The 129394-nt window shown below is 35.9% G+C and overlaps 5 protein-coding genes across 10 annotated transcripts in view; 2 read left to right on the forward strand and 3 right to left on the reverse strand.

The window, feature by feature from the left end:
* Positions 1–3368, reverse strand: part of LOC120770223 (nucleoprotein TPR-like) — a 7927-nt gene extending 4559 nt beyond the window's left edge. The window contains exons 1-2 of the mRNA XM_040097503.1: positions 3098–3368; positions 1–2881 (exon numbers count right to left, since the gene is read on the reverse strand). The exon at positions 1–2881 is cut by the window's left edge and continues 3477 nt beyond it. Of these exons, the coding sequence (XP_039953437.1) occupies positions 1–2881; positions 3098–3248 (3032 nt within the window). The 5' untranslated portion in view covers positions 3249–3368. The remainder of the gene's footprint in view (positions 2882–3097) is intronic.
* A 9764-nt stretch (positions 3369–13132) lies between these two features.
* Positions 13133–49224, forward strand: LOC120772515 (putative transcription factor SOX-15). 2 transcript variants are annotated; one of them, XM_040101163.1, is made up of 4 exons: positions 13133–13476; positions 18332–19075; positions 42089–42714; positions 47340–49224. In XM_040101163.1, exons 2-4 carry the CDS (start codon positions 19023–19025, stop codon positions 48977–48979), a joined length of 2319 nt encoding a protein of 772 aa, XP_039957097.1. In that variant the 5' UTR covers positions 13133–13476; positions 18332–19022; the 3' UTR covers positions 48980–49224. The 2 variants fall into 2 exon arrangements, with proteins under 2 accessions (XP_039957097.1, XP_039957098.1); XM_040101164.1 differs by having other exon boundaries at positions 13133–13327; positions 18398–19075.
* A 5093-nt stretch (positions 49225–54317) lies between these two features.
* LOC120772061 (vesicular inhibitory amino acid transporter) lies at positions 54318–64115 on the forward strand. 3 transcript variants are annotated; one of them, XM_040100448.1, is made up of 4 exons: positions 54318–54465; positions 54655–55219; positions 60872–61028; positions 62193–64115. In XM_040100448.1, the coding sequence occupies exons 2-4, from the start codon at positions 55006–55008 to the stop codon at positions 63487–63489; spliced, it is 1668 nt and encodes a 555-aa protein (XP_039956382.1). In that variant the 5' UTR covers positions 54318–54465; positions 54655–55005; the 3' UTR covers positions 63490–64115. The 3 variants fall into 3 exon arrangements, with proteins under 3 accessions (XP_039956382.1, XP_039956381.1, XP_039956383.1); XM_040100447.1 differs by having other exon boundaries at positions 54318–54455; XM_040100449.1 differs by having other exon boundaries at positions 54318–54455; positions 55082–55219.
* Positions 64116–72356: 8241 nt separating this feature from the next.
* LOC120772963 lies at positions 72357–90894 on the reverse strand. Its single transcript, XM_040101867.1, has 5 exons — positions 88666–90894; positions 80114–80380; positions 79980–80053; positions 79822–79877; positions 72357–79752 (listed from the first exon to the last, which is right to left on the reverse strand). The coding sequence occupies exons 1-5, from the start codon at positions 90421–90423 to the stop codon at positions 72530–72532; spliced, it is 9378 nt and encodes a 3125-aa protein (XP_039957801.1). The 5' UTR covers positions 90424–90894; the 3' UTR covers positions 72357–72529.
* A 16521-nt stretch (positions 90895–107415) lies between these two features.
* On the reverse strand, positions 107416–121385 carry LOC120770250 (zinc finger protein 546). 3 transcript variants are annotated; one of them, XM_040097549.1, is made up of 12 exons: positions 120590–121385; positions 116809–116942; positions 116439–116521; positions 116129–116356; positions 114660–114820; positions 114488–114590; positions 114098–114422; positions 113872–114036; positions 113688–113814; positions 109793–109938; positions 108804–109718; positions 107416–108017 (listed from the first exon to the last, which is right to left on the reverse strand). In XM_040097549.1, exons 1-11 carry the CDS (start codon positions 120713–120715, stop codon positions 109049–109051), a joined length of 2268 nt encoding a protein of 755 aa, XP_039953483.1. In that variant the 5' UTR covers positions 120716–121385; the 3' UTR covers positions 107416–108017; positions 108804–109048. The 3 variants fall into 3 exon arrangements, with proteins under 3 accessions (XP_039953483.1, XP_039953485.1, XP_039953484.1); XM_040097551.1 differs by lacking the exon at positions 116129–116356 and having other exon boundaries at positions 116508–116521; positions 120590–121384; XM_040097550.1 differs by lacking the exon at positions 116129–116356 and having other exon boundaries at positions 120590–121384.
* Positions 121386–129394: the final 8009 nt, after the last annotated feature.

Genomic DNA, 129394 nt, shown 5'->3' on the forward strand with positions numbered 1-129394 from the left:
TCGGCTAATTTCAACTCATTCAGTTGAGACTCAGCTTTAGTGGTGTATGCGGTATGCACTTCATGAAGATTTTTAATTTCGGCCTCAGCACTTTGGGACATTTTAAAATATTGATCCCCATGTTCTTTAGCCTTTGCCAATTCATTTTGCAAAGAATTTATTTCAATTTTAGCTTCCTCTAGTTTAACTTCAAATTCGCGAGCTTTTTTGTTCGCCAAGGCAATGGGATTGTCATTTTTGGAGGGAGTTAGGCTTTCCTGTAATTTCTTGCTAAGCTCATCGATTTGATTTGTTTTTGCTCCGAGCTCTTCCCGAACTAAATGTAACTCTTTTCGTAGTTTTTCAGATTGAGATATTTCTTCTTCCATATGCTTCTTTGCCGATTCTGCTTGTCGCTTAAGATCACTTGTGGATTCTCGGAAGCGATCCTCCTCCTCTTGGAATCGACGACGCTGGGCGGACAATTCGCGCACTGTTTCGTCCAACCTTTGTTCCAAACGTGCTCGTCCTTCCATTTCGGAACGTTCTAAATTAGATTTGATCAGCTCCAAGTTGTTCAAAAGTAAATTTTGATTTTGCTGTTCCCGATGATAACCTTCCTTTTCAGCTTGCAGCCGATTTACAGTGTCTTTAAGTATGCGATTTTCACTTCGTAAATGAGATGCTTCGCTCTGAGCAGAGGAGAGTCCATGCTGAGACTTCATGACTTCGTCTTTTAGGAAATGTACAGTTTGCTCATGTTTTATAATGGTATTCTCATAGTTTTTGCTACGATCTTCCAGAGCTGTAATTTGTTGCTTATAGGTAGATATGTTCTTCTGTTGTAGTTTTATTTGCTCTTTGCTATACTCTAGAGAAGACATAAGTTTACAATTTGTTGAAGTTAGTTCCCTAACTTCAGTGCGCATTGAATCAAATTGTTCATTCATAATACGTTCGTTATTTTTTTTCTCCTTTGTATAATATTCATACTGTTCCTTAAGTGTTTTATGCTGTTCCTTAACTTCTTGTAACTGCTGCTCCAAGTCTCTTATGCGACGTTCTGCATTTGAATCTATAGATTTTCTATTCTTACTTTGGATCGAAGTATTAGTTGTATTTTTATTTTCAGTTTCATTTAGGTCGACCATTTCAGCGTCATCAGCAGTACTGAGTTCTAACTGTGAACCGGACTTCTGAACATTTTTTTGAAGATCGAAATACATTTTCTTGTAACGTTCACATTTTGAAACCAATGTTGCAACTGTATTATTTTGTTGATTCAATGTTTCTTGCATTGATTGGAATTTCTTGGCGTAGTTTTCAATTTTCTCTTGATATGCTGCAGCATCCATTTGTTGTTTTAATGTTTCGGCATCCTCCAATTTGGTGCTTAGATCGCGAACCAAAAGCAATAGTTTTTGATTGTTCTCTTGCAATTCGACAATACTATTGAATGTGACCAATTTTTTTGATATAACATCATCGGTGGTTGAAAGATTTCCACTTTGATTGGGGCCGTTGTCTGAAATTAGTCCGATTCGTAGCTGCTCAACTTCCTTAAGTAAATAACACACTTGACGACTAAGATCATTCTGTGAATTTTTTAATTTTTTATTTTCTCTTTCTAAGTGATTGATTTTGGAATGTGCGTTGTCCATAAGATCCTCCATATCTGCTTTCTTACTTAGTAATTCATCACGCTGGTGAGCTAAAATATTATTGGTTTCAATTAATTTTTCGTACTCGAGTTCTTGTTTTTTAATTACAGGAGCATTTTCGCTTAATTCTTGCAAAATTGTTTTTAGTTGAAGGTTTAGTCGGGCATTTTCTCGTTTTTGAAGTTCAAGTTCTTCCGAACTCTTGACATAAAGTGAATATAATTCCGTCAACGACATATCAGTTCTTATTAATTTGCTTGCAATTGCCGCAGATGGAGCAATTTTAGATATAGCACTCTCTGTAGTTTCATTTTGCAGCTCTTTCAACAAATCGTTTGCGTGTTGAAGCTCGGATTTTTGAGACTCAATGATTTTGTCGCGTTCTTCTAATTCTTGATCATGTTGCAGGACAGTAGCTTTGAGTTTTGTCTCAATTTCTCCATATTGTTCACTGGCTTCAGCCAGCATGCGCTTTAGGTCAGTTATGGCCGCACTTAGTTCATTACGCTCAATGTCTGTGTCTTCGCAATTACTTTTGTATAATTCAGCCAATTTCGTTTTTGCCTCAAGCTCTTTTTTATAGAAATCCATCATTTTGTTCGCTTCTTCATTTTGTGTTAGTATTTTAGTTGACAAATCTTGAACATTTTGATTTAGTCTATCATTTGTTTCTTTGTATTGCGCACACTGATTCTGTGCTATTTTCAGTTCCTCAGTTTTGTCAGCAAGCTTGGCCTCAAGATGCATACCCTGCACTGTATTATCTCGTCTAATACTCTGAAGCTCAGATATATTGCGATTCAAATCGTCTGTGAGAGTTCGAATCTGATTATGAAGCATTGCTCGTTCTTGTTCCATTCGTCGTTCTTTAAAATCGAGCGCCACTTTCTGGCTTTCTATTTCGTCTACTCTAGCAATAGCTTCGCATTTTGAAGATATAGCATTTTTAAGTTGTTGTTGATAGGAATGAATTTCTTCCTGTAGCCTATCTAGCTCACTCTTTTGACGCTCAATTAACTTCAACAAAGAATCCCGTTCTTCCGCTACAGAATTTCTTTCAGCACGTAGCGCTGCCAATTCTCTTTCGTGATTACTGCACTTCTCAAGAAGATGAACGCGATCCGCTGAAACACTGTCCAGTTGAGTACGAAGTTCTGCAACATTTTTATCTTGACTCTCTAATTTCACCTCATAATCCTGAATTTGAGCTTGTAACTCCTCAGATTTTTGTTCATAATCATCTAATTTTAAAATGTCAAAAACACCATATTATAATATTATACTTATATATATATACATGTATATACTAATTATGTATGTATATACAGCGTCGAAATAATTGCAATTTGCAAAATGCAAGAGACGCCATTTGTTTGAGGTTAGATTATTTGCTATCTACAGAATTTGATCCAAAACAATATTATTGTTAAATTATACACGAGAACATATTTACTTACGAAGGCGATTTGCCGCTGCTTTATTTTTACAGAATTCATCAACAAATCCGTCTAGCCATGTCTTTAATTTATCTTGCACCACAAGCGGTGTTTTCTCCAGTTCCTCACCAGACAAGATGTTTGATATCAAAAGTGGACCCGACAGATCCATTTTAAATTATTTTAATATTACACACACACAACTGAAACTATTCAATATATTATTATAAAATCCGACAACCTAATTCCTTCAGACGCGAAAAATTTTTCTTATATACAGCGGCAAGCTCTAACCCGGCTGTACGCAAAATATTAACCAGATGCAATTCACAATAGATTAACGAGGTTACCACATGTAATTCTTTTAGGAACAGAACTATTTTGAGGATAGATGATGTACTGTCTAGACGCAGAGCTGATGCCAAATAGTTCACAAACAAACGAACAAATTCTCATCAAAACGAATAAATATCTGCAGAAATGAAAAGGCTTGCTTATTTTTTTTTGGTTTTTGAATATACTCTAAATTAGTTTATAACGAGATGGGTTTCTAAACACATCGCTCTCATTCCATTAAATTATATATTTCATGCAAGACTTTCAAGAATTTTAAGTGTTTTCCTTGACGACGGCATCTTGACTGTATAGGGGGACTCTCTTGCTCTTTCCAGATTGCTCGAGGACACAAAATGCAAAAATCTTATACCGAAAGATGCAATGTCAAGAGAGCACCCATTGAAGAATCTAGTGACATATGAACGGCTAATTCGCTCAATTTATTGAGAATAGCTAATGTGCATAACTGTTATGAATTGCCGCACATTCTGTATTCATGCTTAACAAAAACCTATAACAAAGCTTTATAAAAGGGGTATTCTCTTGCTCTTGTAAAACCCTTGCACGGTGCACGCATTGCAGAATTTTCCACTTGGTGCAAAAAAAAAAATTGTTCGCAATGGCTGTAAAATATGTCAGACCAAAACCCAGGTTTATTTTCGTGCAATGACTCGTAAAAACATAATTGCAACACTGTTTCAGCTGTCATTTTACATAAAGACATATTACGCCGTTAAATTGTTGAGGAAGGTAAGCTTTAAATAGATTTTATAATTTCTACTTAAGTTTTTTGTTAAAGGGTAGGTTCCAGCTCTCAAGAAATGTAAAAACTTCATATAAAAAAACGCATAAGAAATGGTCAAGAAAATTTATTGCGGTAAATTTTCTTGTGCTGGTATGCATTATCTAAAGAAACCTAGTCCTAATTTGGCAATAAAGGTTTTTCTCTAAAATATGAATATGGACAACGCAGGTTCTTCAAAGAAATTCAAAGTAATCGTTGAATTCATCCTAATTAAATTAAAATCATTATTATGAAGTATAGTCCATGTTGAAATGTTGTATAAAACTTACCAATCATCAACAACATTCCTTATTAAATTGCAATGAAAATGTTTATGTTACTACACACATACATACATATTACACACAAAGTTTACTTTGTTTATTCTCTCTTGCTCTTCTTATGTCGATCATTCACAATGCGAAGCCTGCTGTCAAAATTACTTGACTACAGCTCAATTTTTTTTTCTTGAGCATTTACTTGAGAGCTGGAACCTCACCTATAAATCAAAATATCATTGCTCATATCAAATTTATTATTTTAATTGTTAATGTTACGATTATCATAGTCCGAAAATCTAAAATCTTTTTTTACAGATATACATTTGTAGAAAAAGGTATATTTCTCCTCTTTTTATTTTCCATATAAATTTTAAACAGTTCAATAGCTCGAAACATGCGGTACATCAGCTCGAACCTACCTACCCGACGCCTTTTCTCAAATGATTATGTTATGATAACAAATGCCCACATACAGATTTGGCAATGGCAATTGCAATAGATTTGACAGTTAGTATGCCATCAATTTTTGCCTGTCGAGATGTCCCGTAAAAGCAAGTTCTTATCATAATAATTTACTCATATATAAAGTTGCCCAATATTTTACTTGGCTTCGGGTTGAAAATCTTTTAAAATAAAAAATCAGGTCAAACATACGAAAGAAAATTACGTGAAACGTCAATCGTATGTGGTGATTGGCATTATGACATACGATAGGAAACGGATCGTAATGTATTTTCAATTACATATGTACGTATACTTGACGCCATAAGTATACTCTGCTTTATGAAATAAATGTTTAATGCTTTAAATCTTAAGAATCATTGCTTAAATAACAGAAATTGTATAGTCTTGCAAAATGTTGCTACAGAGTATAATAGTTTTGTTCACCTAACGGTTGGGCACAATTCCGATTTCTTTGGCGACGCGATCTGAAGTTACCGTGGGAAAGAGGAAGTCCTCCTAATTAAGAAATACATATAGTATAGTATATATACAGGATTATGTGTATATAAAAATTCCCAAAATTCGAACATTTCAACAAGCGATTTTACTACATTTAACACACTTTATGCACATTTTTCCCTTCAAATTCAATTAATTAAATTGTAAGCATTTTACACTCGTAGTAAAAATCATTTATGTACTAACAATTATGAGGAGCGCAGCCATACATACATATAATAATACAAATATGAGCAATTCGCTGAAATTTCTCTTTTTCGCTATAATTCGTCTTTCTTTATTTAGCAATTAGTTCTAATAAAAACAAGTGTCTATAAATTATATTTCAAATTAAAATGAGTATAACGAATCTTATCTTAAACATGCATATGGATATTTTCTTATTTAAATATAACAAACAACTACATAAGTAGTATTATATAATAATATTACGTAATAAAATACTTAGGGTTTTAAAGGAGTACTACTCGAAAGTACTTCTGTCACCCTGGGCATTGGCTCGAAGAAAGTTATTTTTTTAAAGCGTGGCCGAAGGCCTTCAACGCAGAAAGAAGTACTATGCGAAAGAAGTACTACGCGACCCCGATATGATATAAATTTTATATTATGATACTATTATCATAGAGTTTTACTTATTTGTGTTTATTAAATATAAATCACATATTATACATATACATACATATGTATGTATATGGGAAAAGTGTTCACAACACTTTATTTAAATATACAAAGTGAAAAATGTGAAAAAAATTAGTAAAACATTTTGAAATACTATGTTTTATTAATCGGGAATAAAAATATAAGTGTTAACAACATTATATTTGCATATTCCTCCTCTGGAGAAGCTCCACTATCCGTACATACCCCATTTATACCAAAATTCGTTAGTTTTTTTACCCGACCGCCAAAGTAATCGGAATAATGCCAACGGTTGTATGTAGCACCTAATAATAATTGATAAATGATGAGAGTAATGAGACGAGTTGAAATCCGTGGGACTGTCTGTTCGTCTGTCGGTTTGACCGTCTGTGCAAGCGATAACTTGAGTAAAAACTAAGATATATTGTTACAAGTGTTTTTTGGTAAACAGATTTGGACGAGTTCGTAGATGGGCGTAGTCGGACCACTGCCACGCCCATAAATCGCCATTAAACGAACACCTATAAAGTGCCATAACTTAGCAGTACATTAAGATATAGAACAGTAATTTGACACAGGGGATCACAGTAGCATGGGCCATCTGTTGGCTAAAATTTTTGAAAAAGTTGTGGCCCCGTCCTCTAATAGGTTCAATGTACATATCTCCTAAACCACTAAAGCTATAACAACCAAACTGCGTACAGCATATGTTACAAGAACTTCTATCGACTTGTGCAAATGGATGACCGCTCCCCATATAAGGATACTCTTAAAAACTACTAATAGCACAAATAACAAAAAATGCACCAGAGACATTAAATTTTACCTCCGCGATGGTAGGAGAGGGCTTTAAAGGAGCTGAGGTGAAAATTGGACAATGAGCGTGGCACCACCCTCCTTTATGTGAAATCCCATATCTCGGGATATTCTTCCGACATTCTTTTTAGCTTACTAAGAACAATAGCATACTTGAAGCAGTAAACATTTATTTTGCAAAGGAGCGTAGACATATAGCAGCTACTGTATCTACGACTCGTCTCGATAAAGCTGAATTTTTTTCAAAAATGGTATTGTAAACAGTTCTCTTTGGGCATGCTTGATAGTGAGCATTCCGATCCTACATTCATGGAGAGCATTATAACTGCCGATGAGGCATGGGTTTATGAGTTTGACATGCAAAAGATCGAAGAGATAAAACAAAATTCGCTGAAGTAGCCGACGGTCATCCCACTTGTGCTAATGAAAAGTGTTTCGATGAAAACATTGTTGGCATAAGTGTATTACATTTGAAGGGCATTACTTTGAAGGCGACTTTGAATGGCCTAATTCGGATTCCACTGTAATCTGGACAGGGTTAAAAAACTCAAAATTTCTATTATATCCCTTGTAATCCGGACCGACATTCTCTATCCGTATTCTCTAATCCGGATCACATGTTATTATGCACTACATTCGCTTTTATGCTTTATTGGTTTAAGTTTTTTTTGTTTTTTTGGAACATGTGTATTATTTGTTATAATAAACAAACAGAAATTTATAAATATTTTTTCATAATACATACATAGTTCTGATATGTCTTTGGTAATCCGGATTTCCTTATATTCCGGATAGGGACCGATTTTAATTGATCCGGATTAGCGGGCCTCTACTGTAACTAATAATTTTCGCAAAAGTATCGGTTGTAAACGTACATTTTATGCTCTCAAAATGTTCAAAGATCAAAGCCGGAGGCATAGGGGAATTTCTGGACTGATTGCATTAACGTTTGACATTACTTGTATACACGATTCCAAGCGATTTTGTTAAGAAAATTTACAAACTGGCCACAGAATAGGCGTAACGTCTACTAGAATAACGAACGACTTTTTGCCTATGAAAACATCGACACATTTTCTCAAGCAAACTTCACAAATGGCAGAAAATTAAATGGAACAATATGTTGTCTAGTAGATGTGGAACAAGTATTTTCTTTGCAATGACTATTTTTCTTTGTTTTACATGTTTTACGCACTTTAAACATTACGTTTTTAAGAATTCTGATTTTCACGCTTTTCACTTGTCCTACTACAAATAGTACAGCGTTTGTCCGGAAAGTAATAGGACTGAGTCGATTAAAAAAAATTTATTGTCGTCTCAAAATACTTGCCTTTCACGGGCCTTTCATGCAAGGAAACAAAAAAGTCTGTGGGCCACATCTGGGCTGTAGGGCGGTTGTGGACGCGTTGAGATGTCACATGTTCACATTTTCTTGGCACACTTCCATCCGCCGCAATTTCTGGACGTCAGTGAACTCTTTTGGGACCATATTCGCGCACACCTTGTCACAATGTCATGAACCACAGATTTCCCGGCCCTAGAAAAAGGCCTGTGAAAGCTTGATCATATCAAACGTCTCTTTCGCAGATTTACCGAGTTTCACACAGAATTTAATCGCGGGCGTTTAGTACGCCCGTTATTGAGAGTGCTAATTACTACTTGTTGCTCCTTTTCATCACCCTATGTAAGGGATGTTTCGCCTTCTCACTTTAGCTCGCCTTCGAACGGATGTTCTTAGGCTACCCAGAGGATACTTGGTCAAAGACCGGAAGTTGTGTGCTGCTTGAGCCATGTGTAAAAGAATCGTTTCTGGCCACTCCCAAGTGAATGGCGAATGGGAGAGAACTTTCCTCACTTGCGTGAACTTCTACACATGACTCCATCCTACGACGCAGTACCCGCCGGGAGAAGCAGAGGAAGAGGAAGACCTCCACTCCGTTGGAAGGACCAAGTGGAGAAGGACCTGGCTTCGCTTGGAATATCCAATTGGCGCCACGTAGCAAAAAGAGGAAACGACTGGCGCGCTGTTGTTAACTCGGCTATAATCGCGTAAGCGGTGTCTGCGCCAATTAAGAAGAAGAAGAATTACTAGTAACAGATATACATATTTAATCTGTCATTAAATCACTATTTTTTCCATTAAAATTTTTAATTCAGTTTGGCTACTTTAAGAGCAACCCTAATGTTAGAATATACAAAATAAATATTTACATACAAATGTATTTATGCGCAGCTTCTACAATATGCCCCATCTTTGCAGTAAGTCAATAAAGAAATGCTTAGCATTGTTAGCTGCTTGGCGCACATAACAAATTCTTTCGCCGCTCCCGGTGGGAGTGAACCGTTGCCGACCGTACTAGTAGATTATTGTGCCAAGCTATCTCTTTACTTATATACATACATACATATATGCTCATGTAGATATGTACACATGCATTTACCATAGTCAGCTGAAGACTTGGCAATTGCACCAGCAGCACTGGCGTCAGAGTCATTCCTATCAGCTTTGACTTCATCGTCGGTACCGACAATCAGACCGAAAGGGCACCGAATTGCTCCAAAAAAGTGGGCGTGTGACATTGCGGTTCATATCGCTCATCGATCTTTGCTCAAATACAAATATAAATATATTTTATAAACAAAACAAATACAAAGAATTGATAAGCTCATAATGGCTTTAAAGCTGAAGTTGCCGAAAAGAAGATACAGTGAGAAAAATTATTTTGAATGGTTAATCAAACGTATACATTTGTATAGAAATTTCGCACATTTGATGACGACTTACGAACTAGCAGAGATTTTTCAATACGCTTTTAAAGACTAAAGCCTTGGTTCAGTTAACCAGAACATAACTGACTGATGATTGCTAACTAGAGACATTGAGAAAACGGCAAAAAATGAATATTGTTCTTCTGGAACTGCAATTCTTCTTTCTGGAACAAAGTTGAGTGGTTTGACTCTTGAGCACGTCAGTAAGAAACATGTGTTGATTGCAATAACTCACTTGATTCGGTGCATGTACTCTTCACACTGCACACGGAAATTTAGCAATGATCACAAGTTAAAGTTTGGATTATTTTTCAAGTGTACACATATTCGCCTGAGGTGCAATTTTGTCTTATCAAAGATTGAAACCATACTGCTCCAAGTATAAGGAACGGTTCGTAGGTTATGTAAGCAGAAATTTGATATATGCAATATGGTTTATACTTAAACCCCAATTCAGATGGACATCGCTAAATATTTTTATGTTCTTTCAATGCTGCGGTAGGTACGCACATACATACGTACACACATCCGCATCTATGATTTCTAAACTGTATGTGATGGCTTGAGTTTGGGTACTATTCGTCAAAATGTTAGGTCTAATCTAATTGTATAAATTTATAAATAATATAAACTATTATATGAATGTGCTTATACAAAAATATATTTTAAATACCAACAATTCATTAAAATATCAGGTTCAATTTCGTTTAAAAAAGCCTTTGAAATAAATGTTTTTTAGATAATGTAAATAAGTAAAGAAAATACAGCAAAACTGTCATTATTAATTAGGGTATAGCAGAAGTGTAAATATGGTCTGACGACCATTAAATATTGTGTGTGCTCCCAACGTCAGCTTTGAGAGAAAGAATAAAGAAGAATTGTCAAAGCAGGCTTTCTATTGCCTCCTGGAACATGTACTATAGTTTTGTATAGTATTATTAAAAATGAGTGAACTAAGATATCTCGGTTAAAAATTTCGAAGTTGATACACTGCAGATGTTGGTAGGTACTCCAGATAGCCGCGCCCACAAAATGCCGTAAATCGCAGTAAGAAGTGCGGTTTGATATTTCACATTACTTCTTCTTCATTTGCTTAGACACCGCTTACGCGGTTATTGCCGAGCTAACCACAGCGCCAATCGTCTTTTTCCAGCAATTTGGCGCCAATTCGAAACACCAAGTTCAGCCAGGTCCTCCCCACCTGATCTACCCAACGAAGTGGAGGTCTTCCTCTTCCTCTGCTTCCCCAAGCGGGTACTGCGTCGAATACTTTCAGAGCTGGATTGTTTTCATCCAAACGGATCCACTGTCTTTTAACTCGCTGCACTATGTCAATGTTGTCATATAACTCGTATAACTCATCGTTCCATCGAATGCGATATTCGCCATTGACAATGGGCAAAGAATCATAAATCTTCCGCAGAAATTTTCTCTCGAAAACTCGCAACGTCGACTCATCAGTTGTTGTCAGCGTCCAGGCCTCTGCACCATATAGCTGGTCGGGAATAATGAGTGACTTATAGAGTTTGGTCATTGTTCGTCGTGAAAGGACTTTACTTCACAATTGCTTACTCAGGTTGAAGCACCTGTTGGCAAGAGTTATCCTGCGTTGGATTTCCCGGCTCACATTCTTGGTGATGTTTATACCGGTTCCTATATAGACGAAATTATCTACAACTTCAAAGTTATGACTGTCAACAGTGACGTCAGAGCCAAGTCGCGAGTGCGGCGACCGTTTGTTTGATGACAGGAAATATTTCGTCTTGCCATCGTTCGCTCCCTGACCTATTTGCTTAGCTTCCTTTTCTACCACCAACTACTCACCAATATACGCCAGCAGCTGTACACTCTTATAGAAGATTGTACCAGCTCTATTAACTTCTGTAGCTCGAATCAGCAGGTTGTGGAAGTCGCACAATAGTGAGTCGTCTTGTCTGAAACCTCGTTTGGTATCGAAAGCCTCGGAGAGCTCCTTCCCGAACCTGACGGAGCTTTTGGTATTGCTCAACGTCAGTTTACATATCCGTATCAGTTTTGCGGGTATACCAAATTCAGACATCGCGGCATAAAGGCAGCTCCTTTTCGTGCTGTCGAAAGCAGCTTTGAAATCGACGAAGCGGTGGTGTGTGTCGATTCTCCTTTCACGGGTCTTTTCCAAAATTGGGCGTATGGTAAATATCTGGTCAGTTGTTGATTTGCCAGGCCTAAAGCCACGCTGATAAGGTCCAATCAAATTAAACATCGTCCCTTTGGTTTTGTTTATATCTCAGAATATTTTGGTTGTTATTATATATGTCTATTCTACGTTCCCACAGCATTAATTGAAGAATATAGTGTTAATGATGATATAATTTGCATTAGTTAGATAGATTTTAATATAATTTTCTCGAACATAAAGCAAAATGTAGCAATTAAACTAAGAGTGTATGCGATTTTTATCAAATGTTAATTTGATTGTAGTCCATTTAATAAATTATTAAACAACAAGAGATTGATTTTTGAGTATTCAGTTCGGCGGAGCAAGATTTTAATTATTATATGATATTAATCTCATTATACATACATATGTACATACAAAAGTACTTATATGTAAATGTGCTAATAGCATTTCGGTTTTCACATTACCACCTAGTAAGTGTACAAGTGTGTTTGTACTGCTACAAAGCTGAACGACAATAAGCAAATCAACCAATTGCAATTGACCAATCGCTCGTAACTTTTTTCTCTAATCACTCCCCATGCGCTCCACACCACTCTTCAAAGTGTGACATACTCCGAGATGCAGAATAACTCTCAGCGCTAATTTCTGTATGTATGTATGTATGTATGCGCAATGCCTGAAGAATGAATTGAATGCTCGCAAAAGATTTTACACATGGATAGCGTTTACGAGTACATACGGGTCCCGGTCAACCATATATTTGTATACAATCCTATGAACAAATAATTAAGTTTTTTTAAGTTTGGCATCTGCTGAGCATTCATTAAATTAACATAATGTGGTTACGACTACAAGTAAACTAACTTCGTTCAAAAGTTGTAGAATATACTTTTATGCACGTAAATAACTCATGCAAATACTAGTTTATACATATATACATACATGTGTATGTATATGAATATTTATTCATTTATTTACAATTTCGACTTACACGGCTGATATATGATATTACTTTTGCTCTGAGCCATGCTTCAGAGAGAAACAACTCAATGTGACTCGGTTCATCGCCACTCACCTCAGTTCGCTTCACTTCAGTTAAGCTCTTTTTGGGACCGGTTGCGGACATTTCAACATACTAACGTGTACATATGTAAATACAATGTAGATATTTGAACGTAGAAGCGCAGGTTGAAGTTTAGCCATTGAGTGAATTTCCCATGGCCAACTTGAACTCGGAGATGTGTGGAACTTGCAACCCAATCATGGTACTCTGCTGTTATACACAGTCGGTCGCTTGATTCAGTTTCGAACGGTGCGCGCGCGCAATCACTTATTGGTGCTTTTAACTAAGAGTATATTTGGCCATCGAAACCGACAATTAAGCAAGGCAGAGCTGCACTTGTGACCGCTTCTGTATGTGTACAAGTATATCGGGACTTTTAGTATTAAGCTGTAAAGCATGTACTTATTCGGTCGTAGGTACTAGAAGTGGATAAATAAATGTAAGAGGAGGCCCTGCAGCATTTGATTTTTTATGCGGGCAGAGCAGCAACATTTCGCTAAGTTTAACTATACGCTTCGCAAATATTAACAAAAGTGTGATTCGTCGCTACAGTGAAACGGTGTTCGTTTAAAATATAATGAAATATATGTAAATAAAATTGCTTGATGAAATATTCACATATGTATATAAGTGTGTGTGTTATATACAATATAACAATAAATCTAAGAAAATTTAAAAGAAAGTGATGTCTTATCGCCCTGTGTGTGATCATGGAAACACATACTAGACTCTCTAATGAAGCTTACATACATATCTACATACATATGTACATACATACATATATGTATATGTCTGTTTAATCACAAATAAGTGCTTGTTCTAATATATCGATACATTGAAATACATATTTACATATGTATATATATACACACGTTTCTATAATTTATGCATAATTATGAGATCTGCGGGCTTGAGCCAAGCTTAATTTTTTCGATTGGGAAAAGAAAGTAGTGCAATCGATTGAAGTTGTAGCTAAGTTTTCGAAAACATGAAATCATTATTATAATTATACATATACATACATATGTACTATACATATAAATCCATACATACATAAGTACATATGTATATATTTTTCTTTTCAAATAAAAAATGTTATTTATTGTTCAATTGAGAATGCAATGGATTTATATCACTAAAAAAATTATGGAAAAAGTATAATTAATTTCTGCGTAATTATAAATGTGTTTTTTGTTTTTTTTTGTGTACATACATACATACATACATATATGTATATAATTCTGCTCATAATAATAGTAGTGCGCGTAATGCAGCATATTATTCCGTTATAGACTAATTATATAAAAATTAAAAAATGATATTTTCAGCTTAACATAATAATAGATAACTGTTACTAATTCGGATTTACTTAAAGTAGTCGTAAACGTATTTACGAGCACATTTCACGTGGATCGACCTTTCTTTAACTGTTTGTTGCGTAATAACTCGGAGTTTAGGCTAATATTACGGTTAGGACAGTTTAATTAGAATTGTTTATGACAAAAAATTAAATTAAGTTAATATTGCCGCCTTAAAATTGTGAAGAGAACATGCCAATAACTTATGTAAATATGATTGGTATTCTGCGAAAATGGTTCAAGTTACCTAAGGTTGAGAAATAAAGTGAAACTTACATATAAACAGATCGATAATCATTTGATTCGAATGCACTTTATAATTTAATCCTTAACTAAGCACTAAATTAAGATTTGTCAAAGAGGATCACAGTAGCAAGGGCACCCATGAGTTGAAAAGGGGGCGTGGCCCCGGCTTATAGTAGGTTTAATGTACATACTTTCAAGCCAAAATAACCAAATTAATCAAGATGAATCTTAGAAGAACCCCTATCAACAGTGTGAATGAAATCGGACCACAATCAGGTCTACTCCCCATATAACGATACTGATACGATACTTATAAACTCCAGAGATATTACATTTTACCACCGAGATGGTATTAGACAACTATATTAAAGCCGGTGTCAAAATTGTACAATGGGCGTGACACCGCCCTCTTTTAGGTGAAAGATCGAAAGATTTTAACCAACATTTCCATGTCAGACTATGAAAATAGGCGTAATCGCACTACAATGACGCCTAATTCCAATATAACACGATTTTAAATTCCTTCTGATTCTTTCATACAGTCAAACACCAACTATTGTATCGGATTAAAATTTGCTCGAATAGTGCCTTTCAGGGTTGCCATCTTGTGACCAAAAATTGTCCAAAACCAAAACTATTCAACACCTAAGAACCGAATATGTGTGCCCCAGTATCCATAGTTGAGTTTGGATTGAAAATATCGGTCAGTGTGTGAGATATGTATATAACTAGAATTCAGCGATAATCCTTTCCTGACAATGGTAGTCTGTGCGTCAAAAATATGTGGAATCGGGTCAATACTTCCTTTAGCCCCCATATTCCCAAGGTTCACATATTATAAAGGTTTTAGAACTTCTAAGAGATTTTTGCCGCATATTTCGGTCAATATGTAAGTTATCTCCATGAAAATGAGAAAGCGTATTTTACTCGTAACAGGTACCTTTTGCCTAAGTGGATAAAACTTAACTTAGCCCCCTAGATTTTCGAACATCCGGCTGACTTTACTCCATAGGTGATTGTATGTGTACCGTAATTAAACCCAGTAAACAATTTACTAGTCTATGGCATATTAATTGTACCTCCAATATAAGTCAAGAAAATACCAAATTTGACTGGAATTTATTGACGATTTCATTGAATAATAGATGTTCAAATCTTTCGGAACATTATTTAAGGGGCTATACAAGTATGACGCATGAAAAATTAGGCGATTTTCGTGAATTTTTTTAAAAGAATGTATTCGATTGAATGCTTCGAAGTTCTTTGAACGTAATAAGGTATCTTTTTAGCTATATTTTAAAATTTTTTTTTTTAAGTTCAAAAATAACAGAGTTATATGCTGTCTTCGGAGGTGCCAAAAAAAGCGCCCCAACTGCTGACATGATTCCGGCCGAATGCGTAGCTCAAACAAAAAAAATTTCAAAAAGTATATTAAACTAAAATAATTCCTATACAGTGACCTACGATGTTTGAAAAATATGAAAAAGCAACAAAATGTCGTAGTTTTGAAAAAAATATCGTTTTTTTAGGTAAAAAATGGTCGTTTTTTTAATTCCAATTTGATAATTTCCAACCAATATAGTAAATGCGTTCAACAATATTCAGTTTTTATTTGAAGTCGGTCGGTTAATTTCTCATTGAGTTATGATGTCAGCAATTTGAAAAATGTCGTTTCGAGAAAAACGCGTTTAAACTTTCACTTATGTATATAGGTTTGTACCCCGAGCGGTCGCTTTTTATAACTCTGCCATTCAAAAGCTATACAAGATACGACCTTGCAGATTTCACAGGATATTCTTGAAAACATAGGATATTTTCGAAAAAGCAAAAAAAAAAATTTCAAAGTGTTACCTCTGGTATAGCCCCTTAATAAAAATGGTTTCCAGCACTTGAAAGAATTTCCTGCTTTTTGATCTTTTCAAGTTGCAACAGTATAAAATGTTCGGTTACACCCGAACTTAGCCCTTCCTTACTTCTTGGTTATAAACTTGGAATTAAATAATTTTTTTTCAACCCGGTATTTAGGATTAAACATTAAAATTTGAAACCACTTTTTGTGTTAAAAATTTTTGTTTTATGTTTGAGTCTGGTATTTGGGATTTAAATTTTATTTTAATTTTCTATGCGCTGGTTGTTTTTATATCCCGACGTCGCACAATGTGCCTTTAAACTATTTTTATCGGCTTCTTGATCTGAATTGGCTCAACAAATTTTTATAATTCCTCAATGGCTCAACAATAAGCGGATCTCTCATTTAACCGGAAAAAAGTTCATGATCCGAACACTCTGTGACCGAACGCTGACATTTTTTACACTTTTTTATTTTTGTAACCTTTCGTAACGACGCGAACCTCTCGATATCAGACAATTGAATTATGCGAAATTCTATTTGCGGACAACGCAAATAATTGAAATAAAGGTAGAGTAACTAAGTGTACAGTTGAAATTTATATACGAGTAATATACACATTTTATGTAAAAATGTTAGGAAGGATATGCATACATAATGTAACGGGATCTATATCGTCACCTGAAATGCAGAATAACGTAACAACATTTTCGGAAATTTACAGTGGCATGAATGAAACACGAAATAAAATGGAACATGAGTGAAACAAAATTTTAATATTGGTTAAAACTAGTTTATATTTGATCGGAGAACCAGAAAATGTTGAACATATGTAATATTATGTAAGTAATTTGAAGTAGTGAAGCGTAATCTATAAGACATTCAATTTCGAATTTTTTGATGATACGTTATTTTGCATTTCAGGTGACGATATGTAACAATTTGTAAGATCAAAAATTGTGAATCATTTGGTTATTAAACTTAATAACATCAAGCTGATCTTGTTACCTGGTATTAGAATCAGCCCCGCCATAAGGGCATTATACAGAATTTCACATGTCACAAGGCAAGAATAGAAAGTTTCAAAAACATTAGACATTTTGGAACCTGTTTATTTTATTAAGACTGAATGGACGGTACCTTGGCAATAATTTAAAACAGTTTTCCAAAAGCTGGTTTTCAAAAAAGTGCGAGTGAAATTTTTGTCTTCGATCCAGGGGACAATATTCCCATATCGACGTTATCGGCTTTGATAAAGTTTTTAAATGTAAGTTAGCAAGGTCAGTATCGGACGACTTTTTGTTAATCGGGAAATTTTTAATACAGAAGACAATAATATTGACATTGACATTGTCACAGACATAAATGCTACTGAGGAATTATTATTAAATGAAGTATGTAAACCAAATTACCACGAAACCTTATTTATTTAAGAAGTACATATGTATGTACATATGTATGTGTATATATGTATGTATATTAGTATAATTTTTATTCGTCCAGCGGATAAAAGTTGTTGAACCGTCAGTGTCCGATTGTGAGAGGTTTCACTGTATATTTATCTATGCATATATAAAATTCAAAATTCTTTAATGTGATATTTTTTAATAATTATTAGATAATCTATGTATGCATATTCATATGTAAAAGTATGATAGCAGAAATGATGTACATACATACATAGATATCAGTTAGCACAAGTGAGAGAAAGTATTAAATCAATATATTTAAATATGTGTGTATGTATATGTGTAGTACATATGTACAATGTGTATGAAAAGCCGTCATAAAGCTCCGTTTGTATTTAATCACAACTATGCATTAGCGTACAATTAATAAATTGTTAAACTAAAAGCCTCTTCTTCTTGTGTACATTTTTAAGTGAACGCGGTCCAAATTTAAGCGCGTATGTATGTACATAAGTATAACGAGTGTGTCAACATTTGTACATATGTAGATACGTAAATGCATGAGCGTTCCCGTATTTTAGCCTTTCGGATGTGCCGAGGGTAAAAAATGGAAATTGCAGTCAAACTAGAGCACGTCGCTTCTTTAGGGTACTGCCTTGCAAATAATCTAACTCTAACTGTATGTGTGTATGTGTTTATGTGAGTGTCAAGATATTTATAAACAAGTGTGTGTAGGAGAACCACAACAGCGAACGCCATTAAGACTGCAACATTTAGTACGGGCACCGAAACCACTTGTTGCCGCTGCCAACCAACCAACATACATATGTAGCTAGTAGCAACAACAACAGCAACAACAAAACGTAGCATCAGCAACAGCTCCATCAGCGCAGGCAGAGTCAGATAGACAGTGAATAGTGAGGGAAACCTAACGGAATAATGCAGCATTAAACAAAATGTTTCTGGCCCAATCACTTACAGACAAAGGCAAACAAATACCAACTCAAATACAACAAGTTGCCGTTGTTGCGATTGCCACCTTCACAGGAACGAACACATTTACTAGACCGTCAGCAATAAAAACCCCCGGCGTCGCGTATAAAGCCGTTGCTAAAGTCAAAACTGACGCCAGCACTTACAACAACACGGCCAACAACGTCCGCCCCAGCACCGCCACCGTCGCTCGCATCGTCACCAACAACACAAATACCGCATACGACGCCACCGCAGCTTTTGCCGTCCCTTCAAGAGCGTTCAAGACGTAGTAGTAAAATGGAACCCTCATATGATCACGAACAACCACATCATCTGCTAACAAATTACAAGTAATATTTACATTTTTCCCATGGCATTTTTTTGTTTAATTACACCCAACTGAAAAGTAGTAGTAGATACATATCTTTGAGATAATAGCTATAATGAATGAAAATGTAGTTGTGAAAATCATACACTTGCATGTACATACATACATACATATATATTTGCATATGTATGGCTTGTGTATATGTATATGTTTGTATGAATATATGTAGTAAAAAGTTCACTCGCAAATATATGAATTTGGAAACCTGTGCATACAATCTCAGATTTATGGTATCCATATGTAAGTCAGTATATGTATGTATGTATGTACCATCTTTAATTGGCATTTGCATTAGGAATTTCATATACCTAAATACATGTACATATGTATGTATGCGTAGTTGTGTGGAAATCTTTTATACCATTTGTATGTCTGTTTTTGTGTTTTTTCCTTTGTGTAAGTATATAACACATATCTTTATATAAGTAAACACAAAAAAGTTGCCCACAGTTTTACATTTTTACGCTCCCATTAAGTACGTCTATATGTATGTAGGTATATTTGCATGAAACAGCAAAAGTTCTATACATATGTACGTCTCCATACTAATTTGTTTGTATTTGATTTTCTATTCCGAACGTAAAAACTAATAGATTGGCCAGTAGCTTCTTGAAGAGCAAATCTGAGCGAAATTTTACTGCAGAGTTGCTAAGTTGCTATTTGATCCTATTCAGTTTGGCATAAATTTATGTATAATCATTATTTCACAGTAAGACCTTGAAGAGTTTGAATTACCGTTTGTCAAAGCATTTTATTAACATGAACTGATACTTTTAATTTCATGAGAAATAGTTTTTAGTAACTAAATTAATGCGAATGATAAAAATAGTAGAAAACTATTTTCAAATCAAAATCTGAAATTTTTTATACCGCAGTGACCAAAAAAAAAAGTTTCTCCACAAAAAAATAAAGGCACAAATGTTTCATTATTTTAATAATCGAGAGTACAAAACCAAAACGGAAGAACCCTTTTTATATTTATACTCTCGCAACGTTTGCTACAGAATAGTAGAGTTTTTTCTATTAATCGAAAATTTATTAAGTGCTATAACTAAGGCAGAACTCAAATTGGGCACAATGAATCACTTTAATGGAGGCAGTTGTGATATGAAAATATATGAGAAGTGGCTATGGTCTCGCCCTCTAATAAGTTTAAAATATATATCTTCCGAATCAAAAAAGTTATAACTTCTGAACACGTCTGAGTGAAGAGGTTTTGCAAAAATTTTACATATTTCGGGTTTTATATTGAAAGTTTTATTAGAATATTAATCAGAATTTGAAAACCGAATAGTAAATGATTGGGAAAGTAGTTTTCCTCGACAGCAAGACTACTTTTTGATCAACCAAAACTAAACGATAATAATCGAAATTTAAAAAAAAAAAATTCGAACCAGAAAATTAAAAAAAAATAAAGAATTTATCAATGCTCAAATTACTGGATTGTTTGGAATGCGAAAAATTGTTTAACTTTCTGATAAATTGATGAACAATATAAGAAATTCCATAACACGAGAAAAGTGCGGAATGCCTAAAATCAGTAAGAATAAATAGTATATAAAACATTTTGCAAGAATATATAGTAGAAATTATATTGTCGGGGGAATCGGTAAATGTTGTAAGTTATATTGTATATTCTAAAAGAGCTGTTAAGCGCACAAGTATATTAACGAAACGTATTTGTACGCAGTTTTGACCATAGAATTTTCGATTCTTTGTAATTTTTTAGATGAAAATTTAAAAGTCAGAAGAAAATGAGAATAAACAATTATAATTATAAACAATTAATATAAGTGAAGTATTTGTATCTGATTTCTGTGTTCAATAGGGTGTTGCTTTAGATTTAATCAACAGTAGTCATATAGAGGTACATATAATAAGATACTAAATTATTTGATTTCAAATAATAATTTAACGAAGTATACCATATCTCTCAAAAAAGAAAAGTGGACTTTATTCAAAACCTTTCGAACATAAATTTATTCAATAAATTAATTTTTTGTATTTTGGAACTTCTGACCTTTTGATAAAAGGACGAATCGTAGCAAAAAAGAGGCATAATATACAATATATTGAAAATTACTAAATACTTAATTAACAAGTAAGTAAGGACTACGTTCGGGTGCAACCGAACATTTTATACAAAGCGAGGAAAATACTTTCAGGCGTAAAACCAATTATATAGAATAAGGTCAGCCGGATATTCGAAATCCAGATATTAGTTATATAAGGGCTAGGCCAAGTTTTCGCTCAAATTTATCTATTTTAGTTACAAAGATACACTGTTATGAATAAAACACGCTCTCTAATTTGCATTGGGATAACTCAAATATTGGCCGATATATGCGGTACAAAGTCGCTCCGAAGTTCGAAAATCTTTATAAGTATGCTAAGGAAAGTAATGGTCCAATTCAACCCATTTTTGACATACAGATATACCATTACAAGAGAATTAAGAGATAATATTTTTAGTTTTAACCCTATATCTATCTCTATTAGTGTAAGAATGCTTAGTAGATTAAATGCATATATCTTACAAGCCACTAAAGCTATATCAACCAAATTTGCTAAAAACAAGTGATTTTAGTTCTCTTCTATACAACGTGAAAATGGTACCAGAATAGGACTACAACAACGTCCAATACCAATATATGTACATATATTTATTTTAAATTACTTATACTCATATTTATACATTCATTAATATTCATACTCTAAATAGAGATTTTCGACTCTTCGGATAACTTTGAACCCGATATAGTGTTTCCGATTTTTCATTTGACTTTAAAGCGGTTATGTTAGCAAAATGTGTCATAGGTATTTCAATGTTTTATTAAACATAGGGTGGTCTTGTCAAAAATACTCTTTTAAGTTTTCGTATCGATATACATATCTTAAAATTATATTTTATAATACAAAAGTTCATTATTTTGACATTTGCAAATATAATACATATCTCATCTCATCTTGAAGTACATACTTATGTATACGTTGTGAAATTATGTTGGTAGTCTTCGTTGTGTAATGAGTGTGCACCGGGGTAACAGCATGTGATTCAGACTCAATTTCCGATCAACTTAGGATAAGTTTTCTCTTAAATTAATCGCCATGCGGCATTAAGAAACCAACAAAAGATGAATCCAAAACATTTATGCCGTTACAAAACAAAAACAGAAGGAAAGGCAAAATAAGAGTCAAAGAATATTTAGAATCAATTAAAAAATTTAGTTTTGAATATTTTTTTTTTCAAATGTAATATATTAAATCTTTTTCGAAAATATTTCGCCAAGCTTCGCATTTGACATAAATGTGATAATAATATTTGCCAACTTTCACTTTTCCGAAAGATGGCAATTCTGTTCTCAAACAGCGAAAATTATTGCTTGACACACATTTTAAAATATTATTTATTATATTGACAAGTAATTCGAAAAATTGGGATTCAACTTAATTCATAAATATTTATTATAAATATTTTCATAAAAACTAAAAACCAATTTTATCAAGTTCAAGTTTTCTTTTTTATTTTGAGTTTAATATCCACCACGGAACAGCAAATCGGATTAACATATTCGATATAACTCGCCTTTATACTTTTAAATTGTGGTCTAATTTGTATAGTACATATTTAACTTTATACCCTGAACAGGTTATATTACATAAGTTGCCAAGAAGTTTGTATCACACAGAAAGATAAAGTCTATCAGGTTTTGAGATATTAATTTGAAATTTTGCGAACGAGCTGCTCTTTCGTTGGAATCGCTAATATCGGAGCACTATAACATATGGCGGCCATACAAATTGACTAATGCAACTTAAGTCCTTGTATGGAAAACTTTTTAAATTGACACAGTATCTTCACATTTGGCACAGATACTAATCCAAAGCAGCGCTACATTTTCCAATCAAATTGATTTTCAGTTCGGACCACTGTAGCATATAGCTGAAATAAAAACGGACCGATCAAATGCTATAAATAATGCACATTTGGAGGGTGTTATAGCTTAAATGTAGCTGAATATAAAGTTGTTTTTGCATACAATTTCTTTTTAACATATTTTCAGTTGCTATTTATTAAAATTCGATTCCAAGTCATTCGCTGTAAAAAGAACCACCGTTCTAAATGGTCTGACTGGTTAATAAAGTAGTTTATTAGTTAAATTCGTTCAAAAAAATAAAAATTAGAAAAATTTTAATCCCCAAAAAGCTAAGCTCGAAATAATGCGATACTAAATACCAAAATAAATTACCAGAAAATTTATTTATTTAACTAAATTCTAAAGTAAATGTAGAGGAAGAAAGCATAATGGTATAATTTACATTACTAATTTGAATATAATAATCTACTAGAAAGGTTGGTGTCAGCTGAAAAGTGAAAAGTGACATATGAATCATTTATAATCCACCAGAAGGAAACCATTACATTGCTAATGATTTAGGCGAACATGTGAACCGATTTCTTAAATTTTTGGCATATCAGTACTTATTCTACCGTTATTATACAGTTTTAGCATCCGGCTTCTAAATTTTCAATTTTTGCGCAAATAGTGATTTCAAGATTTGTCATATCTTGGCTAAAAAAAAGGAAATCGGTCTTTAACTATTCAAGCCTCCGTTACCGAATATGTAGAGCCAGTACCAGACCCTGGTATAAAAATTAGATAAATGGAACTTAGATCCATATTTGTTAAATATTAAGGTTCGTCAACCTCTGAGAATATTTCCGGTCTATAATCTCTCAAAATTGTGAGAATATGGAAGTTGCCTAGAGCCGAACTTAGTCGTTTTTCAGTTAGGTTCATTTTACTATGTGTAACAAATTAGGAAAAAAAATTTAGTAAAGAAGCTAAGTGAGACCATCACATACATATGTACATTATTTTTTATAGTAGAAAATTTGGTATCTTTAATCGGCCAAACCCACTTTTGAAAAACTGCGGTTCTTCTCTCTATGGTAATTTGGACAAGTTTAAGTTTTGTAGCATATCAGAGGTAAAGATGAACCTATACCATAGGTGTCTTTACAATGCCAGAGATTGTCAAAATACATACATATGTATATTCTTACATTCTCCGAAATCCTGTACACAATATCCAAAATAATAATTTTCAACCCTGGCATACATATGTAAGTACATATGTTAGAGTGTCTATCCAATAAAAGTCTGGTTGGCTTAATATCCTATATTTATTTAATTTGGTGAAAATATTGTGGAAAATCGGTAGAATCTCTTCCGTAGTAATACTAGATATAATAAATAGTTAGATAGATAGATAGATAATAAATAGATAATAGTAGATACATATGTTATGTTGGCAATTAAACTATATATTTACATTAATAAATGTATGTATCTAAGTAGAAAAGTGCAATAGACAAAAAACGGTTCAACATTTGACGTAATGCGAATATTGTTTCAGCAATAACAATTGCGACTTTGTCAACTAAACTGGTATGCATACATACATATCTAAATGAAGTATATGTACATATATGTAAATATGTATGTAAGTTTCGGATTTAAGCCCGCTCCATTTTCTTCCATTTATTATTTTTTTATACATATACTATGTATGTACATATGTACGTATGTATGTCCATTGGTATCTAATAATAGATAAACGAGTCATATATACATATGTATATATGTACATACTATATACAGAAATTTAAGAACAGATCACATACATATGTACATACATAAGTATACATACATATTTAGTTTAACGTTGTAAATACATACATATATCCATATGAATATACTTATATTTTCAATTGAAGAGACTGCAATTCAGGTTGGTAAGGTAGAGGCATTAGCGTTGGGCCACGCTACCACGCAAGCTGTGAGAATTAGGTCGAAACAGCAAGGCTAACAAATTCCGACAGACAATGAAATAAGAGAGACCAAAATTAGTTAATTATGCTTAAGAAAACACACATACACCCATATAAACTGGATAGAATATATTAATGCACAGCTTATGTACATAAATACTAAGTGTATGCATATACATACATACATATTTTAGATAGTTTTACTCTTATTAAGGCGTCATTGGCATACAAACATATGCACATGTGCACATCCTAAGCTAACAGTCGCTCGTACGAACATCGGCATTGAAAAGTTGTATCACAGCTTTGATTGTTGCTCATCGTTGACCTCAGCTAAAAAAGTGTATCACTCGCTCTCATTATCATGCATATATCTCTATATGCACATCTTTATATATGTACATATACATACATATGTATGTATGTATATTCGAAGTACATACACATTCAAACGCTAAGCGTCAGTAAAAACACAGCAATCCACTCTGAATACAAAAGACGGCTATGCTTATTGGTCATTTGCCGATAAGACGGCGTCAAGTTATTTAAGCATATCACACCTGGTTGCTTGAATACCGAGTGGTTTTGTTGTTCTCTAAGCCGTAAACCGCATGATAAAACAGTAACAACAGCAAGCTATGGCGGCCGCACAGCGCGCACGAGTATATGTGCATATACAGATCTGTATATTAACGCCAGACTGGTTTCTTGTGAAACGGTCATGCGCGCACTTTAGCACACGTCAGCCAACGAACAAATGAGCCAACGAGCGAACGAGCCTCAGCTCCGAGAGCGCACCAATTTACCATTAAGCAGATGCAGCCAATGAACTGCAACTATCGCTGGATGCTGTGCTGAGGCATTGCCTTGCTTATTGTACGCTGGACACACCCACCGCATGTCTGAAAATAGCTCAACTATTTAGTATGTAAATATGGCATTTAAACCATTTATATAGTGTTTATTGATTAACTAAATGGTCACAAACTCTATGGTTATCATTAATATTAATTCAGTGGTACATTCCATCATATATACAAGTGCATATATTCTTCATATGTAAGTACATATAAACGATGGATATTTATTTGTATAATTTGAACACAATATATTATTCAGCCTCTAATTCAAGATACATGGAGTATTGTCCAGCTTCATGAGTGTAATTTTATGAACATTGTTTTACGAAAAATAAAATTATGCGCGCCTGGGAATATTACGAACCCATTTGATCGCAAAAGTAAGGCAAATTCGACCTAAGAATAATTAGGTTCTGGTGTTTTATTACTCCGGAAATCAGAGATAATCATGTTGCCAGTGAACAATTAATGGTTTTATCGACCAAAAATACTGGGTGATCCATTTCGGTGTTCTCTACTTTTTTAAAGAAAAAACACAAAAACTTCAAATTTAATGGGGAATATTTATTATCATTCGAAAGAACATTCTATGGTATTTATTTTTTGGAGATGATCTCTTCCAAATGTTGGCCGCGGCCAAGCGCATATGAGATTCAACCGTTGAGTCCAATTTATCGATGACTCGTTCGAGCATTTCGACTGTTAACTGGTGAATGACACGCGTGATGTTTTGCTCCAAGGCCTGAATCGAAGCAGGATTTCCCGCATGTATTTTCTTTAGACTTTACATATCCCCACAAAAGTCTAACGGTGTGATATCACATGATCTTGGTGGCCAGTCGACGGGCCCAAAACCTGAAATCATTTGCTCACCCAAGTGTTCTCTCAATAAATCCATTAATTGATGCGATGTATGGAAAGTGACGCAGTCTTCTTGAAACCAAATGTCTTGAGTCAGAAATGGGCATCATCGCTGAGCAAAAATTCCGGGGAATGCTGGGACTCAGGATGAGTGATACTGTTGCGAATAGTACGCGCAGTAGACCGATTAGGTTTACCATAATTTGAGCGAAGCACATTATTTACAGATTGGAATTTTCATAATAAAGTTGAACGATTTGTAAACGGTTTTTAGGCGCAAGTCTTTCTATGATCTATCTGTTTACCTATGAATCTACTTGTATGTGCATTTCTAATGAGGTTGCATTTTACTTAATGGAATCGTAATTTATTTAAAAACACATCTGTAGAAACTTCAGAATATGTATGAATTACTATAAGAAAGTTCGGTGTGACCATGCAGTACACAAAGCAACTTATAATTATTTCAAAGCTTCTATATGGTATCTAGGATTTGAGAATACCTCCTAAAGGTGATTAATGAAATATGGTTTTGTATTATTCTTGTAATATACCTTAAAGGAGGCATATTAAGTTTGTCACGAAGTTTGTAACACCCGGAAGGAAACGTTGGAGACCCTATAAAATATATATGTATAAAATATATGTATATGGGATAAGAGTGAGGAGATGGAACTCATACAAAATTTCATAAAATATCTTTTTAAATGAAAAAGTATTCCATACAAGCCCCCGGCTCCGATCGTTCAGTTTGTACAGGAGCTAAATGTTTTAGTGGTCCAATATAGGCCGTTCCGATGGGAGAGAATTTTCAGAGCGAGTTTCTCAAAAAGTGAGGAACAAAAGCGCATATACATATGTACATATATGTATACAGAAATAAATTAACTCAGAGCTGATCATTTATAGAGATACTTTACAGGGTCTCCGACGTTTCCGTTTTGACGTTACAAGCATAACGGCAAATTTAATATACCCCATTTTGGGTATAAAAAACGTTTCATATGCAACATTTTATAATATTCAGTCCAATGAGCAAATGTTTCCCCGGCTTTGACACTTGCAGATAGCGAGAGTATAAAATGTTCGACTGCATTCGAACTTAGCCTGCGGAGAGGATTGTTATATACATATATTTTCAAGTAATTTAATTAATATCATTTGTTTATGGGAAATGTATGGATGTTCACTTAGGATAATGAAAAGATGAAACAAATAGACAGAATGAGAGTGTCGACGATTCATTTTTGTCGTTTGAATAAATTTATACTCTATTTTTAATTTGAATTCAATATTTTAATTATATTATATTTTGTTAAGAAACTGCTTTTTATGACGACCATATTTATATAAATAAATTATATATATAATTATAAATTATAAATTATTAAATAATGCCTTAGAAAACAAAAAATATGAAACAAATGCTCTGAGTAAATTTTATTAAGATTACTTACATAACTCTCAAAATATCTCCTTTAAAAACAAGTGGAGTAGTGTAGTAACTTAGTATTTTAGTCGGAACTAAGGAAGATATTGATCGGTTTCACATAATGTTACTAATATTCCTTGCATACTTAGTATTTAGTGGGTAAAAAACTGTATGATTGTAGATCATGGACTATGGATATGTAGCTGGGCCATAATCAAGACCTTCATTTTCAGCGGTACACCATATTGTGCTCAATATACCTGTACATACTACAAGTATACACATACATATGTATGTATGTACATATGTTCACTATTCATATTTCATTAAAATATTATTGGAAAATCGAAGTTCACTATATTAAGCATATTAGGGCTAGAGGAACGTCTGAATATTGCGTTTTTTTAATAAACTCAAATATGCTTGAGCATAATTCCATGCTTTTTTAATAACTCTTCTTCTTCTTTATTGGTGTAGACACCGTTTACGCGGTTATAGCCCAGTTTACAACAGCGCGCTGGTCGTTCTTCGTTTTCGTTGTTTCGCGTCAATTGGAGACTCCAAGTGTAGCCAAGTTCTTCTTCACCTGGTCTTTCCAACGGAGTGGAGGTTTTCCTCTTCCTCTGCTTTTCCCGACGGGTACTGCGTCAAATACTTTCAGAGCTGGAGCGTTTTCAGCCATTCGGACAACATGACCGAGTCAGCGTAGCCGCTATTGTATAACTCATACAGCTCATCATTCCATCGAATGCGATATTCGCCGTTGCAAAGCGCAAAGAACCATAAATCTACCGCAAAACCTTTCTCTTGAAAACTCATAGCGTCGACTCATCAGATGCTGTCAGCGTCCATGCACCATATAGCAGGACGGGAATAATGAGTGACTTATAGAGTTTGGTCTTTGTTCGTCGAGAGAAAACTTTACTTCTATATTACCTCTTCAGTCCTAAGTAGCATCTGTTGGCAAGAGTTATTCTACGTTGGATTTCAAGGCTGACATTGTTGTTGGTGTACTGGTTCTAAGATAGACGAAATTATCTACGACTTCGAAGGTATGACTGTCAAAAGTGACGTGGGAGCCTAGTCTCGAAAGCCACGACTGTTTGTTTGATGTTTGTTTCTCTTGCCCTCGTTCACTATCATACCCATTTGCTTCACTCCCTCATCCATTCTCGAGAAAGCAGAACTAACTGCGCGGTTGTTAAGGCCAATGGTGTCAATATCATCGGCATACGCCGGCAGGTGTACACTCTTTTAGAATATTGTACCTTCTCGGTTTAGTTCTGCAGCTCGAATTATTTTCTCCAGCAGTAGATTGAAGAAGTCGGACAATGGGGAGTCGCCTAGTCGGAAACCTCGTTTGGTATCGAAAGGCTCGGAGAGCTCCTTCCAAAACCTGGCAGAGCTTTTGGTATTGCTCAACGTCAGTTTACACAGCCGTACTAATTTTGCCGGGTTAATTTTTTATGGGGGGTGTTTTTTACGTGGCGGATCCCCAACCCAGCGGAAATCAGTAGTTAGAGATGGTTCGCCTTCTCACTTTAGCTCGCCTTCAAACGGATGGTCTATGGCTACCCACAGAATACTTTGTCTCAGACCGGAAGTCGTGAGCTGCTTGAGTCATATGTAAAAGAATCGTTTCTGGCCACTCTCAAGTGAATGGCGGTCAGAGAACTTTCCTCACTTGCGTAAACTTTTTCATATGACTCCATCCTCCATAAATAATTCATAGATTGATATACCAGCATAAAGCAGTATATGTACGCTGAGCTAGTTCGTGGGTTCATTCATTTTCGCCACCAAAATATAGTTTGTCCAAGGTTAAATGTTCATTTAATTTGCTAAAATTTGCAAAGTTGTTATCATGAAAAGATGTCAAATAAAACCATTAGCTGAGCAAAGCTATTAAATACTTGTACACTATTTTGCAAGAGTATATTTATTCCAAATTATAAAACATTGCTATATACAGTTTCACTGATAAAAAGTTAGCTAAAGTAACTAGGATTATTATAATCAGTTATTACGAGTATATTAGGTCTAAGGAATGTACAATTTGGGGCCGCATTGTTGTTAGGAAAAATGCTCGAAAATACTGGGTTAACCTTATCGGACCAATTGGGGCACATGCATACGTCCAGACAGAAGTTTCTCCCAATAAATGAAGACTGCGCATTGTATTATTTTAGAAACGTCCAGTCTGGTATGATATAACTCAGACAACGGTTGAAAGCAATGGTTGCGCAGAGAAAGTACACCTAAACAATTCAGTTCTCCTCTGAAAATGACAGTTCCCGTATAGGAGACTAGTTATAGTTCCATAATGGCACCAATGTGTCCTGCTAGGTTTATTTGTAGGTATTAATATGTCCGGCTCCTGGAGGAAGTGGGCATTTAATTTTGTGATTTTTAACACATTTTGGTTAATATATTTTAGGAATGAAACTTGTCAAGTACGAGTACCAAAGGACCTGAATATTTTGTAAAAACAACGTCAAGTAAAAAATCACAAAGAGAACTTGACAACTGACTTCGCAATTCTTGTGCTTATGAAACTGTCCCACAATCTAACGAATGGCGCTCAATGGCCGTCAGTTTCTTTAATTAACGGGATGTGGCTCATCATGATAGTACCCCGCCACATTTTGGCATTATTGTGGCTAACTTTTTGACTTTTTGGGATTTGGGTATCTATGATTTTTTTCTGTTTTCAAACTTGAAAAATTCGCTTAGCCAAACGCGCCATGAGTTCACTGAAGCCATTAAAATCCATTAACCGAAAGCACTGAAGGCATTTCCAACTGAGACTTACAAGTGTATGGAAAATTGGTGGCTGTGTTGGCATGTTTCTTGACTCAAAGGGCCTATTTTAAAGCGCTAATAAAGATTTGTATTAAAATATTTGTTTTTTATTGTCAATTCAGGAAAATTTTATCAGATTGTGGGTGATGAACAACTTTTATTAATCTTCGAATTTACGAATAATCTGCATTTAAAATTTTTTACCGAAAATGTTTAGTAAAATTCGCCTTGGACAAAAATTACAGAAGAAAGTCTCAACTTCTTTTTTTTTTATAATAATAGTAAGAAGTTGACATATAACCATATTGAAATAATGACTTTGTATTTAGAAAACTGATGCTAAAGACCTGGCGAATAAATATACTGTGAATTTACGGCGGTATCACAGAACCTTGCAACCTTGACTAAATTGAAATCTCATGATGATTTGATCTTATCGCGAAAGTTGTTTAGACCTGAGAAACTGCAAATTTCACATTACTTCTTTTTAATTACTTATTATTACTTTTTATCTATGAAACGAATTATTTTTTGAAGTAGTTAGAAGCTAAATTTGAATTTTCTATCTAATAATAAGAAACAACGCTGACTTCGGTTGCTCCGAGGCAGTGGCGTAGCTAGGGGGGGGGACGAAGGGGGCCGTCGCCACGGGCGCAACGTCTTGGGGGCGGCAAAACGATCTTCGCTGTTTTTTATATTCAGAAAAACACTTCAACAAATTTTTTTACAAAATTTATTATAAAAGATAAAGAGTTGTACACTCACAATATATGTATGATGAAAAATATTAATTTTTACTCGAATAATCTTCATGGTTTCTTTAACCGAAAATATTTTGAGAAACCAACGTATATGTCACAGTTGAAGCATAGGGCAAACTGTGAGAGGGACACATTGCGACGTAGGAGTGACAAAAAAAAAACATTATCTTTATTCTTACTCTGTCGCCGCGACGTGTCACTCTCACAGTTACCCTATGCTTTGAATATAACAAATACTTTTATTTCTCCAAAGTTTCAAAAATGGTATTTAAAAACTCCAATTCGGGCAAAAATTCCTGCAAATTGCGTAAAAAGATATAGGGCGAAAATGGGTTTTTTCTATGGCTTTTAAAGAGATGTCTTGTAAATTTACTACCAATTTCCTCAAAAACCGTATTGTGAGAATTTTGGAACTTCAGAATTTGCGTGGCTTCTAGTTCCTAAATTTTATATACTTAATATCGAAGATATTTTGTAAAAATTCACTTTTGTTCGAACCACCTCATGAAACTTGTAGGTAGGTAGATAAAGGGGGGCGGCAGAACATCCTTGGCCCCGGGCGCCCGAAGTTGTAGCTACGCCACTGCTCCGAGGCTATACAGGTAATATCCTTCACATACAAATATAAAAAATTCTTTACAGAAACGTGATTTTGATTATTCAGTTTGTATGGCAGCTATATGCTATAGTTATCGGAACTGAATAATTTTTTCGGAAATTTCATTATTGCTTTAGGCAATACCTCTTGCCAAATTTCATGAAGATAACTCATTAAATGAAAAAGATTTAACCCCGATCTTTTCTGACCAAAACATTTCTACAGAGGTTGTATTATTTCTAAAATGATAAATGAACTCAGCTCTACATGCTGATCATTTAGATTTATATTTTATAAGGTGTGCGACGTTTCTTTTTGGGTGTTACAAATCTCGTGGTAAACTTAATATATTCTTTTCAGGGACGAATGCATAAGATTTGCTCCATTGTTTTCCTGGTGCCTTGCTCTTGACATTCCCTGCAGTCTTCTCCATCTGTCAGCCCAAGTTCACGTGTAAATGATCATTTTATGTGTTGTGTTGGCAATATTGGAAAATATAGCGAAAGAGTTCAACTTCATTCTTCGACGAAATCGAAATCCTCAATCATTTTGATCTTTTTTAGCCAACATACTGTTAAAGTGCCAAAAACCAATTAAATGCTCTCTTGGTTTCCTTAAGGTACCTCACATACCATCACCAATATACACTTGATCTCGGTTTTTTTTACACGGTGTTTTGTACACCTCCTATTTACCTTTATTTTACACGGCTTTACTTTTTTGCACGTGTTTTTCATTTTAATTATGTACTTTTTTTGCAATAAACTCTAGATTCTATATGTAAATACAGGTTAATTTTAGAACACCTTATCGTAGTACGAGATTGAAACTAGCGACGGAACTAGAAGATCATTCCTCAACTTGGATTTAAATTTGAAACTTATTGTTATTTTACCATTCCCAGAATATTTTTTGTTTGTTTTCAACCCATTTTTGACATTCTATCTATGGCATACTATCATCAGGAAAGGCTTTTCTCCGAATTTTATATAGGTATATATGCGATATTATATATCTCACACATTTACCGATATTTTCGGTAAAAGTGAAATATAGACACTGGGGTCCTCTATTCAGGCCATAGGGACTTGAACAGTTTCGACTCCACTTGGCACACTTCAAAGGCATTGTTCATCCAGAGTTTTCTCTCGTTATATTAATTGGATCTTTATCTGTACGTAATTTGGTTTAAATCGGTAGAGTAGGTTCTGACATATGGGTTTTCATCTAAATGTGGATGGTGCCATGCCCATCGTTCAAATTTGGCAGCGACTCCTATAAAGCCTTCTCGCACTACCTCAAATGTAAAATTTTATGCTTTTGACAAATTTAGTTATTGATGTATTGCTCTTTTAATATTTTGAAACCCAACCGTTATATGGGGTGTGGGCGGGTTCATTAGCCGATTTCTCCTACTTTCACACTATCGTAAGAAGAGTTGAGAACATTTCTTCTGAACCAGTTTATTGGTTCTGAAGAAGTGCGCCACGCCAACATTTTGAAGATTTTAGAAACTACAACCGTTATGTGATTTATTGTGCCAAATTTGAAATCTTTATCTTTTTTACGTCTTAGTTATGACACTTTATACGTTTTCGATTAACGGCGTTTTGAGGGCGTGGCAATTGTTTGATTACATCCATCCACAAGTACAATACCAAACTTCAGATCCTGTCCTTTTAGTTTCATTATATAGAGTTTCCACTGTATATACGGTATGCATATGTGTGTACGTGTATAGTATATAATCGTTAATTTTTCCCGATAAAGGATCCTACTGAAACTGGCAGAAGCGGTAGAGATTTCTATGCTGCTTTCACAAAATATAACAGTTGTCTTAGCTAGTCGACCCCATAAATTATCCTGTCTCAATTGTCTCTGGCCGAACGGCGAGTGTTGCGAATAACTCGCATGCCGCGTCTTTGGAGCGCTACACGACAGTTTGCCCATACGAGCACAGAATGGCTAGCCGCTTCGTTTATAACGATTTATTTTAAGTTACTCAACGCAGAAGGCCAAAATGCGGTGCTGCTGTGAAATATTCAATTAGGCTAATTGATGGCTAAGCTTATGTATTTCTTTCGGCCCTGCTATTCTCTTGGCGTACATGTGATATACGAAGGAAAAAACGACACACACACACACACACACGCTCATGCCCATAAGCACACATATTCCACATTTAGGTTGCGCTCATATACATGTCATTGTTTTTGTTGTTGTGTTGTGTACTTATTTTTGCATGAAAAGGGAAAATCAAACAACGATAAATGGAGCACAACATTTTCCCCACTGACATCTGGCTAGCCGCCTCAAAGGGGTAAGGGCGAAGGTGAGTGATATTTAAGGGGAGCTGCATTCTCATTCGCAATTGCAGTTGTCGTTCCACTGTTTCACATTCAACTGGCTACTGCGGGTTGTCGAGCTGCTGCCGAACTGCCAAACTGGAGTGGAATATATTTTATTTGCCAAATTCTCGGAAGGCGAATTACTTCGAAATGTGTCGATGTGTCGCATCTTCTAAAAGACTTCGCTATTCAGCCGCTTATGATATCGTAGCTTACAGTTCGGAGCTTTCAGCTCTACGCTTGTTGCTTCCAACTTTATGTACGTCCGTGCGTCCGTCCGACCGGCGGTCTGTTGGCTGTTGGTCGTCTGGCTGCTGGCTGCTGGCTGTTGGATGTTGGCCTCCTTGTCTGCGCGTCTGACGGCCGTTGGCATGCAGTGGGGCAGCGACGCGGCCTTCTTTGATAATACAATAGCTGCACGCGCCCAATTTACATTTATGTCTACCGAAGAATGAAATTCATGGGGCACATCCACATTCATATCCACACAGCAAATGCCACACTACCGTTGATGCCGCCACCGTTACCGTCCCCACCATCGACACCAAGGCCTCGACCAAGCCGGCATCGTCTCCTCTTATGCATGAAGTTTGTGGGGTAATATTGTCGCAGCAGCGGCAAGCATGACAGAAGGCAAAGCGACAGTGCCGCCATGGTGTGGTAGCAGCTTTGCGAGTGCCGTTGTTGTTTCTTTCTTTTCTACCCTCCTTTGGAAGATTTAAAGGATACTGTCAATATATCTGTTTTGAATATATTTCGCCGACTTATAAATCGATAGTCTTGTTTGCTCAATGCTTTACCGATGCCCACGATTGTTGCTGGGCTACTAGTGTCCATTTTATGGGGACATTTTTGTTCAATGGTGACTGTGCCTTCAAATTCATCCAACCGAACTGGCAACACAGTGGGCCTTCCATGTGTTCGAAACACATTAATGTATGCACTGCCAAAGATTTTGGAAAATCCCCTGTTTTCTGTTTAAATGAATCAACACCAATTACCTATTTGCCATATCTGTTGCTTCCTGCAATGAAACTAAAGTCAATTGTGTATACACTTTCATGATACCTACTAATTAGACAATTATGTGTATAAAATCGTCAACTTTGTAGAGCAGGTCTATTGAAAATCGTTTAAAAACTGCCTTTATAATACATTTTTTAGAACATACATATGTACATACTTGTATATATTTTCTCAAGAAAGAATACAGGAAATTAAAGGTGATAGAGGCACGTAGTATTATTACTATATTTTACTTACAATCATATACATACATACATATGAGTTAATGCGAAAAACGTCAACTAGAAGGACGGAATTCATCATATTATGGAAATTAGACAAAGGTCCATTCATATTCTTCGCCAAATCAGATAATTTTTAATAAAGATTGTCCACTTAAGGGATCAGTAGGGTAATCTGGCCTGTTTTTTTGACACTTTTTTTCATAAAAATTTTTATTCTACAATAGAACTTTTTTCACATATCATGAGGTACATATATCGTGGAGTGTATGTACAAATTTTTTTGAAATTTTTTGAAGACATCTGTCGGAGAAATGGCTGGGTGAATGAAATGTGTTTTTTCACTGGCGAATACGATTTCTCATGCTTTTATCATCTGAAACACAAAAACTCAATTTATTCTTAAAAAGTAAGTGAATGGTTATCGTCCCTACTAGAATCATGAAAAAATGTTGATAAACAAAAACGTAATTAACTTTTTTTTTTTTAATTTTTACCCATGTGTTTTTACATAAATTTTGTCATAACATTGTCAATAAATTATAAAAAATTATGAATCAAGTAGGGACGAAAGCCAGGCGTTTTGTGAACATGTAAAACCTTCCAATGGTAAAGTTAGTTTCTACATTAATTCTAAGGGTATAAGGGAACAGAAAATGCAAAAAAAAAAAAATTTTTTAAAAAATTTACCCTACTGACCCCATAATTTCATTAAAATATCACACATATTCACCGTCATTAACAGTTTAATGTCAGGAGGAGAGTGGGAAACCATTATGTAGGGTATTTTTGGGGCTAGAGGAAGATCTAGACTGATTGCATTGGCTTTTGACGTTACTCAGTTATGCTTGAGAACATGGTTGCTTCGATTTTTTTTTTGAAGGTAAGGCACACACTGATCGACATATTCCGACATATTATACGTTGACTTAATTTTGCTAAGATATCTTACAAACTTTCAATCACTAACAACCGGAAATGTTAGAAAATGCGTATATTATATGTATGTATATAAGGGTGTTATGGGAAGTATGCATCCGATTTGATCACACTGTTATTGGAAAGAGACTCTTTGAGTTTCATAAAGACAACGCACATATTAGGCGATATATATGGAATAAAGTCAACCTAAAGTTCGATAATCTTTATATGACGTATATGCAGGGACGGATTCACAGAGGGGTTTTTATCGGGACGAGTCGTGCAAAAACGTGTTTCATACCCAAAATATCCACCAAAATCATTCGAGCGGACTCGCGAGAGATGCCGAGCTCTCTTGCCATCTCTCTAATACTTGCCTGACTATTTTCAAGCACCATATCCTTCACATTTTTAATATTTTCGTCAGTTGAAGAGGTCGAAAGTCGTCCGGAACGAGGCATGTGTTCAGCGATCTCTCGACCGTCTTTGAAGGCTTTGTACCACATTCGGAACGATTCCGAATTTTGGTTAGAAATAAAAAATTTGAGACAAATTCTTTGCTCGATATTTTTATCCAATGTAAAAATCGAAACGCACTACTGAGGTGTACCGACTTAAGCAGCTACTACTATTATTATTATAAGTAGTATATGGATGATGGGGGTAGTATTGAATCGACTTTATCTACTTACATACATATTTTATAGACAAAAAGATACACTGTAATAAGTAAAACACGCTGTCTCATTTTCATTGAGACAACTCACATATTGGCCGATATGTGCGTATAAATCAGACAGAAGTTCTAAAATCTTGATACATACTAGGTATATGGGGGCTAAGGGAAGTATTTACGCGATTCAACACATTTTTGACACAAAGACATACCGTTGTCAAGAAAGGATTATCGCTAAATTTCTATTATGTGTCTCGCACATTGACCGATATTTGGCGAAAAGAGTCAACTATAGGTACGGGGGTCCATATATTCGGAACCTAGGGTCTTCAACAGTTTTGGTTCGATGTGGACAATTTTTGGTCATAAGGTGGCATACTTTATGTCCCATTTTGAGAATGTTATTTACCAAATTTGGTTGAAATCAGTCGAGCAAGTCCCGAGATATGTGATTTTACTTAAAAGTGTGTGTCCAATTTGTACCTTAAAGTCCCTTTTTACTTTTAGTAGTATTTACAATACCGTTATATTTGGAGTGGGAGAGGTTATCATCATGTCGGTATGTGTGCTTAAGAGATTTGTCCCTAGCGAATTTGTATCTGAAGTGGGATAGCGGGGCCACGCCCGCCCTCGTCTGTACCAAATTACAGTTCTATATCTTAACCTAGTGATTAGTTATATATGTAAATCAGTTTTTAAGTTTTTGTTTAATGGCGATTTGTGGACGTGCCTGTGGTCCGTTGCAAAGGGTATAAAAATGTTATTAATGTGCACACGATTTTCAATACAAACAATTGTAAAATTAAATTTTATAAAATGCAGGCGTTGAAAAATTTTGAAATTATTAGAAAAAATAGAATGAAAGATATTAACAACCGGAAAAAATTATTAATTCGGCCACACTCCAACTATAATTCCCTTCACAGGTGCATTTCGTATAGGATAATAAATACAAGGTCTGTTGCAAAAGAAACAGAACTTTTTAAATATAACTGTTTCTGGTGGCGCCACGTATTTGTGGGTATATGAAATAAAAAGTTTAATCTCTTGTTGACATTTCGTACAAACTTTAAGACAATTGGATAACTACAATCGATGTTATCGATCAAAACGTGGCAGCAGCTTTTGGTCATCGGTCGTAAAATGCAAAGAGCAAATATTAAATTTTGTTTTAAACTTGGGAAAACGTTTACTGAAACATTTCAAATGATGAAAAAAGTTTATGGTGATCAGTGCCAGTGTGGGGATGTTTTTCTTGGTATAGAGTAGGTCCTATATACCGGACAACTAACAAAATGACAGCGTCGGAGTACAAGGAAATACTTGAAAATGTCATGAGACCCTATGCTGATGAAAACTTACCATTACGTTGGGTATATCAGCAAGATAATGACCCCAAACATACCTCCAAACTGGTTAAGAAATATTTTGAGAACAATAATGTTAACGTTTTGAAGTGGCCAAGCCAATCCCCGGATTTAAATCCAATAGAAAACCTATGGGGAAAACTAAAAAAAAATTTGGCGAGTCAATCTTTCTCTAACAAAGACCAGTTATGGGAGTGCATACAAAAAACTTGGTATGAGACCCCTAAAGAAACCTGTCAGGCTTTAATCAGTAGTATACCCAAACGAATAAATAAACTAATCCAGAATAATGGTGGATATACTGGCTATTAACTAAGTAATGTTAAATATACAACAAAACTGTTTTATCATAATTTGTTTTTCCAAAATAATTGTCTTATTAGAAGTGTACCTATTTTTTTGAGCAAGTTTATTTTTAGCTATGAAATGTTTTTGGATCTACGTTTGTTTGTTTTGCTATTTTTTTTTAAAGAAGTTTATTTAATTTAGCTTGTAAATATTTGAAAAATATTAGTACGTTTGCGTTTTTCTTAAAAATTTAAATACAACTTTTTACTGATGAGCTTTACTTGAAAAAGTATTGTGTAACTATTATTTTGAGCAAGTGTGTATATATATATTTATTCATAAAACAAAAAAGAAAAAACTAAAACACGCAGCTAATTTTTTTTAAGAAAAATATCACCACGCGACTGTAAAAGTACGTTATTGGTTTGAAGGCGTTGGCAATAAACCGTTACAAAAATCATTTAGAAATTTTTAAGAGATTGTTGACTGCGTCACTGTTCACTTGCGATTTAGAGTTTAGGAATCAAAAATGGCGGGAATTCTTGTTCATCCGACATTAGATATATAATAATAAGTGATTGGCAAAACGGCTTATCTCAACTTAAAATTAGTGAAAAATATTCTGTGAATATAGAAATCAGTGGTGTCGCGATTAATAAATAAATTTCAACTAACTGGCAGTGTACTTACTCGACACATCTGAGGAAGACAGCGAAAAACAAATTGATCCTACAGTCTCTTTAAATCAAATACAGGAACACTTTTGTTTTCCAGTTAATGCATGAATAATTAGAAGACGAGCTCTGGGGACGGGATGGGCTATCGGCGTCCAGCTAGAAAGCCTTTTATTTCAACAAAAACTAGAAAGGAGAGACTCATATTTCGACGGGAGCATTCTGGAATTCAATTTTATTCTCAGTCGAATCGAAATATAATATTAAAGACTCAGATAGATATGTATAGGCTTATGTACATATATGTATATAAATGATCAGGATAACTAGAAAAGTTGAAATCCGTGTCCGTCCGTGCAAGTTGTAACTTGAGTAAAAATTGAGATATCTTGATGAAATTCGGTAAGCGGATTCCTTAGTACAAAAAGATTACGAGTTCGCAGATGGGCGAACTGCCACGCCCACAAAAGGCAATTAACCGAAAACCTATAAAGTGCCATAACTAAACACTCAATTAAGATATAAAGCTGTAATTTCGCAAAGGGGATCTTAGTAGCAAGAGGCACCTGTGGGCAAAAACTTTTTAAAAAGTGGGCGTAGCCCCGCCCTCTAATAAGTTTAATGTACATGCCTCCTAAACCACTAAAGCTACAAAAACCAAATATGCTGAGCGCTAATATTATAAGAACTTCTACCAACAGTGTGAATAAAGATGAAATCAGAAGATAACGCCACTTACTCCTCATATAACGGTACTGGTAACAACTGCTAAAAGCGCAATAAATCAATAATTAAATACGCCAGAGACATTAAATTTTATCTCCGAGAAGGTGTGAGAGGGCTTTATGGGATTCAATATGAAAATTGGAGGTTGGGCGTGGCAGCGCCCATTTTTTAGGGAAATCCCATATATCGGGACCCGGTCAACCGATTTCGACTAAATTTTGTATGTCGCTTTCTTCTTATATTCTTATGTGACAGTACGAAAATCGACGAAATCGGAAAACAACTACGCCTACTTTCCAAATAGCAAATCCAAACACAAAAAAATTGTTCAAGCCCTAGGTACCAAATATTGACTTTGACTTTTAATTGAAAATATCGGTCAATGTGTGAGTCCTTCTCTGACAATGGTATTGCTGTATGTCAAAAATGGGTTCAATCGGGTCGGCATATATCGGAAAATATGTGAGTTTTCTCAATGGAAATGAGAGAGCGTGTTTTACTCATAACTATGTAAGTATCTTGACGCAGATATATTAATATCAGGATTTTCGAACATCCGACTGACTTTACCCTATATGATTGGCTGTTTAGTATATGCCATGTTAATAGTATATGGATTAGCTAAGTAAATGAGGATTGCACCGCGACCTAGGGTCGTACGATAATTTTCGTTTTTCTAAAAAATCATATGTACTAAATGTATATGCTTGCTTGCATTTCGATCATCTGAGACAGACGTTTATAAGTACCTTAAAGCCTTTCCCTTGTTTTGATCCTTGATGTTGTTGCAAGAGTATAAGATGTTCGGTTTAATCCGAACTTAGTCCTTCCTTACTTGTTAGACATTATTTTCAAACCTATTAAAGCGGTGCTTTAGTTTTGTTCAGCTTGCTCTTAAATTATAAATTTCTTTTGCTGTTTAAACTTTTTTAATGTAGAAAACTGAATAAGCTGAGTTTTATTTATTGATGATTAATGGGCAACTAATTGAAAAACGTCAATATTTTACTTTTTCTTGATATTATTTTTTAAAAACATCTTAGTCAACACAAACCAAGGTAGCACTCCCTTTTAGTTTTGTCCAATAATGTATATATTTTATAGGATATCCAACTTTTCCTTCTGGATGTTACAAACTTCGTGACAAACTTAATATAGCCTTTTCAGGTAATACATAATATAACAAATATAAACTTTCTGTAAACGATTTTTAATGATGGATCCTATCGAAATATGCAAGGAGAAATATTTTTTGATTTGAAATTTCAGATTAGGTGTGGCTTTTAATTTTTAAAACTTTTGAATATCCATAGTATACGTTTTCTCCATTGACGTGTTATCTTGCACCTGATAGGTATATGTAGTGATAATTTTGTACATACATACATATGTATACGCATTTATATATAAACCAATTATTTATGTTACTTATGAGAATGAGAGAGTAAAACTGAAAGCGAGATGTTCTGTAATAAAATACATATGTATATTAAGTATGCCATATCATTTCGTAGTTATTAAATGCCAATTGCATTGATGAAATTTTTCTTCAACCATTCTTTTTCCATATTATTTCAGTCATAAAAAGTATCAGCCATTCATGTCACGTTTACCCGAATATAGTCTAGCACACGATCTGCAGGAGCAAAACATAGTAATCGCTAGTAGTGATTCGTACAGTGTCCGGCATGATAGTGAACATTCTTCACCAAGTCTGCATTCACCGGCCATACATCAATCCCAATATGAAACGGAAATAATTGATCGAAATTTACCACAAAGCGAAGCGAGTACGGCGTATACTTCGCCATTTCTAGCCAATACGTCGCCACTGTTGAATTCGAATTTACCGCTACTCACAAATAATCAAGTCATGTTAAACAAATTTCTTAGTCATCCCAACATGGTGACCGTAAATGTACCAGTGCACGAAACCGAAGACTGTACAACGGGAACGGAAACCCCAGTATGGAACTATGCAGATTATAAGGACGACATTTGCAGCGTAAACTGCTCGTACTTGGAAAGACAACAGAAAGTGAACGATGCGAAATTTCGCACTGGCGTTAATGCCGCAAAATGTGCCAAAGAGACCCGAATACGTCGACCAATGAATGCCTTTATGGTGTGGGCGAAAATCGAGCGAAAGAAATTAGCCGATGAAAATCCAGATCTTCACAATGCGGATCTTAGTAAAATGCTGGGTAATTTATTTAATTGTATTTGTATGTAGATATATTTGTACACTTCTATACTTATCTTAAATACTTAAACTCATTAGCAAAACACTTTATAAAATAAATAGCTTGATTCTTTATTTATAAATATTAGTATTAGTTTACTTTAAAAACGTATGTTTTTAAAACAGCCACACAACTTATGTGTATATCTTCTTCTTTACTGACATAGACACCGCTTACGCGATTATAGTCCAGTTAACAACAGCGCGCCAGTCTTTTTCTTTTCGCTACGTGGCGCCAATTGGATATTCCAAGCGAAGCCAGGTCCTTCTCCACCTGGTCCTTCTAACGGAGTGGAGGTTTTCCTCTTCATCTGCTTCCGCCGGAAGGTACTGCGTCGAATACTTTCCATTCGGACGACATGACCTAGCCAGCGTAGCCGCTGTGTTTTAATTCGCTGAAAGTCAATGTCGTCGTATATCTAATGCAGCTCATCGTTCCATCGAATGCACCATATAGCAGGACGGGAATAATGAGTGACATATAGTGTTTGGTTTTTGTTCGTCGAGAGAGGACTTTTCTTCTCAATTGCCTACTTAGTCCGAAGTAGCACCTGTTAGCAAGAGTTATCCCGCGTTGGATTTCCAGGCTCACATTCTTGGTGGTGCTTATACTGGTTCCTATATAGACGAAATTATCTACAACTTCAAAGTTATGACTGCCAACAGTGACGTGAGAGCCAAGTCCCGACCGCAGCGACTGTTTGTTTGATGACAGAAGATATTTCGTTTTGCCCTCGTTCACTGCCAGACCCATTTGCTTTACTTCCTTGTCCAGTCTGGAGAAAGCAGAACTAACGGCGCGGGTGTTGAGGCCGATGGTATCAATATCATCAGCAGCAGATTGAAGAAGTCGCACGATAGGGAGTCGCCTTGTCTGAAACCTCGCTTGGTATTCAATGGCTCGGAGAGGTCCTTTCCGATCCTGATGGAGCGTTTGGTGTTGCTCAACGTCCGTTTACACAGCCTTATTAATTTTGCGGGGATACCAAATTCAGACATCGTGGCATAAAGGCACCTCCTTTTCGAGCTGTCGAATGCAGCTTTGAAATCGCCGAAGAGTTGGTGTGTGTCGATTCTCCTTTCACGGGTCTTTGTCAAGATTTGGCGCCTGGTGAATATCTGGTCAGTTGTTGATTTACTAGGTCTAAAGCCACACTGATAAGGTCCAATTAGTTTGATGACGGTGTGCTTTAATCTTTCACACAATACGTTCGATAGAACCTTATACGCGATGTTGAGGAGGCTTATCCCACGGTAGTTGGCGCAGATTGTGAGGTTTCCATTTGTGTGGATTGGGCAGAGTCGCTAAATTATCAAATTCTAATCGTTGGGCATGCTTCCGTCCAACCATATTTTACAAAGAAGCTGATGCATGCTCCTTATCAGTTCTCCGCCGCCGTGTTTGAATAGCTCGGTCGGCAATCCATTGGCCCCTGCCGCTTTGTTGTTCTTCAGGCGGTCAATTGCTATTCGAACTTCTTCATGGTCGGGCAATGTTACGTCTGCTTCATCGTCACCGATTGGGGAATCGGGTTCGCCTTTTCCTGGCGTTTTACTTTCACAGCCATTCAGCAGGCTGGTGAAGTGTTCCCTCCATAATTTTAGTATGCTCTGGGCATCGGTCACTAGATCACCTCTGGGGGATCTACAAGAGTATGCTCCGGTCTTGAAACCTTTGGTTAGTCGCCACATTTTTTCGTCGAGCATTACCTCTGTCAGCCTGTTTGCCAAGCTCTTCAAACTCACGCTTTTCGGCCTCTCTCTTTTTCTATCTGCAAATGCATCTCGCTTCCCTCTTCAACTCTCGGTATCTATCTCATCTCGCATGTGTTGTGGTCGATCGTAACGTTGCGAGTTAGGTAGTCTGTTGTCTCTCCGCTGCGACATAGGCCTTCTCGTCGTACCAGCTGTTCTTTTGCATTTACCGAAAACCAATGGCTTCGGTTGCAGCTGTACGTAAGGAAATGCCGTCCCACAATTCCCTTATACCGAGTTGTGACGAGTGCTCTCAGAGAGCAGGAGTGCAAGTCGAGTAGAAAATCGTTCTGCTGTATGTTGTGATTGCTACTTCTCGACGTCGAACATTCCTTGTGTTCGTTGACGTGCGTTTTTTGCTGCACAGAGGCGAGAGCGAATCTTGGCTGAAACAAGGTAGTTCGATCGATCCATGTGGGGATTTTTCGTCATAGAGGCTAAAATTACCGACCGTGGTTCCAAAGATACCTTCTTTGCCCACCCTGGAGTTAAAGTCGAAAAGCACGATTTTGATATCGTGGCGGGGGCAGCTTTCATAGGTGCGCTCATTGACACCGGCACATTGTCCTTCTCTTCCGTCGGTACGTGGGCGCAAATAAATGATATGTTGAAGAACTTCGCTTTGATGCGGATTGTGGCTAGACTTTCATCCACCGGGGTGAATGACAATACTCGGCAACGGAGTCTCTCTCCCACTACGAATCCCACACCAAATTTGCGCTCCTTTATATGGCCACTGTAATAAATGCCGTAAGGACCTACTCGCCTCAGTCCTTGTCCCGTCCATCGCATTTCTTGGACTGCGGTGATGTCAGCCTTCACTCTAACGAGGACATCAACCTGCTGGGCAGCGGCACCTTCCCAATTAAGGGACCGAACATTCCAGGTGCATGCCCTCAATCGTAGTCCTTATTTCGTTTGCCATGGTCGTCATCAAAAGAGAGATCTCTCATCCGAGGCTGTCGTTTAGTTTTCATTGGTACTGTTTTTTTACGGGGTGGGTCCCAAATCCAGCGCACAACCCTGTGGAGGGGATGTTTCGCCTTCTCACTTTAGCTCGCCTTCAAACGGATGTTCTTAAGCTACCCAGACGATACTTTGGTCAAAGACCGGAAGTCGTGAGCTGCTTGAGCCATATGTAAAAGAATCGTTTCTGGCCACTCCCAAGTGAATGGCGATCAGAGAACTTTCATCACTTGCGTGAACTTCTACATAATGAACTTTAATGAACCAAATATGTATCATTTTGGTCGACCACGTTTTGCCATTTTTCCGCTAGAGACATTATTTTATCAGTGTAAAACTTTTCAGGATTCTCGGCGAAAAACTGCGGCACAAGCTTCTCTTGAAGCCAAGTTTACTCCATTAAGAGAGTTTTGCATTGACCGAAGCAAATTGTAGTCCGATGATGCAAGATGAGGGCTATATGGTGGATGCATCAAAACTTTCCAGCCAAGCTCTCCCAGTTTTTGCCGAGTCATCAAAGATGTATATGGTCTAGTGTTGTCCTAATGGAAGACGTAGCCCTTTCAGTTGATCAGTTCTGGCCATTTTTTTCGATTGCTTGCTTCAAACTCATTAGTTGTTGACAGTAACATGTAGAATCAATCGTTCGAACAGGCTGGAGCAGCTCAAAGTAGATGTTTCCTTTCCAATCCCACCAAACACTCAGCAAAACTTTTCGAGGCGTCAATGCTGGCTTTGTGACCATTTGTTGAGCTTCACCACGCTTTGACCATGATTTTTTTCGCACATTATTGTCGTATTTGATCCACTTTTCGTCTCCTGTTACCATTCGCTTCAGAAATCGATCAGTTTCATTTAGTTTCAGCAAAGAATCGCAGATGTTAATTCGGTCCATTAAATTTTTCACAGACAATTCATGTGGTACCCAAATTTCTAAATATAACGAATTTCTTAATTATTTTCACTCATTTTTGAACTGCTGTAACTTTTCTTCAAATTCGCCAAATTTCATTTTTTTTGGTTGAATAAAGATTAAAAGCTCATCTTTCTAACGTTTCACAATGCGATTGGTAGCACTGGAGACATGCGACTGCAACGACATCTATTGACAAAATGCGAAAATCCTTATAAAACACCTTGGAATAAGTCTACAAAGTTTATAAAATATTAATGACATTTCAATTTTTTGTGTAAACGTTTGCTGCAATTTTTTCCGATATTTTACAAAAGTATTGACATTTGCGTCGTATCAAAAGTTATCTCTAAAATGAAGCTCAAGAAGCTGCCCTGGCCACATCAAATACCAAATTTCAGGCCCATCTCATACCTAGTTTGTGCAAAATCTGTAACCACTAGCTTAATAGCGTGATCAGCCAACAACGTAAACCCGTGGCCCGTGTCAGCTGATATGACCTATCTTATGGGAGCGCAATGTAAGTGATCAGCGAAAAACGCTACTCCCTTCCGCTTTGCCGTAGAATGCCGTAGATTTCCACGGCATTTGGATTTTTGCCGTAGAAACGTGTCAGCTGATTGCTCTCTCACAACGCAGGGTTGCCAATCTCGATATACTGTAGTAATTATAAAAGTTGTCTTCAATATATTTGAAATTTTCTTAAACTAACAGAAAATCAGAGCCGAATGCTTTTTTTGTTTCTGTAACTGAGCAGATTTAGTTGGTATCAACACCTTTCCCTAAATTCAATATCAGTTTTCAAGCAGGGTCGAAAACTGGTCACGTCGGAAACGTATCCTATGATATGTATACAAGAAAGATATACATATGTATACGTACATATTACTTTATTATTTAAAGCAATAAGTACATATAGTATTTTTAATACAAAGCACTTAATTTATTTTTAGGTAAGAAATGGCGTTCCCTCACTCCTCAGGACCGTCGGCCTTACGTAGAAGAAGCAGAGCGGCTGCGAGTGATACACATGACCGAATATCCCAACTACAAATATCGACCACGGCGAAAGAAACAATCGAAAATACGTGCTGTGCAACCATCCGCAAAAGAACAGAATAGTTCGTCCAATCAAGTCGCCACTGCCAATAAACCCAACGCTGGCGCTCAGAAAATGACCAGCTCACCAGCAGTGAGTCAACCTTATAACCAATTCAACGAAGAGAATTCCACAACGCGATTCCAGCCACATCCGACAAATTGCTCGAATCAAACTATTTACGACCAAAAATTGCGATCCAACTATTCCCCATCTGCCACAGCAGAATGCTGTAGCAATTCCGACACTATTGAGCGTATGGACTCGATCAATTGCCAATCGACCTTGTGTAATAATGAACCCATAGGTACAAATCTGCAAAAATCAAACCCGAAGGGTGGCAATCACTTGGCCGGCAACAAACCAACAAAACCAAATCGAAATCAAACGGCAAATGCGCAAAATTCCGAAAAGGATGTGGTGAAAGTGCCTAGGTATGGCAAAATGGAGACTAAGCCGCAACAGAGCTCTTACGTTTCATACCCTCTGACGTCCACACCTAAGGCGGTCATTACTACCCGTGGCATGTACGTAACGTGCAATAGTCGTGGACTACTCGATCATGGTTACTCAGTAAAAGGTACCTTTTATCCACCAGTTTCCGGGTCCGATAACCTTTCGATACGCAATACCAACGCGGGGCAATCATTATCCAATTGCGAAGTTGCCACTGCATTTACTACTTCCACGGAAAGTACACTTAGCACTAATTGTGGTCCTAGCTATCAGTCAATTTATTCACAAGATACAAGCTCTACAGCTGGTACGCTCCATCAAACAATTGCCAACACAGCAGACAGCTTTGCAACGCTGCCAAGCACCTACGCGCCCAATATGCACTTCGATGAATACGCAAGATACTCGGGCGGCGTGGAAAATGACTTTACTCATGTAATCTGTGACAATGGAATGGATCATGGCAAAGCGGATGGCGACATGAAATTCACTAAATATCCAGATACGAATCACAATTATGACGACTTCGAAGCTTACAATAATTCATTGGTTATCCCTGCTGTCGCCTCCAATTACTATACTCAGCTGCCTTACACGCTAGCAGCGTCAAGTGCATGTACTCCTCCGACGTCGCTAGCATTTCCACTCCAATTGGCATTACCTCTACAGCAGCCAACCACTTCTGTTTACGCTCCACATCACCACCATCATCACTCTCATCATCCGCACCACCCGCAGCAAGTGCACAGTCAACAACTGCAAAATGGCTACCCTTCTTATAATCACTTTGTTTCCACCGCAAATAGTACGGGAACCGTTCTTCCTACCAGCACACCATTGATGTCCATCAGTGCACAGAATAGTGTCATCGACGCCATGGCTACTCCTTTGCAACAGTCGCCCATTGCACCATATACACGAAATGCTGCTGGAAGTGCTGCGACATTTGTAAACGCCGACAGAATATTCGACGCACGCAAAGACGACGAAATTAGTAACATACTGGCTGGAGTGAGGAAAACCTGCTACAGTAATTGACAGGATCCGTAACACCTAACGAAGCATTATTAAAACATTTTATGTAGGAGCACTTTGTTGAAACTATATGCATAAATAAATATTATTGAGAGACCTGCCTTGCGGTTATGCCATATCCACCAGATTTAACATTTTCCTGTGAAATATATTAGCCTCATTCTAACCATGATACTACATTAGCAGGAAACCTAAACCCCAGTATTTGTCATTAATTACACACGTTAAATTTTGATTTTCAAATTTTTTAAGAGTACATAATGTTTTATTTCACCCGAACATAGCCCATCCTTCCAAGTTTTAAAGTCAAATACGGATATAAGTATGTATGTAGTACATACCCTACGTACATGTAGGATATTTCCGGTCAGAGTCCGGTCTTATGTAGACATATCTGACTTAAGTTTCTTTCTAAGGGAAGAACTTTCGTACAACATTTTTTAGCTTAATAATTCATAAATGGTTGTAAAAGCTTTAGAATAAATTTTACACATGTATTGTATTATTTCATTACCAGAAGAACTCTTGTACAACTTGTACTTACAATAAATTGCTTAGGAATTAATAAATCAGTCTAAAAATGTTAACTTTGTAAGAAGACAATAAATATTTGTACATATGTATGTATATGTATATATGTTATCTTTTAAAATTTGCGGTTTTTATTGAGAAACTAGGTATGTAACTTAGTTATGACAGTACGTGATGGACGTTTTTATTCTGGATGGTTGGTGTACAAAGGGCATCAGGGAATTCTAAATTGATATTGAATGAAAAAGTGGATATTTTTTACGATATCTAATATTGATTTTCAATAAATTGTAGCATAAATAAATATCTTAAGTAAAAATATTATTGAAGCATTTTTTAGAAGTTGTTTTTTTTTTCATTCATCTAACGGTTATACAAGTACGTACCACCTCACACTAATTAAGATAGATACATATATGTATAATAGAGTGTGCCATTCTGAGACAACCTTTTTTTTCAACTGAAAAACAGGCTAAAAACTTTCGAAAATGTGAAAAAGAAAGTCACTCAAAAGATGAGCTCTTAATATTAATATTAAGAGGTGCCTATTTCAAATTTTCTGTTTTACATATAAATTACATGGAAAAAAATAATTTTTTTTGTGAAATAATCGATTTTTCGGAATCGATCTTCAGTAGTCGAAGTCGATTAAGAATCGATTCTTGACATTCGAAAAATCGATTATTTTACGAGAAAACTCGATTTTCCAGTAGAATCGGAATCGAGTTTACCATCCCTACTGGCAGCCATCGCGTGCACATATAATCTCCACACAATAACCACCACAAAACAAATGATTTTTTTTCCATGTAATTTATATGGAAAACAGAAAATTTGAAATAGGCACCTCTTAATATTAATATTAAGAGCTCATCTTTTGAGTGACTTTCTTTTTCACATTTTCGAAAGTTTTTAGCCTGTTTTTCAGTTGAAAAAAAAAGGTTGCCTCAGAATGACACACCCTAATGTATAACCATACATACATTAAATTATCAGAATGACGAGACGAGTTGAAGTCCGGGTGACTGTCCGTCCGTTGTAACTTGAGTAAAAATTTAAATATCTGAATAACGCATATGTTCCTTGGCTAAGTTCTTAGATGAGCGTAATTGGACGTAATCGGACTACTGCGATGACCACAATACGCCATTAAAGGAAAGCCTATAAAGTGGCATAAATAAGCGCTTAATTAAGCTAGAGTACTGTAATTTGGTACAGAGGATTGCAGTAGCAAGGGTCACCTGTTGATTAAAAAATTTGAAAAAATGGGCGTGGCCCCGTTCTCTAATAGGTTAAATAAACACACATATCTCCTAAATCACTAAATCCTCAACAACTAAATTTGAAACGTTCACTCCCCATATAACTGTACTGGTAACAACTGGTAAGAGCGCAATAAATCAAAAACTACATAAAATTTAACACTCGAGATGATGTGAGAGAGCTTAATAGAGGCCGTGGTAAGAACTGACGATGGGCGTGGCACCGCCGACTTTTAGGTAAAATGACATATCTCGAGGTCCACCATACCGATTTCTACCAAATTTGGTTTATTATATTCTACTCACATTCCTATGCAGTACTGCAAAAATGGGTGAAATCGGACTGCAACCACGCCTACTTCCCACATAAAACAATTTTAAATTCCATCTTATTCTTCTCTTTCCAGTGTACAAATCAAGAAACAATCAATATAACGGGATAAAACTTTACAAAAATAATGCTTTTAGTGTATGCCAAAAATTGTTGAAATCCGACAAAAAACTGTTCAAGCCCCTAGGTACCGAATATTTGGACCACAGTAGCTGCAGTTAACTTTTTACCGCACATATCGGTCAATGTGTGCGATATACATATAATTGAAAATCAGCGATAATCCTTCCATGAAAACGCAGATATACGTCAACAATAAGTTGAATCGGTTCAATACTTCGTTTAGCCCCCATTTACCCAATACAACGATTTTCGAAATTCCAGATGACTTTCTACCGCATATATCGGCCAACACGTGAGTTATCTAAATGAAAACAAGTAAAGAAGGGCTAAGTTCGGGTGTCACCGAATATTTTATACTCTCGCATAATAAAGTGATAATCGAGATTTCATTCTCCGTCATTTACATATTTTTTAAATACCGTATTTGTGTAAAGTTTCCGCTATCATCATTGGTTCCTAATGTATATATTACACAGAGAAGGCATCAGATGGAATTCAAAATAGCGTTATATTGGAAGAAGGCGTGGTTGTGAACCGATTTCACCCATATTTCGTACATCTCATCAGGGTGTTAAGAAAATATTATATACCGAATTTCATTGAAATCGGTCAAATAGTTCCTGAGATATGGTTTTTGGTCCATAAGTGGGCGACGCCACTCCCATTTTCAATTTTTAAAAAAAGCCTGGGTGCAGCTTCCTTCTGCCATTTTTTCCGTAAAATTTAGTGTTTCTGACGTTTTTTGTTGTAACGCACTTTTAGTGAATTTCAACATAACCTTTGCATGGGAGATGGGCGGCGTTATTATCCGATTTCTTCCATTTTTGAACTGTATATGGAAATGCCTGAGGGAAACGACTCTATAGAGTTTGGTTGACATAACTATAGTAGTTTCCGAGATATGTACAAAAAACTTAGTAGGGGGCGGGGCCACGCCCACTTTTCCAAAAGAATTACGTCCAAATATGCCCCTCCCTAATGCGATCCTTTGTGCCAAATTTTACATTAATATCTTTATTTATGGCTTAGTTATGACACTTTATAGGTTTTCGGTTTTCGCCATTTTGTGGGCGTGACAGTCGGCCGATTTTGCCCATCTTTGAACTTAACCTTCTTATGGAGCCAAGAAATACGTGTTCCAAGTTTCATCGTGATATCTCAATTTTTACTCAAGTTACAGCTTGCACGGACGGACAGACGGACAGACGGACATCCGGATTTCAACTCTTCTCGTCACCCTGATCTCTGTGGTATATATAATAACCCTATATCTGACTCTTTTAGTTTTAGGACTTACAAACAACCGTTATGTGAACAAAACTATAATACTCTCCTTAGCAACTTTCTTGCGAGAGTATAATGAGACAGCGTGTTTTACTGATAACATTGTATCTTTGTGCTTCAAATGGATAAAATTGTGCAAAAACTTGCCCTATGCTCCATATAACTAACATATAATATCCGGGTGATTTTACTCCATGTGTGTCATGTTTATACAAAAAGTACTTCCTTATTTGTGTTTTTTTTCGGGCTATTACATAGTTTAGGTTAGATGGTTGATCAAAGATCGCACGAGGAGAGAGCAGTACTCCAACGTTCGAACTTATAAACTAGCAAAACGCATATTAGCTAATACAAATTTGCGTTTAATTTCCATTCCCACCGAACCGGGATGTCTGAAATGCGCTCCCAAATGTTTAAGTCTTGACCTCCCAAATGCGGTGCAGTTAAGAAGGAAGTGTTGAGTTGTTTCCACCTCATCTTCTTTCATACAGCTCTTGCAGATGGCAAGATTCCCAGCCTTGCTACGTGAACGCTAGTAGTACAACACAAGAGGACACGTGGCACCGACCGACACTCATTCTACCGAAAGCGGTTCTAGGGTTTTTGGTTGCTAGCTCATCAGCTTTAGAATTTTCTGCGATTCCGCTGTGGCCTGGAACCCATACCAGTCTTATAACAAAGACTCTGGATGCTATTGATATCGAGGTTGGGTACTCCTTGACCAGCCCTGAACGCACTGTTAATACGTTCCAAGCTAATATCGTCGATCTACTATCTGAGTGGATGGTCACTTCTCTGAAGGAGGCTACACTCCGGAGCAGTAAATATACTGTTACCTTAATGGCTGCAATCCCGGCCTGGATAGTCAGGAAGTCTGAAGCTGGAGTTGATAGAGAGCTGCTGACAGTAAACTATCTACTAAGCTTCTCCCCGAAAAGCTCACCGCTCCTCGGCTTCCATGAAAGCTTTTTATCCAGGATGAGCCCTAGATATTTCACTATATCCGCCGGTTACAGACGGATGTCTCCCATTTACGGCAGCAGTGCCACCGGGATCTTGTATTTTCTAGTAAATAAAACCATCTCGGTTTTATTTGGTTTGATGGCGAGACTTTGCAACATGTTGCCAGAGTTCAAAAATTAAATGTGATGGAACAAGAATAAAAAAATTAAATAAATTGATATTCAAAGTTCAAAGAGGGAATCTTAATTGAACACAAAAAGATTAAATTTATAAACAAGAAGGAGAATACAAAAAATTATTTAGCTTAAGATAATTGCGTTTAAGTGTATGTGTGTATATCCTACACTTTTGCACTTTCTAAATCCTAACTTTGCTAAAGGAAATGCTTGCTTCCATATGGAAGGGAAAATATCTTCTTTGAGAAAATAATTAAATAGCATTTTTAACGGTAAGTGGAGACTTTTGATATGCTATTATAAGCTTATTTTAACTAAATTATTTTACGTATTTAAAATACGGATATTATGCGAATGAAACTATTTAGCGGCCAATGATGCCACCCACAGGAAATCCATTCCATACAGGACCTTTTTGAGCAGTATTCACAGGATACCACAGTCAAACACTTTGATTGGGGATACCTTTTATCTTTGTCAATTTAAGTTTCTTAAAATTTTTAAATTTCACTGAAAATTTTGTAAATCATCGACTTTCTTCAGCATATTATATGTGACAGCAATTTACTACGCAGCCGACAGCATCCACAAGAGATGCAGTCATATTCTAGCAAATACATACAATTTTTGGCACATGCGCAAATCCCATTTTTCTACTCGTGCACAGCATAAGCCTTCAATTCGTTTTGGGTCCTACTACAGTTAGTTACCGTAATAAGATTTCTGTTATATAAATTCGTAGTGGTTTTGTTTTAATTTTATTCAACAATAAATGCTGTTAATTTCATAAACGTGATAGAGCACTGCAAGTAAATACTCGTACGCTGATATCGAACAAGTTATAATACAACAAGTAAAACAACATACCACATACCACAGCACAGCTTACAGGCTTGTAGAGTTTTCATAGTTACTTATTTCATGGGAAACTTACACACATACATATGTATACATATATATGCATTTGCTTTAATTATCGCTTATCGTTTCGTTTTTATTTTCGTGAAGATGAAATAAAGAACGCATTTGTGCATCCATCTGTCCAGATTCGAGATGATCATTGGAGTTGATTACATAAAGCTATTGGTAACTCGGAGACATTACGCCCAAAGTGTTTGTTGGAAAAGTAGCTTACGGAAATCTAAATGAATTATTTTTAAGTCGGTGGACAGAAAGAAAAATCAAAATTATCTGTCTGCTACGTAAAATCGATAAGCTCGAGCACATCAATTCAAATAGTGTAATTGTGTTTTGACATTTCCATAAGCGTCACCGCCACCGCCACCGCCACCGTCACCGTCACCTTCACCATCAAAAGCGAACGTCGCCACCTCATTGTCACAACATTAATTTGCCAAAATGTCATTCATTAATAAATTAAAGTCCACACCATTGCCGCCAATTAAAAATATTATAAATGTTGCCGTGCAAACAGCTCGTCAGCACATTCCCGAGAAGAAGGACTACGAGCAACCAGGAGGTAACACAACAGGAGCGGCAACGGCGCAACAAAACTTCAATTCACATCCACAAGGAATGTTTAATGGAGGGGCTGGCGAGGGCCAATATCAAGGTAAATGGAAAATCTAAATGCTTGTATATAAAATGGTAAATTACGAGTATATAGTACACACTTATGCATACAAACAAAGCTATATATAAGAATATAGTACATTAAGCCGATGTACAAACATACAAGCCTATGTGGCTGCTAAAACGATTATTTAGAGCAAATACTTTATCCACGTTATTATGCTCATAAATACATATGTAGCTTAAGTAACGCAAAAATTCACTTTGAGAGCTCGAAATCAGGCTAAAGTACAGTACTTCAATAGGTTTTCGGACTTTGAGTGTAATCATAACCCCACTTATTTAGCATTACGATGGTTTTCTGATATTCAGACCACAGTACTAACTTTGTGAAACGTGTAATAAGTTTTGCGTTTATATGCAATATAATATTCGAAAACTTTTTATTACTTTCATCTAAAAGTTATTTGTCTTATACCATGTTCAGACCGAAAATTTAAAAGATTAGGTTATATTTAAGCATTTCATAACCCAAAAGTGTTCTCACTGCCGTTAGAAAGATCAAAAAACAGCAGTTATTGTCATTCAAGAATTCACATCGCCTAATATTTATCAAAAGAAAAGATTGTCATATAGTATTTTGAAATAAAAAGACGGCTTTTTTTAATATTTTCCATATAATAGAAATAATGGATGCATTTTTTCATTTGTCGATTTTCAGATGAAATTAGATTCATTGCTTTAAAAAAAATTTGTTTGTTTACATTTTTTTCCTTTGTAGTGTCTAAATCAGCTGTGATAATGTAACAGATTTCCAGTGCTGACAAGTAGATTGCCCAAATTCAGAGTCGCACAGAGAGATTTAGCGTGGATCAGTTTCAAATCATTTCAATGAAGTGATTTGGAACTGTCATTTTTGTATGGCGAAATCTTGATAAATTTTTAAGATTAGTGGGATAATCCATTCAACAGCCGAAATCGTGTGATTAAGTGTCGGTCTGAACATGGTATTAAGTTCTTTACAAAGATTGAATTAAACTTACTGGTTGACTTTATATTACTCGCTTTTACAACAATACAAACACACTAACTGTAATGAGATTATTACACAAATCGTAAGAGATCATTTCGTAGAACATTCAATTTTATTTTTAAACTAGCAGACCCCGCAGCCGTTGTCCTGCGTGAATTTATGTGCTTTGAAATGAAAAGAAAGTTGAATTTATCATTTCATTTTTTTCAATGTAACGCAGCTTGATAAACAACATTTTTTGGTTTCTGTTCCGGTGTAAAGGAAAGATGGTTTCCCAACTCGTGAGCACGCCATGTATATCCGTATCTTGGCCGTGTGAAAAACATAGCATTTCCAAATTTATGTCTTACACTATGCGACCATCCTTGTGCCCTGTTGATTGTCATCACAAATGAAATTTTCACTAGAAACGAAATGCGTTTGAACTGAAATGGCAAATCATTACAACTCAAAGGAATTCGTAGAATCAAGCATTCTGCCCCTTGTATTCGATAGCTGTGTCACAATCAGTCGGGTTCCATTACACAGTTTCGGCGCATAAAGATTGCGAAGCAAATGATGCGGTGGCATACCAAGCCTATCCAAAGAATTTAGAAATTCCACTGGATAATTCAAGGCGTCGTCTTCATTGTCAAGACGTTCGATCGATTTGTATGAACGTAAGTCTCCCGGAATTTGACTTTGAATCTTCCAGTTTAAGTCAACAATATCGTTATTTTTGGCAGCAAAAATTGCGCGTGCACTTAAGGAATCGTAGTTACGATAATTTGGCCGATATCCGAACATTCGTGATGAGTTCATCTTTCGTGAATTGATAAATGGCAGATGGAATTGATATCAAACCACCGGAAGTATCAACCGGAATTCACTCATTTCCAATTTTTAGCGAAAACGATGTAAAATGTCTTCGGCAATGTTTTTGTTCGTATCCCCGAATTGACGCGGATTTGAAGGCTGATATGCTGAAACGATCATCGCGAAAAATGTGCGAACTTCAGTGGCATGCGAAGTAGCTATCTAATCGTCCAAATGTTTGATTCCAGTGATTATCATTTTCCAGCTATTGCAATTGCTGGCATGCTTCTCAAAAAGTTGCACACACCGTACCATTGACCAATGACTCAAATGAAGTTGAACCGCGTACATTAATCAATAGCAACCGAAGGTAAAAGAAATCGCTGTTTTTCGGATGGATATAAAATAAAAATGGTAAAATATGCATTAGTTGAGAACACACCTGGATGTCCATCCACTGGTTGGCCTTGCTTTCTGCGTAACTATTTCTTCGACGATGCATTTCATGTATGATATCAAGTTATTTCCGAATAGAGCAATGTTCTCGCAAACGGATCACTGACGAAAGTTGAGAAAAAACTCGTCAATGTTAATTTTGTTACTAGCGGTGTTCTCAACATTGATATGAGTTTTGAATGTGAATTAGACAATAGTGGTGAATACAATGTTGTCAACTTCGATATTCACTATTTTAAATTGAATGCTGAATGTTCTGCCATTGTCGTCTGCTGAGCGACGCCGATAGAGTGGATATCCATCATTTCCAGTTTGTGTTTCCGAAAGAAAAGCACGTGGATAGTGTTTCGTGCATTTATTGGTTTTCATCACTTCGCATAATACTGGATCTTTCTCTGGATCAGGAATTTCCGCAGAAATGATTTCATCAATTTGATCTGGTGTAACCACCATCCAAAAAAGAATGTGTGCGTGCGACAGACCTCTCTTTTGCCACTCATAGCGTTGCTATGAGTTTATCTTGAAAGTCCATCAAACATCGTAACTGTTGTTTGAAAAGTCGTGACATCGTGACGATCGCTTGCTGATTGACCGCGATCCATAATTCTGCACGTATGTCATCGCATCCTGGGAGTACTCGGTCATGTGCCTTGGGCTGCCAATGTACATATGTTGCTGCTAAAAAGAACGCCGACCGATATTAGTGCGACCTCTTTGTGACATCGTAAAAATTTCAATCTGGAATTGATCACTTTGTGTGAAACGCATATAACGTTTTCACTGAATAATTTTCAATAATTTTTCTTTTGAATAGCCGGAATAAAGAAAGCAAACAACAAATTTGAACGCTTTAAATAACTGAAAAACAAAACAAAAAAAATTAAACTAAGAACTTTGTATGAAAGAAAATTGAATATGAAGAATATGAATTTTCCGACTTTTCCTCACGAAAAGCATACTGTTTTTTATTTTTGAACCTTCCCCGATCCACAGCGAACAACCGCTGAAAATTTCATCAAGATTGGTTCAGCCGTTCTTGAGCATTACATTACTAACAAACAAACATCCATTCGTTTGTATGGGAAAAAGAAATAGGCTGTTTTTATCTTTGAACTTCAACGCACATTAAAACAAGTAAGGAAGGGCTAAGTTCGGGTGTCGACGAACATTTTATACTCTCGCATGATAAAGTGATAATCGAGCTTTCATTATCCGTCATTTACATATCTTTCAAATACCGTATTTGTGTAAAGTTTTATTCCGCTATCATCATTGGTTCCTAATGTACTATATATGTACATATGTATATTATACAGAGAAGGCATCAGATGAAATTCAAAATAGCGTTATATTGGAAGAAGGCGTGGTTGTGAACCGATTTCACCCCTATTTCGTACATGTCATCAGGGTGTTAGAAAATATTATATACCGAATTTCGTTGAAATCGGTCAAGTAGTTCCTGAGATATGGTTTTTGGTCCATAAGTGGGCAACGCCACGCCCATTTTTAATTAAAAAAAAACCTGGGTGCAGCTTCCTTCTGTCATTTCTTCCGTAAAATTTAGTGTTTCTGACGTTTTTTGTTAGTCGGTTAACGCACTTTTAGTGATTTTCAACATAACCTTTGTATGGGAGGTGGGCGTGGTTATTATCCGATTTCTTCCATTTTTGAACTGTATATGGAAATGCCTGAAGAAAACGTCTCTGTAGAGTTTGGTTGACATAGCTATAGTAGTTTCCGAGATATGTACAAAAAACTTAGTAGAGGGCGGGGCCACGCCCACTTCTCCAAGAAAATTACGTCCGAATATGTCCCTCCTTAATGTGATCCTTTGTGCCAAATTTCACTTTAATATCTTTATTTATGGCTTAGTTATGACACTTTATAGGTTTTCGGTTTTCGCCATTTTGTGGGCGTGGCAGTGAACCGACTTTGCCCATATTCGAACTTAACCTTCTTATGGAGCCAAGAAATACGTGTACCAAGTTTCATCATGATATCTCAATTTTTACTCAAGTTACAGCTTGCACGGACAGACGAACAGACGGACGGACGGACAGACAGACATCCGGATTTCAACTCTACTCGTCACCCTGATCACTTTGGTATATATAACCCTATATCTGATTCTTTTAGTTTTAGGACTTACAATCAACCGTTATGTGAACAAAACTATAATACTCTCCTTAGCAACTTTGTTGCGAGAGTATAATAAAGAATTGGCCAAATTGGTCCAGACGTTGTGAGTTATGCACTTAGCGACAAAATTAGCGATTAATCTTTATACATAAGGCTAGGGGATCCGGCCACTCGTTGCTGTGGTATACATTTTATATGTACTATTCAATACATTGAAAATTTTATTTACGAATAAAGGCGAAATGTTTTTGTCGGTATAAGAATCCAAGGGATTGTACAATTGTACTCTAGGTTTGAATATGTTTATAGAAATAAATTTCATTGGAAATAATAACGAATTTAAGGCTGCTTTCTCAATATCTGGTTACCAGCGTTTCTGACCAGAATAGAGTTGTCCGCTTAATAGATTGTACTTAATACACATCAACAATGCCCATAGTTAATGGAGATGTCCGCTTAATGGGGCGTCCATTTAAGAGAGCTTTTACTGTATTCTTTATTTATGAATTGTCTTAACTATCCTATCTTTTAAGTTGGTTCGAACTGGACACAATGTGCTAAATTTTACCAAAATTGGTTCAGTAGTTTAGGAGTTCATCGCGGACAAACAACGTGACACGTACTTTTTATATATGTGACCTGGTCTACGAAAAGGGAGCCAACGTGCGAAAACTAGTTTTCTGGGAAAAGCTGTTAGAAATAATCGTCAGTTTCTCGTTATCTCATTAATTGCTCTCCTTTTTTTTGACACCTAAGCCCCCTTTCCGTAGACCAGGTCACATATAAAGATATTTAAATTTTTCTGTCTGATAATAAGAAAAAAATAGAAAACTATATGATGGAGGTGTTTCTCATTGCAATGAAGTACTCATGACTGGGAAGATTTTCGTAGATGTGTCTAAGAACCTGTTTTAGTATTATTATTTTCTCTATCCATCTTAATATATACATTTGTTGGATATACATGGATATATTGGTACGAGTACAGAGGCAAGTTCAACATCCCAAAATACTGCAGATTCTAAAACAATTATGTTTTGATAAGATTTGTCTGCTGTATTGCATTCGCGGATATTAGAAAACTATGAGTAGTCATAAAAAATGCTGTGTCCAAGCGGTATCTGTTAAACCTGCTGTTAAGATCATAAAACCAAGTACTAAATACAAAACTAAAATATTAATATCTCTCAAATGTGCTTATTCTAAACTATTTTATAACAGCATCTTCATCTATTTTGAAAGACAGTTATCGATTTAATTCCATTCTAGCGCAAATCGCTGAAAGGCCAACCGAATTGAATCCTTTTCGCAATCCAAATGGGTGGAAGGATACCGACAATGCAGAATACAAAAATGAAGAATATCAGAACACTTCATTTACAGCTAATGAATACGACGGACGATATCAACAAACGGATGGATTCAGGTAAATATAAAAATAGAGACGAATTGACTGTCGTATAGTGTCGAAATGACTGGATTTGATCACTGATTAAAGCAATCATCAAACTTTTTGATGCCATTTGTAGGATATACCAATGCTTGCTTCGAAATATTTCTCAGACTCTTCGCATTCTTCTGAGAAAAAATTTTCTTAAGATCTGAGAATAAGAACAAAACTTCTGTGCCCTGATTTGTAAGAACGATTCATACAATATTTAGTCGTTTTAGTTGATTTGTGAATTGATCGATTATGTGCACCCACGTTGCGTAGAGTTTTAACTCCATCCTCAAATATTTTTGAACAATATATTAAACGTTCTTTCGAAGCGTCACCTACCTCGATTAACCTCATTTTATAGCACCCGAAATCATTTTATGTATTACTTCTACCAAATTTAGCAAACTTCTTCCAAAAACAGACCGAAAAACCGAAATTAGAAAAATGATTTCTACATACACCAATTTTCAAGCTATTTGGTGTAGATATAGACAGACAGACGGACATGGCTAAATCGACTCATCTCGTATAAGTTCTCCGACGTTTCCTTCTGGATGTTATAAACTTCGGCGCAAACTTAATATCATCATTTTCTGATGTATCTAAAATGAACTAAAATTTTATGATAAACAAGTAAGGGAACAAGGAAGGGAAACTAAGTTCGGATTGTAACCGAACACTTTATACTCTTGCAATGACGTTTAATTTTTATACTGTAAAGTGAAATAATCAGTTGGAATTTTAAAGTTTGTTATATGGGAAGTAGCTGTGGTAACGTACAATAATACGTAAATAACCTCACACAACAAGTTCGTATTCAAATTGGTCAAATAGTTCCTGAGACATAGAATTTCAAAATCCTATTCAAATTTTTCAAAGAAGAAGATATTTCGTTCTTATTTAGTCTTCTTAAAAAATAATATTACGTTTATCACAGAAACTTTTTTATTTCTTTAAGGCACTGTACACAAATTTATGACGTTAATTCTTAATTCTCATGTGATGTCCCTAAATTGTGTGATTTATGTATATCTCGTGCCGTTACTCATTGTTTAACTCTTGTTTTTCTTTAGAGTAGTAAGCAATCATCATTTTCTATCTAACCTGAAATGTAAAGAGAAAAAGAAAATAATTTTGTTTTTCTTTCAGACAAGGAAGTGTAGCTTCAGAGGGCAGCTCATTTGTGTGCGAAGGTGAAGGTGGCGGTGGTACAAATATCGACGAATTTCAGGCCGCTTGGAATGTCACCAATGCGATTCAAGGAATGTTCATCGTCTCGCTGCCGTTTGCTGTACTGCACGGCGGTTATTGGGCTATCATAGCAATGGTCGGCATAGCATACATTTGCTGCTATACGGGAAAAGTGTTGGTGCAGTGCTTGTATGAACCCGACCCGAACACCGGCCAAATGATACGAGTTCGTGACAGCTATGTTGCCATTGCAAAGGTTTGTTTTGGACCAAAATTGGGTGCTCGTGCCGTTAGCATTGCCCAATTGATTGAGTTGTTAATGACATGCATTTTGTATGTAGTGGTGTGTGGGGATTTATTGGCAGGCACCTACCCTCAAGGTTCTTTTGACTCTCGATCTTGGATGATGTTCGTGGGAATATTCTTGTTACCAATGGGTTTTTTGAAATCTCTGAAAATGGTATCGACACTCTCATTCTGGTGCACCATGTCTCACATTGTTATTAATGCCATTATTTTGGGCTATTGCATATTACAGATTGGGGAATGGGGTTGGTCCAAAGTACGATGGAGCATTGATATGGAAAATTTTCCAATATCATTGGGCGTGATTGTTTTCTCATATACATCGCAAATATTTTTGCCTTCACTAGAAGGCAGTATGATCGACCGTTCTAAATTCAACTGGATGTTGGATTGGTCACATATAGCAGCAGCGATTTTTAAAGCCGGTTTTGGCTACATTTGCTTTCTCACTTTCCAAGATGATACACAACAAGTAATTACAAACAATCTGCACTCACAGGGTTTTAAAGGATTGGTGAATTTCTTTTTGGTTATAAAGGCACTACTTAGCTATCCGTTGCCCTATTACGCTGCCTGCGAACTACTTGAACGTAATTTCTTCAGGGGAGCACCAAAAACGAAATTTCCTACAATATGGCATTTGGATGGGGAACTAAAAGTTTGGGGCCTCGGATTTCGAGTCGGTGTGATAGTTGCAACAATTATGATGGCTATTTTCATACCACATTTTTCAATTCTAATGGGTTTCATTGGTAGCTTCACCGGGACTATGCTGAGCTTTATCTGGCCTTGTTATTTCCATTTGAAAATCAAAGGCCATCTATTGGATCAAAAGGAAGTTGCAAAGGATTACGTCATCATCGCTCTGGGAGTCTTGTTTGGCGTAATAGGCATTTACGATTCTGGCAATGCATTAATTAACGCCTTTGAATTGGGGCTACCATTTTAAGAGGGTCACTCTTCCTGGCAAAAGTGGTGCACAAATACTATAGAATATTCCATAAGATTCCTCGGTGGGTCATTAAATAAAAAACTAATATTGGAAAGCACAGATCGTATGTTGCCAAGGTGAACGAACTCATGAAATTTGTTTCCGCATTCCGCATATGTATTTGGGGAAATTTATGTTGCATTAAGAAATTAACTAAATTTGCTTATTATTTACTTAAACGATAAGTCAAAACAGACCATTTGAACAAAATGAAACGAAAACGAAGTCTTCCAAAATAATGTTGTAAATGAGATATTTCATAAACATTATATAAATACTTATTTATAATTATACAAAGTAAGATAGCCTGAAAAGGAAAAGTGAAAAATGTCTTCCAAAACGATTTAACACATATATATACATACATACATACATATATAATATAATAATACTATTTACATAGAAATAATCGAAATGCACGCTGATGTAAGTATGTATGTGTGCATAGTTTAAGATTAAAGTTGAAACATGTCTTCCATGATAATTGTATCAAATATTATAGATAGATCTTATATACATGTACATGTATTAAATTATATGGATAATTTTTTTAATGTTCAAATACATTAAAAGTATAGCCTTTATTACGTTGTTTTCTTGTGAATATAAAGTCCTCGGATAAGACTCAAGTGAAACGATCTTGATAATATAAATTTTTTTTATTCATATATTGGGTGGTCGAAAAAGTCGTTTATTTATATGTACCATTTTGGTGCACCACTTTTTGCCACTTTTCCGCTAGAGACAATATTCCATCAGTGTAAATCGAAATTTCGAAATTTCCAGAATGGAAGCGAGCGAACCATTGTTGTGCTACACGAACTTATACTGCATTGTCTCCGTAAACTTCACAAATTTGAAAATATAGCGAGTTTCTTCATTATTTTCACTCATTTTTGAACAGCTGTAACTTTTCTTCAATTTCGCCGATTTTTTTTTTTTGGTTGGATGAAGCTTAAAATCATCTTTCCAACACTATATGATATGACGCAATGTGATTGGTAGCATTGGAAATATGCGACTGCAACGACATCTATTGACAATATCGAAAAGACTTTTTCGACTGCCATATATTTATTCTGTTCATTGGGGGCGGGTCCCAAACCCAGCGCACAACCCTGTTTCGCCTTCTTACTTTAGCTCGCTTTCAAACGGATGTTCTTAGGCTACCCAGAGGATACTTGGTCAAAGAGAAAACAGACTGCCTAACTCCCAACGTTACGATCGACCACAAAATGTGCGGGATGGGAGAGATACCGAGAGTTGAAGAGGGAAGCGAGATGCATTTGCAGATAGAAAAAGAGAGAGGCCGAAATGCGTGAGTTTGAAAAGCTTGACAAGCTGGCTCAGGGGTAATGCTCGAAAATTCGACAAAAAAATGTGGCGACTAAGCAAAGGTTTCAAGACCGGAGCATACTCTTGTAGAACCCTCAGAGGTGATCTAGTAACCGCTGCCCAGAGCATACTAAAATTATGGAAGGAACAGTTCTCCAGCCTGCTAAATGGCAGTGAAAGTACAACGCCAGGAGAAGGCGAACCTGATTCACCAATCGGTGACGATGAAGCAGACGTTCCATTGCCCGACCATGAAGAAGTTCGAATAGCAATTATCCGCCTGAAGAACAACAAAGCGGATGGGGCCGATGGATTGCCGACCGAGCTATTCACACACGGCGGCGAAGAACTGATAAGGAGCATGCATCAGCTTCTTCGTAAAATATGGTCGGACGAAAGCATGCCAATCCACAAAAATGGAGACCCCACTATCTGCGCCCACTACCAGGGGATAGCAGCGCGAAAAGGAGCTGCCTCTATGAAGCTATGTCCGAATTCGGTATACCCGCAAAACGAATTCGGCTATGTAAACTGACTTTGAGCAACACCAAAAGCTCCGTCAGGATCGGGAAGGAGCTCCCCGAGCCTTTCGATACCAAACGAAGTTTCAGACAAGGCGACTTCCTATCGTACCACAGAACTTAATCGAGCTGGTACAATCTTCTATAAGAGTATACAGCTGCTGGCTTATGTTGATGATATTGATATTGCCGTGAGTTCTGCTGACTCCAGACTGGAAGAAGAAGCAAAGCAAATGGGTCACGTAGTGAACTCGAAAAAGAAGCAAAGCAAGTGGGTCAGGAAGCGAACGATGGCAAGACGAAATATCTCCAGTCATCAAATAAACAGTCGCCGCACTCGCGACTTGGCTTCCACGTCGCTGTTGACAATCATAACTTCGAAGTCGTAGATAATTTCGTCTCTCTTGGAACCAGTATTAACAGCAATAATAATGTCTGCCTCGAAATCCAACACAGAATAACTCTTCCCAACAGGTACTACTTCGGACTGAGAACAAAAACCAAACTCCGGCTATATGGTGCAGAGGCATGGACGATGGCAACATCTGATGAGTCGACATTACGAATTTTCGAGAGAAAGGTTCTGCGAAAGATTTATGGTTCTTTGCGCGTTGGCCACGGCGAATATCGCATTGACATAGTTCAGCGAATTAAAAGACAGCGGCTACGCTGGCAAGGTCATGTCGTTCGAACTTACGAAAACTCCCCAGCTTTGAAAGTAATCGAAATCCTTCGCCAGTTTAAGCGTTCATTCACCACTTTTACCAAAAAGTCAGTAAGGACCGTAAAATATAGATCCTTTTGTTTCAGAATAAATTATTGCATTTCTACTTTCTTCAAAATGCGTTCGAGTAAACTTTTTACACACTCTTTTTTATCCTCATAAAATTTTTTAGAATTTTTGAAATCCGTAACTTCATTATGTGACAACCCGTTCATACTAGTTATGGAATCTGAAATTTCTTCTGGGATTTAACCATACAAAATGGGCACTACTTCATTTTAAAATATCAGATGCAATGTTGCCAACTCAGTGGTTTTACCACTAAAACTAGTGGTTTTACTTTCCCTCTAGTGGGCAAAAAAATTTGTTTAGTGGCTGGTGGTTTTTGTAGTGGTAAATACCCTCTGACGGTAAATACAGAAAATTAATAATACATATATATTGTACATATTCTTCACAATTGCTTCCCCCATAAGATATTTTAGTTCTATTTTAAGCTTTTAAAAAGCTACGAATAAGACAAATAAAGATAGCCTGTTATATCTCAAGGGGGGACCCTCTTTAACAACTACATTCCACTATACTCAATTGTTTGATATACTCATACGTTCTCTTTTATCTTGTTCGCTCTTTCTTTCTTCGTGGCAGAATAAATCTTCATTTTTTAAATCTTTTAAAGTAAAAATTTACTTGTAATGTCCTCCATCATTAATATACTCATATAACAATGTTTAGTAAACGACAGTATTCTCAAAAATTTAGAGATTTCTGGCTCAAAGACCCTATTTTAAAAGATTGCTTACAAGTTGTAGAAGATAATGACGGCAATAAAGTAGCTAAATATAGATTATGCGGTATAAGGTTGCGGAATCACCATGCAGATTTAAAAAGTCATACTATACAACGACCAAAAAACATCAAGAAAATGCTATTACTCACTTTTTCTTTAAATAACAATTTTAATAAAGTTATAGTTTCAATTATTTACATACAAAATACATTATATATGTAAATCATTCACAGATTATCACGGTTCATCCAAAACTTCCATTCAAACCAATAGATACTAAAGTATCAAAAACAAAAGAGCCTCGGGTTTCATTGCTTGCAGCCATGCACACGAGCGTATGTGTGATTGATCATTTAGGGCAGGCTATTAATCACTCTTTTACCAATGAAGAGGATAAAATAAAGTTACATCGAACAAAGTGTTCAAATATCATCATGAATGTTTGGGCACCACATTTCTTTGATCTACTAAAAGAAGGTTTGAAAGGTCAACCTTACAGTATTCTAATTGATGAATCAACCGATATTGATGTTATGAAAAACCTAGGAATTGTAGTAATCTATTACAGTTATCGTTTCGAGAAGGTCGTATCTACATATTTAGATTTAGTAACGTTAAATGACTGTGATGCTAATAGTATTGTTTCTGCAATTAAAGACGTTCTTCAGCGGTTTGAATTACAAATGAAGGTGTTTACGCGAAATTAAAAAGAGAGGTCCCTCATTTGATTTTAGTCCGTTGTATATGTCATTCACTACAATTAGCCGCCTCTAGTTCTGCCAAACAGTTTTTACCACGAAATCTAGAGTATATAGTTAGTGAAATTTACAATTGGTTCTCCCGATCTGCGTCAAGACAAGCTAAATATAAAGATTTGTATAAAGCAATAAATAATGGAAAAGATCCACTGAAGATCGTGCAGTCCTCTCAAACTAGGTGGTTATCAATTGAATCAGCTGTCTCACGGATATACATATAATCAGTGGCTGTTGTGTTGATAGTGCACTAAACCCTAACAAACAATTTATTACTGATTTAATCAAATATTTTAATCACAAGAAAAGTGAAGACTTGATTGTACAAATAGACGACCAATGGTATCGAATTCATACCTTAAAGTGGAATGAATCTGAAGATACTAAAAAGTTTTGGCATGAAGTTTTGGCCTTTAAGGATGCTCAAGGACAAAGAAGATTCAAAAAATTGGCTTCTTTTGCTATGTCGATTTTGATATTACCTCACTCTAATGCTGACGTCGAGAAACTTTTTAGTAATATGAACATAATCAAAAGTAAAAAGCGTAATAAGATGGATCTACCAATGTTGAGATCACTGCTGATGGTGCGAGCTGGTTTATCTTTAGCTGGAAAATGCTGTCACGATAAAGTCGTTCGGCAAAGAGTTTCACTAAAGATGCTTATCGTTCTCAAGAAAATGAGCTTGAAAATATTGTCGATAGTTCTTCAGAAGAAGAAAACATTTTTAATCTCTAATTACAAAAATAATAAATAAAAAATTTTAATCTCTGTTATTAGTTTAATAGATAAAAATAATTTAATATTTTCATTGTATTTTTATCATTTTAAAAGTATAAACTTTTAAATTAGTTTGCGAATAATAATAATTATTTATTTAAAATACCTTAAATTTCAATTTTATGACTTTTCTTTCCTTTTCGTTTAAATATTTAAATTAGTTAGTTCAGCTTGGAGAGAGCGCTAGTGGTCTTTTAGTGGTTTTAGAGTCGACACTAGTAGTCGCTGGAAAAATATTCTGGCAACACTGATCAGATGTTTACTGTGTTTATCCAGCACCGTCTAATGGAGAAAAATCTGAAGGCGTTTCGTTCAAATCTTTGTCTTTGTTCAAATATCATTAAACATGCTTACTTATCAGCAAAGCCGAAATTCTACTAAATATATATTTATATATTAATATACATACATACATACATATATACATAATGCATTTACATGCAATGCACATCTAATAATAATAAAAATGCATTGGGATACAAGTCATAAATTTACAGATGAGATAACATTGAACACACACACACAATTGTACACTTGAAAACAACCCCTGTACTTAGCATAAAATATATCAAGCAGTATAAACAATATGCTCAATACATACTACAAACATATACACATACATATATATATAGTTATTTAAGATAGTTTTAAAAATTGTATATAAGCAACGAAAATATCAAATAAAAATCACAATGAATAAATTCTCACTCAAACAAAGACGTTTCATTTCCCCCCACCAGTGGTAAGCAATGACAAATTCTTTTTTTAGGTCAATGTGTGATGATAGATACAAATCAAACAGTCTTGCAATAAAAAGGATTGTGTAGTAGAATCTAAATTCATTTTAAACATTAAACAAATTACACTGGTAAACACTGTTTTTGTCACATGAACTTTGTTATGATTTTTATTTATGTTGGTGTACCCTCATTAAAAATATATAACAGTTTTGTTTCTGCTAGTTAGATCGTAAATATGCCACGAAAGTGTTTGAACAACCCGGACAATTTTTGTTATGTTTGTGAAGAATTAACTTTTACATCCCAGCGTCACATCACTAATTGAACAGTGCTATTTAGACTATTTTGGTTTTCCTGTGAGGAATCAAGACAAATCCTGGGTTCCACATAAATGTTGTGTAACGTGTGTGAGGCTCCTTTTAGGTTGGGCTAAACAAGAACCTAAACATTTGTCATTTGCTATACCAATGATTTGGACGAAACCAAAGGATCATGTAAGTGATTGTTTTTTTTGTTTGACTCAAACAAAAGGTATTACCAAATCCAAACACACTATCCAGTATCCAAACTTGTCTTCGGCCAAGAGACCCATCCTACATAGTGCAATTCGGCCTGTGCCGATGCCTCCAAATCGATCAAAAAGTGAGAATTCTAGTCCGGAAATTGTTTTCAGTCAACATAATAAGGTATCTGAAGATAGTGATTCAAGTTATGAACCGTCAACTTCAAAAGAACCGCACTTATTGACACAACGTGATGTAAACGATGTCTAATAACAGGCTGAGCTTTTGGGGTCTAGATTAAACGACTGGAATTTACTTTCTCGTGGTACAAAGATTTCTTATTTTCGACGTCGTGACGATGAAATAAAACCTTACTTTTCTGAAGGAGATGCTTTAGTCTATTGTAACAACATTCCTGTTGTGATGAATTTATTAAATTTCGAATATGATCCTAGTCACTGGCGACTGTTTATTGACTCTTCAAAAACTAGTTTGAAAGCAGTGTTACCGCATAACGAAACAAACTTCCTTCAGTGCCGATTGCTCATCTAATATGAAAGAGACTTACGAAAATATGAGATTTATACTTGAAAAAATTGAATACAGTAAACACGCTTGGACAATTTTTGGTGATTTTAAAGTCAATGTACTTTTACTTGGACTACAGCTTGGTTATACGAATTTTTGCTGTTTTATTTGTGAATGGGACAGTAGAGACAGAAAAAGTCACTATACAAAGAAAGTGTGGCCCAATCGTGAATCACTAACTTCAGGCCATAGAAATGTTAAAAATGATCCTCTAGTGAACCCTGATGACATACTTTTACCACAGTTGCATATAAAGCTTGGCCTGACAAAAAAATTTGTAAAAGCTATGCCTAAATATGTAGGTGGATTTTTAAATCTAAAAGAGAAGTTCCCTAAACTCAGCGAGGCGAAAATCATAGAGGGAATATTTGTAGGCCCACAAATACGGCAATTGATGAAGGATAAGAGTTTCGAAGAAAAACTGAATGATCAGGAAAAACTCGCCTGGAAATGTTTTGTGAATGTTGTTCAAAATTTTCTAGGTAACCATAAAGCGGAAAATTGCAAAGGTTTAATAAATGAACTTATGATATCATATAAAGCTTTGGGGTGTAATATGTCCTTGAAAATACTTATTCTGGACTCTCATCTGGATTTCTTTCCGGCAAATTTGGGTGCTGTGAGTGACGAACAAGGTTAGAGGTTCTATCAAGACATTTCCTTAATGGAGAAGCGTTATCAAGGGAAATGGGGTCCAGGAATGCTAACAGACTATTGTTGGAGACTTAAAAGGGACCTACCGGAAGCCAAATATTCAAGAAAATCATAAGTATCTATTAGATATTAGGAAATAATTCTGTAAGAGTGGCTGAATTTTGTACTTTTTACGAAAATATATGTTTCGATGTCACAAGAAAACATGATCTGTACATTTTTTTTCATTGAATATTATTATTTGGTGGCCCTAGTATATTCAAAATTTGATATTAATTTTCATGTGACAAAAAAAAATTACAAATTTGTTGACCAGTGTTATTAACAATTGCGTCAAAATACTTACGGTAGATGAACCTGATGCTTGTTACGAACAAAAATGTTTCAAGCCCCTAGGTATTGAATATGTGGATCTAGTGCTTATAGTTGACTTTTTACCGAAAATATCGGTCAATGTGTGTATCTCATATCAAATTAAAATACAGAGAAAATTCGTTCATGATAAAAGTATGTCTGTGCGTTAAGAATGGGTTGAATCGGATCAATAGTTTTTTTAGCGCCTAATATAAGAATTTTCGAACTTTCGGGTAACTTTATACCGCATATAAAATTAAGAGAGAGCGTTTTACTCAAAACAGTGTATATTTGTGCCTAAATGGATATAACTATTATCAGGATTTGCGACCCGCCCGGCTGACTTTACTCCATATGATTGGTTATCGTATGTGACGAACTTTGATGAAATCTTGGGAGCATTCTATTAGTCGGTGGCCTTTAAACTAGCAAAAAATAGATAAAATCGGGTCAATACTATCTCCTATATTCCTAATACAAGATCTTCAAACTTTCGTCAAAACTAAGTGAAGGTATAATATTTGATACTCTACAGTTTAATGCCAAAAATATGTGAAATTGGTTTATGAATGACCCAAAATCCTATACTATAATAAATATAATTATTTTCGTTAATCGTCAAGTTATGTACCATACCTACTATATATAAAATTGTTTGGATTCTGTCCTCTGGTTGACGTTTTGGTATTTCCTGGTCCTGGCAAGTTGCAAGAGTACGAAATCTTCGGTTACTCCCGAGCATAGCCCTTCCCTACTTGTTTTACTACAATTTCTACTTTTGAAGAAGAGTCTTCTTTTCTTTAACGATGTTCTGCACCGCTAAGTGTTTCTCGATATTATCTCATTGTTAATAGAAAAAATTAAGTTCAGAACCTCGATAAATTGTTAAATAAATGTCTAATTCAAAACAATAATTAACTTTTCTTCAAATTTTTTTCGATAAAATGTTGGTATATTTTTACTTTCTGAAACATTGCCAACCCCTAAATCGCATTGCTTAGGCCCCGGGTTTCACGTAGACTATCGAAGAAAATCTCTCTGCACGTTCACAATTCCACAGTTGTATATAAAACTCAAAATATAGTGGATGTTATTTTTTATATATGTAGTATAGTTATAGAATTTATTTTTAAATACATACATATGTATACTTGTATGAGGCAATTCTGCATGCTTAATGTTTACATGTAATAATATATAATATTAGAGAGAAAAGATTAATAAAAAAAAATTGTATGTGGGTTAGTTGGGGAATTAATTCTTAACAGTTTTAAAAAATTTATGTTCGTTCGTGTTTCTAGTGTGTTGGAATGCACCTTCTTTGATTTTGTGTATAGCACAAGTTGTGGATGGAACCGTTTTGTATTCACTACGGTATAGGGTTGTAGACGAAGCTCCATCTATACCAAGAGAAATTGATGATTGGTTGACATTTCTACGGGATACAGTTCGTTCGGAATGTTTACTGTATGATGGAAATTCTATACCACTGGAAGACGATGTTTTATGAACATTGCAGGACTTCGAAGTCTGATCCCTACTTTGCGATTGACTAAGCGTGTTAAAGTGGCGACGTTCACTCACCAAAAATGAGTTATTATTATCTTGTTGTTCTCTACTTTGTCTATGTATACTGCTGTAGCTTTGACGTTCACTAGGGAAAACCGAACTCGATGGCTCCTCGTGCAAGTTTAAAATACTCTTGCGATGAATTTTACCATTCGATGTAAGACTACCTATCTGATTGGAATCGTTAGAAATAGATTTTCGATGAAATACTGAGTTCGTAACGTTCGTATCTGCAGTGAAGTCGCTTCTTCGATGATGAAAATGTTTGGATACTGTAGCAGCTGAAGAACTAGATTTCGTTTTTGACGAGCAGCTTTCAACGGCTGTGGACTTTTGTTGAGTGGTATGTGTTTGATCTGACATAAATTTAGCCGATCCAGCAGCGTTTAGCTTTGCTGATGCGCTCTGCATTTCTCCAAACTTGCATTGTGTGGAGTGTGTTTGACCGGTGACTTCTCCCATTGTTGTACTAGATAATACTCTTTCAGAAGTGTTGCCAATTTTACTAGTTTTGAATTGTGCCGAGGAGGACTCATGCGACGAAGCGTTCATGCGGGTATCAATCATTTTATTTTCCTTTCTAATACGATTTTCGGTCATAGAAATTGCCTCGTCGTGTTTATTTTCAACGTTTACAATGTTCTTAACATTGTTGGTCTTTGCAACATTCTCTATGACATTCACTCTCTCTTGTCGTTTAACATATTCTGTTTCTGGTTCTTTCTTAACCCGACCACCTATTACTGTAGTTACCTTTTTCGTCGATACTACTACTAAACCGTCAACGGGTTTATCCGAACTTACATTTGCGGCAGGAATTGCTTGTTTGCCAGAAACAAAGTTCATTTGGTTAGTCGTTTTCAAAATGGCGTTATCCTCTCCAAGAGTTATAGATGATTTGTTATGAGAATACTTCGATCGGACAGCCTTTTGTACTACTTTAGTGCTGTCTAATCTTGAACTTTGCTTTTCATTGTAGTCATCTCTTCTGGAAACCTGAAGAGTGCCCTCTAGTTTGAGATTGTCTACTGGACGTTTTACAACCACCTTTTCAGTAGCAGTTTTCAAAAGTTTAGAATCGGTTCTATCTGTAGATGAAATATACATGTGTCCTTCTGGCCTAAGATTATCTTCCGGTTTTACTTGTTTTGGACGCTCAGCCGGCTGATATTGCTGTTTTTCCTTACTGTAGAAAGTGCCTTCAGGTTTAAGGTTATTACGTGGCACAATTTTGTCTGGTCTCTTAACACCCACGTGCTTTTCCGTCTCTGTAAAGGTCATCTCCCCCTCCATTCTTAAATTATCTTTGTGAATGACTCGTCTCACTTTTTCAGCCGGTTTAAATCCGGGTTTATCAGGAGTGTAAAATTCACCCTCCGTTCTTAAATTATCAGAGGGTACAACCTTTTCGGGCCTATTTACATACTGATACTGATTTTTCTCTGCAAACGTCATTTCTCCTTCCATGTGTAAATTATCTTTTCGGACAATGCGTTTTGTTTTCTCGGCGGGCTTGAATGATGTTTTCTCGGGTACGGTAAATTCACCCTCCACTTTTAAATTGTCTTTGGGTTTTTTCACTACAGGTCGTTCACCAGACTTGTATGAAGGCTTCTCCACTTTATAAAATTCGCCTTCAGGTCTTAGGTTATCTGTAGGTTTTATTTGATCCGGCTTTTTAACAAACTCATATTCCGTTTTCTCGGTAAATATAATTTCTCCTTCCGTACGAAGGTTGTCCTTTCTAATAATTCGCTCACTTTTTTCAGCAGGTCTAAACGCAATTTTTTCTGGTACATAAATGTTTCCCTCTGATTTGAGATTATCTTGTGGTTTTTTCGGAACAGGACGTTCGGCGGGTTTATACCCAGGTTTCTCTGGCTTATAAAATTCTCCCTCAGGCCGTAGATTATCTGCATGCTTTACTTGTGACGGTCGCTCACCGTGTCGGAATTTTGGTTTATCGGGAGAATAAAATTCTCCTTCAGGCTTCAAATTATCCTCCGGACGCTTCTGTACGGGACGTTCGGCTGGTTTATACCCAGGCTTCTCTGGTGTATAAAACTCTCCCTCAGGGCGTAGATTGTCTGCATGCTTTACTTGTGATGGACGCTCTCCGGGTTGGAATTTTGGTTTATCGGGAGAATAAAATTCTCCTTCAGGCTTCAAATTATCCTCCGGACGCTTCTGTACAGGACGTTCGGCTGGTTTATACCCTGGTTTCTCTGGTGTATAAAACTCTCCTTCAGGCCGTAGGTTATCTGCATGTTTTACTTGTGATGGCCGCTCTCCGGGTTGGAATTTTGGTTTATCGGGAGAATAAAATTGTCCTTCGGGCTTCAAATTATCTTCCGGACGCTTCTGTACAGGACGTTCCGCTGGTTTATACCCAGGCTTCTCTGGTGTATAAAACTCTCCCTCAGGGCGTAGATTGTCTGCATGCTTTACTTGTGATGGACGCTCTCCGGGTTGGAATTTTGGTTTATCGGGAGAATAAAATTCTCCTTCAGGCTTCAAATTATCCTCCGGACGCTTCTGTACGGGACGTTCGGCTGGTTTATACCCAGGCTTCTCTGGTGTATAAAACTCTCCCTCAGGGCGTAGATTGTCTGCATGCTTTACTTGTGATGGACGCTCTCCTGGTTGGAATTTTGGTTTATCGGGAGAATAAAATTCTCCTTCGGGCTTCAAATTATCCTCCGGACGCTTCTGTACAGGACGTTCGGCTGGTTTATACCCAGGTTTCTCTGGTGTATAAAATTCTCCCTCAGGCCGCAGGTTATCTGCATGCTTTACTTGTGATGGCCGCTCTCCGGGTTGGAATTTTGGTTTATCGGGAGAATAAAATTCTCCTTCAGGCTTCAAATTATCCTCCGGACGCTTCTGTACGGGACGTTCGGCTGGTTTATACCCAGGTTTCTCTGGTGTATAAAACTCTCCCTCAGGGCGTAGATTGTCTGCATGCTTTACTTGTGATGGACGCTCTCCTGGTTGGAATTTTGGTTTATCGGGAGAATAAAATTCTCCTTCAGGCTTCAAATTATCCTCTGGCCGCTTCTGTGTGGGACGTTCGGCCGGTTTATACCCAGGTTTCTGTGGAGTGTAAAATTCTCCTTCTGGCCGAAGATTGTCTACATGTTTCACTTGTGACGGCCGCTCGCCAGGTTGGAATTTTGGTTTTTCTGGGGTATAAAACTCTCCTTCTGGCTTTAAATTGTCTGTAGGCTTCACTTGCTCTGGCCTGCTAACAAATTCATATTTTTCTTTTGTTTCGAAAGTCATTTCACCTTCAGTGCGTAAGTTATCCTTCCTAATAATACGTTCGACTTTTTCTGCTGGCCTATAACCAGGCTTTCCAGGTGTGTAAAACTCGCCCTCAGGACGTAAGTTATCTTTTGGCTTCTTCTGAGTAGGTCGTTCGGCGGGTATGTAATCGGATTTTTCTGGAGAATAAAACTCGCCTTCTGTTCGAAGATTATCTTCAGGCTTCTTTTGTATTGGACGCTCTGCGGGCCTATAACTTGTTTTCTCAGGTATATAAAACTCACCTTCAGGCTTTAAGTTATCTTCGCGTCTAATAACTAACGGAGTCTCAGCTGCCTGATATTTTGGTTTTTCGGGAGTATAGAAATCACCCTCGGGTTTGAGATTATCAGTGGGTTTAATCTGATCAGGTCTAATGACAAACGTATATTCTTCTTTTCTTTCAAAATTCATTTCACCTTCTGAGCGGAGATTGTCTTTCCTTATAATACGTTCAACCTTTTCAGCCGGTTTGTATACTAACTTCTCTGGTACTGTAAACGCACCTTCGGGTCTCAAGTTATCCTCAGGTTTAATTTGAGAAGGTCGTTCTGAAACTTGATACATTGGCTTTTCTGGAGTGTAAAATTCTCCCTCTGGTTTGAGGTTATCAATAGGTTTGACTTGCTCAGGTCTATTAACAAATTGATAATCTTCTTTTACTTCAAATATCATCTCCCCTTCAGTTCGCAAGTTATCTTTTCTTATTATTCGTTCTGTTCTTTCAGCTGGAGTGTAAGTGGTTTTCTCTGGAACAGTGAACTCTCCTTCAGGTCGTAAATTATCAAGAGGTTTTTTTTGAGTTGGCCTCTCCGCCGGCCGGTAACCAGGTTTTTCGGGTGTATAAAATTCACCTTCTGGTTTAAGGTTGTCTTCATGCTTGACTGGAGAAGGCCGATCTGCTGGAACAAAATCGACTTTTTGTGGTTTATAAAACTCCCCGTCCGGTTTCAAATTATCTTCCCGTCTAATAATCAATGGCTTTTCGGCTGGCTGATACTTCGATTTTTCCGGAGCGTAGAATTCGCCTTCCGGTTTTAGATTATCAGTGGGTTTCAATTGCTCTGGCCTAACAACAAACTGATATTCTTCCTTCGTTTCAAAAGTCATCTCACCTTCTGAGCGCAAGTTATCCTTTCTAACAATACGTTCGACTTTTTCCGCTGGTTGGTAAGGTGTTTTCTGCGGAATAGTGAATTCACCTTCTGGTCTTAAATTGTCCTCAGGTTTCTTTGCAATAGGTCGGTCAGCGGACTGGTAGTCTGGTTTATCAGGAGCATAAAACTCTCCCTCCTGTCTCAAATTGTCTTGGGGTTTTTTCTGAGTTGGGCGTTCCGCAGGTTCAAAACCAGGTTTCTCGGGTGTATAGAATTCACCCTCCGGTTTTAAATTATCCTTATGTCGAATTTGCACTGGCTTTTCAGCAGGTTGGTATTTTGGTTTTTCTGGGGTATAGAATTCTCCTTCCGGTCTAAGATTATCTACCGGTTTGACTTGCTCTGGTCTATTTACAAATTGATATTCTTCTTTCTTTTCAAAAATAATTTCCCCTTCTGAGCGCAAGTTGTCTTTCCTTACTACACGAACAGTTTTTTCGGCGGGTTTATATATTTCTTTTTCGGGAATCATGAACTCGCCTTCCGGTCTTAAGTTATCTTCAGGTTTCAATTGAGTAGGTCTTTCAGCAGCCTTAAATTCCTGCTTGTCTGGTACATAAAACTCACCTTCTGGACGCAAATTATCTTCTGGCCGCTTTTGAATTGGACGCTCTGCTGGTGTGAAACCTGGTTTTTGTGGAGTATAGAATTCGCCTTCGGGTTTTAAGTTATCTTCGTGTCTGATTTGTAAAGGTTTTTCAGCTGGCTTATATATTGATTTCTCTGGAGCATAAAACTCGCCTTCTGGCTTTAGATTATCAGTGGGTTTCACTTGATTGGGCCTAATAACAAACTGATATTCTTCTTTTGTTTCGAATGTCATTTCACCTTCTGTGCGTAAATTGTCCTTTCTAATAACACGTTCAATTTTTTCAGCAGGTTTATACATTTCTTTTTCCGGAACAAGAAACTCGCCTTCAGGTTTCAAATTATCTATAGGTTTCTTTTGCGTTGGACGTTCGGCGGGTTGATAAGTGGGTTTCTCGTGTTTATAGAACTCCCCTTCTGGTTTCAAATTGTCTTCTGGGCGTTTCTGAGTTGGACGTTCTGCTGGCCTATATCCAGGTTTTTCTGGAGTGTAAAATTCTCCCTCAGGGCGAAGGTTGTCCTCTGGTCTAACTTGTGTAGGACGTTCTCCTGGTTGAAACTTTGTTTTTTCTGGTGCATAAAACTCTCCTTCTGGTCTCAAATTATCTTCTGGCTTCTTTTGAGTTGGACGTTCAGCTGGTCTAAATCCGGGCTTCTCAGGAGTGTAAAATTCGCCTTCGGGTCGCAAATTATCAGCATGTCGTACTTGTGTGGGACGCTCTCCAGGTTGGAACTTTGGTTTCTCTGGTGAATAGAAATCACCTTCTGGTTTCAAATTATCTTCTGGCCGTTTCTGAGTTGGACGTTCAGCGGGTCTAAATCCAGGTTTTTCTGGAGTGTAAAATTCACCCTCAGGCCTAAGGTTGTCCTCTGGTCTAACTTGTGTGGGACGTTCTCCTGGTTGGAACTTTGTCTTCTCTGGTGTATAGAACTCGCCTTCTGGTCTCAAATTATCTTCTGGCTTCTTCTGAACTGGACGTTCAGCAGGCCTAAATCCAGGTTTTTCGGGAGTGTAAAATTCACCCTCAGGGCGAAGGTTGTCCCCTGGTCTAACTTGTGTTGGACGTTCTCCTGGATGATACATGACTTTTTCTGGTTTATAGAAGTCTCCTTCTGGCCTCAAATTATCTTCTGGCTTCTTCTGAATAGGACGTTCAGCAGGCCTAAACCCAGGTTTTTCGGGAGTATAAAACTCTCCTTCTGATTTAAGATTATCAATTGGTTTGATTTGTTCCGGCCTACTCACAAATGTGTATTCTTCTTTTACGTCAAATATCATTTCTCCTTCTGTTTTGAGATTGTCTTTTCTTATTACTCGTGTTGTCTGTTCCGCTGGTGCATACAAGATCTTTTCCGGCACTATGAATTCACCTTCAGGGCGGAGATTGTCCTCTGGTTTCTTTTGTAACGGGCGTTCTGTTGATTGATAGACTGGTTTGTCGGGAGTGTAGAAATCTCCTTCCGGTTTTAGGTTGTCTTTATATTTAATTTGAGTAGGTTTTTCTGCTGGAACATACGTTGTTTTTTCTGGCATATAAAATTCACCTTCAGATTTGAGGTTATCAGTGGGTTTGACTGGCAGAGGCCTTATTACATATTGATATTCCTCTTTTTCCGTAAATGTCATTTCTCCTTCACTGCGCAAGTTGTCTTTTCTAATTATGCGTTCCGTTCTTTCAGCCGGTTGGAATGGAATTTTTTCGGGAACTATAAATTCTCCCTCAGGTTTCAAATTGTCCTCGGGTTTTATTAAAGTGACTTGCTCGTCAATGTCGTACAAAAGTTTTAATCGAGATTCTTCGAGATCCTTTTTAGACCAAGTGTTGGACCTTATTCGCGTTTGAGATTCGTCCAGCAAATCTATTAATTAACAAAAAACGCAGTTCTTAATTTAAACAAAGGATATATTGTATATACTATAGACTTTACCTATAGTCTCTATTATAGCATCCGTCTTCTTAACGCTTGAAGCACAATGGTGGCGACTGAAATGAGCATACATATATGATATTTTGATATAAAATGCTAATTTAAAGCCAATTATAAAGAACCAACATTTCTAAAAGCTAATTATTTATATTGCTTACCCGCAAGTGCAGATTTCGCAAATACACATATCTGTATGCTTTGAACCAAACGTTTCTTTTTTATCGACTCCACGCTAGAATATAAATATTTTAACTTCTATTCTCATATTGAAACAAATAGTTTTGTGCCTTACGATTCTTGAGTCGCTAGTAGTCAACTTTTCTCTCTTAACGTCGTCAACTTCATCGTATATATTTGTGGTAATATCTTTGCGTTTTGATGTGTTAGTACGTTCATTGGTTATATTTTCACTGTCTTCTGTTATCTGCACATTTTTTTCGATTTCAACAAATTCGTCAATATAAATTGTCTTTTTGGGCGTTTCTACGATTCTTTCAATCACATCGGTATGCGTTTTCTCATCTAGGACTCGCCAATCGTTCAAGCTGGCATCAAATATCTGAAACATTATTAAACAAATTTTTACAAATTAGTAATTACTTCGCATTGAGGTGTATTTACAAATAGCTGTTAAAAAGGATTATTTGCATCGGTGCAAAACTTAGTTTTGATGCCAGCATATAGTGGTTGTGTACTATGTAATTATCTTAATGAATCTTAGTAAGCAAAATATTTTAAGTAGAGGTGAGCTTAGGTTTCAATACTACAACTATGTACCGATGTACTATATCGTCACCTAAAATGCAAAACAACGTATCATCAAAAAAAATGTAAACTGAGTTTTTTATTGCTTATGATTAACTACATCACATTAAATATAGTATAAAATTTTCACCTGCCGCTGTCAGATATAACCAATACTCGTATGTAACCATTTTATAACCAAAATATTTTTTCAATATGAGTGGTTTCTATTATATCGTTTTTCCTTCGCCTGCAAACTTATGAAAAGTGGTGTTACGTTATTTTGAATTTTAGGTGACAATATGTAGAGAGATTTAGCATCTCTTTTGCATAAAAAACCCAAATGCGCCAAAAGCTAAAGCAAAGAAGCTATATCCCGCATTAGGACATTATTTTTATCGCTTCGTTTGATTGAGATAGCTTACAGACCAGTTCAGGACCAATTTTATCAATTTTTGCATGAACTGAATTACATTCAGTGATATATATTTATTCATGTTCTCGTTAAAATATCTCTAATGTTGAGCGATATAGGCAATGTATTGTCAATGGGATTTTTTTTTTTTCTCAAATTCTTTATTTACAATCTGTCTGTATTCAAGACAATAAGCAAATGTTCTAAAATATACATAACTTTATACTGTTGGGCCCCAGTGGGCGCAAAAGTAATATTTTATTCTATACTTAGCTTAAGCTAATGATTATTTATTTCCTTTACGGGAGGTCTAGAATATGAAATCGTTTCAGTCGAAACGTTTCATCTGTTTCATCCAATAACGCAATAGCTAAAGGGTTGGAATGGTTGCTCAGCCTTTCAAGATATCTAGAACTAAATTTCCTAATTTCGTCTTTGACACTTGGTATATTTAGGTCGTTGTTAATTGTGATATTTGAAACAAACCAAGGAGCATCCAGAATCTTCCTGAGGCTTAAGTTCTGATAACGCTGTAATATTTCAATATTTGAGTTGCTGCAAGAGCCAGCAGACCGGCTTTAGTATGGCTTTATAAAGTAAAATTTTGTTTTCAAAACTTAATTCAGATTTGGGTCCAATAAGCCAGTACATTTTATTAGTCTTTACTTTAAGCTCTTTTCGTTTTGCCTTAACGTGATTTTTCCACGTTAATCTTCTATCAAGATGGAGGCCTAAGTACTTCACTGTATTGCTGTTAGGAATCTCTTCATTGTTCAAAATAATATTTGGACAGGAGTCTTTTTTCATTGTAAATGTGATATGTATAGATTTATCTGTATTAATGGCCATATTCCATTTTTTAAACCATGCCTCAGTAATTCGTACCTGATCCTGAATCATTTTCGACGCTTCGATCCGAGAACTGCTTGCTGCAAGCATTGCAGTGTCATCCGCATAGGTGGCGACTAAGACATTTTCAAGGACAGGCATATCTGAGGTATATATTGTATACAGGATCGGACCAAGAACGCTTCCCTGTGGAATTCCAGCACTAATAGGATATATTTTCGAATATTCGTCTTTCACTCTTACGTAAAAGTGTCTATCTAGAATGTAGTTTTTCAGAACAAGGAAAAACGGAGCAGGGAGCACTTTTTTTAGTTTATAAATCAACCCAATATGCCAGACTCGATCAAAAGCTTGTTGAATATCTAAAAACACTGCGGAACAGTAATCTTTACTTTCCAGCGTATTACTAATAAAACGAACAATGCGATGGCATTGTTCAGGAGTACCGTGTTTGTGACGAAATCCGAATTGATGCTGCGGAATAATGGAATATTTCTCTAAAACTGGTAACAGTCGTCGCAAAAGGATTTTCTCAAATAATTTGGAGAAAGTTACCAGTAAGCTTATCGGTCTGTGCGACTTCAGCATGCTTTCAGGTTTGCCTGGTTTGCTGATCATAATGATTTCCGTGCACTTCCATTGAGACGGAAAGTGGTGAAGCCGTAGTATTGCATTGAATAAAATGGGAATGAATTAATTTTATTCGGTGAATGGGAAACGGAAGTATTGAGCGAGTTGGACCATTTGAAAGGTGCCATATGTAAGGAGCACTATTTGCTGCATGTTTTATCTCGAATCGTTGTGTCGTCTAATTGTTTAACAAATCCGCGTGCAGGCCAGCTGATTCATCTTTGAAACTCCGTTTATCATTTTAGATTTAGTGAAATAGAGAGGTTGGTATTTTAAATAGGCAAAATTGAACAACCGTCACGCCCACTAGCTCACAAATAAGCAATGAAACAAAAATGTGGTTCCAGAATCGCAGTAGGGAGAGGCAACTGGAGTTAACAAATTTTGAAAAGAGCGCCCTACCCTCTTAATGGTTTAATGCATATATCTTATAAACTATTAGAGCTGTATCAACCGAACTTAGAAGAACCATCATGTTTTTTTTTTTTATTTTGCACTATATTCATTCATTTCTCAAGCATTCTGTAATTCAATTACAAAGGTAATTCGACTTAGTTCAGGCCATACCTTAGGCTCAACAAAGTTATTTTTAACTTTTCGGTTTCCTGTAGATTTCATTTTTTGTATATTAACCAATTTGTTCGAACGTTTAATGATATTAAATGCAAATTTTTTCTTAACCAAGATATTAAAGAACGTTGCTTTGAGGTACTTCACAAAAAACCTGAACGCCGTTAGAATGATGAAATTGTAAAAAAATGGAAACGTGTCAGTCACCAGGCGTCAATCCAATAGAGAATGAAAATAAAAAATAAAAATAAAAAATAAAAATAAAAATAAAAAATAAAAATAGAAAATAAAAAATAAAAAAAATTCATGGAATATGCGGAAAATTTTGTTCCAATTGCCATCAAAGTTGTCAGGCTTTAATAGACAACGCAGGAGATTGGAGCACGAGCTCTACAAATTTTTCACATATGCATCTACATAGAAAGATTTATGCAAAATGACTAAAATAGTTTAATATTTGAAATAAAATATTTGTCGATCCAATTTCCGTTTTCTAATATAATAACGTATTTTTCAATAGGGACGATATGATTTGTAAGGGTCGCTTCGGTCATTTTTAATATGACATGATCTGTATATATGTATTTTTTTTCATTGTATTCAGTAATGTTTACAATTTCATCGTAGCACACAATTTCATTATCAAAGTAATCGTTGTCCAATTGCAACTTTTCGTGCGCTTTTGCCATTTTATGGTCGTAATAATGGTCCACCTATACTCGCTATTCGTCGAATTGTTGAAAATTTCGTGCGTACATTCTCTTTACATTATGTTCAAGACAAAGAATCGCTCGAAGTAATGAAAATATTGCTGCCGTTCAGACAAGTATTGCTCAAAACCGCATTTTGTCGATTCCAAGACGTCCTCAAGAATTGGGACTACCTCAAATCACAACCTGGGGGATTTTGAGAAAGGATTTGGGCTTGTATAAAACTGTTCTCACGCAAGAACTGAAGCCATTGGACCACTGTAGTGAATTTGTTGATTTCACCTTGCAACAACTTGAAAACAATAAAGATTTTTTAAGAAAATCATCTTCTCCGATGAGGCTCACTTTTATCTGAGCGATGCGCTAAATAAACAAAACTGTCGATTCTGGTGCGAAGAAGATCCACAAATTATTCAAGAACAACCATTACATTCACCTAAATTCACAGTTTGATGTGGTTTTTGATCTGGTAGAATCATCGGTCCGTACTTCTTTCGAAAAGTAGCTGGTGATACCGTTACTGTCAATGGAAAGTGGTATAGATCGTTGGAAACCATTTTTTATGGCCGCAACTGAAAGAAGTTGATCTTGATAACATCTGGTTTCAACAAGATGGGGCTACATGCAACACAACATGTACAACACCCAAATTATTGCGGAAAAAGTTTGGAGATTCGATTATTGCAAGAAATGATTTAACACCATTAGACTACTTCTTGTGGGGTTATTTGAAGTCATTGGCCTTTAGTGAAAAAACAGATTCTCTTTAAGCTTTAGAAGTCTTACGTTGAACGTGCTATTCATGACATACTATGTATTTGATTTAGTGGAAAAGGTACTCGAAAATTGGGTTCATCGAATTCGTTCCTGCAAAAGAAGTTGTGGGGGCCATTTGAATGATGTTATGTTCAGACCAAAATTGTATCGATTGAACTTCACTTTATTTAAAATACATTTAAATTTCCTTAACAATTAGTATTTGTTTTTTTTTTATTAAAGAAATCATATTTTTCTAAAGAAACGCAGTAATGTTCAACTACAACTGCTTGGTAGTAGTTGAAAATTTTTGATCCTCTAATCAACCCTACTAACGCACAATTGAAACCTGTAAAAGTTGAAATTTGACAACACTTCAACCGACATTTTTGGACTGGTATAATTGATATCGATAATACCGAATTTCAAACCACCAACCAAAATTAATTATTAAAAAAATATTTTAATTAGTAGTACAACGAAAAAAAGTTAATTACACATAGTCAACACATAGCAAAGTACACCATATAGTACATCAACTTCTAAGTGTTACTATTAAAAAATAAAATAATAATACTACTGCTAATTAAATAAAAAAAATATAAATAAAATATGTATGTGAATTGTAAAATTTGCCAAAATGTCGCCGTAAGCAATTTTTTGCGCCCTTGGCAACTGCTTAACTTGCCTACATGGACGAGCCGGCTCTAAATTTACCATGCAATAGGGTAAACTGCTTCTTGTATTAATATTTAATTGCCAATAAACAGCAGACAAGAGGGTCCCAAAACATTTTTCTTCATTTACAAAAGCTTACGAAAAAAAATTCACCGACTCAAAAAACAAAATCGAAAATCTTTCATTCTTCTTAAAAAAAAGCGATAGCAAATAAACTCGTTTGAAATATCGAATTTTTGTTTGTAAACTAACTCGCTTCAATTACACAATAGTGGTTTACAAAAAACTCAAAGGTTTTTTTCGGAAATTGTAAAAAACAAATTTTGAGCAAACTTTGAAAAATCTCTCAACACCAAACATAACGACAATTGAATTGCTTATCCTCTTGCTCAGAGCAAATTTTTGTTTTTGACAACGGCAACGTGAATTTGGTTCTCGATAGCAATACGAAAAACTTTTGTACAAACTTGAGTGATCGCTGTATGGCTTTTACCGTGCGATTCTGTACTGTGATACTGTCTCAAGCCTCTAAATTTGAGATTTTGAGTTAGAGACAATTTTTGAGACTTGAGTCGATTTTGCTATTCTGTAAGTGACAGTCACAAAATCTATTACATTTCATTATTCAGAGATGTTTTTAAACTTAAATGAAAATAAATATGTATGTCGGTAACAAATATTAAATTTTCTATAACATAGTCAAAAAAACATAATTATCAATAAAAGTAAAAATATACATATGTTGACTTTGTTTTATAATATTTACGAAATTTATGTAAAATTGATTTATTTTTAACCTTTTCGTGTTTGAGTTACTTACAAAATAGAAAATAACTACAATCGATTAATATCTGTGATGATCTCTACTCAGTATATTCAAAATGGCAGACAAGAGTTCTTTTTGGTTTTGTGACCTGCTAATTACCAGGTCTCAAGTTTGAGTCAGTATTTTGAGACTAACGCTAGAGACTGTTTAGTGAATAGTAACTAGTCATAAATTGAGATTTTACCTCAAAATGTCTCAAATAGAGACTAGAGACTGGTTACAGAATCCCGCTATTAGTCTGACTCGTTTATATGTAGTCCTGACTGAATACACAGATCTAAGCCAACAAAAAGCAAGGATCCGCGGGCAAATACACCGCTTTAAGGGGGTATTCTCATGTAATCACTTCGAAAAATCGATTTTTTTTTGACAGTAAAACCTATTGAAATCATGCTGCGAAAAATTCAGACCGAAATTCATAGTATTTGATAAGTTACAGCTCATAGTCGCCGACGGGTCGTAAGCGACTGACTACCAGGCGCCATGACAAGTCTGCAGCTGCTACGTTTCTAAACGCATTTTTCTCGAATCATCATTTTCTGAAACTGTCATGGTCCTAAAAAAAAAGTATTCAACCGATTGCTTTAAAATTTACATATGTTCTTCTACTCATTTATAGTTATCGTCCCTACCAGAATTGTTTATTTTCGAAAATATTTTCATATATTTTTTTAAACGATTTTTAACGAAAAAAAAAACAAGATTTTCGTGACTTTTTTGAAGTTCGACATTTTTTTTTAATGAAATTGATTATATTTGGTTGGGACGATAGCCGCAAACTACTGAATAATAATCCATTCGATTTTTTTATTTCAGACAACATGAACAGCCGCTATCACCATGACCAGTGAACTACTTTTTTTGTTGGGGACTACTTTGATTAAAAAAAATATATATTAAAAATGTAAAAAACGAAAAAAAAAATTTTTTTGTACATTTCAAAATACAAATAAAAATATATTAAAAAATTAAAATGATTGAATTTTGTTGTCGCATAAAAAAAATTTTCCTAAAAAGTGGTAAAATGTATGCGTTCACATGAGAGCACCCCCTTAATCGACGAAGATTCAAATGCTGAAGTCAATTTTCATTCAGTACCACCTTTTGTTATTTATAATTCATACTTTTCACTTTCACTCAGTTTATGCGATAAATTAGGAACTTTAGCCGGTCGCTTGAAGTAAAAACGCCAAAATATTTGCTTGCTATTTGCTGCTAATTTATTCCAATAAGCCAAAAGCTTATACCTTATTGATATTGTGACTCAAAGCTGCTTTTAATGCACATATATGTGTATGTGTGTGTGCATACATAACACATAGCATATGTACATATGTTTGTTTGTTGAAATATAATGCATATTTTAATAAAGGCATACATAAGGAAATAGATTAATTGTCTGCGTTTTTAGTATCTTTAAAATATTATACATTCTGAATCCACATATGTACAAACACATGCACTACTGTATATGTACATACATACATACATACGTATAGAGGTAAGGTGAGTTCAAAGCGGGTTTAGCAACACGCGATGGAATGTGTAAATATTTGAATGCTTGCAAGGTTGATAAGTATGTATGTATATATGTATGTGCATATGTGCGTCGTTCATTGAAACAGTGAACTAACTCCTTGCATTTAAGTTTTGAGCAACCTGGACTTACATATGTACATACGTCACTTTTATTGTGAATAACGATACACATTTGTTCCTTGATTAAACTAATAGCCACATCTATGAAACTGTAGTGATACCAGTGGGATTGCTTCACTTCTATATTGTAAGACATGATAAATTGTGAGCCCATTATGAAAAAGAAATACATTTTTTATATTATGGAGTTACACCATTTTTGCAATGACCGGCACATATGTACATATGTATGTATATTGCTCATTTGTTTGTTTGCGTCAACGTGTTCGAGAGGGCTCTCAGTTGCTCATTTGAATTTTGACAACTATTACGAGTGGTAGTAAACTTTTCTCAGCACAGCAGTTTTCTATTGAGAATTTCACATTAGGGTGCACTTTTTTGAGCAATGAAAATTTTATACAGTTATCGAACATCGGGTGTAAAGATTCAAACAAGTAAGTCAGAAAAAACATATTCGCTTCTTTTTGATAATTTTTATACACTGAACAGGGTATATTAAGTTTTTCACGATGTTTGTAACACGCAAAAGGGTACGTCGGATACGCTGTAAAGTATAGTATAGACATACATACATATGTAAATAATTGATCAGCATGTAGAGCTAAGTTTATTTAGCCTTGTCTGTCTGCCTGTTTATACGCGAAATAATCTCTCAGATTTTTAGATATCGTTCTGAAATTTTAGTTACGTCTTTTTCTCTTCAAGAAAGTGCTCATTTGTCGGAGCTGTCCATACCGGACCACTATAAATTATATCATATTTGGCTTGCTTATTATCTAAAACAATGATACAATCTCCGAAAAAATTGTTCAAGGGAATTCGGTGCTAGCGACGTAAAAGTTTTTCTTTTTTTTTAGAATTTTTTCAAACCAATGATTATTTTACAATTTTATATAACTAATAATTCTTCTTCATGCATTGCTAAAAATGCAACAAACAATTTTCGTTAAAGCAAACAATATGACATACCCTAATGCATTGCTAAATACCTTGCCGTAATTAATTACCTTTGTTACTTCAGTGGTAGTAGTTATGTTCGCCACATCAGTATTGTCTTTTTCAATTTCACGAACAATGTCATTTGGCACGAAAGCTTTTGAGTCCACAAACGATTTCTCTTCAACGATTTTCCACTCTCCGGTCTTAGTGTCATACACTTTTGTTGTGTACGTTGTGGTAGTCGTATTGATGACATCATCAACTATTTCGGGGTAATGAGTATCATGAGCACTGTCCACAGTCTTCTCTTCGACGATTTTCCACTTGTTCGCACGCTGATCGAATATTTTTTTCTTATACGTAATTTTGTAAGTGCCGTCGGATTCGCGACTAACGTAACGCTCGATTGTTGGCTGCTTTTTGTTTGTAGCGCCAGTGCCGGTCTTTTCATTCAGCTCTGTCCATCTTTTAGTTTTCACATCATACACCTCCTTCTTTGACGTACTCTTGCTTTTCTTCAGCGAGCTTTCTTCAATTGTTTGTTCAGAGATATTTTGCTCTATTATAGAGGACTTTTTCGTCGATTTGTTTGTTACATTGGAGGCCAATTGCCTACTACTACCACTTACAACTACGTCACTCTTCAGGTTTTTCGCTGTTTCAGTCAGTGATGTACTATCACCTTGACTTGTAATTTCGGAGTGTGCGGTGGAGGTAATGGAATGGCTGTCGTCATCGATTGCTCTCTGTGTACTTTTAGTAAATGCCGTTGACGTTTGTTGTGTTTTTGCAGGCGATGTGATTAGCGGCGCTATTACTGGTGTTGTAGCACCATTAATGGCTTTGCCATCAATCGTCGAATACGACGTATAGCTGTTTACTTCGGTGCTACTGTTGTTCACATCATTCGTTAAAAACTTGTTTGACGATGATGTCATTTCAACATTTGTAGATGTGACTTTGCCCGATTTTGCTGTATTCGATGTGGACGAAATGGACTTTGAATTTTCGGTGGACATATCGGTGATCGTAATTCCACCATCAATGACCTTACTGCTACTGCTTGCGGACTCGATGTGTGCGAAATTGGAGCTGCTCGTGCTTGTCATGATACCGGTTTGTGATTGGGAAGAGGACAAATAAGCTTTATTGTAATTGCTGCCAATGCTGGAACTGCCGCTGCCAACTATCTCAATGACATCGATCGGCACCGAAAAAACTGGTTCCTTTTTGTCGCTCTCAAGCAGATCGATGGATGATATTATCTTAGCATTGGAAAAATCATTGGAGATCTCTTCATAGTATTCTGATTTCTGTTGAAATGAGGATGATGAGGATGACGCCTTCGTCGATTTCAATGTGTCACTCATTATGGAAGCGATTGGCGCTGACTGGCCGCCACCGATGCTGCCTACGTCACTGACGATCTCGTACAGCTGTTCTTGCTGCTGCTGTTGCTGCTGTTCAATTTGTTGTCGGCGCTGCTTTTGCTCTGACCTCGACTCAGTGTGACTGCTGCTGCTACTGCTGCTCTTGAACAAAGTCGATTGCAACTGCGACTGCGTGCCGGAGTGTGTGGTTGCCAGCATCGATTTGTTGCTCGCCGCTGACTCGGATTTTTGCAGTGTCTGTGAAGTTTTCGTCCACGTAGGCGACGACGTCGAAGTTACTCCCACCGCCGACGAGCTTGTTGATGCTGCCTCGGTGCCAGCGGTATGCACCACAGTTTTCGAGGAACTAGAGGTGGTGCTGCTTGTGCTTGCAGCATTTTTGCTGTCGCTGACACTAATTTGTTGCTGCTTTTTCTTGCTGCCTTTCGATACCATTTTGATAAGTATGAATTCGCAGGAATCTCAAAATTCGGTTTGTCTTTTAATTGAAAATGTTAGAAGATACGTTATGTCTTTTATCGATCACAGTCTATGTTATCCGACTAATTGGACACGCGTGCGAATTTCAGTTAAAAAAATACAAAAGGCAAACGAAAAAACGCGATGAACTGGGCAACGTTGTTAGAAGCGATATACTCGTATAGTATAGTATAGTAATATGAAATAGCCAATTTAAAAGCACTAGCCAACACTACTTATTTCAAGAAAAATCTCACACAACACTCAAGCGCAGAATCCGAAAGTACCACTACAAAAATATTCAACGTTTTTTAGCTTTTGATTTTTTTCTTTTCCTCTCTTTTTTCTGTGGCTATTTTTTAATTTGTTAATACTCTATTGTTGTTGGATGTGTGTCAGTCGTTTCGTTTATCGTTTAAAAATCACAAGCAGTTTTCCGAAGATCGCGTGCAACGCGTACCAATGCCCAAAGCGAACTGATCGTTCAGTTAGTGGCTGGAACAGCTTTTGGCCGCGTACCAGCACAAATCGCTACGTTTAGAAAGCAGAGTGGGCTTCAAAACCGCCCGCTCGCCTGCCCCAACTGCTGCTGACACACCAATACACTGCACCAAGTCTGAAAGCACGATCGTTATGTCGCTCCGTAAACGCGTATACACATGTATGTACATATGTACACATTTACATATATACTTATTTGCATGTACGTATGTAGGTAAGCACCGACAAGTGTAGGCAGCGCACAACTTGGATTTTATACCGCATATACATAGTATATACATACATACACACTACAAGTATTTGTGTGCGTGAAGGCAGCTTTATGTAGTCGAATGCGAAACTTTTGTTTTTCTTTTGATGTCAGTCTGAGTTTCAGAGCTTTACCTACACAGCTCAGTTCAACCGCGTTTCATATTGAGTCTGCAGCTTTTTGCTTGTCGTTCTCGAATATGGTAAAGCTTTGACTTTTATCAAGCAGTATTTTGCATCACCCACACGTTTTATTATTATTATTGTTTTTTAATTAAAGCCAAACCTTTTCTCTACCTGAAATAGCGGCACATTTAATAAAAAATTGGTTGCAGACATCAACATTGAATATTGAAATTAGGTGGAGCTGTGCAAAATACATGCAAACATAATATTATATATTACTTACATACGTACATACTTATGTATGTGTTGTAGCATTTAGTTTTTGATTTATTAAATCCCTTGAAAAATTAGTTAGAAACCGCGTACGTTAAAATATGCATTCCAGAATTTCTAAGCATTCCTTAAAAAAATACTTCCTGTTAAAACTGATTTTGTCAGATGTAGAAAATATTGACTAGTGAATTAGTAGCTCAAGAAGATTGTCTATTTTATACTTTGTATCACTTAAAAGTTCCAAGTGTAACCATCTATTCTGTAATCATGCCAAGCAAACAGCTGTCGAAAGTTCTGACCCCACAAAGATACATACATAGATGAGCAGATGTATCCCGTGCTAAATCTCTTGGGGCTTTAATTCCTTCCGTTTTTCAATTTCTTGTCACCCACCACAATTACCTCGAGAGTCTTAAAAATCTTTGGAAGACTTAAGCTATAAGCTCAACTGGTCTTTTAAATATCCATAAACATGTGATTCGATCTTTTGCTAGATTTTGGCAGATGTCGGAATTATTTACCGATCGGCCCATTGCAATAGGCAGTCTGACAGCCGCTCCGTAAGCCTCCGGTTTTGCATTTCTCTACAAATAGACTTGCTTAGTTGGAGTGAGACAAAACAGAATGATCCCCTCGAAATGTTTAAGTAATTGGTGTTTCCTTTTTCGAGAGTACTACTATAGTTTACAGCGGTGTCTACGCCAATTAAGAAGAAGACTATAGTTTACAAATTGCAAATTATGGAAGCAAAGATGAACAAGTTGCTTTTGATATGTCGATGAAAATATGACATACTGAGCAAAGAGCCTACAAGATCAGAAAAGTACAGTTACATATTCGAAAATTAATTAAATTATTTAAACATTTGTAGCCGACTATAGAGTATTCTGGCGTCTACTGGCGTCCAGAAGGGGTATTAGTCAGAGTTAGCGATTAAATAAATTGTAATGTGCATATACCACGAAAATGGAGTATGTGTCTGCGATGTCTCGCTCAACAACCTACGAACGTTTCAAAACCGGCTGAAACACGTATTTATTCGTTTACAAATGACAATATGCAATTACAAACATATGTACATATTCATTCATATATGTATATACACAATTCGTACTGAAGGCGAGCAAATGTACAAATATCGACTGCGGCATACACGCACCTTATAAACACCTAAGCACGTACATATGTACACTTGTGAGCTCGTATTATACTAAATACTCGACGGCATTTTTTTCTTCATTACTTCCAGCGGCCCTACGTGGGTGTTCATGACGGCATTTTTCATTTTAACGAGTTTTTGAGGAAATCATTTCGCAATTATATAAAATTACAATACAATGCAGTTTCAATTCGCATCAAGGATATACCCACATCCAAAAAATAAATACTCACAAATGTGTCGCGCTATGTCGTTACCATCTCTTATTGCCTAAAAAGTTAAAACAGGATTATTGTCAGTGAGAAAGCAACCTTCCTTTTCCGAATATGTTCATACAACATTTAAGATTGTCAGATCAGGTGAACTTATTTCGGTGGTTACAAAGCTCACAAATTAAGTTTTTATTTAAATGTATCTTGCGGTTATGGAGCATCTCATTTGCGTCCGTTGGGATGCAATAAAAGCTACAGAGATCCCGATTTGACTCTTACATTCTTATATACTATGTTATTATTATATCGGGACGAATGCCTAAGCCAGGGAAACTGGCTCCCTTTGTTTTCCTAGAATGTCTGTAAATTTATTTACAGGTCATATTAAAATAAATAAATATTATTACATATATATGTACATATTATTTTTTTCTTTCAATTTTTATTAAAGTAACACCTCATTACTTACTTCCGTGCATATGTATGTATGTTTATACGCATTGTACACTTAAATATACACTATATATAATATATATACATACTATATAAAAGATTTCTTACATCAATAGTCAAAAAGAAAGTTTCGAATCTAAAGAACGTCAGACAATATGGGCGTGGGCGATGGGGCGATCAGAGTGGTCAAACGACTGCTACCAGTATACCTATTATACATGCTATATGTGCTTTGTATTCATCAATGTCTGCAGACGTAAGTTTAGCAATTCAAACCGGATTTTTTCGTTACAGCAGTATTTGTTTACATGCAATTTCGTATACAAGTATATAGAAATAAATCGTTAGATAACAGATTTTTAGGTAATTTTGGTCGTTTTGCAAGTGGCATCGAAGATAACGCCAAATAATTTATCCACAACCCAAAGGTTGACAGACCAGCAGCAAGAGGATTACATAATTTGTGCTTAATAAATTTAAACCAGTGAAAACTACACATCACCATGATATAAGTATGTACATACATATATTCAAAATACTATGAAATATAAATTCGTTTTGGGTGGAATCTGGACATTTGCAGTTTATAAGCGAAGAAGAGAAAATGGAAAAGTTAATTGAAAAAAGCTGGGTGTTTCCTTCCATTTTATATTTTTACTAACATTTAATTTAATTTAATTTACCAAACGAACAAATTCATGTATGTAGATGCATTTGTATTATGTATGTATATACATATACTATGTATGTAGTATAATTCATTTTTATTTGCTCATCCTAATTATGGGGGTATTCTCATGTAATCGCTTCGAAAAATCGATTTTTTTGTATATTTTGACAGTAAGACCTATTGAAAACATGCTGTGAAAAATTCAGACCGAAATTCATAGTATTTGATAAGTTACAGCTCATAGTCGCCGACGTGTCGTAAGCGACTCACTACCAGGCGCCATAGCAAGTCTGCATTTTTCTCGAATCATCATTTTCTGAAACTGTCATGGTCTTAAAAAAAAAGTATTCAACCGATTGCTTTAAAATTTACATATGTTCTTCTAGTCATTTATAGTTATCGTCCCTACCAGAATTGTTTATTTTCGAAAATATTTTCATATTTTTTTTAACGATTTTTAACGAAAAAAACAACATTCTCGTGACTTTTGTTTTAAGTTCGACCTTTTTTTTAACGAAATTGATTGTATTTGGTAGGGACAATAGCCGCAGAACTACTGAATAATAATCCATTCAATTTTTTTATTTCAGACAACATGAACAGCCGCTATCACCATGACCAGTGAAATACCTTTTTTGTTGGGAACTACTTTGATTTAAATAAATAAAATAAAAAAATAAAATAAATAAAATAAAATATATTAAAAATGTAAAAAACGAAAAAAAAAATTTTTTTGTTCATTTCAAAATACAAATAAAAATTTATTAAAAAATTAAAATGATTGAATTTTGTTGTCGCATAAAAAAATTTTCCTAAAAAGTGGTAAAATGTATGCGTTCACATGAGAGTACCCCCTTATGTAAACTCTTGACTTGCATTTAGGCGAAGTATATAGAGGTAGGGGTGGCGCCAGCGTCGAATTATTATTAAAAACTGTACTTATAGAATAGTATAATTTAAAAAAGCCTTTTTCTCTTTAAACCATGCTTAAATTATTTTACTTTTCCATTACAACTCCAAACCTAATAAATGCACAACTTTGAAAATATATTGATTATATACATATGTATATGGTATATTATATTGATCAATATATGAAACGTAGTTCAATAGATTCATATATGTATGTATGTATGTATGAACTCCCAGTTGGCTAATCATCAGCAGCTATGAGACCAGACATATTGCTTTTAAGCCACTGCTGAGTGGTTTCGACATCGAATACTGTATTGCTTAACTACTTTATCACGTCTTGGAATAATCTGTTTTGCACTTTTGAGTAGATTTTATCGTTTTGCGTATTAAAAACTTCTTCAAGAAAAAAAATTTTTTCATCTGCAAAAAGGTTACTTTTATGTTCGTTGGCCGTGTGCCATAGAAGAAGCCGCTTAAATCTTTTTTTAAAGTAGGGTGAAACCGGAGTGCAGAACTTCAATTCACTAAAACTGACCTACTCCCAACTCCAGACTCTCTCACGGAACCACCTGATTATGTACTACTTCGTACAGTGATAAGACATTTAAGTCTCCTCTATGGCACGGACCGACGGACGCCTAATCAGTTCTATATGTTTCAGTATCTCAGTGGACTGACACATGTGTGTCGTCGAATTTTCCACCGTAAAACTACCACCGAGTGTAGTTTAAAGTTTTTTCTTTGTACATAAAAAGCGAGGGCAATAAAAGAATAGATGCAAGTCGGACTAATGTGCTGGAATCTGTACAGGTTGCTTCTAAATCACCCATGATCACTTAGTATTTGGGTTAGGTGGAAATCCAGGTCCCCATTCTGTCCAACGTTCTTCGTGTGAGGTTTGTCACCGCTGCTGCCATATAGATAAGCTTTTTACTCTCTCTTCTCTTTTGGCTCCTATAGATATCTACAGTGTATTCCACGTGATCCTTAAATTTGGGGCCTTGAGTATATTATTACTCGCAGATGCCTTAGTTGTGGCTGTGAAAGAATCTCACATTCACCTATTCTTCCACTTTTCTAGTACTTATTTGTTCAGCCAGTTCTAAAATCATTGAGGAGAACCTTTGGCGCAGACCGTTTATGCAGAAATCACCCCTGCAGCCATCTGCTTGGAGCGGAACCGCCTCCTAGGAGCATCAAAAGGTCATTCCTGGACTACGTCGACGACATCGTACAGTACGCCGACCGGACTTCGAACGCAACTAACTTTCGACAGGTACTGACCGCCATTCACAGCGGAGCCATCAACACCTTCACCGACTCCCTTCCCGTGAATGGCGTTCTTGGCGTCAAACCACCACCCATAGCAGACGAAGAGTTCCAGCTGGATATCCGTTAACACAACAACAACTACAACCGTTTATGCACTTATTGTATTTGCTCCGGTGGTTATCTAGGTGTTTAACCACTGCTGGCAAAATAAGGTCGCCTGCGTATGCAATTTAACAGCTTTGAGTTGGTGCTTTGAGTTGGTGTCTCCTTACACCCTATCATACATTAGGTTCCATAGAAGGGGTCCTAGAACCGAGCTCTACGGTACTCCACTAGAAATAGAGTAGCTCTTGATGCCTTCATAATTAGCTAATAATAGCCGCCTGTTAAAAAATAATCCATAGTAATTTTCATAAGATATTGAGGAGCGCGAGTTAATTTTTACATGAGGTAAAAATGAGTCAAAAGAATATATTTTTGAGCTGCACCGAAATGTGTACTCTTTATTAATACTCTTAAGACTAACTATTACATGGCTCTTACTTCTATTTATACCAACTAGTATGTTTACTTATTACTAACTGTTAATTTGCTTAGATATAATATATTGTTTGTGTGGTTTTGTTTACATAAATACTTAATACATATACTATGAGAGTTGTTTACTAGTAAATAACTATTTGGGTTGTTATTGTTTGTTGTACTGACGGCTTGCGTACACTTTGCCAATTGTGTCAAGCATGCACAGAGGTTGATATGATGAAGGTTCCCGCAGAGGCTTTTTTGATTTAGGAAGTAGAACCAATCGCTGAACTTTCCACGGGTCGGGGAATATTCCATCCACTCAAAGCCATTAGGTGGCCAATGTCACATAGTTTTCATATAAACAAGCCATTTGGTATCAGCAATTTAACAATCAAATTCCTCATAAACCGATTGTCTGACAATTAAATTTTATAACTGTCGGAAAGTCAAATATCTTTGGAAGGATAGTATTAACTACAAAACATATAAAACCTTTCATCTTATGGTATTCTTCGTTTAAGCATATGTATGTTTCATGTAAAATTGTAATGGATGTATTGTAATTACTTATTACACAAAACAAATTTTGCTGAAAAGCCTAGTTTTTTTTAACCCATTGAAAGTGCTCCCTTGGGTCCCTGAAATTAAGATGTATAATATTATTGGAGAGACATCCTCAACTATTCGCATCAAACCTCCTTTATAAAATTTCATTTTGAATTATTAGATTTTATATTCGTTTTATATGTACATATATCATAAGTATTAATAATTTATTTTAACACTGAGGTAATTTTTATAATAACGGAATTATACATATGTATTTAAATAATTAAGTAAGGGCTCACTCATTGAATAAATAACACATGCTATCATACTATAGTCAATGAAATACCACGAAGTCTGATATACAAGTACATATGTATATATTGTGATAAAAAAGTAGCCAGAAATTGGCAATAAAATACAAAGTATTTAATTATTCATCAATATTTATTTTGTCGCCTTCAAAATAATCGCCACCTATCCAAACGATTTTTTCAGTCCTTGAAAACTTTTCGTAAGCACTTTTTGAGATGGCCTTCAGCTCCTTCAACGAATTTTGTTTTATCTCTTCGATCGACTGAAAACGTGTAAAATACATGAATTGTTCTTCCACAATTTTCTGCCGTTTTCGTTGGATGTTCTCACCCAAACGCGTCAATACGACCAAATAGAACTCTTTATTGATCCCTCCGAAATTAATTCATGATGCATCAAACCACAAATATCGAAAAAACAGCACAATGTTGATTTTTGAGCGGCTTTGCCGTGATTTTTATACTCATGCAACCTGTTGCTACAGAGTATAATAGTTTTGTTCACCTAACAGTTGTACGTATCACCTAAAACTAAGTGAGGTAGATATAGGGTTATATACATACATATGTATATGTATATGAATAATCAGGAAGACAAGAAAAGTTGAAAAACGGTTGACTGTCTGTTCGTCCATCTGTCCGTGCAAGCTATAACTTGAGTAAAAAATATAGATACATAAAATTTTACCTCCAAGATGATATTAGAAGGCTTTAAATTAGACAATGGGCGTGGCACCGCCCACTTTTTGGTGAAATCACATATCTCGGGATCCAACCGACCGATTTCGACTAAATTAGTACATAGCATTTTTTTCATATTTCTATGTCACAGTACAAAAATGGGAGAAATCGGAATTAAACCACGCCTACCTCCCATAAATAAATCCACTTGATTTTTTCACTTTCCAGTACACAAATCAGGAAATACTCAATGTAACAAGATACAATTTTGCACTAACAATTCCTTTTGACCAAAAATTGCCTAAATCCAAGCAAAACTGTTCAAGCCCCTAGGTACCGAATATGTGGACGCAGTATCTGTTGTTGATTTTTGACCGAAAATATCGGTCAATAAGTGAGATATAGGTACAACTGAAATTCAGAGAGAATCCTTTCCTGGCAATACTCAAAATGGGTTGAATCGGGTGAATACTTCCCTAAGCCCCCATATACCTAATATAATGATTTTAGAACTTGCAGGTGACTTTATTCTGGATATTGGTATTGACCGACTTGAGAGATTTCAATTTAATTTGCAGATCTTGTTTTACTCATAACAGTATATCTTTGTGGCCAAAATAGATATAATTGGGCGAAAACTTGACCTACCCCCCATATAACTATTACCAGGATTTTCAAACGTCCGGATGACTTTGCTCCATATGATTAGTGATTGTATGTGTGGTACATAATTGAAACCCAGAGAACATTTTTTTAGTATGTGGCATGATAATAGTTAATAGATAAAATCGGTTCGATACTACCAAAACTTCCACATGGTATTACAAATAATGCTTTCGTTTTTCCGCCAAATCTTATTCCGAATTTGTCGGTCAGTGTATGAGTTTTATAGAGTATATGTCTATATAAAATGGCTTTGATTCTTGCAAGTTGCAAGAGTATAAAATGTTCGGTTGCACCCGAACTTAGCTCTTTTTCACTTGTTTTGGTTTCGTCTCATCTTTTCCCTCCATTCCAATGATTGTTGACTTGTTTGCTGTCAAATTCATAAACCCATGTCTCATCGGCAGTTATAATGCTTTCCATTAATGTGGCATCGGAATTCTCATGATCACTATGTACGAAGAGACCTGTTTTCGGTACTTTTTTGAAAAAAAGGACGCGTTTCATACTCAAATTATCCACCAAAATCATTCCAATGGTCTCGCGAGAGGTGTCGAGCTCACTTGCCATCTCTCTAACACTTTCCTGACGATTTTCAAACACAATATCCTTCACTTTATATACCCTGAACAGGGTATATTAAGTTTGTCACGAAGTTTGTAACACCCAGAAGGAAGCGTCGGAGACCCTATAAAGTATATACATATATAAATGATCAGTATGTTGTGCTGAGTCGATTTAGCCATGTTCGTCTGTCTGTCCGTCTGTATATATACGAACTAGTCGCTCAGTTCTTAATATATCGTTTTGAAATTTTGAAAACGTCATTTTCCCTTCAAGAAGCTGCTCATTTGTCGGAAATGCCGACATCGGACGACTATAACATATAGCTGCCATATAAACTGAACGATCGAAATCAAGTTCTTGTATGGAAAACTTTTGCATTTGACAGTGTATCTTCACGAAATTTGGTATAGATTATTTTCTAAGGCAACTATGTAATCTTCGAAGAAATTGTTCAAATCGGTTAACTGTAGCATATAGTTGCCATACAAACTGAGTGATCGGAATCAAGTTCTTGTATGGACAACTTTTGCATTTGACAGTGTATCTTCACAAAATTTGGTATAGATTACTTTCTACGGCAACAATGTAATCTCCGAAGGAATTGTTCAGATCGGCTCACTATAGCATATAGCTGCCATACAAACCAAATGATCGGAATCAAGGGCTTTTATGGAAAACTTTTGCATTTGACGTGGTATCTTCACGAAATTTGACATGGATTACTGCTTAAGATAATAATATAATCTCCGAAAAAATTGTTCAGATCGGATTACTATAGCGTATAGCTTCCATACAAACTGAACACATAATTACTAAAAGAAATGCACCTCTGAAGGGTATATTAGCTTCGGTGCAGCCGAAGTTAACGTTTTTTCTTGATTAATATTATCATCAGTTGAAGAGATCGAAGGTCGTCCAGAACGAGGCATGTCTTCAACTATCTCTCGACCATCTTTGAAGGCTTTGTACCACTCGCAGCCTTGTGTTCTTGATAAAACTGAATCACCATCAGCCTTTTCCAACATTCGCAACGATTACGCACCCGAAATTTTGTTAGAAATACAAAAATTTAAGGGGGTATTCTGGTCTAGAAGCATGAATTTCAGGTAATTTTTAAAGTGTCGTAAAAAAAGGCAATTAATATTTTTATCATCCATTTTTTTTATTAGTTATTTGTTAATTTTAGAAGAGTACAAAAATTTCAAAATTTATGAGCTGACGAAGTGGGGGGTCTCTACTCCACGTGACCATACCCATGATTTCAACCCTCCTAGTTATCTGAAACCAAAAAAAAAAAAGATTATTAATCTAGAATAATGTCACAATGGCCGGAACTACGGAAAAGTGGGAAAACATTTTTTTCACAAAATGGCGGCTGCCTGAAAACTTTTTCTGACTATTTCGAATTTTTTAAAAATAATAAAAATAAAAATTTGGGGATGGGACTAGTTCGAACCATAGACAAGCCTATAAAGAAGACTCTATAAAAATAAGTAAATCGGTCCAGTAGAACCTGAGAAATCGCGGGTATCGTTCCGAAAAAGTCAGTTTTGAGAAAAACGCGTTTAAAGTTTCGCGTAAAGTCGTTTGTTCGATTAGTTCCGGCCGAATCAGTTTGGATGCCGGGTCAGAAAAATGCCTATATCTCCGAAAATAATTTGAATTTTGAAAAATCCTCTTGTACACATATTCTTGAATGGTTAAACTTTGAAAATATAAAAAAAAATGTCAATTTTTTTAAATTTCTAGACCAGAATACCCCCTTAAGACAAATTTTGTCTTTGATATTTTTATCCAATGTAAAAATCGGAACGCACTACTGAGGTGTACCGACACAAGCAGCTGCTATAAACAAACTGGTTGACAGATCGCGCTCATATTTCGTGTAGTAATTAAGGGCAGTCCTACCAACTTAGCAAAATACATTTATTTTTTTGAAATATCATTTACCCGGGGAATGTAATTACAATCGCCGGGTGATTATTTGTCAAAATGAATGCCTGAGTTCGACTACTAAAAGAATCTCTGAATCTCTAAACATTTTTGGCATAAAATAACAAGCATTAAGGGATCGTCTCAGAGTGACCCCCCGAAAAATCACTTCGCGTTTTTTATAAATATTGAAATTAACTAATCAGTCCGATCTTTTTTATAAGTACTCGTAAATACATTCATGAAGAATACGAAATATTTTTTTTATGTTTATTTATTGGGTGCATAATAGTATAATAGATTGTTGAAATGACACGTAAAAAAAATATCCTGTACGGTGTCCACGATTGCGCCCGTAATTTTGCTCTAAAACAAAAATTTCAAAAAGATTATTAATCTGTAGGAAAGTCGCAATCGCACAATGGAAGGTTTTTTTGAAATTTGATAAAATGGCGGCGGTTTGCAAAAAAGTATTGAATATTGCCCTTTTTTCGGCAGTTTTTCGTAGAAAACAATATGAAGATTTCAAAAAATATTAAAGGCTTCATAGCGCGATAGCGAATGACGTTAACAATGTTCTCTCCAAGTTGGAACTGGATATCTTTACAACTCTGCCTTTGAGACTGGAAACCGTTTCGAAAAACATCATGCTGAGAAAAACGCGTTTAAAGATTGGCGTCACTATGTTCCCTACTTTGTTTCCTTTCTGCAGGAAACGCTATAGCGACCATAATAATTTGAATTTCTATTTTAAAATTTGAGAGAATGTTTATTATAGTATATACTATCCGTTAAACAACAACGTTCCGCACTGAGACGATCCCTAACGTACGTGTACATATTGAAAATCGTAATTTTGTAATAGAACGATATAAAAGTTAAAAGGTTTAACCGATTACCTACCAATTTCAGCAATTTAAACTCTTCCCTCAATATAGAACAAATAATAAATACATTATTTAAATCAAAATAACATATACATACATACATACATACATACATATATGTACAAAGGTATGTATGTAGGTATAGGTAGGAAACAAATAAGTAACAATTTGTATAACAAACGGAACTAATTTTTGTTGTAAGCTTAACCCCAAGCAGACGCGAGTCGAGCTTTGACACTTATATCGAACTGATATGTACATATGTATGTATATATGTATGTAACAACCTCATTGAAAAACGAATTACAACTGAATATGCACTCATTTACACATAGCCAACATTTGCTGATCAATAAAAACCGTTGGCAAAGAATTAATGTATACAGTTCGAAATCATAGTCAGGTGCTCTAGTTTTGCCGCACCAGAGTTTTTCATACAAGAATGTTTATCTTTTTTTAATAAGTTAGCTTGTTTAACTTTTATTTATTTAAAAAGATCAATGAAAGTCATAATAATAAAAAAATGTAATTTTATTGATTACTTTATGATTCTACTCATTTAAATAGCAGCAAGGTGGATTCTGTGCTTCAGTTTTGTCGCAAACTGTATGTATGTTTCTGTGTATGTACACTATGTTATGATTCATGCCACGTTTGCTGTTGCCGTGATGCATTCGCTATGCCAAATACAGCGCAATGGAACAAATCGCCAAACAAGATTTGCTCTCGGACACCAATATGGAGAGTTGGCGATTAGACGCTATTCTGATCATGACACACGTACTTATTTACGCATACAAATAAGCCAAAACAATGAGTATGAAGTATGAAGTGTGTGTGAGTTCTACAGCAACTCAAAACATACTTAAGTATGTTTGTGCATATTGGCTGATTCGTGCTGGATGAGTAATTAAATATTTTTAAGCAATTACTGAGCTTTAACGAGAAATTAATGTATTTCTTCCAGTTAATGTGTGATTGTATGCATATACATACTTACACATGTATGTGTAGTGACATTTTTTGCAACCGAAGTCACACCAAATTTCATTTGTTGGCTTTGTGATCAATAAATTCCAAAGCTATAAAATATTTACGCTTTCTTATCATTCCCGACGATGTTATGAAACGGTTTTTCGTAGTGTAATTGACCGCAACAAACAACAATTTTTTGCGGATAACAAGTGATAGAAAGATATGCATATACTGGTATGTGGGGACACGGCTTAGTTTAGTTATAATCACACCATTAAAAAAATATGTTCATACTTACAAGATTACACATGTGTTCCCAATTATTTTTTACATTCATCGCTTTTTATACTCTTGCAACATGTTGCTATGATGTCCATGTCCATTTCTCAGGACCCTCTTAACCGATATCGACCAAATTTGGTATATGATATTATCTTCATATTCCATATAACACAATATTAAATTTTATTTGATTAACTCATTTTTCAGTATGAAAATGAAGCACCAATGGATATGGTATGGGGATAGTGTATTTAAAATATGCACCTGTGATCAAAAATTTGTAAAAATGGGATCATAACTGTTTAAGCCTTAGTAAAATATACAAATGCCGCACGTACATACATACATAATGTATATAATCTGGGTCAAACGAAAAAAGCTCTTTTTTATTGTCTCAATGCGTTCAAAACATTGAAATGGAATAAAATATCCCTTACCTTTGATTTTTTCTTAACTCCATTCCGCATTCCAAGTACCAAGAAATACGCTTTATGAGCAACTTACCTATTTGGTCTCTTGTGAATTATACTTATTAAGACCAGAGATGAAATACATATGTACATATACACACACACCTATACATGCATTAAATTAAAAACCCATAAACATAAAAATAGGTGTCACCCCCTTAGTTTTGTCCACACAAACGTGGGTGTGGAATAATCAAATTGCCTGGAAGGAATGGCTCTGTTATATTTTAAATATTTATTGTTACTTAGCAGAGCGCATAAAAAGACAATCTATGTATCTATATCTATCTATATATGCTAACAAACATTGTCGTAAACAAACAAATATGACCTTGAAGTCGCATTTAAATGTTGACTTTGCCAACGTATGTAAGTATGTACGACACATACGATGCTCAAATTCTCACTAGCTTAATTAAGATTCGAGCAGCCGGCCTCGGTCACTTAAATCTAATTTTCCACATTGCTACATTCATTTAAACATATGAATTTATGTACTTGTGTATATCAACAAACGGGCTTTTGTATACGAAACCTCCTCAGCGCCACACAATAAGAAGTGACGTCGTTCACCGAAAGCCAAATTTCATTAGGAGCTTGAAAACTTTGCATGAGCGAGTACGAGTATATAGCAATTTACTCAATTACATTTGATTAGACGAGAAGCGCTTTCAAAATCTTTGACTATTTTCAGAGCAACATAAGTATATAGTCAGCTACAGTGGAGTGAAATAACTCATGTACATTGTGATTTTAGGATTCGGAACCGAACTAATTACCAATGTATGGTATAAATGGACGGTTATTTATACTCTCTGTTTTGAGATTTTAGAAATTGCGGTTTATAAATGCCATTAAACACACTTTCGGTTCGAATAATACGTTGCAATGAGAATGTCCTGATCCACAAAAAAAGTCTACAGGAGACGACTTACTTGCTTGCTCATGGTATGTATGGTTTGTTGGACAAAGCGGTTTTCTATTTATTTAGAAAAAAAATTGGTATACTTCTCTTTTCATGTGCTTGAAAGAATATACTAATTATATGAATACATTGAACATAAATAGACCTTCTATATGTCACCGTAACCAAAGCAAATGATCAAAGCGCAGAGCAACTGTCATAACCTGAAATAAGAGCCGCGGCTCCAAAAAAAACTAAACGAAATTAAATTCTGGCTGGCAACGCAGAATCAGGTGTTTATTTTCAAAAAAAAAAAAAAAACAAGTTTTGAGTATACAATAAAGGAAACGCTAAATTTGCAATATTTGTATACCCTGAAGAGGATATAGTGAGTTTGTCTGAGCTTAATGCAGCCACGTCCGTCTGCCTGTAAATACGCTAACTACTCCCTCTTTTTTTTTTAAATATTCAAAACCGCGTTAAGTTAGAAAACTCAAAAGTGACATTTTTAAGTGAATCAAAACCCCGCTGTGAGCATTGACTGCGTTCCTATGTATTATAATTTTGGCCTTTGTTGAGATTGCGCCACAAATAAAGTCTTTGATCTTGCCTTAAAGCACTTACATTAACCTTAATTAGAATTATGCCAAAGTTGCATAATGTTTTACCAAAATGATCTGAAATTATTATTTTTAAAGTTAAGCTACTGCTCCGCCAATTTTGTTGACAATAGAAAATTGCGAATTTCGTGTTTTGATAAAATATTGTCCCAGCATATTCCGATGTCATTTGAATTTCGTTGCATTTTCTTCTCCTCTCAGATATCAGGTCAGAAAAGATTGCTTAAATTCGTGAACTTGTTCCGAATGACTTTAAAATGAAATTAAGTGAATTAGTTTTCATCAATCAAAAAGGAAAGAAGCATGGATTCACGCTTAACACTTTTTCCCCGATGAAAGATTATCGACTTTTCCAAAGCGCTTTTTGAATTCACATGGAATTAATCGACTGCCTTTTACATGATAAAACAATCAATAAGCAATAGGACTGTGCTGTTACTGCATCGATTGGACATTGATCTCAAAATTACACCAAATTGTTATTCCAAAGGAATTTCAGCCCGTGCAGTATCGGTGGCGTTGTTAAGTCATACTAATGCATGCAACATTGTGCCCAACGTAAAAGGCAAATCTCTACATAGTAATTGTAGTAGTAAAACAAATGTCTGATTTATTTACATAATATAATATACTCAAACTGATTTTTATACAAATATCATATTCAAGAATTTATGCCGCAATTTAATTATACTCGTACATCCAAAACAGGCGTATAATGCAATTAAAAAAATAATTGAATTAACATTTGTAATTTATCTTTTAAACCCAAATATCTTAATTAAAAATAATTTAAAATTTTTAATAACAAATACAATAAACTAAGGAAAAATTGTGTTAAATACGGTATTAAAAACTGTTTAATCCCAAACACATAATTAAGCATCAAACAAGGAAATTCTTTTAGAATTTACATTTATCGAGTTTGCAAGTTTTACCATTTTGATGAAGAGCTCGCACAGAGCCATCATCTTGAATATGCCTGCACATTTAAACGGTTTATGTTCATCAATTATTTATTTTGATTCTCGAATTAAAAGTTAAATATTCTATTTTTACTATTAAATTAGAAAATAAAAACTTACAATTTTAATACCAAACGTCTGGACAAAAAAATAAATTTTCAATTTTTAATTCCGATGTTGAGACATTTTGATTTAAAAACTCGTAACCCTGATCCAAAATTACTTGCTTTTCTTGTTCTCTAATAGATATTTTACTTTTCAGGAATATATATATGTACGTATGTATATATTTTCGAAAAATATAAATGGAAAGCTTGCTGTCCAAAGCACAGATTGAAAGTTGTAAGAGAAGCAACATAAAATAAAATTGCACTCCATCGTTGCAAAAGTATTCGGGTTTGTGAAAAAATAAAGGTACTTTAATATTTTATGTTTTTTATTTTATTCTTATTTTTCATTAATTTTTTATGCTTATAATAAAATATATATTTAGTTATTACTATTCATTCATTTCTTATGCACATAAGTCTAATATTATACAACTATGTTTTGTCATGCTAGCACATGATTATGTATTTATTATTATTATTAGTTGTTGTTTTCTTTTGTATGTAATCGCATATATTTTTACATACATTCCATGTACTATATATACTATGTATTAATCAGACATTTTAATTTATAATAAAATGTCGGCATGAAGGTGAAATTCTTTTCTGATTTATAATCTAAGCACTCTTATCGTTATACATATATATTGTATGTATATAAAAGGGCAAAGGTGAGGGATAAGAGAACTCGGAACATAACTAACGCAGACACATGATCCTTTATTGTGCACGACTTAATGTGTAACCAACCCATATACTAATTGTATCTCCCCTGTAAATTAGCTTAGTAACAGGAATTTGTTAATTATGTGTGCTCGTCTGGTTGAGGGCTTAAAATTACAATTGATATAGATAGTTAAGTTAAATTGAACAAATATATACACAAATAGAAACAATTGGTAATTTCTACTGTCATTGCGAAATGTGTGCACACAATAAAGAGCGAAACAATAAAGCTTAAATACTAAAAACGTAATAAACTTAAACGAATGAAACAAGTACTGTACTGTGTACCGTACAATTTGAACCCACATCCTCCCAGCCGCCATTCACATGAATGTTGAAATTTGTCCTTTGGGTTAGTGATAATACATAAAATGAATCAACCATTAACCATTTCTACTCTATCAACGCTTATCCACTTTGATTATCCTGTGGTATATTTATTTCGTACTTAATAACATGAGCTGCATTAGTGCCTTGCAAAACTTGCAGGTGCAGCGCTTGATGATTGCCTATCAACATAGCCGATTGTGGTTGTTGTTGTTTGCGCGAGCGGCTGTGCTGTTCGTGTGTTAAATCCTAAATGGAAAAAAGAAAAACTGTTTCTACTTTGAATTCAAATTAAACATATAATAGATATACATACATAAATAAATAACGATTAACATAGTCGTGCAACCAAACCTTTGCCAAATGAAAAACCCTACTTTCTCTGGTACTCACAACTTATAGTTATAGTAAAAAGTTTTCGTTAGGTAAATAGTCAAATCATTTTACAAAACAGCAGAACTTGACTTAAAATTTTTACAGGTTATGTAAAAAGTTGTATTTAACATCTCTATTAACAATATTATTTGCAATTTGTGTAATATAGTTGCACCTTGAATATACAAGATGTTTTACATTACTAATTCGTCCAACATATCAGTAAATAATCATGATCGGGTAATAACATAAAGGGGTGCGATAACCTTTCAGGCATTAATTCGCCCTGTTTGTAGTGAAATAAAGTGGAGCAAATTATACAGAACATCGCTTTAGATCGCTAATACATATGTTAATTATTTTTCCAGCTCACTTTCCGGCGCTGTAATTTACAAATATTTTAAGGGATCAATGTTATTAAATCTTACAATATCAAAAGTTGCTCTCACTAATTTTCTCAAAAAATACTATTACAATTGTGTATAAAACACCAAGTTTTCTTTGCGCGAGTTCTCGTTTTCAATTTGTTTGAGGTTAACAAAAATTTCGCCTGGCTAGATAGTTTTTTCTAATCATGTCTAGTTATTGCATTCAACTTTTGAAATGTGCTCTATATAAATATGTATGTATATTATTAACTTTATTTACTTATTTCCTTACCATTATGTTAGTATTTTGCGTATGCAGTTTTATTTCGTGGTTGTTTGATATGAGGATTCTGGCTTGATGTTAAGCGTTGGTTATTTGTCTCAGCGTAACGTTACCGAGCTCGTGTAAAAATTATAATGGAAGCGTTGCAAAGCCGGCTTGCGTATTTTGCAGGTTTACTCTTTTGCGGACTACACAGCGTTGTGCAGCTTTTTTGTATTTATTATATTTTGTTTATCTTTTGCTTAGCTATGCAATCAACGCACCTGTTGTTGTTGTTGCTGCTGCTGCTGTTGTTGCTGTTGTTGTTGCTGCTGTTGTTGTTGTTGTTGCTGTTGAGCGACAGCAGCTGACGGTTTGGTTTCCAAATGCTGACGCTGATGTAGCATCAAGTGATTCTTCTGGAAGAATGCCTTGCCGCACTCGCATACATGTGTGCGCACGGTGCAGCCACCGTTAGGATGTCTTCGATTATGCTGCATAAGACCGTGCTTAGCGGCAAATCCTTTACCGCAGCTGGCGCAAAAATGTGACTTTGGTTTGGGCGGCGTTACCTGCTGTTGCTGTGGATGATGTTGTTGTGGCGCTGCATTCGTCAGTTGCTGTTGCGGCTGTTGGTGATGCATCACTCCAGGCACATTGGTAACAACACCCTGTGGATGCGTTGCTGCGGCAGCCTGTACCAATGTTGTTTGTGTCATGACTTGTCCGGTTGATGAAATGATCTGCACGGGCACTGTATTCTGAGCCACTATATTGGGGTTGGTAGCAACCACAGTGGCGCCTGGATTAAGGCCGGTGTTGAGGAAGTGGCCGGGCAGTGCCGCAGTTAAAGCGCACAAATCAGTCATAAGGCTTTTGTCACCTGTATGTAATCGCAAATGAAGCGCTAACGCTTCTCTACTATTAAAGGCACTTCCACATTCACTGCAAAAGCGAGAACAGGAAAATTTCAGTTTAAATTATTGAATTTTTTTTTGTTCGTGCTAAATTATACTTACCGACAGCCAAATTGAGGCCGAGCAGCATTATTATCACCGCCCACAGATAATAATGCCGGGTTCGCTGGATTACTGACTACAGTAATGGTTTGTGGATGTGACCCTTGCGTCTGTTGTTGCGTATGATGTTGCTGCGTAGAATGTATCTGTTCAGAAAAGTTATATGTTTTATGTATAAAATTCGCTAACAACAAAGATGGCCATTTTACTAAAATGTGTCTCATACTAATCACATGCTTCCGATTTTCTCTTAAGAACTAAAAGATCGCTGGTACATATTGAACTGATTTCATTAAAAAACAAGTAAGGAAGAGTTAAGTTCGGGTGTCACCGAACATTTTATACTCTCGCATGGTAAAGTGATAATCGAGATTTCATAATACGTCTTTTACATATTTTTCAAATACCGTATTTTTGTAAAGTTTTATTCCGCTATCATCATTGGTTCCTAATGTTTATACTCGTATTATACAAAGAAGGCATCAGATGGAATTCAAAATAGCTTTATATTGGAAGAAGGCGTGGTTGCGAACCGATTTCACCCATATTTCGTACATGTCATCAGGGTGTTAAGAAAATATTATATACCGAATTTCATTGAAATCGGTCTAGTAGCTCCTGAGATATGGTTCTTGGTCCATAAGTGGGCGGCGCCACGCTGTTTTCAATTTTTAAAAAAGCCTGGGTGCAGCTTCCTTCTGCCACTTCTTCCGTAAAATTTAGTGTTTCTGACGTTTTTTGTTAGTCGGTTAACGCACTTTTAGTGATTTTGAACATAACCTTTGTATGGGAGGTGGGCGTGGTTATTATCCGATTTCTTCCATTTTTGAACCGTATATGGAAATACCTGAAGAAAACGACTCTGTAGAGTTTGGTTGACATAGCTATAATAGTTTCCGAGATATGCACAAAAAACTTAGTAGGGGGCGGGGCCACGCCCACTTTTCCAAAAAAATTACTTCCAAATATGTCCCTCCCTAATGCGATCCTTTGTGCCAAATTTCACTTTAATATCTTTATTTATGGCTTAGTTATGACACTTTATAGGTTTTCGGTTTCCGCCATTTTGTGGGCGTGGCAGTGGGCCGATTTTGCCCATCTTCGAACTTAACCTTCTTATGGAGCCAAGGAATACGTGTACCAAGTTTCATCATGATATCTCAATTTTTACTCAAGTTACAGCTTGCACGGACGGACGGACAGACGGACGGACGGACAGACAGACATCCGGATTTCGACTCTACTTGTCGCCCTGATCACTTTGGTATATATAACCCTATATCTGACTCTTTTAGTTTTAGGACTTACAAACAACCGTTATGTGAACAAAACTATAATACTCTCCTTAGCAACTTTGTTGCGAGAGTATAATAAAAAATAATTATATACAGACAAAACATATTGGACTGATGGCTATGATTGCTAAAAACTTTTCGTATACTCCAAATTACAATTTTGAATATAAAAAAGTAATTAAATATAAAGGCATATTGTTTATTTAGAGAAACAATGAAAAATCTTATAATTTTTTAATAGTTTACATTTTATACGAAATTAATTACAAGTACCCAATATTCGCTGCGACAAAACATATTGGACTAGTCGTAGTTATTAGTGATAAGGGTCGAAATTCCCGTTATTTTCTGACGATTTTGCATCCTCTATGCAATTTGAACGGCATAAAAGTATTATTTTAGTTTAGCTAAGTGACTTTACACAAAAAGTTGTGACGCGATTAAAATTCTACTTATTTCGAAGAAATTATTGGAAATTATGGTCGTGGTTGAAAACAAACATTTAATTCAATTAAAACAATCAATTATTAAAAACCACGAGAATGGATTATCACAAAAATACATTTGTAACAAATGTTATATCAGTATCAACAAATCAACAGCGAGCTTTATTATAAAGAAATTTAGGGACAGTGGATCTGTGAAAACTCACCATTGTGGAGGACGACCCAAAGCTAGAACACGACATTACGATTCAAAAATACTTAGAGAACTGAAAAAGTTTCCAGACAAGTCGGCAACGAGTGTGGTTAAAGACTTAAATTTCAAAGTTAGCAGTCGAGAAGAGCGTGTGCAAGTGGGTTAACAAGTTATAGGACAGCTAAAACGCATTATCAAGAAAAAATCGACTAAGATGATTACGATTTGCTCGGGAGCACATCAACTGGTCAGTGAAACGATGGAAAACAATACTTTTCTTTGATGAATCAAAATGTAATTTGAAATATGAAATGAGAAGAGTTCGCCGACCAAAAATAAGAGGTTAGATCCCCGATACTGCCAAGGTACGGTTAAACATGGTGGAGGTGACATTATAGTATGAGCATGTTTTACCGAGTTTGGTGTTGGACCTCTTTATTGAATCAATGGAATTATGGATCTTTTCATATGTATATATGGATCCTTGAGAACGTGATGCTGCCCCATGAGTGGAATATGCCACTTTTATGATCATTTCGACACGACAACCACCCAAAACACACCTCGAAACTAGTGGTATATTGGGTCGAAGCTCAAAATATTAGTGTCCTAAAGTGGCCAACTCAATCGCCGGTTTTCTAATAATAATGGTTATGCTTTAAAGTATTAAATAACAATTATTATTCCAATATGTTTTGGCGCACTAAATACTGAATATGTTTACTTTTTTCGTATAAAATGTTGTGGAGTTAAAAACTTTCTAAGATGTTGTATGTTTTCATGAAATAAATAGTTATTCTTCAAATCTCAGTGATTTGCTTATATTTAAAATGATAATTGCGAGATAGGAGATGATAATGTAACTCGTAGCTATGAGTCCAATATGGTTTGTCCGACACTGTATACGAGGTATGACAATTAAGTATAATGAGACTGATTCCATAAAAACCGTATATTTGAAAATTATTCTACAACTCTGCCATCCCCTTCAAAGTAGTCCACTTGGGCAGCTATACAGCGATTCCAGCGCGTTTTCCATGCTTCGTAACATTTCTGGAACGCTTCGACTGAGATGTCAACGAGTACCCTCGTCACGACCGCCTGGATGTCCGTAATCGACTCAAAATGGGTTCCTTTGACCACTGATTTTGTTTTAAGAAACAAAAAAAGTCAGAGGGTGACATGTCGGGCGAATAAGGCGGCTGTTGCAACACGGCGATCAATTTAGAGGCCAAATACCGGGACACGTTGAGGGCGGTGTGGCACGGCGCGTTGTCGTGATGTAGGATCCAGTTACGAGCGATGTCTGGGCGCACCCTGTTGACTCGTTTTCGCAATCTTTCGAGTACTTGGCAATAGTAGACTTGATTCAAAGTTTTCCCCGGTGGAACGAATTCTTTCTGGACGATTCGCGGAGACAACCAATGTGAGCTTGGGCACGACTGGGCACGACTATCACCATACACTCTTACAATTTTAGCGTACGTTTCCGAAACTGTTTCGCCCAATCTGGCGCAAAATTTTATCACGACGCGTTGCTCTTGATTTCGTTTTTCCATTTTCGGGACGAGCACTACAAAGACACGTCTACTCAACTAGACGCAGCAGGCGAACTAAACAAGCTAGAGCGATAGTACATATATCAATAGAGAGGGGAGGGATGCCGGAAAAAGAGAAAGTGAATTTCAAGGTCACAGGTTTACCACAAGCGCGGCAATAAAATCAGTCTCATTACTTAATTGTCAAACCTCGTATGTATACTAGGTGCTCATATTTTGTATACCTACTTTGATTTTGACTAAATCAGCAATTAAGCTCACGACTCTAGAAAATATGTTCCACTTAACCTAATATTTTCACCACTAAGGGCACTTTTTATAGAAATTTATTGTGTATATGTTTTTATAACAAATTCTTTCCACAAGTGTATATTAGAATACGGAAATACTATCAATGCTTACCGCAGTGTTTGAGGAGTTTGGATTTACGCCCCCGTGTGTATTACGCACATGTTGATTTAATTCGGCTTTAGACATAAAGCCCTCACCGCAACTAATGCAAGGATATGGCTGATCGCCGGTGTGAATCCTAAATAATGGTGTATTGTTTAGCATTACATTTACCAGAAGTGATAATGGCAATTACCTCATGTGAGAAACCAGCGTGCGCTTCTGCAAGAACTCTTTGCCACACAGGGTGCAGGAGTGTGGTACTTTACCGTGAATGCGGCCATGATTAACCAATTGAAATTTGCGAGGAAATGTAGCTCCGCAATCTGGACAAACAAATGGATTCAGCGATCCATGGAAACTGAAAGCACAAAGATAGTACAAATAACATTTTCATTGAATTAAAATTTATATGAATTTACCGTGAATGCATTATTAAGTGATTCTCCTGAGCAAAACTTTCGCCACATTCCTCACAAACGTATGGTCGTTCACCAGCATGAAATTTACTATGGGTCACTAAATGTCGCTTCAATGGGAACGTTCGCCCACATTCGGGGCACACAAATGGCCGATCACGACTATGAACACGTGAATGTGTCAACAGGTGGTGCTTCAAAGTAAAACTTTTCTTGCATTCGGTACACTGAAACGGCCGATCAGTTGAATGCAATAGCAGATGTGTATTGAGGCAGTGCTTATGAGCAAAGCTCTTGCTACAATGTACACACACGTGCGGCCGTTCACCTACAATACATTTTTGGCCTATAAATTTTAATCAAACATATAATTTTGTATTTTAGAAATTATACCTGTGTGGACTCGCGCGTGTGTTGTTAAATGATGTTTCAATAAAAACGATTTGCCGCATTCGTCGCAACTGTATGGTCGCTCCTTCTTAACTGTGGCATCATTCTATTGAGTACAAAAAACATATGACTACAATCTTGAAACAACACAAATTCAAGTGAAACTTTCTCTTACCTCGTTATAATTCATGTTATCTTGCAATTCTGTTTTTGGAGATAGCTCTAATGTACCGGGCTCCAACTTCAAGTTGGGTGTATCCCCTTGTGAATCATCCGCCTCTTCTAAACCTTGAATCACTTTTTGAACTTGTACCGATATACCCGGCAGAATGTCACCTGAGAGTATGAGCATTACAGATGGAAGAGAAGTCAAAGAAAATATGCAAAATTGGGAATTAATATACAGAAATAAATTTCATTCGGAAGTTTCCCAAACACAAAATTAATGTCATGATTTTAAATGTGTTAGTCTTAGTATTGTGTATGATGGCTCAGTAGTAACCCAATTGCAAAAATCGATCCGGTTGTCCGTTTGGCAACAAATTGTCCAGTTCTATACTGATCGAATATATTTTAGTGAAGGCCAGACTTTTTTGAACAGAATGGAAAATTACATTTAAAAATAATGTTAATTTAAGAAAAATTTATGGAAATGAGTATAAATTTATGTAAGTAAATAACTAGATTCTTAGGTAATTTACTTGAAACAATTACCGTTATGGAATGGAATACTGAAAATAGGAAATTTGTTGCTTTCCATTTGACCTAAGTGAATCTGCTTTTTAAAGAACATATTTTCATGTTACCATTGCAGAAGTTGTGTTATTGGAACAATTCCTAATCACTAATTTTCCTAAGTAAACGCAGTATATTGAAGGCAATGCGCACATCGATTAACTGAATTAGGAAAATAAATACTTAATGCATGGCATACAGTTATTTTAAGTGTTACATTTGAGATAACTCATAAATTTCATGTCAAAGAGCGCAATTTATGTGACAAATAGTTGTTTGATTAAGACTTCTATTAAAAAATATATACACAAAAAATAGTTATGATATACGCGTAATTAAAAAAATAAATGATAATGATAATTTAAGCACACAAAAACCTTATGCACCAACACCAAGCCACATTAACACCAACATATGTATAATTTAATTCTCCTAATGGATAAAAAATTAGAAATATCAAAAAACAATATTAAAACCATTGTATTATTATTTTGAATGTTATAATATAATGACAACTTCGTAAAACTATGGTTTAAAGTAAATTTAAATATTTTCGAAATGTAACTGAGACGAAAATGTTACATTTTTCAAAAAAAAAAACACACACACAATGCAGAAAAAATTTTGAATATGGCGTGCATTTCTTCAATTCATTTTCATCGCACATTACGAAAAGAAGTGCCAAAATAAATAATATAAAATAAGAAAAACTGATTTCACGCACTTTCTAACACGGTATTTGACAAGTTAATTTGTACTCGAAACGATCTGTACAAAATATGTTAGCATTTCTGTTGTCTTTGTTTTCAAAACCCTATGCATTAGTAGAAAGAGAAGTAGATCGTCACACGATGTTTAAAGGCACGGACGAGGGAGCTTAGAATTTCTTTGAAATTTTTACAGTCTTACTTGTCGTCCCATGTCCGTCTGCAGTAGTGATCGTGTGAGTCTGTTGAGATGCGGCAAGCGCTCGTTTCATTAAAATCTCGTTGCATTCCTCTGCAGTGAGATGAATCGGCCCGATGGGACTAAAATGCGTTTTAGCGCCAGCTGTTGTCGTTAGAATGGTCTGTGACTTCGTGTCGACGATACCATTAGTCAGAGAGTGTGACTGATCTGATTGATCTACAAGTAGGTCTAAATCAAAAGCAAATAGTTTGGTTTGTTTTGAAACACTATTAAATATACTCGATTGGTGTGCATGGACTTGGATGCTTACAATTTTTGTCGCAGTTAATACTGAGCACTTGTTGGTCTTGTTTCTTCACCACCGATGGTGTAGTAGTACCTGCAGTTATGACCCTGAAATAGAAGAAAATACAAATTTTTGTTAAGTTTTTTCTTTAATTTTTTTACCATAAATTTTTCGATTCGAATTGGGCAAAAAGAAAAGGTAATGCAATGATTTGCTTTATTACTAATCTAGCGTAAATTTTGTTGGCAAAACAAAGGTTTAACTTTAAGGTGTCATAAAAAGTTTTGAAGTTTTAAACATTACGTTTTCAAGAGTTTAGTAATTATATAACTAAATTATTTAAAAACTATATGGGGAATGCCTTGTCTTATACTTTTATAAATAATGAACTTACCGTTGTGGTCCTGGTGCAAATGGTTCATTTACAACAAACATACGTCGTACAACACCTCCTTTTTGAGCCGTCAATCCACCTTTAACGTCCTTCTGCACAGTTAAAGAGCCATCTGTAGATAGCAAATATGGCATCTGCAAAAACATACTTTTATTTAGTGCAATACTAAAAATAAAATGCAAATAATAAAATCAGATAAGATATATTATTTAAAATGCACCTAAATGTATTGTCGGGTTAATAAGAATATGTATTAGAAGAGAAAATATTTTTGAAAAAAAATTGTATTATATTCCCCAACAAAACCCTCATTAAAGAGCTTTCTGCCTATGGTCTGACCGCATCGAAACAGTTCGTTTCCTGAGCCTGTCGTTAGATGACAACCAACCTGAACCTTACCACCCATGCGGGTATTAGATAACCAGTTGCAACAACAATAATCAATGGTAGCTTCGTAAAGTATCAAAAACACAAAATATATTTTGATGGCTTACAGTTTTATTTATGGCTTTATAAGATGTATTAAACAAAAACAAAATTCTAAATATATATTAATTTTTTTAATAAGATTACTTTAATTTCATAGAAAATAATTACACATACTATGTGCAAAATAGAAAATTTCTTAAAATTCATATCCAATGTTATTTTAACACGTATATAATAAAAAAAACCTTAAGTAATTGATGTTTTAAATATTTTTAGTATGTAATGGTTTTACCCTTTTGCAGTTTTACCATGTACAGTCTTCGTGGCATGGACCCTACTAAGTTTTGCAGAGTAGTTAGCTTAATTTTCTCCCACTCTGATACAATGGCACTTTTTAACTGCTTAATAGTATCATACTGCTTGGCATGTGCATATACTTTAGCATGGGGGTTAAGGTCAGGACTCAAAGCTGGCCAATCCAATAATTGGATATTCCGGGACTGAAAAAATGCTTTCGCAGCGCGAGACACATGAATGGAGCCGTTGTCTTGCTGAAATATCCAATTGTCGTCATGAAAATACTCAGCAAAAGGAATGAGCCCACTATCCAATAGATCAATGAATACTTCGGAATTCACTTTAGTAGGTAAAAACACATTTGAGATTTGTCTTTAGAAATAAAGGCAGCGCGTGCCATTAAAGATCACCCATTATGGTTTCGCTTATAGCGATAGGATATCGTGTATCTCTCCAATATTTGTGATGACCATCTGTATATAACTATTCCAAAATAATAAATTATTTTTCTACGCACTATATTTAATACCTATAACTTACTTATTTTCCAATTTTTCACTTTAGTTAAAAAACAAACTTTATATGTTGTCTGTTCAGCATTTGCTGAATTATTTTCTGTGAAAAATACAAATCGCAATGACATTTTCAATTAACGGTAATTCAAATGAAACAAATGAAAGAATGTTAAACATTATACACAAACAAAATATTTGAACGACGAATACTGCATATTGGAAAAAAATTTGCCGTTATTAATTCACGAGATAAACTGAAAACAAAATTTGCACATATTTTTCTTTTACGAAGGTAAATTTCGCAATCACATTCGTCGAAATATTTTATTCTAGATATGATTGTCAGTGACATCTGTGTCAAATGTCATATCAGAATAATCAATAATGTTTAATATATGCATGTTTTTTTTTGAAGTTCAAAAAGCGCAATCGGCGATTTTTACGAGAGGAATTACTAAACAAGGAAGTTCCATTAAATGTTGTGTGGGGGATCAAATTTTTGCCGTAACGTTCAGAATGTTGGAAAAGATCTAAGGTGATAATTGTTTGTCTGGAGCATGTGTTTTTTATTGGTACAAATTATTCAAAGAGGGTCGAGAACGGGTTGACGACGAAACAGGACCAGGACAGCGATCAACATCAACTGATTATCAAGACGACTAAAAAATAATCGACATTTAACAGCCAGAGACCTTACCATTGTTAGAAATAGCAAGGTTCATTGAAAGATAATTTGTGGTTAAGAAAAACAAACGCACGATTAATTCCAAAATCATAAATTTTTTTTGAAAAACAGCTCGATGTTATGCGACATTTGCGAGAAGCTATTCGTAAAAAGAACCCGGATTCGTGAACCGACCACTCTTTGCACTACAATAATGCACCGTTGCATACTACATTGATTCTTCGCGAGTTTTTCACCAAATTTTCAACAAATATTGTGCCGCAACACAACGTAAATCTCGGAAATTGACTTCAACCACTGTTTCGAAAATTAAAAAAAAAAAAAATTTGCACAAGTGTTACTTTGACAGGGACGTCATAGATTTTGAATAATAAATTAAAAAAGATAAAATCGCAAACGAAGTCTTACTATATTTTGCTAAAAAAAAAGTCATAAAAGTGCATGATTTTGTTTGTTCAGTTTACATGGCATAGCAAAACTGGAGGGCCATTTTCTCGTATAAGTATAAAGAGAGGCATATGCGTGATGAGTTGATTTAGCCATGTCCGTCTTTATATTTACACGCATTTTTCTCCTAAAAAATCTACTTATTTGTCAGAATCAAGTTCTTGTATTTTCATATAGCGCACAACTCCCATACAACCCGACCAAATAAAATCAATTTCTTGTAAAGAAAGTTTTTTAAGGGTGCATTCTAGCCTCGGGGCAAACGAAGTTAGCATATTTTTCAGAAATACTGGGTCTCTTCATCTATACTTGGGTATTATAATTCTGAAAAAACATACCACATACTGTAACATATTCTGGCGCCAAGAGTGGTCGACCTTACACACCCCCTCAAAAAAGCAACAGCTTACAAACCAAACATACCAATTAGAATAACTTACAACAGAAAAATGTAAACAAACAAACACATATCTCCTTTTACACACACAATCCCAAACTAGAGAGCGCGCATCTTACCCACAATTGGACTTATGTCAGTATATTTTTGCGCCAAAAACTCGACAACACAAAACACACAACACATCCAACCATGCGTTTCATTGTGTGTATTCAGCAACACCATACATGCAGCAGTGTTTGTACTTGTTACCGATATGTGTGGTGTTGCCTTTTCACTGCCACATACGAATTTCGCTGCTAAACAGCAGACATTGACTGAAATACTACACAAGTGTATTGCGATACGTAATCATTTATCATTTCAGAATAAAAGCGAGTTACTCCGAAAAAATACAACCCTGGGCTCAAATCTTCGCCTTCGTTGCTATTTGCCAATAGCGAGGCGAATTTATGCAGTCGCCATTTTAAAATTCTACGATTCAATATATTATTATATATATGTATGTATATACGCATTAGTAGCCACATATTCAGTTTTCATTTCATTAAGCCTGTATCAATTCAAACACTTGTTTTGAATACAAAACAAATGTCAATGTTCATGGTGTCCACTACTCATGCATGTGACAAAGTGTGACCGAAGCCGATAATGACTATGGTGGCGTTACATAAAACCTCGTATACGTATAGTCGCACACATCCATCTGCACGTATGAACACAAGGTACATACATGTAAACCGTAGTACTTGCATACAAAATGTATGTATGGATATACATATGTATATGCATTTCTTTCAAAAAGTACACGCACTATGTGCACAAGTATGCAAGAATATGAGAAATTGATATGAAGGGGGAGTTAAGGTGTGCTTGTACACAGACACCAATTGAGACAGTGGGGCTCTAAAAACAATACATTGGTGGTAGCGAAACAAAAACGCGTCTACACGCTAACTATCTGAAAGGAAAAACATAATCAGACATGTCATTTTTGTTTTGATCACTTACGGATTCACTGCTGACTGTGTAATTTATATTTGCCGGAATCTCCAGTACAGACTCCGTACGGGTATTATCTGCGAATCCCCAAGTATAGCCGAAGCCCTGTTGTGGGTTACTGTGTGCTGCACACATTTTTGGAGTGTCTTCTCGATTTACCCGCCTTTTTCACTTTATCATAGGCAAATTTAACACTAGTGATTTCTGCCGTTTTCAACGATGTTTAAAAAATTATGACAAAATATATGTACATATATATGATCCGTATGTTCCCACGCTGGCGATTAGAATAAATGTAAAACGCGTCCCAACTCGGACTGTACCACTTGCCACTTGTCACAAAATGCAGCAAGCAGTGCAAGTTATAATATTCAACAACACGTTGTTCACCTTTTCTTAAGATAACCAAGTACTGGTCCAGCAGTAAAAATTATAAATTTGTGAAAAAAGAAAGTTATTCCGCTTCCTCACATGCATACGCCATTTTAAGCGTTTTATCACTAATTAAAAGAGTAAAGGCACATCTGCTCCTATTTATTTTTTGTTTTTCTATCGATAAACCACTTCACATTTAATATTTTTCTCACAATTATTAAATTTTAATCAGCACAAATACCGCGTAAACTAAGTTAAACACACACTGAAATTCCACCAAAAATCACTGACGCCATTTTGAAATTCCTATTTGGATTCAGAGCTCATCGTTATCGTTTTTCGTCTCGCTTCGTGTTGACGAGGTCAATTCAGCACAAACGCGAAAGATTCAGCAATATTTATTATTTCCATACATGTTGCGAAGTCTATTAAAATTATACACCAAAGATTAAATATTTAAATTATAATATTCCTTATTGTTAAAATATATTTAATTAAAATTTATGACGAGCACAATTGATTAATCCATGGTGAAGGAAAATCAGTTTAGGTATGAAAACTTTCACGGATAGGTGGTGCGCGATGCAGTCACATTCAGCACTATACAGGGTTGCATAGTGTATAAAGAGCTGTGCATTTACAATTGGTGAAAGTGCTCTCAAAAAATATATGTCGGGGAAAGAAGTCGTCAAATTTTACTATGTTAAGGTTCAGTTATAGCCCCCATAACCATAACCATATAAACAGCTGGCCGAACCAGCTTTTCGAGCAATGATTTTCTCTACCACAACGCATTGGCCTTATCTTCAATTGAATTTTGCTTATGAGTATGGCAGCTCTAATTGAACCTTTAGATCTTGATTTTTACACGAACGGATTGGAATCATTATTAAATTATTACAAATACAAAATGTTTACGAATTCTATCCAGATTGTCAACTTTTTCTAAATAGTAGTATATGTTAAACAATACATGGCGTAGTTGCAAAAAGATTATAATGAATTGCAGAAAAAATAAACTTTCATCACTTCACTTTTATTGCAAGAAAACATTTATTTTACAAATACAAAACAAAACCATATTTTTATGCAAATATAAAAGTTCATAGCAGTGATTCAAAGAAATTAGCGACATCTTGAGTACGATTTTCGAATGAAAAACAAACCGATGTAAAGTTAGTAGTCTTGATATAAAATTTGAAGCTTTTCAGATCTAGCGTAAGCATTTTAAGAGTGCACGAATTATGTAATTCTAAAGGCACAATTCCGATTTCTTTGGCGCCGCGATCTGAAGGTTCCGCTGGAAAGAGGAAGTTCTCCTGATTAAAAAAATATGTGAAGATATTCGACCTTGATGTTCAAAAATTCCCAAAATTCGAAAATTTCAAAAAGCAACATATTTCACCACGTTTTACACACTCTACGTACATTTTTCACTTCAAATTAATTAAATTAAACTATAAACATTTAAATAATTCCATATTTTACACTTTTTGCCCTTTTTTTACCTAAGAAATCTTTATTTAAAAAAGTACATTTTACACTCGTAATAAACATTTACATACATATGTATGTGCTAACAATTATGACGAAATGGAGCGCTGCCAATTCGCTGAAACTCCTCTTTTTCGCGAAAATTCCTCTATTCACGCATATGGATATTTTCTTTTTTAAATTTATAAACAAATAAGTAATATTATATAGTAATATAATATTATTATATAACATTATTATTATATAATAATATTATATATATTGTCACCTAAAACACAAAACAACGTATCATCGAAAAAAAAATGGAAATCGCTGTCAGATATTATAACCAGTATTTAACTATTTTATAACGAAACTTAAATGTTTTTAATAGAAATGGTTTCTATTATATCTCCTTCTCTTATAAACTATTTTGCATTTTAGGTGACGATATGTATAAGTAATATTGTATTATAATAATTATTACGTAATAAAGTGTAAAGCGCAGAAAGGAGTACTACGCAAAAGTACTTCGGTCACCCCGAGTATTCGCTCGGGTTATTTTTTTAGAGCGCGGCCGAAGGCGGAAAAGAGTACTACACGAAAGTACTACAGTCACCCCGATATGATATAAATTTTACAATATTATCATAGATTTTTACTTATTTGTGTTTAATAAATATAAATCACATATTATACATATATATGTATATGTATATGGAAAAAGTGTTCACAACTCACTTATAACATAAAAATGTTGGAAAGTATTTTTTATTATAATAAATATAGAAAAAAGGATCACGCAAAAAAAAAAACAAACAAAGAAACATCGTTAAGAATCCTACATATTTGGTGTTTAAGATGTGGCAACGCTCTTTTTCCTCATAATTGTAAACAATCTAACCTTTGCAACGATGAGTGTGCTAAGTGATTTTTAAATTAATAAATTTAGGTAAAATATTACAAAATAAAAGTGAAATGTGAACTTATTTCTATGTTTAGAGTGTATGCTTAAATTTACCAAGTGAAAAATGTAAAAAGAATTTAGTGAAACATAGAGAAATGAAAATTCTTGAATATTTTTTGAAATTTTTGAATTTTTTATCGGGAATATTTTAAAAATATAAGTTATTTTTGCACTATTTTTGCATATCCCTTCTCTGGAGAAGCTCCCCTATCCACACATAACCCATTTATACGGAAATTCGTTTTTTTACCCCTCCGCCAAAGTAATCGGAATCGTGCTATTCTAAATCAATAGGGAATATGTCGTCAGTATTAGAACGAGACAACTTGGCTATGAACTACTGCATCTCGAACCCACCTGTTTTCATTTTTAAGAAATCCTCCTGATAAAAAGCTGTGTAATCAATTACCAATATGTTTATTATCGATAAGAGAAACTCTACTAAATATTTGATTAATAGAGAATAATATTAAATAATTCCCTAAATGCATATAGTACATATGTACATAAGTAGGAAAGCAGGAGGATGCAGAACATTTTTAGATCTATAATCTAGATTTTAGAATTTCTCAACATATTCCTTCAAACATATTACATACATAAGTACATATTGTTGATATCATCATTACCATTACATTCAAATATTTGCTTTATTACGGATGAAATATTTAAGTAACATTAATTTAGCAAAAAGATTTTAATAAAAAAATTTCGTACATAAATTAAAATAAAACGGGATCTTAAATTGTAAATTTTATGAATTGAAAATGGGAGCACGGAAGGGCATGCGGTTATAAAAGTGCCAGAATTAGTTACTTGATTACAAATTGAAACATCTAATTTTCGTAAGAATAATAAGAAAAATGCCGGAATACTGGAGTTATTATTTTCTACTAAGAATATATTTTAAGTTACGTTTTCTTAATAAGTTAAAAATTAGTCATATAATATAAAAATCAGTTTAATTCTGGCGATTGGCAGGCACCTTGCCATCATGCAGGAGCTTAATCGTAACGTCATTTAGTCCCTCTTAATCGGAGTGAATGGTTCTATAAAATACTTCTCAGATGGATTGGCATGGGTCGCATGCGTACGATAAGCAAGAGCTGCCACCTTTTAATCCAGGGTGCCCATGTAAATTCGGCTGTATTTTAACGGAGCCTTTCTAACACTCGGCTACCTTAGGAAGTAAAAGTAGCCTTACCGCGTCAAGGGGCTTTGGCGCGACGGAACTTTGTGTTCCCCTTGACATAGACCAAGACAAAAAAGCTCACTATGTTAAGCCAAGGGCTTTAGAATCAGAATGAGCACACCTAAAAATACACACACAAGGTTTCTACAGCAGGGAGTATGGTTACGGACCCCCCAACAGAGGGCGACCGTAAATGAGTCGGGACCGAAGGAGCATATAAGAGGAAAAGGAAACGAGGTGGCAGAATGCCCACCAACCAGAGGTTGGATGTCCAGGTGGCCCTGACTATCCTCGCATCGTGGATATGAGCGGTATCACTCTGAAATAGTATCTTAGGCACCTTCAGTCCCCAGAGGAGGCAGTGAAACTCTCTTCAAGCAGGAGCAAAAGCAACGACCTATCTCCTGCTACGTGCAGAAGCAACAGTCGAGTCCGTCACTAAAAGCGGGAATCAGATGCGTCGCCTTGTCAGGAAGGCTACATAGGTTGCGAATGGGTTGAACCACTGAGTACTACAGGTGAAACCGTAAAACGAAAAAGCGACCAATTAACGCCTGAAGAACCATTGAGATCGCAGAGACATGGCGAAAATCAGCCACTAGCGTTTGAGAGACAACGCTCCGCCCCAAATCACCGCGGAAAAAATTGACAGAGGGTTCGGACGACTGCAAGGACGAGAAGACGGTCACCTGGCTAGCGGAGATTTCTCCGAAGTTAAGGGGACGGCGAGACCCGTTTCCTTTGCGCGAAGAGGGGTGAAGAATTTATAATAAGTAAAAATTAAGTATTGAGAATGTGAATTCGTTACCAGTGCTAGAAGGGAGGTCTTTGATTTAAAATTTTGCAACGAACTACTGTCCGGCCTGATCTCATAATGAAGGGACAGGAGCCTTCTATATCAGATCATAGGATCATCCCGTTCGCACTGAAAATGGAATTCAGGGACTTTCCTCCGATTTCCACCCCTAGAAGCACGAAAAGAGATATTTCGAGGGATACTCTAGAGCTCAACTTTGGTAGAGTGAGGCAGAAAGGGAGCGATGCTACGCCTCTTGGACTGGAGAGTAGGCTGGCTGCGACAAATCAGTCCATAATAGCTGTGTACCATTGCGGTTGCTCACTAAAGTCGACCAGTCTAGTAAACTCTCAGCGCCCAGGAAGTCAGTTCGCAGGCTTTTCAATAAAATTCACGTTCTGGAAACTGGGAGGAATATAAGGAGCACTCAACAAATTATAATAAACGTCTTCTCAGTCTAGTCAGTGTTAAGATTAACACAGTATTAGCTATAAAAAAGCTGATTGGACCTTTACGACCAGCGCAGAGGAAAGGGCAATGGCACTTCTGGCTGCGAACTTCCCGGAGCTTGGTTGGGTCTACCAAATACCGCGAGTGGTCGCACTTAAGCCAGACTGCTCGGATTGGATAACTGAAAGGAATTTATTCACTGTAGAAGTGGGCAATGTTACCCGACGAACTCGGCCGCTCTGCTGCGGCTTCTAAGATGATGGGGCCTAAGCCATGTATTGCGTTTGGGTTCCACACGATAGAGAGAAATACTGGCCATGCTAAGCTGCTATTTGGAGCCAGCTAGGTTCAGGGATATTATAAACCTCTTCCGAAACAAATTCCGACTTCTTTTCGCGCTTTGCACTGAATACTGCAAACTGCAAACACCTATCCATAATGGGCATGGTTTCTTGTGCCGGTTTTGGCTCATGGAACCGGAAAATCCAGAACACCTGATTCTCAATTGCACAGCAATTTGTAGACGCAGGCTTAAGACTCTTGGATCCATTTACGTGGATACTGATGAGAACCTCAGTAACGATCAGCAGGTTTCTGGAATTCATCAGAGTGCCGTTCCTTTGACAATACAAGTGATGGAGGAGAGGGCACAATAGAACCTAGGTAGCGGTATAAACCTCATCTTATTTCTTTTTCTATTGCTAACAAACATTTTTCTCCCTTATCTGAAATTTTAAACACCACCTTTTTTCCCTAAGAAGCTTCTGATTTGAACGATTGGAATCAAGTGTTTGTATAGAAAAATTTTAAATTTGACGAGGTATCTTCACGAAATTTGGCTTAGGTTAAAGGTCAAGGAGACGGTACAATCTTCGAAATTCAAATCGCATTACAATAGGTTCTAGCTGTCATACAAACTGACCAATCAAAATAAAGTTGTCTTGTAAGAAATCTTTTGTATTTTTGAAGAGTAATATAGTTTCGGTTTGCCATGGTCGTCATCAAAAGGGGGTCTCTCATCCGAGGCTGTTTTTGACTGTTCATTGGGGGCGTTTTTTACGTGGCGGGTCCCAAATCCAACGCACAACCAGTGAAGGGGATGTTTCGCCTTCTCACTTTAGGTCGCCTTTAAACGGATGTTCTTAGGCTACCCAAAGGATATTTGGTCAAAGACCGGAAGTCGTGAGCTATGTATTTGAGCCACATGTAAAAGAAATTGAATGACAATCAGAGAACTTTCCACACTTGCGTGAACTTCTACACATGACTTGAGCTGCAGAACTAAACACTCAACAAGAGTGTACAACTGGTGGCGTATGCTGATAATATTGATATCATTGGCCTCAACAAACGCGCCGTGAGTTCTGCTGTCTCCAGACTAGAAAAGGAAGCTAAGCAAATGGGTCAGGTAGCGAACGATGGCAAGACGATATAATTCCTGTTATCAAACAAACAGTCGTCGCACTCGCGACTTGGCACCCACGTCACTGTTGGCAACATTCGGTGTGTTTAACGTGAGTACCTGCTGACGACAGCCTTACTCCACGGCGCTCAAAAGTACAGCGGATCAAAATAATGCGTTGATCAGCGCACTGAGAATGCTAAGCATTTTCAGTACCAATTGGCAGTGTGGCATGGACACACTAACAACCTTGGTGGGGTTCGAGGCCCATCTAAAACTTCTGCCGTGCTTTGTGTCGGGCACCCGGTTGCAATGCAACTCCACATTCAACTGACAAAGTCAGTTCTTCCTGCATTTGGGTTTTAACCACAACCACCATGAATCTCCACAAAGGGCCAAAACCAATGAGCAGATTGGAGTTACCTCCAAGGGCTACTGCTCCCCGTGGTACCAGAATTAAGTCTCCGGTCAGACCTCGTAGCCGAAGCTGCTACCAGTTGAGCTTCCATACGGCTCTGGACTGGTGGCCAGGACATTAGTCACCTCTTACGATAGGCATGCCTTACCCCGGGTATATTCGTTTTCCCCCCCGAACCCAAGGGGGTCCTCCCTACTCGCAGTGGGACGTCACTGTTGACAGTCATAACTTCGAAGTCGTAGATAATTTCGTCTATCTTGGAACCAGCATCAACACCAACAATGTCAGCCTGGAAATCCAACGCAGAGTAAGTCTCGCCAACAGGTGCTACTTCGGACTAAGTAGGCAATTGAGAAGTATAGTCCTCTCTTGACGAACAAAAACAAAAATCTATAAGTCACTCATTATTCCCGTCCTGTTATATGGTGTAGAGGGATGGACGATGACAACATCTGATGAGTCGACGTTGCGAGTTTTCGAGAGAAAAGTTGTGCGAAAGATTTATGGTCCTCTTCGCATTCGATGGAACGATGAGCTGTATGAGATATACGATGACCTTGACATAGTTCAGCGAATTAAGAACAGGGGCTACGCCGGGGGAAGCAGCTTGGAATAACCAATTGGCGCCACCTTGCGAAAAGAAAAGAAGCGATTTCTACGCCCGCAAAGACGAGAGAAGAAACTTTCGGTGCAAGCGAAATTAAAGTTTCTTCTTGTTTTATTCCCGCTAATTTTGGACACAGTCTCCAAATCCATGAACCAAAGAGTATTGGTGGTCTGTTGGTGCACTATTATTAACACAGCAAGAATCTGCAATTAGGATTAAGACAACGAATTTTACAGTAATGACCGTAGTCCCATCAGAACTCCGGAAGGACCTTGCGAGTAAGTTTAAGTCCAAAATGAGGGCATCCGCACTTTGCTCCCTACCACTAAGTGAAGCAAGTGAATAAGTAAGTATAATATATATATATATGTATGTAAATACATATATGTATATGTGCGTGTTTACCATATGTTAAAATACGTAAATCAGTAGGCGAGCTTAGTTGTTTTATTTTTCCAAGCCTTGGTTTCTATGCTCAATGATGCTAAAGTTTATACGTACATATACATATGTACATACATATGTATATACATATATACACAGCAAACGTATGTTTGTATAGTGCGCTTATACACTTGTATGTGTATTTAGATAACTTTGTATGATTTAATGCATGTGCATGCAAGTCTAAACAAAGAGCGCAAGTGAATGTTTGCCGCCACTCGTTGACGGTGCTCCCCTTCGCTGATTTCAGACTCTTGTGGGTCGGCCGAGAGCGCTGTCCGAACTTCCAGTGGCTTGCCGTTGGCTTGTTGATTTCTTAAGCCAATGTTATTGCCGCTGCCGTGTTAGCCGTTGTCGAACGCCTATGTTGTTGCTGTAGACAGTGCAATTTAGTTTCCCAATACTAACTCCAACAGAGCGTTAAGAAACTTTGCTTGACACACATACATACATACGAATGTGCGTTTAGAGGTACGTATGTATGTATATACAATTGTATGTATAAACAAATTCATATATACATACATACATATACATATATATATTTGTCTGTAATGAAAATGTTTAGCTGCGTTGCTATACGCCGTTTAAGTCTCTTGGAATTGGCTTGAATCACTTCGGCATTTTTATGGCCTAAATCCATGTAGGCCTTGAGGAGTTGTAGTGTTCGCAGTTCAGTTCATCGCTCGA

The sequence above is a fragment of the Bactrocera tryoni genome, chromosome 3 (assembly GCF_016617805.1).
Source record: "Bactrocera tryoni isolate S06 chromosome 3, CSIRO_BtryS06_freeze2, whole genome shotgun sequence".
NCBI lineage: Eukaryota > Metazoa > Arthropoda > Insecta > Diptera > Tephritidae > Bactrocera > Bactrocera tryoni.

Bases quoted from the DNA above. Each gene is read 5' to 3' on its own strand.
- LOC120772515 (XM_040101163.1), top strand. From the start codon at position 19,023: ATGGAACCCTCATATGATCACGAACAACCACATCATCTGCTAACAAAT. The intron at 19,076-42,088 runs GTAATATTTACA...ATATTATTTCAG, and splicing joins CATCTGCTAACAAATTACAA to TCATAAAAAGTATCAGCCAT. The intron at 42,715-47,339 runs GTAATTTATTTA...ATTTATTTTTAG, and splicing joins GGATCTTAGTAAAATGCTGG to GTAAGAAATGGCGTTCCCTC.
- LOC120772061 (XM_040100448.1), top strand. From the start codon at position 55,006: ATGTCATTCATTAATAAATTAAAGTCCACACCATTGCCGCCAATTAAA. The intron at 55,220-60,871 runs GTAAATGGAAAA...ATTCCATTCTAG, and splicing joins TGGCGAGGGCCAATATCAAG to CGCAAATCGCTGAAAGGCCA. The intron at 61,029-62,192 runs GTAAATATAAAA...TTTTTCTTTCAG, and splicing joins CAACAAACGGATGGATTCAG to ACAAGGAAGTGTAGCTTCAG.
- LOC120772963 (XM_040101867.1), bottom strand. From the start codon at position 90,423: ATGGTATCGAAAGGCAGCAAGAAAAAGCAGCAACAAATTAGTGTCAGC. The intron at 80,381-88,665 runs GTAATTAATTAC...ATAATGTTTCAG, and splicing joins CTACCACTGAAGTAACAAAG to ATATTTGATGCCAGCTTGAA. The intron at 79,878-79,979 runs GTAAGCAATATA...TGCTCATTTCAG, and splicing joins TGCGAAATCTGCACTTGCGG to TCGCCACCATTGTGCTTCAA.
- LOC120770250 (XM_040097549.1), bottom strand. From the start codon at position 120,715: ATGTGTGCAGCACACAGTAACCCACAACAGGGCTTCGGCTATACTTGG. The intron at 114,037-114,097 runs GTAAATTCATAT...TTGTGCTTTCAG, and splicing joins CACTTAATAATGCATTCACG to TTTCCATGGATCGCTGAATC. The intron at 109,719-109,792 runs GTAAGTATAATT...TCGCTTTTGCAG, and splicing joins CGGCCTCAATTTGGCTGTCG to TGAATGTGGAAGTGCCTTTA.